Source organism: Bufo gargarizans, chromosome 1 (assembly GCF_014858855.1).
Source record: "Bufo gargarizans isolate SCDJY-AF-19 chromosome 1, ASM1485885v1, whole genome shotgun sequence".
NCBI lineage: Eukaryota > Metazoa > Chordata > Amphibia > Anura > Bufonidae > Bufo > Bufo gargarizans.
Window position 1 is genome coordinate 589,297,916 of NC_058080.1, and position 106,666 is coordinate 589,404,581.

The 106,666-nt window shown below is 44.9% G+C and overlaps 1 protein-coding gene across 1 annotated transcript; it reads left to right on the top strand.

Annotated features, from left to right (window-relative positions):
• Positions 1-36,237: 36,237 nt before the first annotated feature.
• LOC122928888 (odorant receptor 131-2-like) lies at positions 36,238-93,572 on the top strand. The gene is made up of 2 exons (XM_044282187.1): positions 36,238-36,461; positions 92,621-93,572. Exons 1-2 carry the CDS (start codon positions 36,238-36,240, stop codon positions 93,570-93,572), a joined length of 1,176 nt encoding a protein of 391 aa, XP_044138122.1.
• Positions 93,573-106,666: the final 13,094 nt, after the last annotated feature.

Sequence of the window (106,666 nt, forward strand, 5' to 3'; positions counted from 1 at the left end):
ACAACCTGGTTAAACAGGTCCGGGATCAGAGGAAGCGGATAAGGGTCATGAATTGTGATACTGTTCAGCTCCCTGAAATCCAGACAAGGTCTTAAAGAACCATCTTTTTTCTTAACAAAATAAAAACCAGCGGCAACAGGTGACTACGAGGGTCGTATGTGTCCTTTTCTCAGACTCTCAGAGATATAAGCACGCATAGCGATCCTCTTAGGTTGGGAAAGATTGTATAAACGAGATTTAGGCAGCTTGGCGTCTGGGATGAGATTAATAGGGCAATCGTACTCCCTGTGCGGGGGCAAATCCTGAACTCCACTCTCAGAGAAGACATCCGAAAATTCAGAGAGAAAAGATGGTACAGTCTTAGTAGCAACCTCAGAAACAGATGTCATGAGGCAATTCTCTCTGCAAAAGTCACTCCAACCATTTATTTGCCTCGCTTGCCAATCAATGGTGGGGTTATGCTTAGTGAGCCAGGGCAGCCCCAACATCAGAGGGGTAGGCAAACTGCTAAGGACGAAACATGACACATCCTGAACATGAGCATCACTCACAATTAAACGGATATTGTGAACTATGCCCTTTAATGATTTCTGAGAAAGTGGAGCGGAATCGATAGCAAAAACAGGAATATCTTTTCCCAAAGTGCAGACCTGGAAACCATGAGTTATCGCAAATTGATTATCAATGAGATTGACCGCTGCTCCACTATCCACAAAAATCTCACAAAAAATGTTCTTGCTCTCTAGTGCCACCCTAGCCGGCAGGACAAAACGGGAACTGCAAGCAAACGGAAAACCTTCAATTTCTGCCTCAACCCTGCCAATAGTAACAGACGGAACATTTTTAAAAGATTTTTTCCTCTTTGTTTCTTTATTATTCCCAGAGAACTGCCTGAATCTCCTAGAGGGACAAATATTTGCCAAATGATTTATACCTCCACAACAAAAACAAACCCTCCCATGCGAGCTGAATCTTCTATTGTCAGAAGCAATCAACCCCAGCTGCATGGGCTCCTGCTCAGAAGGGGCTGACGGCGACTGAGACCCCTGCGCACAGAACGGGACCGCTGTACTGTCCTGGGACCGAGTATGACAGGAAGGAGAGATCTCTCCTCTCTCTAAGACGCCTGTCAATACGAACGGCCTGAGACATAGCAGAGTCCAAAGAAATAGGCCTTTCATGAAAGGCAAATGCATCTTTCAATCCCTCTGAAAGACCATGGCAAAATTGACTTCGGAGTGCAGCATCATTCCAATCAGTATCAGCTGCCCATCTCCGAAATTCTGAGCAGTATATTTCTGCGGATTGTTTACCCTGGCATAATAGACGTAGTCTAGACTCAGCCAGAGCAATACGATCCGGATCATCATATATCTGACCCAGGGCTAAAAAGAATTCATCCACTGAACGGAGGGGCCGTGCCCTCTCCGGCAACGAAAAGGCCCAGGACTGAGCGTTACCCCTGAGCAGCGATATAATGATCCCCACCCTCCGTTCCTCATCACCAGAGGAATGGGGAAGAAGGCGAAAATGGAGTTTGCAAGCCTCTCTAAAACGTACAAAATTCTCACTACCCCCGGAAAACGTATCCGGGAGCGAGATCTTAGGCTCAGAACAAACTCCATGAACGCCAGCTGAACCGGTCACTTGAAGCTGAGAAAAAGTCCTGCGGAGATCAGCTACCTCCAATGAAAGACCCTGAAGGCGTTCAGCCAAAAGTGAAACCGGATCCATGCTTGAGACGGTTATGGCGGCCTATAATGTCACGGACGGTGTACAGGAAACAAGGCAAAACAACATGCATAAATGACTCGCTGGATCCAAGAGCTAAGGAACCAAAGGGAGACCCCTGCAGAAGACCTGGCACTTTCCCTGGCTGCTCAGCCTATGCAAAGATCCGAATGGTGGAGGTTTGCATATCCATGTACCTTGACTATATAACCCCTGAGCACCCTACAATAGTGAGGGGACACAACCACCAGCTCCCTACACAAGATACGGAGGGAGTCAGGGTCACCTGGGATCCAGCAAACAGAAAATAACAGATAAATGTTCCACACTTAACTTTGTAGAAGAGAGGAGAACCAGATGAGCATGCACACACACTCCAGGAAGAAGTATAGGCCACCCAGAAAAGCGTTCTGGGGAGGAATTTAAAGGGAAGCAATTAGTCCAACACATGACAGCTGAGAGAGGCTAACGAGAGGAGGAGCTGAATACCACAACACAGAAACTCAAGGGGGAGGTTCTGAAAGGCCTCTGTCAGAGCTTCTCAGCTGTCTGGTTGTGACAGGAGCCTTACAGGGGGGTGATCAATAGTGTTGAGCGCGAATATTGGAATATCAAATTTTTTTCGCGAATATCGGCACTTCGCTAATTCGCGAATATTTCGAATATTGTGATATAAATTCGATTTTTCGAATATTTTTTTTTTTTTTTTTTTTTATTGTTATATTTTTTTCTTTCCCACTTCCCTAAAGTTGTTCTTACCTGTCCTTTGGATTCCTGGCTTCCTGGCTGCTCCAGTCAGTGCCCGTTGCCGCTTCTGCCGACTTCCGTGCTCATGGAGCGTCCCCATCACCATGGGAACGTCTCCATATACTAGAATGTACTGTCGGATTTGAGAATTATGTTGAAATCGCAATTCGATTTTTTCAAGTTATAATAATCGAATTTCGATTTTAACTTAAAGGCTACTCTCCAATTGAAATAGCAATGCGATTAATTCGTTATAATAATCGAATTTTAGATTTTAACTTAGCACTGCTATATTCCATATTCGTTAATTCTAGCCTAATATGGAATATAGCAGTGCTAAGTTAAAATCGAAATTCGATTATTATAACTTGAATTAATCGAATTGCGATTTCAACTTGGACCTGGTTTACTATGGTTGGCTTGGTAGAATTAGCGAATATGACGAATGTATTCGTCATATTCCACAAAACGAATATAACGAATGTATTCGTCATATTCCACAAAACGAAGATAACGAAGTATTCTGCATTTTCGTTTTAGCTACCTATTCATCAACTTCGCTAATTCTAGCAATCATATAGGAAAGTTCACTATAGAGACAGCTAAGTTTAATTCGCTATGCGATTATATTACTTAGCTTTTTTTTTATAAATAGAATAATTATAATAATTATCAGGTATTATAATTATTCTATTATTTTTTTTTTTTTTAAAGCAGTCATATAATAGCGAATTAAACTTAGCTGTCTCTATAGTAAACTTTCCTATATGATTGCTAGAATTAGCGAAGTTGACGAATAGGTAGCTAAAACGAAGATGCAGAATACTTCGTTATCTTCGTTTTGTGGAATATAACGAATATATTTGTCATATTCGCTAATTCTACCAAGCCAACCATAGTAAAACAGGTCCAAGTTGAAATCGCAATTCGATTATTTCAAGTTATAATAATCGAATTTCGATTTTAACCTAAAGGCTACTCTCCTATTGAAATAGCAATGCGATTAATTCAAGTTATAATAATCGAATTTCGATTTTAACTTAGCACTGCTATATTCCATATTAGGCTAGAATTAACGAATATGGAATATAGCAGTCCTAAGTTAAAATCGAAATTCGATTATTATAACTTGAATTAATCGCATTGCTATTTCAATAGGAGAGTAGCCTTTAAGTTAAAATCGAAATTCGATTATTTAAATCGCATATTAATCGCGATAACAAGAATAATGACGAATATTCGATTTCGACGAATTTTTAGACATTTATATTCCAGACTTCTTCTCACGCTTTAGGGCCCCTAAAAAGCCAGGGCAGTATAAATACCCCACATGTGACCCCATTTCGGAAAGAAGACACCCCAAGGTATTCCGTGAGGGGCATATTGAGTCCATGAAAGATTGAAATTTTTGTCCCAAGTTAGCGGAAAGTGAGACTTTGTGAGAAAAAAAAATAAAAAATCTATTTCCGCTAACCTATGCAAAAAAAAAGAGAAATTTCTATGAACTCGCCATGCCCCTCATTAAATACCTTGGGGTGTCTTCTTTCCAAAATGGGGTCACATGTGGGGTATTTATACTGCCCTGGCTTTTTAGGGGCCCAAAAGCGTGAGAAGAAGTCTGGGATCCAAATGTCTAAAAATGCCCTCCTAAAAGGAATTTGGGCCCCTTTGCACATCTAGTCTGCAAAAAAGTGTCACACATCTGGTATCGTCGTACTCAGGAGAAGTTGGTGAATGTGTTTTGGGGTGTCATTTTACATATACCCATGCTGGGTGAGATAAATATCTTGGTCAAATGCCAACTTTGTATAAAAAAAATGGGAAAAGTTGTCTTTTGCCTAGATATTTCTCTCACCCAGCATGGGTATATGTAAAATTACACCCCAAAACACATTCCCCAACTTCTCCTGAGTATGGCGATACCAGATGTGTGACACTTTTTTGCAGCCAAGGTGGGCAAAGGGGCACATATTCCAAAGTGCACCTTTCGGATTTCGCAGGCCATTTTTTACACATTTTGATTGCAAAGTACTTCTCACGCATTTGGGCCCCTAGAATGCCAGGGCAGTATAACTACCCCACAAGTGACCCCATTTTGGAAAGAAGACACCCCAAGGTATTTTGTGATGGGCATAGTGAGTTCATGGAAGTTTTTATTTTTTGTCACAAGTTAGTGGAATATGAGACTTTGTAAGAAAAAAATAAAAATAATTTTCCGCTAACTTGTGACAAAAAATAAAAAATTCTATGAACTCCCCATGCCCCTCACGTAATACCTTGGGGTATCTTCTTTCCAAAATGGGGTCACTTGTGGCGTAGTTATACTGCCCTGGCAATTTAGGGGCCCAAATGTGTGAGAAGTACTTTGCAATCAAAATGTGTAAAAAATGGCCTGCGAAATCCGAAAGGTGCACTTTGGAATGTGTGCCCCTTTGCCCACCTTGGCTGCAAAAAAGTGTCACACATCTGGTATCGCCGTACTCAGGAGAAGTTGGGGAATGTGTTTTGGGGTGTCATTTTACATATACCCATGCTGGGTGAGAGAAATATCTCGGCAAAAGACAACTTTTCCCATTTTTTTATACAAAGTTGGCATTTGACCAAGATATTTATCTCACCCAGCATGGGTATATGTAAAATGACACCCCAAAACACATTCCCCAACTTCTCCTGAGTACGGCGATACCAGATGTGTGACACTTTTTTGCAGCCTAGGTGGGCAAAGGGGCACACATTCCAAAGTGCACCTTTCGGATTTCACCGGTCATTTTTTACAGATTTTGATTGCAAACTTCTTCTCACGCATCTGGGCCCCTAGAATGCCAGGGCAGTATAACTACCCCACAAGTGACCCCATTTTGGAAAGAAGACACCCCAAGGTATTTTGTGATGGGCATAGTGAGTTCATGGAAGTTTTTATTTTTTGTCACAAGTTAGTGGAATATGAGACTTTGTAAGAAAAAAAAAGAAAAAAAAATCATCATTTTCCGCTAACTTGTGACAAAAAATAAAAAGTTCTATGAACTCACTATGCCCATCAGCGAATACCTTAGGGTGTCTACTTTCCGAAATGGGGTCATTTGTGGGGTTTTTCTACTGTCTGGGCATTGTAGAACCTCAGGAAACATGACAGGTGCTCAGAAAGTCAGAGCTGCTTCAAAAAGCGGAAATTCACATTTTTGTACCATAGTTTGTAAATGCTATAACTTTTACCCAAACCATTTTTTTTTTTACCCAAACATTATTTTTTTTATCAAAGACATGTAGAACAATTAATTTAGCGAAACATTTATATATGGATGTCGTTTTTTTTTGCAAAATTTTACAACTGAAAGTGAAAAATGTCATTTTTTTGCAAACAAATCGTTAAATTTTGATTAATAACAAAAAAAGTAAAAATGTCAGCAGCAATGAAATACCACCAAATGAAAGCTCTATTAGTGAGAAGAAAAGGAGGTAAAATTCATATGGGTGGTAAGTTGCATGACCGAGCAATAAACGGTGAAAGTAGTGTAGTGCAGAAGTGTAAAAAGTGGCCTGGTCATTAAGGGGGTTTCAGCTAGGGGGGTTGAAGTGGTTAAAGGGCGGTCACAGTGAAAGTCACAGTTAAAGGGGCAGTCACATTGAAAGTCACAGTTAAAGTGGCGGTCACTGTGAAAGTCACAGTTAAAGGGGCGGTCACAGTGAAAGTCACAGTTAAAGGTGCGGTCACAGTGAAAGTCACAGTTAAAGGGGCGGTTACAGTGAAAGTCCCACAGTTAAAGGGGCGGTCACAAGAAAGGCACAGTTAAAGGGGCGGTCACAGTTAATGGGGCGGTCACAGTAAAAGTCACAGTTAAAGGGGCGGTCACAGTGAAAGTCACAGTTAAAGGGGCAGTCACAGTGAAAGTCACAGTTAAAGGGGCGGTCACAGTGAAAGTCACAGTTAAAGGGCGGTCACAGTGAAAGTCACTGTTAAAGGGGCGGTCACAGTGAAAGTCACAGTTAAAGGGGCGCTCACTGTGAAAGTCACAGTTAAAGGGGCGGTCACAGTGAAAGTCACAGTTAAAGGGGCGGTCACAGTGAAAGTCACAGTTAAAGGGGCGGTCACAGTGAAAGTCACAGTTAAAGGGGCGGTCACTGTGAAAGTCACAGTTAAAGGGGCGGTCACAGTGAAAGTCACAGTTAAAGTGGCGGTCACTGTGAAAGTCACAGTTAAATAGGCGGTCACAGTGAAAGTCACAGTTAAAGGTGCGCAGTTCGGGCCGGCATTTCGTCAAGGAGTATTTCGTCATCAGCTTGCCAGCCAATGATCGCGGCTGGCAAGCTGATGATTTTTTAAAAATCCAATCAGAGTGCCAGATAGCAGATCATATTAGTAATGATGATCTGTTATATGGCTGGCCTGCTCCTCTGCTGGTTCTTTTCGTCGGTTGGATCCAGCAGAGGAGCAGGCTACACAGTGAGTACACCAAACACCTCATACTAGCCCCAGATCACCCCCCTGAACCCCAATTAACCCTTTGATCGCCCTGTCAATCACTAGTGAAAGGAAAAAAGCAATCAGTGCAAACTGTCACTTTTTTTTTCCACTGGTATTGACCGTTAGGTTTTAGGATAGTTTAGGCCCCTTGGTTAGGTAGTTTAGGGATCGGTTAGCGCCCAGCCCACCGCACCGCAGTCACTGATTCGCTGATTAGCGTATCGCTAATCAGCATTTGTACTTTTATAGTATCTGGAAGTGATCAAAACTGATCACAGTCAGATCTATAATTGTATTAGTGTCACTTTAGTTCTCCCTCCACCCAAAACGCAGTGTTTGCCCGATCAGGCCTGATCTGTCGCCCACACGTGCATTCACCCACACCCGCCCCACCGCAGTGACCCAAAAAATTTTTTTTTGATCACTGCACATTCACTTTACACGCGCTGCGGCGATAAAAAAATCAGTTTTGATATTTTTTATCAACCGCAGCGGCCTCCGGTACTTCGCTAGCCTCCCCTTTGTAAGACAGGCTTGCTTTTTTTTCTTGGGTAGTCTCAGGGAATACCCCTAAATTTAGTTGCCCAAATGTCAAACAGGGGGTATTCTTCTGAAGAGGCCTACAGGCTTCTGACCCAGTCGGATGAGGAATGGGAACCCTCATCTGATGAATCTAGCGGGTCAGAATACGAACCTGTAGAAAGCAGTGGCAGTCTGACACAAAGTTCGGACGAGGAGGCTGAGGTCCCTGATAGCACCAGGCGTACCCGGCCCCGTGTCGCTAGACCGCAGGTTGCGCAGGATCCGCTTCAAGAGCAGCAGAGTGGGGCTGGTGCTGTCGGATTACGTGGTGAGGCATACACCAGCAGCGCAGCCCTCCCTGGACCTAGTACCAGCACTGCCGTAGAACATGGTGAAGTGGCGAGCACCAGAAGGGCAGTTGAAGCTGGTACGGTGGCACGTGCAGTAGTGACCCCGTCGCAGCCACCGCAAAGACGTGCCCGTAGAGCCCCTAGAATCCCAGAGGTGCTGGCAAACCCTGATTGGCAGTCCCCAACTTCAGCCGCACCTGTAGTTTTCCCTTTCACTGCCCAGTCTGGAGTTCAGGTTGAGACAGCTCAGATCGGTTCGGCCCTGGGATTTTTTGAGCTGTTCTTGACTGCGGAGCTCTTGGACTTAGTTGTGGCCGAAACAAACAGGTATGCCACTCAATTTATCACCGCTAACCCGGGAAGCTTTTATGCCCAGCCTTTCCGGTGGAAACCAGTCCAAGTTTCCGAAATTAAAACTTTTCAGGGCCTCCTCCTCAACATGGGCCTGACAAAAAAGCATGAATTGCGGTCATATTGGTCCACGAACCCAATTCATCACATGCCCATGTTCTCTGCTGCTATGTCCAGGACACGATTTGAGGCCATCCTGCGTTTCCTGCACTTTAGCGACAACACCGCCTCCCGTCCCAGAGGCCACCCTGCTTTTGACCGGCTCCACAAAATTCGGCCCCTCATAGACCATTTCAACCTGAAATTTGCAGATTTGTATACCCCAGAGCAAAACATCTGCGTAGACGAGTCCCTGATACATTTATGTATGGGGTCAAATTGTATAAGCTCTGTGAAAGGGCCACAGGCTATACCCACAAATTTCGGATCTATGAGGGAAAAGATCAGACCCTGGAGCCGGTCGGTTGCCCTGACTACCTGGGGAGCAGTGGGAAGACAGTTTGGGACTTGGTGTCACCCTTATTCGGCAAGAGGTACCATCTTTATGTGGACAATTTTTACACAAGTGTGGCCCTCTTTAGGCATTTGTTTCTAGAACAGATTGGCGCCTGTGGCACCGCGCGAACTAGTCGCGCGGGCTTCCCCGAACGGCTCGTTAGCACCCATCTTGCAAGGGGGCAGAGGGCTGCCTTGTGTAACGAAGAACTGCTCGCGGTGAAATGGAGAGACAAGCGTGACGTTTACATGCTCTCCTCCATTCACGCAGACACGACAATACAAATTGAGCGAGCAACCAGTGTCATTGAAAAGCCCCTCTCAGTCCACGACTATAATTTGCTCATGGGAGGGGTGGACTTCAATGACCAGATGTTGTCTCCGTATTTAGTTTCCCGCAGAACCAGACGCTGGTATAAGAAGGTGTCTGTATATTTAATTCAATTGGCTCTGTATAATAGTTTTGTTCTCTACAGTAAGGCTGGGAGAACAGGATCCTTCCTCAAATTTCAGGAAGAGATCATCGAGAACCTCCTGTACCCAGGAGGTTCCGTGGCCCCATCCACCAGTGTAGTGAGCCGTCTACACGAGCGACATTTCCCCAATGTCGTTCCTGGTACCTCAACCCAACAGTCACCCCATTTTGGAAAGAAGACACCCCAAGGTATTCCGTAAGGGGCACATCGAGTTCCTAGAATTTTTTATTTTTTGTCGCAAGTTAGTGGAATATGAGACTTTGTAAGAAAAAAAGAGAGAAAAAAAAAATCATCATTTTCCGCTAACTTGTGACAAAAAAAATAAAATTCTAGGAACTCGCCGTGCCCCTCGCGGAATACCTTGGGGTGTCTTCTTTCAAAAATGGGGTCACTTGTGGGGTAGTTATACTGCCCTGGCAATTTAGGGGCCCATATGTGTGAGAAGTACTTTGCAATCAAAATGTGTAAAAAATGGCCTGCGAAATCCAAAAGGTGCACTTTGGAATATGTGCCCCTTTGCCCACCTTGGCAGCAAAAAAGTGTCACACATCTGGTATCGCCGTACTCAGGAGAAGTTGGGGAATGTGTTTTGGGGTGTAATTTTACATATACCCATGCTGGGTGAGAAAAATATCTTGGTCAAATGCCAACTTTGTATAAAAAAATGTGAAAAGTTGTCTTTTGCCAAGATATTTTTCTCACCCAGCATGGGTATATGTAAAATGACACCCCAAAACACATTCCCCAACTTCTCCTGAGTACGGCGATACCACATGTGTGACACTTTTTTGCCGCCAAGGTGGGCAAAGGGGCACATATTCCAAAGTGCACCTTTCGGATTTCACCGGTCATTTTTTACACATTTTGATTGCAAACTACTTCTCACACATTTGGGCCCCTAAATTGCCAGGGCAGTATAACTACGCCACAAGTGACCCCATTTTGGAAAGAAGACACCCCAAGGTATTCCGTGAGGGGCATGGCGAGTTCCTAGAAAAAAAATTTTTTTGTCGCAAGTTAGTAGAATATGAGACTTTGTAAGAAAAAAAAAAAGAAAAAAAATAATCATCATTTTCCGCTAACTTGTGACAAAAATAAAAAGTTCTATGAACTCACTATGCCCATCAGCGAATACCTTAGGGTGTCTACTTTCCGAAATGGGGTCATTTGTGGGTTTTTTCTACTGTTTGGGCATTGTAGAACCTCAGGAAACATGACAGGTGCTCAGAAAGTCAGAGCTGCTTCAAAAAGCGGAAATTCACATTTTTGTACCATAGTTTGTAAATGCTATAACTTTTACCCAAACCATTTTTTTTTTTTGCCCAAACATTATTTTTTTTATCAAGGACATGTAGAACAATAAATTTGGTGAAAAATTTATATATGGATGTCGTTTTTTTTGCAAAATTTTACAGCTGAAAGTGAAAAATGTCTTTTTTTTGCAAAAAAATCGTTACATTTTGATTAATAACAAAAAAAGTAAAAATGTCAGCAGCAATAAAATACCACCAAATGAAAGCTCCATTAGAGAGAAGAAAAGGAGGTAAAATTCATTTGGGTGGTAAGTTGCATGACCGAGCGATAAACGGTGAAAGTAGTGTAGTGCAGAATTGTAAAAAGTGCTCTGGTCATGAAGGGGGTTTCAGCTAGCGGGGTTGAAGTGGTTAAAGGGGCGGTCACAAGAAAGGCACAGTTAATGGGGCGGTCACAGTGAAAGTCACAGTTAAAGGGGCAGTCACAGTGAAAGTCACAGTTAAAGGGGCGGTCACAGTGAAAGTCACAGTTAAAGGGGCGGTCACAGTGAAAGTCACAGTTAAAGGGGCGGTCACTGTGAAAGTCACAGTTAAAGGGGCAGTCACAGTAAAAGTCACAGTTAAAGTGGCGGTCACTGTGAAAGTCACAGTTAAAGGGGCGGACACAGTGAAAGTCACAGTTAAAGGGGCGGTTACAGTGAAAGTCCCACAGTTAAAGGGGCGGTCAAAAGAAAGGCACAGTTAAAGGGGCGGTCACAGTTAATTGGGCGGTCATAGTGAAAGTCACAGTTAAAGGGGCGGTCACAGTGAAAATCACAGTTAAAGGGGCGGTCACAGTGAAAGTCACAGTTAAAGGTGCGGTCACAGTGAAAGTCACAGTTAAAGGGGCGGTTACAGTGAAAGTCCCACAGTTAAAGGGGCGGTCACAAGAAAGGTACAGTTAAAGGGGCGGTCACAGTTAATGGGGCGGTCACAGTGAAAGTCACAGTTAAAGGGGCGGTCACAGTGAAAGTCACAGTTAAAGGAGCGGTCACAGCAAAAGTCACAGTTAAAGGGGCGGTCACAGTGAAAGTCACAGTTAAAGGGGTGGTCACAGTGAAGTCACTGTTAAAGGGGCGCTCACTGTGAAAGTCACAGTTAAAGGGGTGGTCACTGTGAAAGTCACAGTTGAAGGGGCGGTCACAGTGAAAGTCACAGTTAAAGGGGTGGTCACTGTGAAAGTCACAGTTAAAGGGGCGGTCACAGTGAAAGTCACAGTTAAAGGTGCGGTGTCACAGACGGTGTACAGGAAACAAGACAATGCAACATGCATATAATGTCACGGACGGTGTACAGGAAACAAGACAATGCAACATGCATATATGACTCACTGGATCCAAAGCTAAGGAACCAAAAGGGAGACCCCTGCACAAGACCTGGCACTTTCCCTGGCTGCTCAGCCTATGCAAAAATCCCAAAGGTGGATGGTTGCATATCCACGTACCTCGACTATATAACACCTGAACACCCTACAATAGTGAGGGGACACGACCACCGGCTCCCTACACCAGACACGGAGGGAGTCAGGGTCACCTGGGATCCAGCAAACAGAAAATAACAGATAAATGTACAGCACTTAACTTAGTAGCAGACTGGGAAACAGGATCAGCATGCACACTCTGTCGGGCATATGTATATCTGCACATTAAGGTCTGACAATATTAGAACCAAAATGGAGATTCACATTACCTTTAAGAGGCCAAACTCTCTGTTGGAATAAGCCAGAGGAATTCATGATGGTCACTGGCATACAATGTATATTGTTTTAAAAGTTATTGCCAACAGATGTGATTTCTTTAGAGAATGTGATGGGTCTCACATAAACTGTCTCAACTACTGGGGTCAAGAGAGGTTATTGCTTAAAACACTGGTTTCTCTAAACATGTCTGTCTGAGGAACAATGGGTGTTTCATGGCTAAACCATGATCTGATAAGAGACGTCCATAAAACACATCTGGTGTGGAATAGATATCTATTCATATATTCATATATATATATATATATACAGTACAGACCAAAAGTTTGGACACCTTCTCATTCAAAGAGTTTTCTTTATTTTCATGACTATGAAAATTGTAGATTCACATTGAAGGCATTAAAACTATGAATTAACACATGTGGAATTATATATATAACAAAAAAGTGTGAAACAACTGAAAATATGTCATATTCTAGGTTCTTCAAAGTAGCCACCTTTTGCTTTGATTACTGCTTTGCATACTCTTTGCATTCTCTTGATGAGCTTCAAGAGGTAGTCACCTGAAATGGTCTTCCAACAGTCTTGAAGGAGTTCCCAGAGATGCTTAGCACTTGTTGGCCCGTTTTGCCTTCACTCTGCGGTCCAGCTCACCCCAAACCATCTCGATTGGGTTCAGGTCCGGTGACAGTGAAGGCCAGGTCATCTGGCACAGCACCCCATCACTCTCCTTCATGGTCAAATAGCCCTTACACAGCCTGGAGGTGTGTTTGGGGTCATTGTCCTGTTGTAAAATAAATGATGGTCCAACTAAACGCATGGAATAGCATGCCGCTGCAAGATGCTGTGGTAGCCATGCTGGTTCAGTATGCCTTCAATTTTGAATAAATCCCCAACAGTGTCACCAGCAAAGCACCCCCACACCATCACACCTCCTCCTCCATGCTTCACGGTGGGAACCAGGCATGTAGAGTCCATCCGTTCACCTTTTCTGCGTCGCACAAAGACACAGTGGTTGGAACCAAAGATCTCAAATTTGGACTCATCAGACCAAAGCACAGATTTCCACTGGTCTAATGTCCATTCCTTGTGTTCTTTAGCCCAAACAAGTCTCTTCTGCTTGTTGCCTGTCCTTAGCACTGGTTTCCTAGCAGATATTCTACCATGAAGGCCTGATTCACACAGTCTCCTCTTAACAGTTGTTTTAGAGATGTGTCTGCTGCTAGAACTCTGTGTGGCATTGACCTGGTCTCTAATCTGAGCTGCTGTTAACCTGCGATTTCTGAGGCTGGTGACTCGGATGAACTTATCCTCCGCAGCAGAGGTGACTCTTGGTCTTCCTTTCCTGGGGCTGTCCGCAGGTGAGCCAGTTTCTTTGTAGCGCTTGATGGTTTTTGTGACTGCACTTGAGGACACTTTCAAAGTTTTCCCAATTTTTCGGACTGACTGACCTTCATTTCTTAAAGTAATGATGGCCACTCGTTTTTCTTTACTTAGCTGCTTTTTTCTTGCCATAATACAAATTCTAACAGTCTATTCAGTAGGACTATCAGCTGTGTATCCACCTGACTTCTCCACAACGCAACTGATGGTCCCAGCCCCATTTATAAGGCAAGAAATCCCACTTATTAAACCTGACAGGGCACACCTGTGAAGTGAAGACCATTTCAGGTGACTACCTCTTGAAGCTCATCAAGAGAATGCCAAGAGTGTGCAAAGCAGTAATCAAAGCAAAAGGTGGCTACTTTGAAGAACCTAGAATATGACACATTTTCAGTTGATTCACACTTTTTTGTTATGTATATAATTCCACATGTGTTAATTCATAGTTTTGATGCCTTCAGTGTGAATCTACAATTTTCATAGTCATGAAAATAAAGAAAACTCTTTGAATGAGAAGCTGTGTCCAAACTTTTGGTCTGTACTGTATATATTCCTGTGTGCATTTATTTAGCGTTTGAACTTGTTAATGATTCATCTGTACTATGCAATATTGATGTATTATAACCAAGTATTATTAATGTATATGTATCAATGAGAATATATTCTATAGAAGCATATAAGCTGATTTTCTACTAAGAGGATTTTGTTTTAGAGAAGAACTTTGTTATCTTAGATGGCAATTAATCAGTCGTTTGGATGGCTAAGATACACAAGCCAGGAGAAAACTTTCTAAAACCATTCTGCTCTTATCTGCCCCATAAATTCAAGGATTAGGGAAACTTCTAATACCGCCAGTCAGTCTGAGCAAAGTGTCAGAAAGAGTCCCTCCTAATTGATTTAGGGTGGACAAGGTCAAAGTTTAAGAGGTATAATAAAGCCATATATATATGTTAATTCTTAAAATTGCTATATGATACAACAGTGCCATCAAATGGTAGATGGGCGGAAGTTTTTCAAGAATGCCAATAAAATGACATCATCCCCATGATTACCATACGTCACACCCACCTTATCTAATTGGAAATCCCTAATCCAAGAGGGGATGGGCATAGATAAGGATTAGGATATCTGATCCAGTTTTGGGGAAAAGAGGGAGGTCACTTAAAAAATCACTTGAGACAAAGAGGACTTGAGCCAAACATCACTTGGAACTTCTTCAGGGAGAACACTTGGGAATTCATTGATCAGCATCACTTCACACGTCAGGAACGTACCACAGGACGGGATAGATCTGAATCTTGGAAAGCTGGGTCCCTTCTAAAAGCTCTTTATCCCAAAGCAAGGGGTAATGTATGATCTATTTTACTTGCAGTAATTATAAATCGCTCCAATTGGCATATAGTTGAGACCCCATTATTAGTGGGTCAATAGTGTTAAAACAATAATTTTATGGGAAATTTTAATGAACGTGCACATCATTAGAATTCCTGTAATATTGCTATCAGAGTGGAATCTCTGATCGGATTTTATTATCCGTAGTTAGGTCAACGGGCGTATTTATAAGGTGTCTCTTACTGCCATATTCTCTGATTGAGCATAAGGGATTTTCCACAGATTCATTTCTATTGTTTTTTTTTTGTTGTTGTTACATTATAATATTTTGATTACCAGTATATTAATCGGTAATAATTTGATAAAAGGAAAAAGTAGTATTGTATTGTACTTAAGTCAGCCTGTAAACGGTGGAGCACCATCTTATGGTCAATTTTGATATTATCTTTGTATTCATTTGTATGCCATGTTTTCTGCTTGTATTTATAATAAATTATATTTTGTATAATTAATTGCACCCTGTTTCATTAGCTGCACAAATTAACTTTAGATCTCATCAATAAAAGAACTGGCGTTTATATGTCCGCCAATTAAATTTTTCATTTTTCATTTTCCATATTTCATTAAAAAATATGAAATCATAATTTTTGTGATTTCATATCTTATATGAAATAAATACCCGACAACACACTCCAGGAAGAAGTATAAGCCGCCCAGTAATGCATTATGGGGAGGAATTTAAAGGGAAGCAATCAGTCCAACTACATGACAGCTGAGAGAGGCTAAAGAGATGAGGAACTGAACACCACAACAAAGAAAACTCAAGGAGGAGGTTCTGAAAGGCTTCTGTCAGAGCTTCTCAGCTGTCTGGTTGTGACATGCGGTCACAGTGAAACTCACAGTTAAAGGGGCGGTTACAGTGAAAGTCTCACAGTTAAAGGGGCGGTCACAAGAAAGGCACAGTTAAAGGGGCGGTCACAGTTAAAGGGGCGGTCACAGTTAATGGGGCGGTCACAGTGAAAGTCACAGTTAAAGGGGCGGTCACAGTGAAAGTCACAGTTAAAGGGGCGGTCACAGTGAAAGTCACAGTTAAAGGGGTGGTCACAGTGAAAATCACTGTTAAAGGGGCGGTCACAGTGAAAGTCACAGTTAAAGGGGCGGTCACTCTGAAAGTCACAGTTAAAGGGGCGGTTACAGTGAAAGTCACAGTTAAAGGGGCGGTCACTGTGAAAGTCACAGTTAAAGGGGCGGTCACAGTGAAAGTCACAGTTAAAGGGGCGGTCACAGTGAAAGTCACAATTAAAGGGGCGGTTACAGTGAAAGTCCCACAGTTAAAGGGGCGGTCACAAGAAAGGCACAGTTAAAGGGGCGGTTACAGTTAATGGGGCGGTCACAGTTAAAGGGGTGGTCACAGTGAAAGTCACAGTTAAAGGGGCGGTCACAGTGAAAGTCACAGTTAAAGGGGCGGTCACAGTGAAAGTCACAGTTAAAGGGGTGGTCACAGTGAAAGTCACTGTTAAAGCAGTGGTCACAGTTAAAGTCACAGTTAAAGGGGCGCTCACAGTGAAAGTCACAGTTAAAGGGGCGGTCACAGTGAAAGTCACAGTTAAAGGGGTGGTCACTGTGAAAGTCACAGTTAAAGGGGCGGTCACAGTGAAAGTCACAGTTAAAGGGGCGGTCACAGTTAAAGGGGCGGTCACCATCACTATCAACTGTTATGGGGGAAACTGTTGATAGTTTTTTTATGACACACGGAAACATAAAATGAAATACAAATCGGATTCCCAAAAAGTTGGGACACTAAACAAATTGTGAATAAAAACTGAATGCAATGATGTGGAGATGGCAAATGTCAATATTTTATTTGTAATAGAACGTAGATGACAGATCAAACGTTTAATCCGAGTAAATGTATCATTTTAAAGGAAAAATATGTTGATTCAAATTTTCACGGTGTCAACAAATCCCCAAAAAGTTGGGACAAGTAGCAATAAGAGGCTGGAAAAAGTAAATTTGAGCATAACGAAGAGCTGGAAGACCAATTAACACTAATTAGGTCAATTGGCAACATGATTGGGTATAAAAAGAGCTTCTCAGAGTGGCAGTGTCTCTCAGAAGCCAAGATGGGCAGAGGATCACCAATTCCCACAATGTTGCGCAGAAAGATAGTGGAGCAATATCAGAAAGGTGTTACCCAGCGAAAAATTGCAAAGACTTTGCATCTATCATCATCAACTGTGCAGAACATCATCTGAAGATTCAGAGAATCTGGAACAATCTCTGTGGGTCAAGGCCGTAAAACCATACTGGATGCCCGTGATCTCCGGGCCCTTAAACGACACTGCACCACAAACAGGAAGGCTACTGTAAAGGAAATCACAGAATGGGCTCAGGAATACTTCCAGAAACCATTGTCAGTGAACACAATCCACCGTGCCATCCGCCGTTGCCAGCTGAAACTCTACAGTGCAAAGAAGAAGCCATTTCTAAGCAAGATCCACAAGCTCAGGCGTTTTCACTGGGCCAGGGATCATTTAAAATGGAGTGTGGCAAAATGGAAGACTGTTCTGTGGTCAGACGAGTCACGATTCGAAGTTCTTTTTGGAAACCTGGGACGCCATGTCATCCGGACCAATTCGGAAATTCTGATTCAACATATTTTTCCATTAAAATGGTACATTTTCTCAGTTTAAACTTTTGTTCCGTGATTTATGTTCTATTCTGAATAAAATATTAGAAGTTGGCACCTCCACATCATTGCATTCAGTTTTTATTCACAATTTGTATAGTGTCCCAACTTTTTGGAATCCGGTTTGTAGATTAAATATACCCGTGCGAAGCCGGGTCCTTCTGCTAGTATATATATATATATATATATATATATATATTGTGAGGCAGGGGGAGATATATTGGTTGTTAGGGGAGATATATGGCAGGATTTGCTGTGTCTTCCCTCAGAATCGCCAGGTCTGAAGAAAGACCAGGTGCAGTAATCACCTGGGGATAAAGGAATCCTCAGAGTGAGAGGGGTGGGGACTTGCACACAGAAGGCTGGAGTGGCTCTGTGTGGTCTGAGCCGAGAGGGCTGAGAGACCTCTATCCCCAAGGAGACATTGTTGTGGGAGCAGCCAGAAGGCTGTGGGACATTGGCTGACAAAGCCGCATGGGTTCACAGGGTGTGGACTGTGACTTAGGTGAGTCAGGAACTTCATGTTTAGTTAGAGCCCAGCCGGGCAGGTGTTTATTTTGTATTTATGTTTGGTTTGCTGAGGGGCAATAAATGCACTGTTTGGACCTGAAACCTGGTGTCCTGAAGCCGTATCTGTGAGAATGACCCCGAAGAAGAGCTAAACCCCCACAATATATATAAAGGTTATAGTGCTTAAAAAAGCATTGTATTGTTATTCCTCATATTCTTATATTTATAGTGTTTGAAAAGCCACCATATTGTTTAATTTCTTCTTATTTTTTTTATTATAGTGCTTGAAAGGGCACTATATTGTTATTCCTTATATTTTTTTATTTTATTATTGTGCTTGAATAATCACTGTATTGCTATTCCTCATATTCTTATATTTCATTTATTTATTCTTTTTCAGTTTTCTGCAATTAATAGAGCCTAAACCGATTAACTTACTGACTCTGTTCAAACGCCGTTTCGAAGCTCTCGGTGCTAAGAGGTGTCGACTGTATTTATCATTATTTAAAAAATTACGATTAAAAATAAAAAAATCCTATTAGAAATGAATGGCAGAATTCTGTGATTATTGCAGCCTGAACCGCTTAACATACATGTCCCAGTATTCACTACAATTCTATATTCTATATTCCGTATACTATGAATTAGGGTTCATTTGGCTGCAAGCTCTTCTTTCAAATTTTCACATACACGCACTGTAACGTAACGTGAATTCAAAAGAGTTAAGAATGAATAAACTTACGCAGGCTAAGTGAATAAATATATTTACTAAGTGTGATTAAATATATAATAACACAAACAGATCACATGCAGAATAATAAAAAGTAAATAAAAATCACAAACCTAAATGGGGTGGAGACTGTCGATCATGCATTAAAACATGGCTGTCTACTACATTACCACATGACCAGCACCCCAGTATGTACAAGTCAATACTTACATCCTACCAAGGATGAAGTCCAAGCTAGAGCCTCCTAAATGAATGTGTGTTACAGATTTGTAACTTTTAGTTCCTTCTCCAGTGTGCAGCATGTATGTCTCTGAGATCACTCAGGAATGTGGTCTTATCAGCACAATGGGGGATGGGTTCTAGATTCGCAAGGCACATCATTACACAGAATGGTAATAATAAAAATAATTGAAGGGACAGAACCTTATACTTAAAAAAAAAAAGTACTAAGTACTAAATAATAAGTACAGTGGTTTAGTCCACTGATACATGCAGTCAATTGTGTATACTCGTATTGACGTCGGATGACATGATCCCCTGGTGTTCACATGTGCTGCTTTTCATAGAAGTGTAATAATAAAGTGGTCAGTGATAACAGAGGAGAAGATCAATGATAAAACTGTTGTTTATCACTGAACATTAGTGGGGATGTGGTTACATTAATAATTATGCCAGCACCACTGGCGCACAGCCGGGTCCTGGAAATCGGTGGGGTGGACTGTGTTCTCCAAGGCTCATTTACTCAGGGCTAAATAAGACCCCTGGATAATAGCTCATACCATGATTGGATAACAAACATTGTATCCTCATAGCCCCATACCATGACTGGACCAAATCTCCATACCATGACTGAATGATACCACCATACTGTGACTGGATAACACTGCCATTCAATGAATACCTAACACCGCCATACAATGACTGGATAACAGGGTATAAGGAGACACAGTTTAGGGTTTAAGGTGGCACAGTACAGAATATGATTAGGGTGCAGAGTACAGTGTATAATACAGGGGCAAAGTACAGGGTATGACTGGGGTGCTGTGCAGGGTATGATAAGGGGCAAAATGCAGGGTATAAGAGGGCATAGTACATGTTGGGAAGCACAGTACCACCTATAAGGTGGCTCAGTGCAGGGTATAATAGTGGGGCATATTACAGGGTATAAAAAGCACAGTACAGATTAAGGGGCACAGTACAGGGTAGGGGACTTTGTATAGGGTATGACAAGGGGACACACTACAGCTGGCTCCCTGAGAGGGAGTTGGGATTTATTATAAAAAATGAAAAGAAAAAACTTTAACTTTCTCACAATGCCCATCCTGATGGCTCCAACCTATGCACGTGTCCTTGAGTGCCTACTTAGAAATACGGTCCTGATCAGAACCCCTAGTTGTCTGCAGATAGGGACCAGTGCTTAATAGGAGAGACTCTGCCAGACCAAACATGAGTGACCAAAAGAAGACACTGAGACGGGGATACTCTGCCACAGATCCTGGGTCACCAGCCCTATGACCAGAGAACCGACTGGACAACTGAGCCAAAAACCCTGGGCCACCAGCATTTGGCCAGGGAGCCAGCTTTCTGAGAGAGAGAGGGGAGGGACAGCTAGCTCAAGCCTCAGACCGAAGAAGTCAGTTCCGTGCTTTGCCTGTGTTGACTTGTACTTGAGTTCCTCCAGTAAAGAAGCACACTGGTTTACTGCAAACATTGACTCTCTGGAGTTATTTCCCATTGGGGTGCACCATGTCTGACCAGCAGCAACATATGGTGACACCTCGGCAGTGTTTGGAGGACCCAGCGTGGCATTGGGCCCACCCCAAAACCCGGCTACAGCATACTGCCTAGAAAAGAAAAAAAACACAAGTTGTTTCTATGTTTTTTTACAGTAAAAAAAACACCAGAACAAATCTATATGTAGCGAGGCAGGGTCTCATGGATTTCAGACAGCTTTTGCTACGTATTTACCACAGATATCATCCTATATGGATGATATCTGCAGAGAACCTTATGTTCTCTTCTGGGTGGAAATCTTTTTTGCCGCGTGTGGATTTGATTAAATCTCATCCACTTTGCTTTTATTGTACGTTCACATCCACACCTGCCAGAAATTGGAGCAGGCAGTTCTGCCTAAAAAAATGCAACAAAACGAGCAACATAAACCACGTGTACGGTGTGCGCTTTTGCCATGGAAAAGCCAGAGGACTTTTCCCTCTCCATTGCAAAGGGTGAAATCCGCTGGGGAAAACTGCAGCATTAACTGACATACTGCAGATTTCTAATCCGATCTGTTTCTAGTCTTCACCAATCAACTGAAAGAGGGGACCCTGTGTTCCCTTCATTGTTTACCCAGGAACAGCACCATCAATTCGGTTCTGGTTGCGTAACATACTGTAGATCACAGAGCTCAATCTCTTTCAAGTGCATGGGACTGATCTGCAGTACCACACACAGCCACAACCGTATGTATGGTGCTGTTCCTGGGTAAATAAAGCCACCCGGTGGTCCAGCTGGAGTGCCCTGCACTTTTGCATAGAATTCGGAGAGGCCATCAATATCGCAGTTTGCGTAAACGCCATAAGAACTAATAGATGGCTACGAGGTATTCTAAAGGATACAATGTGTCATTGCCCCTGACAAGAAGCGTGACTGCACTTGAATTGTCTTGTGTTGCATTGTTAAGGTGACTGTAAAAAGGAAGGTTTTTACTTTGGTGATATATTGTTTCCAATGGGATTAAAATGATAGAGAGAATAGGTACATAGCAGAAAAGCATGGAACGTTATAGCTGCTGATAAATGCAGGCCTGTCAGCCTGGCTGATGATGCCACAGGTCCCTCTGTCATGTCATGTGACCTTTAGAATATGGTGATGTCACAGGGCCCTTTGTGACATCATGCAACAGTTAGGTTTAGAACTCTGCAACCTGAATGGCAGCCATATTTCTTCATCGTTTGACTGGTGAAGGTGACTTTTGCTAGCGCAAAATTTTATTTTATTTTTTTCAAATATAAGACCAGAAAAGAAGGCCTGTTAGCCAAACCGTTCCAAGTGTCACCCCGGAACGTGCTGAAGGCAGACAGGACCTTCCTCAGCCCAGCATAACATCTAGGGGCTGAATATGGAGACTTCCAGGAATCTTCCAAAGAAAAGGAAGAGGAAGAGAAAGAGGAGAGTTCAGCCGCCAAATAAGAGGAGGAGAATAGTAACACCGGAGAGGGCAAATGATGGCGGCAAAGAAAAAATGATCAAGGCTTCAAAAAGACCTGGAAGCCCTATAAAGGAGAGTATCCAGAGAAAGAGGAAGAGGGGAGAAGAGATGGGGGTAAAAGCTGATGACAGACCCAGCATGTCCTACAATGCTGACATGGAACAGCTGTCAGGTGAGTGCAGATCTACGTTTCCTAGAGCCAATACCTCCTAATGTATGAATTTATGGGATTCTCCACATTTGGAGAACCCTAATTATGACCAAGATTATGAATTCATTTCTTTGCTACCCCCTAATGTAGTTACATTGTATTGTAATGGCAAAAATATGGAAATTTTAAATCTTACGGTATCTCTCCTGTCTTCACCAGGGACAATCCCAGCAGACGCCCCCATCCTTGTGACTGGACTGGAAGGCTTCACCTTCCATAAAATCATTGGAGAGGGTGGTTATGGTAAAGTGAGTATTAGGAATTCTTGGGACTTCTTCCTCCATGTGTGTCATGTGTGTCGCAGTAATATCACTCTAGGGATGTCAACGCTTTATGTCTTCTCATCAGGTCTCATTCCTTCCAGTTCTAATGGTCTGTCTGTCTCCTACAGGTCATGCTGGCCACACATCCCGCCTGTCAACAACAACTGGCAGTGAAGCTGGTGAAGAAAAGGGTCCTGCTACAGGACTTTAAAGACAATGTCCTGATTGAGCGACAGGTCCTGGAGGTGACTGGGAAGAGTCCATTGTTTACCCATGCTTATGCCACCTTCCAGACCAAGGTAAGAGTCTGATCCATTATTGAGGCTTGATCAGTGGGTTAGCTCTACCCGACCCCAACTGAGGAGGCTGCAGGACCTTTACTATAATATTTTAGAAACCTGGATCATATTTTCTGTCTTTTATTATAGGACTATGCCTTCTTCATCATGGAGTTTCTTAGCGGAGGAGACCTAAGTGGCCTCATGAGAGCCAACGCCCCATTCACCGTTCCAGTCACCAGGTAAGACAGAACATGGATATATTAGATAAAGCTGACGATTGCTGTCAGGAACATGCAGCTTTGTGTCATTATTAGTCTGGTAGTTTAATGGGTGAAATGTTGATATTTTTTCTTTTTGCCATCAGATTTATGGCAGCTGAGATCATCTGTGGGCTGCAGTTTCTCCACACCAGAGGCATCATACACAGGGACATAAAACCAGCCAATATCTTAATGGACAGCGCCGGTCACTTGAAGATCGCCGATTTTGGTCTTGCCGTGATGAACATCTTTGGGGATAAGAAGATCTCAGAATATGCCGGAACTCTTAGATACATGGCTCCTGAGGTGAGGAATCATCGACTGCACATGCTACTGAGCTGTTTCTTTCTACAGGGCTGGACAGCTTCATGACTTCTGCTGGTCTGGATGATGTTCTAACTCTTATTGTCTGCTGGATGTTTTCACAGATTCTTCTACAGAAGCCCTACAACACGGCAGTGGACTGGTTCTCAGCTGGTGTGATGATATATGAGATGGCTACTGGCAAATATCCATTCTATGCCGGTATACTTCCTGCAGCAATCGAAAAGTCACTGATCAATGATGTTCCCACCTACCCGAAAGGGCTCAACCCCCAAGCTAGAGACCTTATAGCGGGGGTGAGTAGAAAGACACATAGCAGTAATACAGCGGCTGAATATTATGAAAATGAGAACATTGAAAATCAGGGATAGCATTACAACGTGTGATGGAATGAACTTCTTTATTGTACATTTTTCCAGCTCTTAAACAAGTCACCAGAGAGTCGCCAGGTAGCGATAGATAACATCAGGGAACATTCATTTTTCATGGAAATCAACTGGACAGATATAGAGGGAGCAGGAGCTTGTCCACCATTCCAACTAGGACCAGTAAGTAAATGATCCAGAGAAGATGTGGCTGGTAGTACAGTTCCATTGTGTTCCTTCTTTATCAACACCGCTTTTGGTATCTTCTCTCCATAGCCACCAGTGATGACATTGACAAAAATCAATGACATCCTGTCCTCCACCGAAGCCAATAAGTCACCAATGGCTGAAAGAGATCAACAACTGTTCTGTGGATTCACATTTGCCAATGAGAACTGGCAGGTCGTAAAGCCAATTAAAGAACCTTTCATACGACCACGCAGGTAAGTCATTGTAGCTGAGAGGGGAATACAGACGGAGATTATTGGAGATTCCCTGTGAATCTGTGCAGTGTGGATTCCATTCACTGACTTATAGTCTGCTCATGAGTGGACAGAGCAAACTTGAAGGTGGTTACCATTGTGCAAGGCTATTTCATTTCATTTCCAACCTGTTTTAATTTTTTCTTGGTAGAACGTTTGGCAGATTTGTGAGAGAGACCATCCGCAGGATCTGGAGGAAGATGAAAAACTGGAAGTAAAGAGCTCCACTCTGTATACAGATGTCCCCAGTAGATCAGTGGCTGAAAAACATCATGTTCCAGCAGAGCCTCTTGCTGACATCATAAACAGCAGAAAAACCAACCAACACTTGCTGTCCTTGTATGAGCCTCAGATTCCAATCTCTGACCTCTATCTGCTCTCCTGACTACTCATCGGTACTGTGCCACACAAGTCCTTATTCCTCAGCTTCATTTCCAGCTGCCACTAGAAGTAACCTGAGGGCTGTGACCTGCAGTCTAGCATGCAGCCAAGAAGCTATGGCGTCGATGAAGATTCTTCCAAGAGTCAATGACTTGACCGCCAGCGCTTCTAGTCAACAAGTTGCCTCTTGTGCCCAAGGGAAGGGTAGTCCTAAGGCCATGGTTCCCTAGAGGTTTCCTCCACAGGGGGTTTTTCCTTTCCTGCGTGCCAATGGATCATAACATCGACAAGAAAATGGCGACTTGTTAGACTTTGCCCTCAGTGGAGATCACACCATCCACTAGTGGTACAGAGGGACAGAAAAGGACATCTACCATCAATAAACAGTACCATTTACCATCATGTGGTTGTAGCTTATTTATGTTTTATCCAACAAGTCCCACATGCATATTAGGGCAAGAGCCATCTATGTACTATGGATTGCTATTTATCCTGTAGTTGGGGTAAATCTGAAGGCACTTTTTCATTGGATGTTGTCTTTTTTAGGTGGTACTCCCCAGTTGCATGCGTTGAATTGCATTCTGTTACTGATGTTCAGTGTAGAAGCTGCATGGAAAAAATCTGCTACAAATCTGTCTTCTTTGCCCAGAGTCTAAAACAGGCCCAGACTCCCTGCCCACATATTCAAGCCATTTCTTGGATATCCATATCAAGACATGGCATGATGTACTGTGTGCTGGAAAATTGGAAAACCATCTGAGAAATAAAACCCCTAGAGAGGAGGTTATAGAATCCATTTCCATATTAATAACAGCCATGTTTTTTTTTTAGCTGATGTTTCTGCTCTGTCTGTCCTTTTTATAGCCCATTATGAAGCATTGAAATCAGTGCATTAAATAAAAAGCGTAAAAACGTTCAGAAACCGGCAGACAAAAAGAAACGTTTAGGTTAGATAGGCTTCGCCACCTAAACTCTGCTTGATCCCTGTTCTGTCTGCCCTGGTCTGTAAACAGTCAAAGTACAGTGTACAGGTAGTCATATAAAAGATTACACCTTCACTGGTTACTAGAGACTAGAAAACCTCAAAGCTCGGGCAAGAGGGTGGATCCAAAGCCCAGCTAAATTGGGAGGCTGATCAGCTCCTTAGTCATCAGCTGGACAGGGAGCAACACACGCACCTGCTCGGGACAGCAGGACAGCGGTGGACTCAGACCACCAGCCTAACAAGTTTCTTTACTGAAGAATTAAAATGCAAACAGTTCAGGACAGGTCATACTCGCAATGGACTGGCTGATGTTACACAGAAATCCAGTATCCTCAGATGTTGCAGTTTTCACACCTGCACAGGTAATCACAGGCCAAAAGGTGTCTCATTAAAATTGTTGAAGCAAACTTTCCTACTCGGCACTTTGCTAGTTGACTTGTACTTTAGCATCCCAGTGTGTGGTGTAATACGTTACCATAAGCAATATCTCCCAACCTTCTGCTACAATATTTTAACAGGCTGCTAATCCACTCTTCCACCATGCAATATGGAAATCTACACAGGTGGTCCAAACTTTGTGGCGTGTGCTCAGGCACTGAAGGCTTCTCCCAAACATGGGTGCCTTAGAGTCCATAAAGTCATTTTTAAGACCGATCACCTCTACAGCTCTTTCTCTACACCTCTCTTGCATCGGGCTCGCTTTCTGGAGATGTTCTGGCTGTATCCTGATTGGTACAAGGTCCAGGAAGAGCTGGCCTGTCAAATTCACATATGCTTCCTTCTCCTAGACCTAGGCTGGAGTCGGCTACAACAGACTAACTGAAATAGATTGACTCTAGAATGTTTTGCCCTCTCTTATGTACAAGGTGACACCAGCCCAATCTAGTGGTGGCTAAAGATACGGCCTATGATTACCATGTGCTTATAGAAAATATACAGTAAATGCATACATGATAAACATATTTTTGGCACATTGCAGGAAAATGCGACTCATGGAGCAGGATGCTGCAGTAGTGGCCTGATGGATCCACTGCCGTGAAATCCAGATCCCTGTGCAAGGGTTAAAGAGTGAATATAAGGGGGGGCCACTAACCTCTCCCTAAAGACTCAAGGAGAGGCCCCGAGCCAAATTAGTTTAAGTTACGCAGCACTTCCACATCTGCTTCGTAACAATTTCGACCCAGACCTGGTTATGTGATTTAATGTTATGCATTTCTATTGTAGTGGCCATGTGTACCAGCAAAAAGAGGTATGGTTGACAGGGCTAACCACCCTGTTCCTCCCCTCTTGGTAGGTGTGAGCTGGTCCTGGGAGTTACAGTTCACCTAGAAAAGGGAGAGGAAGCACATGTCAGAGCTCCTACTCCCAGGAACCATATCTGAGTCCTCAGATCATCACTCCAGAGATCTGCAGAATCAAGAACACAGCTTCAAGAAAGCATCAATATGTCGAGACTAGGGATGAGTGAACTTATGATTTCAAGTTCAGCGTGCAAGGTTTGGGTTCAGGTTATCTAAGAATTCAGTTATGGACTCCGCTACCACGAACTATAAATTATGGTCCGTGGTAGCGGAATCCATAATGGAATTCGTAGATAATCCGAACCTTGTACACCGAATTTGAAAACACATGTTCGCTCAACACTAGTAAAGACAGCAGAGTGATCAGCAAAATTACAGCTTTACAGACATTGGTGCCAGGTGAGGGACTACAGCTCAGACACCCATCTCCTAAATCACTGCTGGCCAAACTTATATCAAGCCTGTGGAGACCTATTTCCACAAGTGCATGCTAGTGCCAATCAATAGCCATCAAACCAGCCACCGTTCCTCCTCATCTGGTGCTAGAAACTGCACTTTGTATTTATTACTGCTGGATGTGCCACAAGTTATATTTTAACCCTTTCATGACTAAGGGTCATTAATGCCCCAGTGTCCAGGTAAAAATGTACAAATCGAACATGCGTCACTTTATGTAGTAATAGCTTTGGAACACTTTCATTTATCCAAGCCATTCAGAGAATGTTTTCTCGTGACACATTTTTCATTTTATAAAAAAAACATTTTATAAAAAAAAAAAATCTTTAACACATTGAGGGTTAACAGCCAAACAAAACTCAATATTTATTACCCTGATTCTGTGGTTAACAGAAACACCCAACATGTGGTCGTAAACTGATGTAAGGGCCCACGGCGGATTTTGGAAGGCAGATTTTGCTGGACTGGTTTTTAGATGCCATATCCCCTTTTAAGCCCCCCCTTATGCACCCCTACAGTAGAAACTCCCAAAAAGTGACACTATTTTGGAAACTAGGGGATAAGGTGCAAGTTTTATTGGTACTATTTTGGGGTACATAGGATATTTAATTTCTCTATATAAAATTTTTTGTTTTGGCACCGTTTTGTTATTAATTTTTTTTTACAAGATTCATCTAACAGGGTAAATCATCTGCTATTTTTATAGAGCAGGTTGTTACGGATGCAATGATATCAAATATGTATACTTTGTTTGTTTGTTTCAGTTTTACATAATAAAGCATTTTTGAAAACAAAATAATGTTTTTGTGTGTCCATTTTCTGATCGCCATATTTTTTTTATTTTTCTGCCGATCGTCTTGTGTAGGGGCTCGTTTTTTGCAGAAAGCGTTGAGGTTTTTATTGGTACCATTTTTGGGTACATAGGATTTTTTGATCATTCATTATTACACTATAGGGTGACCAAAAAATTGGCTGTTTTGGAACAGTTTTTATTTATTTATTTTTACAACATTCATCTGAGGGGTGACAGTGAGACAGTTTTATAGAGCAGATCGTTACGGACGTGGCAATACCTAATGTGTATACTTTTTATTATTTATTTTAGTTTTACACAATAATAGCATTTTTGAAACAAAAAAAAAAGATGTTTTAGTGTCTCCATAGTCTGAGAGCCATAGCTTTTTATTTTTTGGGCAATTGTCTTAAATAGGGTATAATTTTTTTGCGTAATGAGGTGACGGTTTGATTGGTACTATTTTGGGGGGCATACGCCATTTTGATCGCTTGGTGTTGCACTTTTTGTGATGTAAGGTGACAAAGATGGCTTTTTTGGCACTGTTTTTAGAATTATTTTTTTACGGTGTTCACCTGAGGGGTTAGGTCATGTGATATTTTTATCAAGCATGTTGTTACGAGTGCGGCGATACCTAGCATGTACACTTTTTTTTTTATTATTTCACTTTAACACAATAATAGCATACAAGTATTTGAAATAAAAAAATGAAGTTTTAGTGACTCCATGTTCAGAGAGCTAGAGTTTTTTTATTTTTTGAGCGATTTCTTATGTAGGGTCTAATTTTTTGCAGGATAAGGTGACGGTTTTATTGGTACCATTTTGTTTGACATACGCCTTTTTGTCGCTTTGTGTTGCACTTTTTGTGATGTAAGGTGACAAAAATGGCTTTTTCGCCACTGTTTTTATTTTTTATTTTTACGTTCACCTGAAAGGTTAGATAATGTGATATTTTTATCGATCATGTTGTTACGGACGCAGCAAAACCTAATATGTATACTTTTTTTTTTATTTCACTTTAACGCAATAATAGCATATTTGAAATAAAAAAATGATATTTTAGTGGCTCCATGTTTCGAGAGCTATAGTTTTTTTATTTTTTTAGCGATTTTCTTATGTATGGTCTCATTTTTTCCAGGATGAGATGACGGTTTTATTGGTATAATTTTGTTTGACATACGCCTTTTTTCTCGCTCGGTGTTGCACTTTTTGTGATGTAAAGTGACAAAAATTGACACAGTTTTTATTAAAAATTTTATGGTGTTTATCGGACGGGGTCGATCATGTGATATCTTTCTAGAGACGGTCGTTACGGACACGGTGATATTTAATATGTGTAGTTTTTTTGTTTTGTTTTTTAATTTTTTATAGGAGAAGGCAATTTATTTATTTTTTTTAAATTTTTATTTATTTATTTATTTTTACTTATTTTTACTTTTATTATTTTCCCATTTTTGTTTTATCAAGTCTCACTTGGATCTTAAAGATCCAATGGGGCTGATGGCTGTACCATACTTTGCAATGCTCTTGCATTGCAAAGTATAATACTATCAGATGTCCTGTAGATGGCAACATCGGACGCCTTTACAAAGCGTCCGGTTGCCATGGCAATCATCGGTGCTGCCATCACAGTGCGGCAGGGATGGTTGAGAAAGGGAGCCCCATCCCTAGATTAACCCCATGGATGAAGCTGCCGCGGCATCTAAGGGGTTACAGCAGAGTGTCAGCATACAGCTAACACTGGCTGCTGATGGTGGCGGCTCAGGAATGGAGCCGCCGCCATCAAATACAGCAGGGGGACCGCATCGGGGGCACAAATGGGGGCAGAGCTGGAAAGGGGGGGTACGGCCAGCATTGAGGGGGCACAATTGATGGATGGGGGGAGGTGGGGACCGCATCAGGGGCAGGATACATGGATGAGGGGGAACCGCATCAGGAGCAGGCGGGGACAGATTGCGGAGGCAGGGCTCACAGGGGGGGTTGGAGGTGCACAGGGGGGGCACAGATAGGGGGGCACCAGGACACATTACCTGATTTCAGGCTCTGATCTGCAGAGCGCAGATCAGAGCCTGGAACAGACACTTTAACACTGCCGCGATCTTAACCAATCGGATCTATTGCTGGCAAGGGACCACTCTGATTGGTCCCTTGCCGGCATTACTGAACTGTATGCTGTCCGTGACAGCACCAGGGCAGGGGCAGAAGCTTTAATCCAAGCGTTTTGCAGCGCTTGGATTAACCACTTCAGCCCCGCTAGCTAAAACCCCCTTCATGACCAGGCCACTTTTTACACTTCGGCACTACACTACTTTCACCGTTTATCGCTCGGTCATGCAACTTACCACCCAAATGAATTTTACCTCCTTTTCTTCTCACTAATAGAGCTTTCATTTGGTGGTATTTTATTGCTGCTGACATTTTTACTTTTTTTGTTATTAATCAAAATTTAACGATTTTTTTGCAAAAAAATGAAATTTTTCACTTTCAGCTGTAAAATTTTGCAAAAAAAACGACATCCATATATAAATTTTTCGCTAAATTTATTGTTCTACATGTCTTTGATAAAAAAAAAATGTTTGGGCAAAAAAAAAATGGTTTGGGTAAAAGTTATAGCGTTTACAAACTATGGTACAAAAATGTGAATTTCCGCTTTTTGAAGCAGCTCTGACTTTTTGAGCACCTGTCATGTTTCCTGAGGTTCTACAATGCTCAGACAGTAGAAAAACCCCACAAATGAACCCATTTCGGAAAGTAGACACCCTAAGGTATTCGCTGATGGGCATAGTGAATTCATAGAACTTTTTATTTTTTGTCACAAGTTAGCGGAAAATGATGATTTTATTAAAAAAAAAAAAATTTCTTACAAAGTCTCATATTCCACTAACTTTCGACAAAAAATAGAACTTTTCCAATTTTTTTATACAAAGTTGGCATTTGACCAAGATATTTTTCTCACCCAGCATGGGTATATGTAAAATGACACCCCAAAACACATTCCCCAACTTCTCCTGAGTACGGTGATACCAGATGTGTGACACTTTTTTGCAGCCAAGGTGGGCAAAGGGGCACATATTCCAAAGTGCACCTTTCGGATTTCGCAGGCCATTTTTTACACATTTTGATTGCAAAGTTCTTCTCACACATTTGGGCCCCTAAAATGCCCGGGCAGTATAACTACCCCACAAGTGACCCCATTTTGGAAAGAAGACACCCCAAGGTATTCCGTGAGGGGCATGGCGAGTTCCTAGAATTTTTTATTTTTTGTCGCAAGTTAGTGGAATATGAGACTTTGTAAGGAAAAAAGAAAAAAAAAGAAAAATCATCATTTTCCGCTAACTTGTGACAAAAAATAAAAAATTCTAGGAACTCGCCGTGCCCCTCACGGAATACCTTGGGGTGTCTTCTTTCCAAAATGGCCTGTGAAATCCGAAAGGTGCTCTTTGGAATATGTGCCCCTTTGCCCACCTTGGCTGCAAAAAAGTGTCACACATCTGGTATCGCCGTACTCAGGAGAAGTTGGGGAATGTGTTTTGGGGTGTCATTTTACATATACCCATGCTGGGTGAGAGAAATATCTTGGCAAAAGATAACTTTTCCCATTTCTTTATACAAAGTTGGCATTTGACCAAGATATTTATCTCACCCAGCATGGGTATATGTAAAATGACACCCCAAAACACATTCCCCAACTTCTCCTGAGTACGGCGATACCACATATGTGACACTTTTTTGCAGCCTAGATGCGCAAAGGGGCACATATTCCTTTTAGGAGGGCATTTTTAGACATTTGGATCCCAGACTTCTTCTCACACTTTCGGGCCCCTAAAAAGCCAGGGCAGTATAAATACCCCACATGTGACCCCACTTTGGAAAGAAGACGCCCCAAGGTATTCAATGAGGGGCATGGCGAGTTCATAGAAATATTTTTTTTTTTTGCATAAGTTAGCGGAAATTGATTTTTTTTGTTTTTTTCTCACAAAGTCTCACTTTCCGCTAACTTAGGACAAAAATTTAAATCTTTCATGGACTCAATATGCCCCTCACGGAATACCTTGGGGTGTCTTCTTTCCGAAATGGGGTCACATGTGGGGTATTTATACTGCCCTGGCTTTTTAGGGGCCCTAAAGCGTGAGAAGAAGTCTGGAATATAAATGTCTAAAAATGTTTACGCATTTGGATTCCGTGAGGGGAATGGTGAGTTCATAGGAGATTTTATTTTTTGACACAAGTTAGTGGAATATGAGACTTTGTAAGAAAAAACAAACAAAAAAATATATATATTTCCGCTAACTTGGGCCAAAAAAATGTCTGAATGGAGCCTTACAGGGGGGGGGGTGATCAATGACAGGGGGGTGATCACGCATATAGACTCCCTGATCACCCCCCTGTCATTGATCACCCCCCTGGTAAGGCTCCATTCAGACGTCCGTATGATTTTTACGGATCCATGGATCGGATCCGCAAAACACATGCGGACGTCTGAATGGAGCCTTACAGGGGGGTGATCAATGACAGGGGGTGATCAGGGAGTGTATATGGGTGATCACCCCCCTGTCATTGATCACCCCCCTGTCAATGATCACCCCCCTGTAAGGCTCCATTCAGACGTCCGCATGTGTTTTGCGGGTCCGATCCATGTATCCATGGATCCGTAAAAATCATACGGACTTCTGAATGGAGCCTGACAGGGGGGTGATCAATGACAGGGGGGTGATCAGGGAGTCTATATGGAGTGATCAAGGGTTCATAAGGGGTTAATAAGTGACAGGGGGGGTGTAGTGTAGTGTAGTGGTGTTTGGTGCTACTTTAGTGAGCTGCCTGTGTCCTCTGGTGGTCGATCCAAACAAAAGGGACCACCAGAGGACCAGGTAGCAGGTATATTAGACGCTGTTATCAAAACAGCGTCTAATATACCTGTTAGGGGTTAAAAAAATCAGATCTCCAGCCTGCCAGCGAGCGATCGCCGCTGGCATGCTGGAGATCCACTCGCTTACCTTCCGTTCCTGTGAGCGCGCGCGCCTGTGTGCGCGCGTTTACAGGAAATCCCGGCCCTCGCGAGATGACGCATATATGCGTGACTCTGCGCAGGGCCGCTGCCTCCGGACCGCACATCTGCGTTAGGCGGTCCGGAGGTGGTTAAAGAGCTGCCATGACATCTATACACGTGCACGGGGTATGTGCAGCTAGCACGTATATAGCCGTATGGCAGTCGGGAAGGGGTTAATTAAAGAGAGACTTTTAGGGGATGTTCACACGGCGGCTTTTTAAGAAGAATTTTGCCACCTCTACATAAGTTCGGCAGATCCACTGCCAGTCAACGGACCTATTAAGACCAGTGTCTAAAACGCCAGTCTTAATAAATGACCCCCTACGTTTTTTTCTATTTGCTATCGGTAGGTGTATTATAGTTTATGTGTAAAATGTTTCTAATATTTATGAGTTTTACGTAATCGCTATTTATTATGCAATTATTGTTTGGACCTTTATATACTTCACTTTTGCAGTTTTGTATTGCTTGAAAAAGTCGCAGTTAGGATGCTGCCACACATTCAGGATTTTTAAAGCAGTTTTTGAAGCCAAAACCAGGAGTGGATTGAAAACAGCTGCTGGCACACCATTTTGTGATTGTACTGCTGTGCTGCCCTATTTTTCTGTATGTGTACATATATATATATTTATATATATAAATATATATACAGTACAGACCAAAAGTTTGGACACACCTTCTCATTCAAAGAGTTTTCTTTATTTGCATGACTATGAAAATTGTAGATTCACACTGAAGGCATCAAAACTATGAATTAACACATGTGGAATTATATACATAACAAAAAAGTGTGAAACAACTGAAAATATGTCATATTCTAGGTTCTTCAAAGTAGCCACCTTTTGCTTTGATTACTGCTTTGCACACTCTTGGCATTCTCTTGATGAGCTTCAAGAGGTAAGTCACCTGAAATGGTCTTCCAACAGTCTTGAAGGAGTTCCCAGAGATGCTTAGCACTTGTTGGCCCTTTTGCCTTCACTCTGCGGTCCAGCTCACCCCAAACCATCTTGATTGGGTTAGGTCCGGTGACTGTGGAGGCCAGGTCATCTGGCGCAGCACCCCATCACTCTCCTTCATGGTCAAATAGCCCTTACACAGCCTGGAGGTGTGTTTGGGGTCATTGTCCTGTTGAAAAATAAATGATGGTCCAACTAAACGCAAACCGGATGGAATAGCATGCCGCTGCAAGATGCTGTGGTAGCCATGCTGGTTCAGTATGCCTTCAATTTTGAATAAATCCCCAGCAGTGTCACCAGCAAAGCACCCCCACACCATCACACCTCCTCCTCCATGCTTCACGGTGGGAACCAGGCATGTAGAGTCCATCCGTTCACCTTTTCTGCGTCGCAGAAAGACACGGTGGTTGGAACCAAAGATCTCAAATTTGGACTCATCAGACCAAAGCACAGATTTCCACTGGTCTAATGTCCATTCCTTGTGTTCTTTAGCCCAAACAAGTCTCTTCTGCTTGTTGCCTGTCCTTAGCAGTGGTTTCCTAGCAGATCTTCTACCATGAAGGCCTGATTCACACAGTCTCCTCTTAACAGTTGTTCTAGAGATGTGTCTGCTGCTAGAACTCTGTGTGGCATTGACCTGGTCTCTGATCTGAGCTGCTGTTAACCTGCGATTTCTGAGGCTGGTGACTCGGATGAACTTATCCTCCGCAGCAGAGGTGACTCTTGGTCTTCCTTTCCTCGGGCGGTCCGCATGTGAGCCAGGTTCTTTGTAGCGCTTGATGGTTTTTGTGACTGCACTTGGGGACACTCAAAGTTTTCCCAATTTTTCGGACTGACTGACCTTCATTTCTTAAAGTAATGATGGCCACTCGTTTTTCTTTACTTAGCTGCTTTTTCTTGCCATAATACAAATTCTAACAGTCTATTCAGTAGGACTATCAGCTGTGTATCCACCTGACTTCTCCACAACGCAACTGATGGTCCCAGCCCCATTTATAAGGCAAGAAATCCCACTTATTAAACCTGACAGGGCTCACCTGTGAAGTGAAGACCATTTCAGGTGACTACCTCTTGAAGCTCATCAAGAGAATGCCAAGAGTGTGCAAAGCAGTAATCAAAGCAAAAGGTGGCTACTTTGAAGAACCGAGAATATGACATATTTTCAGTTGTTTCACACTTTTTTGTTATGTATATAATTCCATATGTGTTAATTCATAGTTTTGATGCCTTCAGTGTGAATCTACAATTTTCATAGTCATGAAAATAAAGAAAACTCTTTGAATGAGAAGGTGTGTCCAAACTTTTGGTCTGTACTGTATATATATATATTGTAGGAAGGCGCAAGGGTCCATCGTTGATGGAAGGTATGTGTCACCGAGGTTCCTGGCCTCTGTGAAGTAAGAGCCGGTATTTTCAGGTGTCAGCGGCAGCTAATGCTGATTGACACTTTGCTATTTTAGTACGGCTGTATAGCTGATCCGGGACGGCTCTTACTAGGAGTAGTCAAAGTGATGGGTGGGTGACTACTCCCCACGTTCCAGGCTGGGTCTTGACTGGCCTATAAAAAACTCATCCAGCAGTGTCAGCTGGGAGTGATTACCTCTCTCTGACAGAGGAGCTCAGGCAATCGGTGGTGTGGGAACTCAAGAGGCTAAAAAGCTGAGACCTGTGTATTGGGAGAGCAGGCAACCTAAAGCCTGCAATTTGACTGCTGAAGGTGAAGATTTTTTGTTGTGCATGAACTTTCTACTTGATGTAAACAAACCTTGCAAAGAGTGTTTTTTGTTTGACCTTATGTGTGAATAAACACGGACATTTGAATTACGAACTTGTACTTTGCCTCTGTACTGCACCCACTTATCCCAACTACCAGAGTGAATCCCCACAATTGGTGGAGGATGCGGGAATTGCAGTGAGGCTGGCGTGAAGGCCAAAATATTTAAGTTTTCCGGGCACAGTTGTATGTCTTACATTAAACCAGCGAGATTACAACCCGTGTCCCTCTACAAAATGAAAACTGCAACAGCGGGAGGCCAATAAGCAACAGCAGAAAACAAACCAGCTGCTATTACAAGATGTGATGGCTTTACAAACAGCAGGAGCATCCCAGAGCGTCCACGATGCCAGGAAAGCGGTCTGTGCGGCGATCCCCAAGATGACCCCCGCAGATGACATCGAGACCTATTTGGCGATCTTCGAGAAGGTAGTCGTGAGAGAGAAGCTACCCCGGGAGCAATGGGCTGAGGTCGTCACTCCGTTCCTGTCATCTGGACCCCAGCAGGTGTATTTTGACTTACTGGATGACCAAGTGGCTGATTACCTGACAGTAAAGGGTGAGATCCTGGCGAGACTGGGGGTGAATGTATTAGTCCAGGCCCGGTGGGTGCATCAGTGGGAGTTTAACCCGGCTGAGTCCGCGAGGCCCCAGTTAATACCCTATTACGCCTGTTGCAAAAATGGCTGCAACCTGACGTGCTGAGTGCCACTGTTATGTTATACCGTCTGTTGGCTGATGTGTTCTGGAGGGCTTTGCCATACCCCCTCCAGCACTGGATCGGCCAGGTGTCTCCTGGTAATGCCCTTGAGATGGTGGACCTGGTGAAACGCTATGAGGCTACCAGGAATTTGAAAGGAGGTTCGTTTGGGAGGGGGCAGCAAAACCCCAGCAATCTCCATCCCAGACCCAGAGACTTGTGCCAACCAAGCCTGCCCGGGGTGTACCCCCCGTAGACCTGACTCCGATAGTATGCTGGCGATGTCAGGAGCCTGGCCACGTAAGGGCCGACTGTCCCCATCGGGGCGAACCCATGGAGACTGACTATGGATACCGCAACTCGTTGTACGCGAGGAAGCTGTGTGCATCAGGTATCCGAGAGACTATAGACAATAACCACCTGTGCCAGGTAGAAGTGGGAGACACTCAGGCAGTGGCTTTGTTGGACTCAGGGAGTCTGATGTCCCTTGTAAGAGCTACCCTGGTGCGGCCCGATGAGTATACTGTCCGAAAAATCGGGGTCGTGTGCATACATGGAGATTTAAAGGACTATCCCACCGCCCTGGTGTCTCTATCCACTGTCTATTACTCTGTAATTCCTCTAGCGCCATTCTTTGAAAACAGTAGGTTTAAAGAGCACACCAAATGCTTCAAATAACTTCTTTATTAACTTCAACTTTTCTTCATATACAACACTGCCGCCTCCGCAGCAGATAGTCCATGTACATAACACGTGTTGAGAAAACAAAACAAAATGGCGGTATGCATAAGATGGTGGTTCAACTGTTCAATCTCGTCATTCAACATAAAATGGTGGATATATTTCTCTCCTCAGTATCTGTACTTTCACTTTAAGTTATTTAAGCACTTTATCACTGAGAGGTATATCTGAGATTTAACAGTTCTACTGGCTAAACTGGGTTTGCAGTTTGCAGTAACTATTTGCAGATTGGTTGAGTATGATCTGGTATGGTTGTATGCAATTTGGATTGCAATATGGAATTTGAATTTGGATTGTGAACTTTGTAGTTTGCAACTGCAGCTTGCAATTTGGTGGAACTGTAAGAAAACACACATATAACTGGTTCAGTATACAGTTCTAATCACTATACTAACAGTAGGAACATTATATAACTGTTTTAAATACCCATTTTGGCCTCTCTGCTTCCATAGAAACACAGCTCTCAGTGGAGTGAATGTCTCTTCAGCTCCTGTCTCTGGTGAATAATGATTCCTGCTAGGGGAATTCCCAGACAGGCTGTGTGTGAGGCTGGCTGTGATTGGTGAAAACTCTTGATGTGTAAGAAGCTGGCTTTGATTGGTCTAGACTTCTGCCCAGCAACAACAGATTAACACTATGCTTTCTGTTGTTTCTGCTGTGTTATTGAGCTTACCTTACATTACAAAATTAATCTTAAAGGCATATTATCTTTTTCTACTTCTGTGAACACAAAATATAACAGTTAAATTACATCCAAGATATCCACATATAAGCTATACTAGCAACCTAGGACAGGTCCTAGCTGGCCAGCTTCAATTATGACTCTTGCTGTGAGACTGGACAGACACATTAGGGAACGTCAGCGGGAGCATCTGTTCTTTCCACAGGCTACGCCCAAACCTGACTCCTTTCCTGTGGGGGTCCAGGCGGAAACTCTTTTGGATGAGCCCATGCAACTTGGCATGATGAGGAGAGACCAACGTTGCCAGCGCGGTACATGTTTCTATTGTGGAGACTTCGGCCATTGGGTACGACATTGCCCCATGGTCCCTTCTTCCGGAAGGTCACCTAAACCGGATGTTTCCAAGGATAAGGTACTTCCAGAGGTGGTAAAGAAAAAACTATTAGTACCAGTGATGATTTATTTTGGTTTCCGTAAGGGTACTGGGAAGGCCTTTATTGACTCGGGTTCCGCCTCTAGTTTTGTAGATTATAAATCTATTCTTTCTATTGGAATACCCATGTTGGCTCTTCCTAACCCCATCCACATAGTTGCCATTGACTCTACTCCTTTGGTGGGTGGGACAGTCAAATTTTGTACTCCTGAGGTTACCATGACTGTGGGGGTTTGTCAAACCGAAATTTGTTCTTTTCTTGTATTAGAGAACTCACCTGTAGAAGTGGTTTTGGGCATGCCATGGCTTCAACTTCATAACCCTGTCATTAATTGGGCTACTGGCAAAGTTGAGAAGTTGGGTCCTAAATGTTTTTCCTATTGTTTACCGATTGTCCAGGCTGGAATCACAATTGAATCTAAAAACCTCCCTCTGCACATGAGTGACTTTATTGATATTTTTTCCTCATCTGATGTTGAGAAGCTGCCACCCCACAGACCATATGATTGTGCTATTAATCTCGTTGCAGGATCTAAGTTTCCAAAGGGCCGTATTTATAATTTATCCGGTATGAGCGAATTTCTATGAAGGAGTATCTCAAAGAAAGTTTATTAAAAGGTCATATCAGACCCTCTATTTCACCTATGGGGGCTGGGTTCTTTTTTGTGGAGAAAAAGGATGGAGGTTTGAGACCCTGTAACCATTATAGGGAATTAAACAAAATCACTATAAAAAAAATCAGTAATCCCTACCACTGATTCCAGACCTGTTCAATCAGGTGCTTGAGGCCTGTTGGTTTTCTAAGCTTGAATTAAAAGGAGCCTACAATTTAATTCGTATTAGGGAGGGAGACGAGTGGAAGACAGCTTTTAACACTCCTGAGGGTCACTTTGAATATTTGGTCATGCCGTTTCGTCTCTATAATGTGTCGGCGGTATTTCAGAACTTCGTTAATGACATTTTCAGGAACTTTATTGGCAAATTTATGATAGTTTACTTGGATGACATCCTGATCTTTTCACCTAGTTAGGAATCCCATGTCATCCATACTAGGCAAGTGCTGGAAGTTCTTAGGGAAAATCACTTATTTGCCAAGAAAGAAAAGTGTATTTTTGGGCTACAAGAGATTTTGTTTTTAGGTTATATACTTACCCCTCAATCTTTTAAGATGGATCCGGGGAAAGTACAAGCTATTCAAGAGTGGGTGAGACCTTCTTCCCTTAAGGCGTTTCAACGCTTTCTGGGGTTTGCTAATTATTATCGAAAATTTATTTAAAAAGTTTTTGTAATCGCAAAACCTCTGACTGACCTAACCAGGAAGGTGGTGGATCTTCATAATTGGACATATGAGGCCATCAAAGCCTTCGAAACCCTCAAGAGGTGTTTCGGTAACGCCCGTTCCTGATTCAACCGGATCAAGAAAAGCTGTTTATTGTCGAGGTCGATGCATCTGAGGACGTAGTAGGAGCAGTTCTCTCTCAGGGATCATCTAATCTTACTCCTGGAAGTTCTCCCCCACTGGGAGAAATTACATAATTGGGAACCGAGAACTGTTCGCTATTGAATGGGCTTTTGAGGAATGGCGACATTTTTTGGAGGGGGCTCAGCATTGCATCACTGTTCTTACTAATCATAAAAATCTATTGTTTCTGGAATCCGCAAAATGTTTGAATCCTAGACAAGCTAGTTGGGTGTTATTCTTTACGCGTTTTAACTTTTTTATTACTTTCAGGCCAGGAAGTTAAAATGTAAAAGCCGATGCCTTGTCCCGAAGTTTTCATGCCTTTCAACCGCCAGACAGTCCTCCTGAATCTATTTTGCCCGCTGGTATCATTGTGGCCTCAATGTCCTCCGATCTTACCACTGAAATTGAGGCAGCACAACATCTAGCTCCGGTACAGTCTTCCCATGATAAATTGTTTGTTCCAGTTTACTTACGTCTCCGGCTTTTGGGCGAGTGTCATAATTCTGTCTTATGTGGACACCCCAGTGTTTAAGCCACCAAGGAACTCATCTCCAGGTCCTACTGGTGGCCCACGTTATCTAGAGATGTGAACTCGTATGTGTCTTCATGTGAGGTATGTGCCAGAGCCAAAACTCCCAGAACTCACCTGGCTGGTGAGTTATGACCACTGCCCATTCCCAGTAGACCGTGGTCACATATTTCCATGGATTTTATCACCGACTTGCCAGTCTCCAAGAGTAAGTCGTGGTATGGGTAGTGGTCAATAGATTTAGTAATGGTATGGGTAGTGGTCGATAGATTTAGTAAAATGGTGCATTTTGTTCCACTGGCAAAACTCCCTAATGCTAAACTTTGGCTTCCAGAGAATGTTGTCTCGGATAGAGGCGTTCAATTTGTTTCTAGGTTCTGGAGAGCCTTCTGTCATAAATGTGATATTTCTTTGTCCTTTTCTTCCGCCTTTCATCCTGGAACTAACAGTCAAACCGAACGATTGAACCAGTCATTGGAACAGTTCTTGAGATGTTATGTTTCTGATAATCAACTGTTGTGGGTGTGACATCTACCCTTGACTGAGTTTGCTATCAATAACCGGGTGAACTCATCCACATGAGTGTCGCCATTCTTCTGTAATCTTGGGTTCCATCCACGATTTAATTCATTGTCGCCGTCTTCTTCACAAGTTCCAGAAGCAGATAAATTGGTTAGAGAACTGTGCACAGTCTGGGCCTAGGTTCAGTTGAACCTGAAGAAAGCCCAGGAGGTTCAGAAAATCAAGGCTGATAATAGACGCTCTCATGGGGTGGATTTTGTGGTGAGTGCGAAGGTATGGCTATCTACCAAAAATCTGTCTCTTAAAGTACCATCTAATAAGTTTTCTCCACAATTTATTGGTCCTTATGAGATTATTAAGGTTATTAACCCTGTATCATTTAAACTAAAACTACCTGATTCCTTTCGCATCCACAATGTGTTTCACAAATCTTTACTAAAGAAGTATGTGTCACCTGTCGTTCCTTCAGAGGAACCTCTGCCTCCAGTGGAGGTTGCTGGACAAATGGAATTTGAGGTCTCAAGGATTATTGATATTAGAAAGGTCCGGAATTCTTTCCAGTGTCTGGTGCATTGGAAGTGTTTCAGGCCAGAAGATAGGTCTTGGGTGCCGATGAGTAAGTTACATGCTGCCAGACTGGTGAAGAGGTTCCATCTGGCTCATCCAGAGAAACCCAATCCTATGACTTTGGGTCTGGTGGCCTCTACTGAAGACAGCCTGCGGCCAGGTTTTGTAGGAGAAAAGGTTCAGGCTCCTCAGTATGATGAAAGAGAAGCAGTTGCCACAGTAAAAATTGCTGACAGCCTCTCCTCTAAACAGGCTCAGGATGCCAGGGAGTTCATTAGTCGGAACACGGATGCCGGGTAACTGAGGGTAACTGAGGCTGGGCGACAAGCCATCGAGGAGGAAGTGCAGCTAATGCTGCAACTAGACGTCATTGAGGAGTCCAAAAGGGAATGGGCCAGTCCGATAGTCTTAATACCCAAGCCGGACAGGACATTACGGTTCTGTAATGATTTTCACAAACTAAACGAAATCTCCAAGTTCGATGCGTATCCCATGTCCAGGGTATATGAGCTTATCAAGAGGTTAGGACAAGCCTGATATTTTTCTGTTTTGTATCTCATAAAGGGCTACTGGCAGGTTTCATTAACGGAGGCTGCCAAAGAGAAAACTGCCTTTGTCACCCCTGAGGGGCTGTATCAGTATAAAGTGTTACCCTTTGGTCTGCATGGTGCCCCCGCTACGTTCCAATGACTCATGGACATTGTACTTCATCCACATCGTCGGTACGCGTCGGTTTACCTGGACGATATCGTCATCCACAGTACCGACTGGGAAAGTCATCTACCCAAAGTGCAGGCTGTAGTGGACTCCCTTAGGAAGGCTGGACTCACATCTAACCCAAAGAAATGTGCGATAGGGTTAGAGGAGACAGAGTACCTAGGGTACATCATTGGACATGGAGTTATCAAACCTCAAGTGAATAAAATAGAGGCGATTTGGAATTGGCCCCGACCTGTCACCACTAGGCAAGTAAAGTCGTTCCTGTGAATGGTGGGCTATTATATGAGGTTCATTCTCCATTTTGTCACTTTAGCAGCTCCGTTGACAGGGCTCTTGAAGGGACGGAAGTCCGTGATGGTCCACTGGAATGACCAGGCGGTAGAGGCTTTTTCCGCGTTGAAGTCGGTCCTGTGCGGGTCACCGGTTTTGATTACGCCCGATTTCAAGAGGGAGTTTGTGGTACAGAACGATGCCTCTGAAGTAGGCCTCGGAGCTGTACTCTCTCAGGAAATCAATGGGGAGGAACATCCCGTTGTTGTCCTGAGTCGCAAACTCACCCCAGCCGAGACTAGATACAGTATAGTGGAGAGAGAGTGCCTGGCCATCAAATGGGCACTCGAGTCTCTCCGCTATAATCTGTTGGGGAGAAAGTTCCATCTGGTGACCGACCACTCCCCTCCCAAGTGGATGAGCCAGGCCAAAGAGAGGAATGCTCGGGTCACCAGATGGTTCTTGTCATTACAGAACTTCAAGTTCTCAGTGGAACACAGGGTAGGCCGCTTACAGGGAAACGTGGATGCCCTGTCCCAGGTACACTGTCTGGCAAGTGTTCACCCTCCCAGGGTTTAACAAAGTGGGAGGTATGTAGGAAGGCACAAGGGTCCGTCGTTGACAGAAGGTATGTGTCACGAGGTTCCTGCCTCGGTGAGGTAACAGCCGGTATTTTCAGGTGTCAGCAACAGCTAATGCGGATTGACACTTTGCTATTTTAGTATGGCTGTATAGCTGATCCGGGACGGCTCTTACTGGGAGTAGTCAAAGTGATGGGTGGGTGACTACTCCCCACGTTCCAGGTCGGGTCTTGACTGGCCTATAAAAAACCCAGCCAGCAGTGTCAGCTGGGAGTGATTACCTTTCTCTGACAGAGGGGTTCTGGCAATCGCTGGTGTGGGAACTGAGCCCTGTGCAGGGCTGAAATGCTGAGACCTGTGTATTGGGAGAGCAGGCCACCTAAAGCCTGAAATTTGACTGCTGGAGGCAGAACCGCAGACAAGGTGAAGTTTTTTTGTTGTGCATGAACTTTCTACTTAATGTGAACAAACACCAACCTTGCAAAGAGTGTTTTTTGTTTGACCTTATGTGTGAATAAACACGGACACTTTGCCTCTGTACTGCACCCGCTTATCCCAACTACCAGAGCGAATCCCCACAATATATATTATTTCATAGTTCATATATTCTTTGCAGAGTGCTGTTGCATTGTGTTTGATTTAGTATTTTCAGCTAAGGCAGACAGCGGCAGTGGCATGAAAGCAGCAAAGGACATGATACTAGGCAGGCAACATGAAGGTAGAAAGGCTGACAGCAACAGTGGCAAGAGGGGGTACCATCAGCAAGGCCACATCTATTCATCGGCCTCAGCCAGAAGAGTGTGAAAATCCTCCTGGAATCCTGATTCATTTTGGCAAAACGTATATTTTGGACACTGGCAGAGGACACGTTAGTCTGTGGTGCTAAAAATCCTCTCTGAGATGACACTGGAGACTAAGCAAGAGAGAACAGAGTGAGCAGACTGGGACATTATGTCTGTGAAGGTTCTCATTTATCCAGGTCATGGTATATCTGTAAGGAATAAATCAAGGCAACTGGACGTACTGTAGATTTCTTGAAAACGTTTCACTCGTTCTTCCAATGAGCTTTCTCAATTCTGAGTGACTGTACAATGGGATCGCGAGTCTCACCTATTGTAGCAAACCTGTATATGGAGGAAGTAGAAAGGAAAGCCCTGACCACTTTCATGGGAATTACACAGAGTCATTGGTTCAGATATGTGGATGACACTTGGGTTAAAATTCATAAACAAGAGTTACAGGATTTCACCGACCACATCAACTAAGTGGATAACATAACATCAATTTCACGCGGGAAGATATGCAGAACAAACTGGCGTTTCTGGACTGTCTTATAACAGTGGAAGAGGGAAGGAAGCTGGGAATAGAGGTCTATCGAAAACCAACACACACAGACCAGTACCTGCTGTTTGATTCCCACCATCCTCTAGACCACAAACTGGGAGTCATCCAGACTACACCACCGGGCAGAGAAAATCCCCACCAGCACAGAGGCCCAGGCGAAGGAATTCAAACACCTCAGAGGGGCACTTAAAACTTGTGGGTATCCAGATTGGGCCTTTGTCAAAACAGAAGGAAGGAGAAGAAAGAGCACCAAGACTACCAGTGAGGGCGAGAAGCATGACAGGCGCAAGAATATGGTTATCCCATATGTAGCTGGGGTGTCTGAGAAACTCAAAAGGATTTTTAATAAACATCACATCCCTGTCTGCTTTAAACCCAGTAACACACTGAGGCAACAACTGGTTCACCCCAAAGACCCAACGCCTAAAAACAAGATGGACAACATTGTGTACGCAGTCCAGTGCAATGAGGAATGCTCAGAACTGTATATCGGCGAAACAAAACAACAACTACATCAGCGTATGGCTCAGCATAGAAGAGCCAAAACCTCTGGTCAAGATTCAGCCGTGTACTTACATCTAAAAGGAACAGGTCACACCTTTGAAGACAGTCAAGTACGTGTTTTGGATAAGGAGGCCGATTGGTACAAACGAGGTGTGAAGGAGGCCATCTACGTAAAAATGGAGAAGCCAAGCTTGAATAGAGGTGGGGGGGGTTAGACATCTATTGTCTGCCACATACAATGCTGTCTTGACACCTTTTTCTGGGAGGTCATTATCACTTACTGACTCCAATTAGGATAATGGAATCAACACCTTTGACCCCATGCTGGGTATAATGACCTTTGACTCCATGCTGGGTATAATTACCAGATGTTGATTCAGTTACATATTTATTCCCAGAGAATTCTTGTACAGTCACTCAGAATTGAGAAAGCTCATTGGAAGAACGAGTGAAACGTTTTCAAGAAATCTACAGTAAGTCCAGTTGCCTTGATTTATTCTTTTCAGATACACACTGGGACAGTTTGGGCTACTGTTCCACTTTTGCTGCCCAGAAGTCTATGAGTCAGGGAACACGGTATGAACAAGGGAAAGGCAACAGTCATTCAGAGGACGAGAAAATGAAAAAAAAATGTTTTATTTAAAAAATGGACAGTTGGCCAGAAATACAAATATCATACAGCAGAATTACATTTTTGTGAAGGCGCGGAAGTGCACCACATTTCCACATTGAGGAGACAAGTTTTGGCAGGTGGCATGGCAGTTGAAAGAACTGTTCCAACTAGTGAACGGAATGGGCTTCTGCGTCTTCTGCTACTTTTTTTTTTAGAAGAGTGGTACTTTTGCTTGCCTGGCCAACATTCTCACCACTCCGCCCATAAAAATTAAATTTAGGCGAAGGTATGGAAGTGTGCCTCATTTGTGGACCTATGAGAGTCACATAAAAAAAAAAAACTGTGGTACTTTTGCATGCCTGGCCACCACACCGTCTGGATCAGAGCCCATAAAAATTTAATTTAGAAGAAAGTGCAGAAACATGGCAACTTGGCCATGTTGGAGTTCAGCTTGCACATCAGGTAATTGCTGGTCACAAATGGTTTTCTGAGGGCCACACAACAAAAGTCTGTCTTACTGTGTGCACAATTGGAGTTGTAGTACATCCAGCAGTTATACAGTGCAAATTCCTCCCAGATGTCCAAGCACAAGCTGAGCATGTAGTTTGGGCAGTAGCCCTCTAATTACTCCATTGGCTAAAGTCTCTGTGTCTGGAATCTCTAAATAGCAGTTACAATCTGGCAACCGTGGCTGTAGTGTCCACAAATCTGGGGGTACGTAGGGTGTCTTAACATGCTATCCCTTTGCAGCAGGATCTGGAAATCATTAAGCTGGATTACCTTGCTGATTCGGAGCCTGTGGCCATGCAAATCCTCCTTTAAAACTTCCTCTCTTTCATCTTCTGGAGCTCTTGGTGATGTAGCTCCAGGGCTTGAAGCTGGGGTCTGGGGGAGAGGAGCACAATATGTCTGCCCCCTACCTCCATCCTTCTCACAACAACTCTAACTGGAATCTTCTAGAATCAGGGGGAGGGGCCAGCCCCTACCCTAATATCCAGAGAGGGCTGGGCCAGCATTTCTCATGCTGAAACATACTGAGTTCAATGTGCATTCCATTAACATTACAAACAGTACAAACCAATTGCAGACACCCCCTGTTGTACTGGGGTACAGTACATACTGGCTTACAGACTTTGCAGCATTTTGACTAGGTGTAAAGGCCTAAGGTCCCCTAGTCATATAAGAGAGAGACAGAGTACAAGTCTGCTAATGGTTTGAATTCCTCAGTGGGTATTGTAGAAGCACATTCTTGGAGAATATTGACCTTGGGAGAATATTGCACCACCATATACAGTACAGACCAAAAGTTTGGACGCACCTTCTCATTCAAAGAGTTTTCTTTTTTTTCATGACTATGAAAATTGTAGATTCACACTGAAGGCATCAAAACTATAAATTAACACATGTGGAATTATATACATAACAAAAAAGTGTGAAACAACTGAAAATATGTCATATTCTAGGTTCTTCAAAGTAGCCACCTTTTGCTTTGATTACTGCTTTGCACACTCTTGGCATTCTCTTCATGAGCTTCAAGAGGTAGTCACCTGAAATGGTTTTCACTTCACAGGTGTGCCCTGTCAGGTTTAATAAGTGGGATTTCTTGCCTTATAAATGGGGTTGGAACCATCAGTTGCGTTGTGGAGAAGTCAGGTGGATACACAGCTGATAGTCCTACTGAATAGACTGTTAGAATTTGTATTATGGCAAGAAAAAAGCAGCTAAGTAAAGAAAAACGAGTGGCCATCATTACTTTAAGAAATGAAGGTCAGTCAGTCCGAAAAATTGGGAAAACTTTGAAAGTGTCCCCAAGTGCAGTCACAACCATCAAGCGCTACAAAGAACCTGGCTCACATGCGGACCGCCCCAGGAAAGGAAGACCAAGAGTCACCTCTGCTGCGGAGGATAAGTTCATCCGAGTGACCAGCCTCAGAAATCGCAGGTTAACAGCAGCTCAGATTAGAGACCAGGTCAATGCCACACAGAGTTCTAGCAGCAGACACATCTCTAGAACAACTGTTAAGAGGAGACTGTGTGAATCAGGCCTTCATGGTAGAATATCTGCTAGGAAACCACTGCTAAGGACAGGCAACAAGCAGAAGAGACTTGTTTGGGCTAAAGAACACAAGGAATGGACATTAGACCAGTGGAAATCTGTGCTTTGGTCTGATGAGTCCAAATTTTAGATCTTTGGTGCCAACCACCGTGTCTTTGTGCGACGCAGAAAAGGTGAACGGATGGACTCTACATGACTGGTTTCCACTGTGAAGCATGGAGGAGGAGGTGTGATGGTGTGGGGGTGCTCTGCTGGTGACACTGTTGGGGATTTATTCACAATTGAAGGCATACTGAACCAGCATGGCTACCACAGCATCTTGCAGCGGCATGCTATTCCATCCGGTTTGCGTTTAGTTGGACCATCATTTATTTTTCAACAGGACAATGACCCCAAACACACCTCTAGGCTGTGTAAGGGCTATTTGACCATGAAGGAGAGTGATGGGGTGCTGCGCCAGATGACCTGGCCTCCACAGTCACCGGACCTGAACCCAATCGAAATGGTTTGGGGTGAGCTGGACCGCAGAGTGAAGGCAAAAGGGCCAACAAGTGCTAAGCATCTCTGGGAACTCCTTCAAGACTGTTGGAAGACCATTTCAGGTGACTACCTCTTGAAGCTCATCAAGAGAATGCCAAGAGTGTGCAAAGCAGTAATCAAAGCAAAAGGTGGCTACTTTAAAGAACCTAGAATATGACATATTTTCAGTTGTTTCACACTTTTTTGTTATGTCTATAATTCCACATGTGTTAATTCATAGTTTTGATGCCTTCAGTGTGAATCTACAATTCTTCATAGTCATGAAAATAAAGAAAACTCTTTGAATGAGAAGGTGTGTCCAAACTTTTGGTCTGTACTGTATGTTTAGAGTACATCTTGATGTTGAGTTAACCCTTTATTGTTCTGGCAGGAATTTATTGAAACAGTTAACAAGAACTGTGCTTATTTCTACAAGTATGTTTATATGCAAACTGGTTACTTGTTTCACCAAGTCAGCCTAATCATTTGTGTTTTGGCTACCTCTTCGGATCCCTGCCATGCACTCCAACACAAACCCCAACTCCAAGGTCACCCCACCTTACACCGGTCAGGAAACCCTGGGGGGATATAGGGGTGCCACATCTGCACTGTGCACAGGACCTCCCACCCTCACCCCTTGCACTTTTTGCTTGATGTGGCACTATCTGTGTCTACATCTGCAGTACCCCAGACCTGGGGGTATCTGCAAACTTTGGTTTGCTATGTAATGTTTGTAATGTTACTGTATGTCATGTTTGCAATGTACACCAGCAGGTGAGGTATGGTTGGCAATAGGGATGGGGCTTACCATCCCATTCCTCCCCCCTTGGTAGGAGTGGGCTGGTCCTACTTATTTTCAAGGAAGGAAGGACAGTGCTAGTCTAGGTAGTGAGGAATGAGAGATCATGTCCTAGCATGGGCCATAGGAACCCAAGACCCAGCTTGTCTGTGAGACCACTACTCCAGAGAGACTGAGAGAGACTGCAAGGATACAGAACTACAGATATCTCCGAAGCTACCTTATTTACAGTCATAAGAGTGACCAGCAACCATAGCTATCCAGACCCTACTGCAGGTGTGGGACTACAGTTTAGACATCTATCACCTAGATCACATCCAGGCTAGGCCAACTCATAAAAGCCTATATTTCCACCAAGTGGACACCTACAGCCACAACTGCCAGATTACGGCTATTAGCCAGAAGTTCAGGGGAAAGACATCACCAAGATAGCATACCAGAGGAGTCAGTATCAGCTACTTTGCAAGCCACCATACCTTATCATCTGGGGAGAGAACTTGAACTGTATACAACCACTGCTGGGTGTAGCACAACTTCTATTTTGCACTTCGTAAAGAGAAGCTTGTATTCTTCTACTTCTGGCCTGATTCTTCAAACCACCTTTCCACTGCACCGATCCCCAGAAAGCAATGGCCTGAGGGAGTACACAGTGATACAACATCTCATCAGAGCCACTAACAATCCCACCAGTTGAGGTACTACAGGCTCCAATGTTCGATGACACTAATATATCTCCTTTGCTGCTATAAGTGTCCTCTATCTGTGCTTATTAGGTAACTGGTCCACTTCCTCACAGCCAGGCACTGGATATAATATAATCTGGTTCTCAATGTCTTTCTTCCTTTCTGCAACCTACAGGACAGCAGGCATGCGTCTTCTGCTCTATTCTTTGTATTGGTTGCTAATAGAAACGGATCCACACAGTCCATAGAGGAATGGGGTAAAACACAACTTTGCGCTTAGTTGTAATAGTGTATCCAGGTAATGGAGGTTTCTCCCGATCACTAGGTCCTATAGAGTCCATAAGCCAAAGAAGGCTGCTTGCTTGTCATGGTCTTACCCTCTTACTGTTCTCCTTCGTTTGACATGTGCTGGCGGCCATCTTGGTTTCTGGGTTTCTTGTAGCCTCCCACCCTGCGGCTTCTCCTTCCCACTGGGAGGAGCTGGATGCCTAGCTCATATATATAGGAGGTCTGTGGCTTCAGTTCCTTGCTTGGTCCTCCTGTGTTCACATGCTTCTAAGACTGCTGCTTCTGGTTCCTGATCCTGGCCTCGTCTGACTACCCCGTTGGTTCCTGATCCTGGCTTCGTCTGACTACCCTGCTGGTTCCTGATCCAGGCTTCGTCTGACTACCCTCCTGGTTCCTGACCTCTGTCTACGCAAGACCCTGCTTCGGTTCAGCCATCCGTTTGGACTTTTGCTTACAGCTTGATTTTCAATAAAGCCTTCTCATTTCCACTTATCTCTTGTTGTACGTCTGGTTCATGGTTCCATGACATTAGGACCAAGCCATGAATTCTGACGGTACAGGGCCATCCTCGCTACCTACGCTGGTTGCCAGACTTGATCAGCAGGATCACCTGTTGGGTCGGTTCGCTGTGGCGTTGCAAACCCTGCTTGAACGCACGGCTCATTTCGCTTCCGTTGCCGATGGGTCGGTTGTCGCTCCTGGGCCCGCTCCCACTGCCGCTCCGGTTGTTGCGCCAGAGTCTACCCCGACACCTGTTGCTGCGCCTGCGGTGTCTCGGGGTATGACCGGTTCTGCCCCCCTTCCACAGCGCTTTGGGGGAGAGCCAACTCAGTGCCAAAGTTTCCTTAACCAGGTGGGCATTTATTTCGAGTTGCTGCCACATGCCTTTCCTACTGAGAGATCAAAGGTGGGCTTCTTGATCTCGCTGCTCTCGGACAAGGCCTTGGCCTGGGCCAGCCCTTTATGGGAGAACAACAATCTGGTGGTTGCCGAGTTTTCCGGTTTTGTTGCTTCTCTTCGGAAGGTATTCGATGTGCCGGCTCGTGCTGCCTCTGCTGCGAAGCTCCTTATGTCCATCAGACAGGGTTCACGATCCGTAGCTGAATACGCCATTGAGTTTCGTACCCTGGCAGCAGAGGTGGGCTGGAATAATGAGGCTCTGGTCGCTGCTTTCTCTCATGGTCTCTCGGATGCCTTGAAGGATGAGGTTGCAGCTAAGGACCTACCAGTGGAGCTCGAGTCTCTTATTTCTTTCCTGATTTTGATTGTCACCAGACTCAGGGAGAGACCTTCCTTTAAGGAGAGCCTGCGGAGGTCTTCTAACAGATTGGCGCCTACGTTTGCTGTCCCACCCGTGCCTCCCTCTCCTCCCACGCCTCCTGGGGATGACTTGTCTGGGGGTGAACCCATGCAGCTGGGGTTTGCTCGCCTGTCCGAGGGGGAGAGGGTACTCCGGAGACGCGAGGGCCGATGCATGTACTGTGGTCTCGGTGGGCATTTTCGGTTGGCATGTCCGAACCGTCCGGGAAACGCTCGCACCTGAGATCCTGTCGGGGGCAGATCTTGGGTGGAGTCTCCTCGTCCCCGGTTTCCCGTGTTGACAAACCACTGATCACTGTTGTCCTCTCCTGGGTCGGGGGCTCGGTGACGACCCAGGCGTTGGTGGACTCTGGTGCTGGTGGTTTGTTCATTGATAGTGTGTTCGCTGCCGCCAATTCCATTCCTCTGCAGCCTCGAGGTTCCCCACTGGCTCTTGAGGCGATAGACGGCAGACCCCTTCTGCCGCCACACGTGACTCATGATACCCTTCCAGTGGGGATAGCCATTGGTGCCGTTCACAGAGAGTCGGTCTGTCTCCAGGTGATTTCGTCTCCACACTACTCGGTGGTCTTGGGGTACCCCTGGCTCCAGAAGCATAATCCGACTTTCGATTGGAGATCGGCCGAGATCCTCTCGTGGTCACCGCAGTGTGGGGCTAGTTGCATCCATGGGCCTGTCAAGTTGCTGTGTACTTCCTCGGACTCTCTGTTGCCTCCTGAATACGAAGAGTACCGGGATGTATTCGATAAGGTGCGCGCGGTTGCCCTACCTCCGCACCGTCCATACGATTGTGCCATAGAGTTACAATCTGGTGCCGTTCCTCCTCGTGGCAAAGTCTATCCACTGTCGGTAGCGGAGAATGAGGCCATGGAGGAGTACGTGAGGGAGGCGCTTTCACGCGGACACATTCGCAAATCCTCGTCCCCGGCAGGGGCTGGATTTTTCTTTGTGAAAAAGAAGGGCGGTGAGTTGAGGCCTTGCATCGATTACAGGGGTCTCAATCGCATCACGATCAAGAACGCTTACCCGATACCCTTGATTTCCGAGCTGTTCGATCGCCTCAAAGGGGCCACGGTCTTTACCAAACTCGACCTGAGGGCGGCATATAACCTGGTAAGGATCAAGGCGGGCGATGAGTGGAAGACCGCGTTTAACACCAGGACCGGTCATTATGAATCCTTGGTTATGCCCTTTGGGTTGTGCAATGCGCCCGCAGTCTTCCAGGAATTCATCAACGATGTTTTCCGTGACCTGTTGCAGCAGTGTGTGGTGGTCTATTTGGATGACATCTTGGTATATTCTGAATCCATGGAGGCCCACATTATGGATGTCAGACGAGTGTTGCAACTGTTACGAGAGAACAGGCTGTTCGGTAAGCTTGAGAAATGCGAATTTCACCGATCCCAGGTAACCTTCTTAGGTTACATCATTTCCGCTGAGGGGTTCTCCATGGATCCTGAGAAGGTTTCGGCTGTCTTACAGTGGCCCCAGCCCAGTGGTCTCCGTGCCCTGCAGCGCTTTTGGGCTTCGCCAATTATTATCGGAAGTTCATCAGGGACTTTTCCATGCTAGCCAAGCCTCTCACGGATCTGACCAGGAAGGGCAGTAATTTCCAGGTCTGGCCGCTCGAGGCCATCCGAGCTTTTGAGGCTCTAAAGTCCGCCTTTGTGTTGGCTCCGATTCTGTCGCATCCCAACCCTGGGTTGCCCTTTGTCCTCGAGGTGGACGCGTCTGAGACGGGAGTAGGCGCCCTTCTGTCTCAGCGTAGAACACCAGAGGGTCCTCTGCTTCCTTGTGGGTTTTACTCCCGGAAACTGTCTTCCGCGGAGTGCAACTATCAGATTGGTGACAGGGAGTTATTGGCCATCGTGCAGGCCCTTAAAGAATGGAGGCACTTGCTCGAGGGTTCGGTGGTTCCGGTTCTCATCCTGACGGACCACAAGAATCTGACCTACCTTTCTGAGGCCAAGAGATTGACACCACGTCAGGCCAGATGGGCTCTGTTCTTGTCACGTTTTAATTACGTGGTCTCCAACCTACCCGGTTCCAAGAACATCAGAGCGGATGCCTTATCACGGCAGTACTCCGAGCTGTCCGGGGAGGAGTCGATTCCGACTTCGGTCATACCTCCGAATCAGATCCTGGCCGCCATTCGCACCAGCCTGACCTCTCCCCTGGGTGAGCAGATTTTGGCGGCTCAATCTGGTGCTCCCTCTGGGAGACCCAACGGCAGGTGTTTTGTGCCTGAGGAGTTGCGCACGCGGTTGTTGCGAACCTACCATAACTCCAAGGCCGCGGGGCATCCTGGAAAGAATCAGCTGTCCTGGGCTGTTTCACGTCTGTTCTGGTGGCCTTCTCTACGTTCCGACATCGCCGCATATGTAGCGGCATGCTCCGTTTGTGCCCAGAGTAAGTCCCCTCGGCACCTTCCGTTGGGCCTTTTGCAACCCATAGCCACCGGGGAGCGCCCATGGTCACACCTGGGGATGGATTTCATTGTGGATCTCCCTGCATCCCGAGGCCATACGGTCATTCTCATGATTGTGGATCGGTTTTCCAAAATGTGCCACTGTGTTCCTCTCAAGAAGTTACCCTCTGCACAAGAGTTGGCCACGATTTTCGCCAGGGAGGTCTTCCGGTTGCACGGTTTGCCCAAGGAGATTGTGTCGGATCGGGGGAGTCAGTTTGTGTCCAGGTTCTGGCGCGCCTTTTGCTCCCAGTTGGGGATTCATCTCTCTTTCTCCTCGGCCTACCACCCTCAGTCCAATGGGGCCGCAGAACGATCCAATCAGGCCTTGGAGCAATTCCTTCGTTGCTATGTCTCCGATCACCAAGACAATTGGGTTGACCTCCTGCCTTGGGCTGAGTTTGCCAGGAACACGGCGGTGAACTCTTCCTCTGGGACGTCTCCCTTCATGGCCAATTATGGGTTCCAACCTGCCGTGTTACCGGAGGTATTCTCTCCCCAGGATATTCCGGCTGTGGAGGATCACCTTTCCGTCCTACGTGCTTCTTGGGTACAGATCCAGAGGTCCCTTGAGGTCTCTGCGCAGCGCCAGAGACTCCAGGCTGATCGCAGACGAGCGCCTGCTCCTTCCTACCAGGTCGGAGACCGTGTATGGTTGTCCACCCGCAACCTCAACCTTCGAGTGCCCACTCCCAAGCTGGCGCCTCGCTTTGTTGGTCCCTTCCGAGTGCTTCGCAGGGTAAACCCGGTAGCCTATGCCCTTGCGCTTCCTCCTGGCATGCGGATCTCCAACGTGTTTCATGTCTCCCTGTTGAAGCCATTGGTGTGTAATCGTTTCACTTTCTCGGTTCCTCGGCCCCGTCCGGTCCAAGTGGGCAATCGTGAGGAATATGAGGTGAGCAATATCCTGGACTCACGCCTGGTCCGCGGTCGGTTGCAGTTTTTGGTCCATTGGCGTGGTTATGGTCCAGAGGAGCGTTCCTGGGTTCCCTCCGCAGATGTCCATGCTCCTGCTTTGCTCCGAGCCTTCCACGCACGCTTCCCTCAGAAACCGTTCCTTACTCCGCGGAGGAGGTGCCCTTGAGGGGGAGGTACTGTCATGGTCTTACCCTCTTACTGTTCTCCTTCATTTGACATGTGCTGGCGGCCATCTTGGTTTCTGGGTTTCTTGTAGCCTCCCACCCTGTGGCTTCTCCTTCCCACTGGGAGGAGCTGGATGCCTAGCTCATATATATAGGAGGTCTGTGGCTTCAGTTCCTTGCTTGGTCCTCCTGTGTTCACATGCTTCTAAGACTGCTGCTGCTTCTGGTTCCTGATCCTGGCCTCGTCTGACTACCCCGTTGGTTCCTGATCCTGGCTTCGTCTGACTACCCTGCTGGTTCCTGATCCAGGCTTCGTCTGACTACCCCGTTGGTTCCTGATCCTGGCTTCGTCTGACTACCCTGCTGGTTCCTGATCCAGGCTTCGTCTGACTACCCTCCTGGTTCCTGACCTCTGTCTACGCAAGACCCTGCTTCGGTTTAGCCATCCGTTTGGACTTTTGCTTACAGCTTGATTTTCAATAAAGCCTTCTTATTTCCACTTATCTCTTGTTGTACGTCTGGTTCATGGTTCCATGACATTGCTCTATACCACAGTATACTCTGTGCTGGGTAGCTTCTGATGATTCCTCCTCCAACCTCCCTCAGCCTGGCCGCTACCAAGGGGGCTAAAGTGTTAGCTGCATGGTGGACTTCCCTCTGACTCTCCTCACTTGAACTGACTCTCTCCTCACTCTTTCTACACACTTCCTCTCTTCCTGTGTCTAGCCTGCCCCTTTTATAGGGGAACGTACCAGCACCATCTAGTGGTGACTGATGTGAAGTATTGGTTACCAGCCTGTTCATAGGAATTCACAGCTTTACATTACAGTTAGCATATTTCCATGGAACACAATTACAGCGTCTAGCAGTGTGTTTCAGGATTTACAGTGAGATAGAAGGAGGCAGTACTATCTGTACCTACATCATTTAAAGGGATATACAAGGAGGCAGTACTATCTGTACCTACATAATTTACAGAGACCTACATGGAGGTAGTACTATCTGCACCTACATCATTTACAGGGAGATACATGGAGGCAGGGCCGGTGCTACCATAAGGCAGACCAAGCAGCTGCCTTAGGGCGCACCCTGGGGGAGGGCGGAAAAATGTGACATGGGGGGCATGATGGCTTACATGGGGGGCATGATGGCTTACATGGGGGGATGATGGATGGGGGCTGATGTCTGACATGGGGGTCTAATCTAAAGGTCTGATTAACATTGGGGGTCTGATTGGGGCTGTGAGCTGAGGTCTGATTAACATTGGGGGTCTGATTGCTGGTCTGACCTGAGGTGTAATGGAAAATATTTTTTTCTTATTATCCTCCTCTAAAACCTAGGTGCGCCTTATTGGCCGGTGCATATCATAGGGTGAAAAATACGGTCCTCAAACCAGCGATTGTCTGAAGCAGAGAGAAGATACCAGGACCACACAGAGGAGAAGCCAGCTGCTGCAGACGGGACCAGGGCCTGGTGAGCTGCGAGGGGGGGGGGGGGGCGTCAAAATGTAACTTCGCTTGTGTTGGCAAAAATCCTTGCACCGGCCCTGCATGGAGGCAGTACTATCTGTACCTACATCATTTAAAGGAAGATACATGGAGGTAGTACTCTCTGTGCCTACGTCATTTACAGGGAGAGACAGGGAGACAGTACTATATGCACCTACATCATTTAAAGGGAGAGACAGGGAGGTAGTACTATCGGCACCTACATCATTTAAAGGGAGAAACATGGAGGCAGTACTATCTGTGCCTACATCATTTACAGGGAGAGACAGGGAGACAGTACTATCTGTACCTACATCATTGTAAGGGAGAGACAGGGAGGCAGTAATATCTGTACCTACATCATTTAAATGGAGATACATGGAGGCAGTACTATCTGTACCTACATTATTTACAGAGAGCTACATGGAGATAGTACAACCGGCACTTACATCATTTACAGGGAGATATATAGAGGAGGTACTATCTGTACCTACATCATTTAAATGAAGAGATACATGGAGGCAGTGCTATCTGTACCTACATCATTTAAAGAGAGATACATGGAGGTAGTACTATCTGTGCTTACATAATTTAAAGGGAAATACATGGAGGTAGTACTATCTGTGCCTACATAATTTAGAGGGAGATACATGGAGGCAGTACTATCTGTACCTACATCATTTAAAGGGAAATACATGGAGGTAGTACTATCTGTGCCTACATAATTTAGAGGGAGAGACAGGGAGGCAGTACTATCTGTACCTACATAATTTACAGAGAGATACAAAGAGGCAGAACTATCTTTACTTACCTTATTAATAGGGTGAGACAGGAAGGAAGTACAATCTGTACCTACATCATTTAAATGGAGAGACAGGATGGAAGGGTTATACTAACTCATTTTGTAAATAAAAGGATGTACCAGTTTCAATGCAAACTGCCTTTCATTTTACACTGAAAGCTAAGCACAGAGATGGTGGTCCGCCTTGGAGTCACCTGGGCTATGACTATGCAATGGTCTCCAGTTTATGTAAGTGATGTTTGCTTCAATGTAAATCCTACTAGCCTGGTTAAAAATCTCATTCATTGGAGTTGAACGCCATCTTGGCTCGGAACGTCCCCTTTAGCCCAATGTTCTCATCAGAGATACATTCAATCTTTCATGGACAGGAGTTACCATGGAATAAGGCCTTGTAAAAATTGTAGATAATATGACATGAATGTTTACTGGGCCGGCAGCCAGCAATGCACATAAGAGGGACGTAATTATCTCCGAGCTGTAATGTGAAAACACCTGGGAAAAGCCGCGACACAGGGGCACAGTGTATTATTAGCTATGAAGGTCTGCGGATTCATCCAGCAAAGGGTTACAGTGGATTATACACCAGGGAGGATGAAGTCAATAAATACCCAGATCGGATCTAGGAATTCAGGGGCACTCAGCTGGAGAGCCGACGCTTCACTGGACTGTGTGAGTACATGACGTGATTGTTCCAAGCATACAGGTAGAATACAGCGCCCAACAGGCTAGACCAAAATATAGGGTTAGATGGATAGCGATCTAGAAAGGAAATAGTAACACTTGAAAGAATTAGAATAAATTAAATGTTTTTCTTTTTTCTTCATCTTTGAATTTTTTTCCTCCAAAATGAAAAATATCAAGGAATGGGACTTTGAACAACGCTATCCTATCCTTTAAAATAGGGAGATTGTACCTGTTGTAGATGTTCTGGGCAAGAGTTCTTGAGGCAAAAACCCAGGAGAGGTCAGACAAACCGGGTCAGTAATGTGGGGGAAATCAAATGGTACCAAATCAGGTAGGTTCTTTTTACCTCCTTGCCACCCCTGACATATTAGTACATTATTGGGAGTGGCAGGTGTATGGAGCAGGGCCATCAGCTGTAATACCGCCCACACCTAGCCACAATAACCTAGGTCGGAGATAACGTTGATCCCAGTCATTTAACTCTTCATATGCCAGGGTCAATAGCGATTGCTGTGACGGCCTTGGACCTTGAAGCGAGCTATTTGCAGAGCCCTGTACAAGGTAGCCTGTAAAAATCCCAAAGACTGCAGTAGCATACTAGTGCAGTCTATGGTACAAGCGATCATAAGACTGCATTTACAGTTCCCCTAAGACAGTGATGGGCAAACTGCAGCTCTCCAGCTGTTGTAAAACTACAACTCCCAGTATGCCCAGTCTGCCTACAGCTATCAGCCTACAGCAGGGCATGGTGGGATTTGTAGTTTTACAACAGCTGGAGAGCCGCAGTTTGCCCATCACTGCCATAAGAGAACAAAAAAAGTGTTAAAACATGATTTAAAAAAAATAACACAAAAATATAAAAAAAATTAATCACCCCCCCTTTCCCAGTTTTACATCTAAAAATATAAATAATAAAAAAATAAACATAATAGGTGTTGCCACATCTAAAAATGTCCATAATGTTAAAATATAAAAATGTTTTTCTGGCACAGTGAATACAGTAACGGGAAAGAAATGTAAATTAACAATTTGCCACCAATTTTTTAGTCACCTTGCTCCTGCCAAAAATGTTTAAAAAAAAAAGCACGCAAAACGTCGAATGTACCCCAAAGTGGCACCAATAAAAACTACAGCTCACCCCGCAAAAAAAAACAAGCCCTGGGTGGTAGTTAGACTGTGCCTGGGACATCATTCATGGCAGTTAAAATGTGATTCTCTGAACATTCTGCTATTGATTTCTATGGGGGATTTTTTTATTTTTAAATTCAAAACGCAGTTTGAATGGAGTCTATTCTTTAAGAGGTTCAGATTGTATTAATCGCAGAATTCTGCCATTCATTACTTTTTTGGGGGGTTATTTTTGTTTTTAAACATACATTTCTAAAAAAATAAAATAAAATGACTACTCTCATTGACTCCAAAAATTCATAGTACACCTCCCAGCACCGAGAGCTTCAAAACACAGTTTGAACAGAGTCTGTGCGTTAAGCGGTTCGGGATGTATTAATCGCAGAATTCTGCCATATATTTCTATGGGGGATGTTTTTTTTTTTAAACATAAATTTATTTAAAATGATAAATGCAATCGACTCTAAACATACATAGCACACCTCTCAGCACCGAGAGCTTCGAAACTGAGTTTAAATAGAGTCTATACCTTAAGCGGTTCGGGCTGTATTAATCACAAAATTCTGCCATTCATATCTATGGGGGGAAAACAATTTTTATTAATTTCATTTATTTATATCACATAATAAAAGAAAAGGGAGCATACATTTAATCCAATCCCAACATGATCACAATTTCATTACATGAGAAAAAGTACACAATACAAAAAAAAATCTGGTCATTAATACTCACATTTCCTAATTTCTGAGACTTTCATCCCTTTTACACTTTTCCCCATATACTATCATCCAAATACCAATATCATTGACATTTCCTTGACTTCTGACCCTAAGGAATTCTTTCAATGCATCCCAGACACAATGAATATGGGTTGATCCAACATTTATATTCCAAAACTCCTTTATCTCTTTACTAATAAGATCTTGGTCTTTAATTAACAAGATCCAATGAGGGCTCAGCCTGAACCTCCTAACCTCCCTCTCCACTTCCTTTTCTTTCACCACCAGCATTATGGGGGAATGGTCAGACACACTGTGCGCTTCATATTTCATACTAATGACCTTTTTCTATAAAATCAGGGCTGGTCGATGCAAGATCAATTCTTGACATAGCATTATATGAACAACTATAGCATGAAAACGCTTTCCTATAAATAGCGGCAGATGCCATTTCCTGACAGGTTCTAAAAAATACCTTCTACTCCTATTGTTTCTTTTCGACCAGGTATGGTAGAGACTCTATCCTTCTCCATCTCCATTACACAACTAAAATCTCCCACCTACTACATGCAAATTCAGCTAACCGTGACATAACCTGCATTGCAAATGGTGGAGGGATATATACAAAAGCCAACACACAAATCATCCCATACCATCGACAATATCAAAAATCTTCCCTCCCTATCTATCATCTGTCCCATTGGTTCATATTACACCTTCTTATATATATACAGGTGAAACTCGAAAAATTTTAATAAGTCCATTTATTTCAGTAATGCAAATAAGTATTCTAAATTTTAGAGTTTCACCTGTATATATAAGAAGGTGGAATTAAAAGGAATTGCATTAATGCAGCTTAAAATTAGAATTTTGTGAAAAGGTTCAATATTCTAGGCTCAAAGTGTCAGCTAATTAATCCATACCCCCTGAAGCAAAGGGACCTCAAAATTGTGACTTTGGGGTTTCATAAGCTGTAAGCCATAATCATCCAAATTATAACAAATAAAGGCTTGAAATATCTCGCTTTGCCTGTAATGAGTCTCATGTGTTAGTTTCACCTTTTAAGTTGAATTACTGAAATAAATGAACTTTGCACAATATTATAATTTTTAGAGTTTCACCTGTATATACACTCATCCCGATTGTGTTGATAGACATGAATGATATTCATACTGAGCCCATTTCTTTTTCATATAGCTCCTATTCTCTAATGTCAAGTGAGTTTCAACCAAATCTAGAATCGCCGGCAGATGTTTAGTTACTAGATCAAAAACTGCTCTACTTTTTGTCTTATCCCCCAACCCTTCTCACATTCCACATCAATACCCTATGTGTCATTTCCCTAGATTATCATGAACTGTAATACAACCCGGTCTTGAGTGGAAAAAACGTTTCTACCATCTATTTCCCTCAGTGGCTCCTGCGATAATTCCTTCCCACCCCACCTCCCTCCCATCAATCCCTCCCCTCAACCCATCTTTATGGTTCACGAGGACAAACAACCTCATAAACCTCTTACCATCTACCCCCCCCCCCCCCCGCATAAATACATGAATGTACCTACATCCTCATACCTCGACATAAACAGAAGTGTAGATTCCTAATCCCTTGGTATATAACCATTCCACAGCTTCTTCAGGTTTAGGGAAGAAAAAAACTTGATCCTTATGAATTATTCTCAGTTTTGCTGAATATAACATGGAGTATTTAATATTAATGGAGAGAAGTAGACCAGGCACTCTATATATGTTGTCAAAAGTGAGATTTTTATTTGGTACGTATATAAAATCAGTTATTTAAATCAGCAACAGTATTAGAAGGAAAATATATAATGAGTAGCAGCAATGTGAACAAAACCACAACAATAGAGGTTCAAACAATGATCCGGCGGTACCGCTATTAAAGTCCAACAGAAAGCCGCAAGCTGTTATGCGTTTATATGATCCTTTGGATCGTAATACCGGCTAGTAGTAGTACAAAGTCACAGGTGATTCCGAATCCGAAATAACAGATATGTGAATACCACTTCTGGCTTTTTATGCCAGCATGAACAAATGGCAATAGCAGCACAAAGTCACAAGTTAATCCCAATTCAAAACTGATAGATATGTGTGGTTTCGCTTATGGCTTGCTGTGCCAGTGTAGACAGATAAATTCCCAGTTCTTTTCAATATAACAGGAAGACCAGCAGGTTAATATAGTGAGCATTCATGGTGGCGTCCCACCTATTTGTAATTGCTCTTGTACTAATACCTTGGTCTGGTCATTCCGCTCCTCTAGACGCTGATGTGATGGTCTGGTGGATATCAGCTGACTGTACCTTGTATCATCAGCGGGTTATGCGTTCCGTGGGACCATGCGTCGTCGGAGTTATTTTTGGAGTTCCAAAGTTTAATTCAAGTCTGGGAGAGACTCTTTGCCAGCATGCCGGTGTAAGGTGTAGCCCATACGCGTTTCGGGGGTGTGCCCCTTCATCAGTTTCTGTATTTAATATTAGCCTGCATACTGTAAGTCTTCTTTTAATATCTCGATATTCTCTCCGTTTATTCTGTGTTTACCTTGAGAAATCTGGATAGATTTCTATTCTACTACTATTATATTTTATCTACCGCAATTCTCTTTTTCTTCTCAACACCGAATCCCTACCTTTTGAACACATCATCTTCGCCAGAATTGCTCTAGGCAAACCTCCAGCGGGGGGTTTGCAACAGGCCAAAGGGCGCTACTAGGGGTCCCTTTAAGAGGTTATAAGTGAGTTTGTCGTGACGCCATTTGCATTTCAGCAATGAGGGCACAAGGCCCCCTTTTTGTAGATGGTGGTTGGTGATGGGTACCCAGGATAGGAATGCCAGAGTGGTGTAGGGTTGGTCTAATGTCCCGTAAAGGTGTAGCACTTGTCACGGTGCTCCTACCTGGATACACTGGAACCCCAGGAGGAGTCGTCCACTGCAGAAAAAGGGGTAGTTGAATGGTGGTGTGAAGAAATAAATTGAGTCCAGACCTTTGCTTGAATAAACTTTCATCAAGTAACAATCTTCCAACCTTATCTTGGTCAGAAGCAAGCTTTGGCATAAATTCTGTCAGGCGAGCAATCTTGGCTCTGCTACATCAGCTGCTCTCTAGCTCTGCTGTGCTGTCAGGATTAAATAGGAACTTTTCCTTTGCTGTATGCTGCAACTTAATGTTGTCATCTGGTCTGTCTCTGTCTTGCTTTATCCAGGGGAGCTTCCTCTCCCTGGCTCCTGAGGCTTGTAGCTTGGGTCTCCAGGTCCAACAGAGCTGATGGTGCTCTGCTGGCTAAGGCTGGGTTTGCCCAGAAGGTACGAGCTCCCTGCTGCACAACCTCCCTTTTGCAGGGGGTATGCCAGACTGACCTTCACTAGCTAAACTCCTCCCTCTCTAGAGAGGGCTAGAATGGAAAGAGGGGTTCCATTCTAGGTAAACTAGCTCTGCCATACTCGCCGCCATCTGCTGGTGAACCAGGCAGATTACATATAAATACAACAGTTGCATAGAAAATAAATACACATTTTGAAGGATATGGAAATAAATGCAAAGAATGAAATGATATTAACCATATGAGATAGTAGAGAGGCGTAAAAGGTGGTAATGCCACTCTGGGGCGTTACAGGTTTTTGAGTTGGAATCCTGTGAGCACGTTCCTCTGCCAGCCATGGGGAAAGGTGTTCAGAACCGATTACCTCTATCAGCCACTTTTGGATAAACCCTGCTGGATCATCTTCCTCTACTCCTTCAGGGAAGCCCACTAAACGAAGATTATATCTCCGCGCCCTGTCCTCTAGATCTCGTTGATCCTATCCCGCATTTTATTCACTTCACCTTTTATCAGGGTAATATCGTTTGGCACTGAAGCAACCTTTACCGTTAAATCTACCAGGGATTGATTGGATTTATTGACTGCACATAATATATCTTCCAATTTATTATCAATCATATTTATCTTCATATCCAACCCTTTCTTTTTACTCGGGGCATTCTCGTGACCCCTTTCTCGGGGGTTCCCCGATATTATGTTGATCACCTCCATCCTCCTTTCCTTCCATATGTCCCTGATTCTTTTGTGCCATTCTGGTCTTACCCGGCGCGGATTTAAAAAATGTATCTATTTTTGTTAAGGGGCTATTTGCCCCGCCGACGTTGAACAAAACTATTCAGATGCAGTCGAAGTTCAGACTTTCAGATTTAATTCAGTCGGTTGAACAAAATGATTGCCTAAAAATGTGAGGAACTAAAGCATTTTTTAAACGCAATCCCTTCATTTCAGGGGCTCAAAAGTAATTGGACAAATTAAATAATTGTAAATAAAATGTTAATTTCTAATACTTGGTTTTAAACCCTTTCTTGGCAATGACTGCCTGAAGTCTTGACCTCATGGACGTCACCACACGCTGTGTTTCCTCCTTTTTAAAGCTCGGCCAGGCTGTTTGTTTCTGGGCCTTTCTGTCTGAAGTTTAGTCGTTAACAAGTGAAATGCTCTATTGGGTTCAGACCCGGTGACTGACTCGGCCATTCTAGAATATTCCACTTCTTTGCTTTAATAAACTCCTGGGTTGCTTTGGCTTTATGTTTTAGGTCATTGTCCATCTGTATTATAAAAATGCCGACCAATCAGTTTGACTGGATTTGAGCACACAGTGTGTCTCTGAAAAGCCCAGAATTCATCCGGCGGCTTCTGTCCTGTGTCACATCATCAATAAACACTAGGGACCCAGTGCCCCTGGCAGCCATGCATGCCCAAGCCATCACACTGCCTCCGCCATGTTCTACAGATGATGTGGCATGCTTTGGATGATGAGCTGTACCATGCCTTCGCCATACTTTTTTCTTTCCATCATTCTGGTAGAGGTCGATCTTGGTTTCATCTGTCCAAAGAATGTTCTTCCAGTGTGCTGATTTTTTTAGATTTTTTTTAGCAAAGTCCAATCCAGCCTTCTTCTTCTTGAGGCTTATGAGTGTCTTGCACCATGTAGTAAACCCTCTGTATTTACTTTCATGCAGTCTTCTCTTTATGGTAGATTTGGATATTGATACGCCTATATCCTGGAGAGTGTTGTCCACTTGGTTGGCTGTTGTGAAGGGGTTTCTCTTCACCATGGTAATTATTCTGCCATCATCCACCACTGTTGTCTTCCGTTGGCGTCCAGGTATTTTTGCATTGTTGAGGTCACCAGTGCTTTCTTTCTTTCTCAGGATGTACCAAACTGTAGATTTTGCTGCTCCTAATATTGTAGCAATTTCTCGGATGGGTTTTCTCTGTTTTTGCAGATGAAGGATGATTTGTTTCACCTCCATGGAGAGCTCCTTTGGCCGCATGTTTACTTCTCAGCAAAATCTTAAAAATGCAAGCACCACACCTCAAATCAACTCCAGGCCTTTTATGTGCTTAATTGAGATTTAAAAAATGAAGGAATCGCCCACACCTGCCCATGAAACAGCCTTTGAGGCAATTGTCCAATGACTTTTGGTTCCTTTAAAAACAGGGTGCCACATGTAAAGGAGCTGAAACTCCTAAACCCTTCATCCAATTTTAATGTGGATACCCTCAAATGAAAGCTAAAAATCTGGACTTTATATGTCCATTATATAACCATAACTTGAATATGTTTTAGTAAACAGGTAATAAAAACAAAATTTGGGTCACTGTCTAAATATATGTGGACCCAACTGTAAGTCCTGACCACTTCCTCTTTCACATCTCTGATAGATATTTTTTTATCTTTATATCCAACCCTTCCTTTTTACTCTGGGCATTCTCGTGACCCCTTTCTTGGGGTTCCCCGATATTATGTTGATCACCTCCATCCTCCTTTCCTACCATATGTCCCTGACTATTTTGTGCCATTCTGGTCTTACCCGGCGGGGATTTCAGAAATGTGTCCACTTTTGTTAAGGGGCTATTTGCCCCGTCGACTTTAGGTGATACCGCCCCCACCGATTTACTATTCTGAGCTTTTTAGCCGGCATTTATTATATTTTTTTTTTCCTTTTTCTTTCCTCACTTCTCCTTCATTTATCCCATCCCCCCCCCCCCCCCCCTTTAATCAAGGATCCCACTAATCACCCCCCCCCCCCCCCCCCCCGGTAATCAATTCATACAAAGATTAATACAAAGATTAATTCTTATACTTGATGACATGATCCAACTTGGTAGATTAAATTTATTTATTTAGAATCGACCCTTAATTCATAATACCCAATACGTATCCCATACGAACATCAAGCATTATTAGTAAACTCATCGATGATCACATTAAATAGCAGGAGAGCGATCAACCAATCTTCACCGCACAAAATCCGTATATGCTGAAATTATTTCTTCTCCATATGTAACTTGTCTTTAATACCTTAGTTCGTAATGAAACTATTAGGGTTAAAGTCCCACCTTGCTACTTACAAGGGCTAAAATGCTTTGGTGCTATTCAGAGTTCTTATTTAAAGATCTCCTAGAAATATAAAAAGCACTGCTCCTTTATGATATGGCGTACTTGATGCACCCACACTCTCTCCAGCCGACTATGGCTACCTCTGAATCTGAGACAATTCTTATGCAAGCAATTTCATACTCTTAATAACATGATCTAATATATTAATAAATTACATTAAAAAAAAAAGGCAAATCAGTCTATATTTTATGATGTCCAATCAATGTCCCATCATTACATCAAAAGTTAAGGAGAAAAAAAAAAAAGTGATCATATCAAATAGAAACCAGAAAAATAATTAAATATATAAATTCTTCTCCATATATATTATGTCTTTAAAACCTTGACTCTCCGATGTCTGTTAGAGCAGGGTATCTCCTTGTGGCTTACAAATAGTGAGTTATTCTTTGGTGCATTTCAAAGTAGAAAGAAAATAAAGAAACATTTACGTATGTGAAAGGTATTTAAAAAGATATGAGTCTTAATAAATCAGTAAGTAATTCCCCAAAAGAGTAAGACCCTTAAAATAACAATATTTATTATTAATTATTAAAACCTAAGGCCCAAACTAAAGTTAGGATACAAAAACCAGTCAATCATATACACTCACCTAAAGCATTATTAGGAACACCTGTTCTAGTTCTCATTAATGCGATTATCTAGTCAACCAATCACATGGCAGTTGCTTCAATGCATGTAGGGTTGTGGTCCTGGTCAAGACAATCTCCTGAACTCCAAACTGAATGTCAGAATGGGAAAGAAAGGTGATTTAAGCAATTTTGAGCGTGGCATGGTTGTTGGTGCCAGACGGGCCGGTCTGAGTATTTCACAATCTGCTCAGTTACTGGGATTTTCACGCACAACCATTTCTAGGGTTTACAAAGAATGGTGTGAAAAGGGAAAAACCTTCAGTATGCGGCAGTCCTGTGGGCGAAAATGCCTTGTTGATGCTAGAGGTCAGAGGAGAATGGGCGACTGATTCAAGCTGATAGAAGAGCATCGTTGACTGAAATAACCACTCGTTACAACCGAGGTCTGCAGCAAAGCATTTGTGAAGCCACAACACACACAACCTTGAGGCGGATGGGCTACAACAGCAGAAGACCCCACCGGGTACCACTCATCTCCACTACAAATAGGAAAAAGAGGCTACAATTTGCACGAGCTCACCAAAATTGGACTGTTGAAGACTGGAAAAATGTTGCTTGGTCTGATGAGTCTCGATTTCTGTTGAGACATTCAAATGGTAGAGTCCGAATTTGTCGTAAACAGAATGAGAACATGTATCCATCATGCCTTGTTACCACTGTGCAGGCTGGTGGTGGTGGTGTAATGGTGGGGGGGATGTTTTCTGGGCACACTTTAGGCCCCTTAGTGCCAATTGGCCATCGATTAAATGCCACGGGCTACCTGAGCATTGTTTCTGACCATGTCCATCCCTTCATGACCACCATGTACCCATCCACTGATGGCTACTTCCAGCAGGATAATGCACCATGTCACAAAGCTCGAATCATTTCAAATTGGTTTCTTGAACATGACAATGAGGTCACTGTACTATAATGGCCCCACAGTCACCAGATCTCAACCCAATAGAGCATCTTTGGGATGTGGTGGAACGGGAGCTTCGTGCCCTGGATGTGCATCCCTCAAATCTCCATCAACTGCAAGATGCTATCCTATCAATATGGGCCAACATTTCTAAAGAATGCTATCAGCACCTTGTGGAATCAATGCCACGTAGAATTAAGGCAGTTCTGAAGGCAAAAGGGGGTCCAACACTGTATTAGTATGGTGTTCCTAATAATTCTTTAGGTGAGTGTAGATACAGAATAGATTGTAAAAAGTAATGAGGGACGAGTACGGGGTCACCAGCAAGGGAAAAGACTTACCCTAAATGTCAACCTATTGTGTGCCCCTTAGCCCAGAGACGAATCCTGATAGTGGAAACTCTCTGTCCCCGTACCTCGACTGTTATACCCTCAGTGGCCCTAGCAATAGGAAGACAGAGACCCCGAAGTGACCCTGACGCGTTTCCCCCAGCAGTATGGGTTCCTCAGGGGGTAAGTATACAAGGTCTATGTATCACATCAGAAAGCATGAAAAAAGCACAAAATGATCTGGCAACATCAAAAACTATATCAGGTAATTAAAGCATGATAGCCAGACGTGGCTGAAAGATACACACTATATACACACTATATCCGCCTTGACGGATCCGGTATTCCGGTCTGCACATGCCCAGACCTTTAAAAATGTGAAAAAAATAAATACTGGATCGGTTTTGACTGATGACAAATTGGATCCAGTATTGCAATGCATTTTTCTGACCGATCAGGCATTTTTCAGACTGATCAGGATCCTGATCAGTCTGAAAGATGCCTTATCAGTCAGAAAAAATGACATGCGTTTGCATACAGTTTGCCTGATCAGGCAGCCAGGAAGGCAACGGAACTGCCTGCCGGAATCAAACAACGCAAGTGTGAAAGTAGCCTTAATCACAGAAGGAAGAATAAAATATAAGAATAAAATATAAGCCTTAATCACTGGAGAAGAATAAAATATAAGATGAGGAATAACATATACTGTAGTGTCTCAAAATGGGTTGCCCTGATTCTGTAGTTTGCAGAAACACCCCATATGTGGTCGTAAACTACTATTTGGCTAAATGGCAGGACATAGAAGAAGGGGAACGCCATATGGTTTTTGGAAGGCAGATTTTGCTGGACTGGTTTATTTACACCATGTACCCTTTCAAGCCCCCTGATGCACCCCTAGAGTAGAAACTCCATAAAAGTGACCCCATCTAGGAAACTACGGGATAAGGTGGTTGTTGTTTTGGGACTATTTTAGGGGTAAATATGATTTTTGGCTGCTCTATATTACACTTTTTGAGGCAAGGTAACAAAAAAATTTAATTCTAAAATTGTTTCTACATTCGCAATTTAGTTTTGTGGAACACCTAAAGGGTTAACATAGTTTGTAAAGTAACTTTTGAATACCTTGAGGGGTGTAGTTTCTTAGATGGGGTCACTTTTTTGGGAGTTTCTAGTCTAGGCTACATCAGGGGGGGCTTCTAATGGGACATGGTGTCAAAAAAAAAAACAGTCCATCAAAATCTGCCTTCCAGAACCCATATGGCGTTCCCTTCGTTCTATGCCCTGCCGTGCGGCTATATAGCCATTTACGACCACATATGGGGTGTTCTGCAAACTACAGAATCAGGGCAATAAATATTTAGTTTTGTTTGACTGTTAACTAGGGATGAGCGAACTCGAACTGTATAGTTCGGGTTCGTACCGAATTTTGGGGTGTCCGTGACACGGACCCGAACCCGGACATTTTCGTAAAAGTCCGGGTTCGGGTTCGGTGTTCGTCGCTTTCTTCGCGCTTTTGTGACGCTTTCTTGGCGCTTTTTGAAAGGCTGCAAAGCAGCCAATCAACAAGCGTCATACTACTTGCCCCAAGAGGCCATCACAGCCATGCCTACTATTGGCATGGCTGTGATTGGCCAGAGCACCATGTGACCCAGCCTCTATTTAAGCTGGAGTCACATAGCGCCGCCCGTCACTCTGCTCTGATTAGCGTAGGGAGAGGTTGCGGCTGCGACAGTAGGGCGAGATTAGGCAGATTAACTCCTCCAAAGGACTTGATTAACTGATCGATCTGCAGCTGTGGATCATTGAGCTGCTGATCCTCAATTGCTCACTGTTTTTAGGCTGCCCAGACCGTTTGTCAGTCACATTTTTCTGGGGTGATCGGCGGCCATTTTGTGTCTTGTGGTGCGCCAGCACAAGCTGCGACCAAGTGCATTTAACCCTCAATGGTGTGGTTGTTTTTTGGCTAAAGCCTACATCAGGGTGAAGCTGTCACACCAAGTGCATTTAACCAGCAATAGTCTGTTCATTTTTTGGCCATATACAAAATCAGGGGCAAGCTGCGCCTGTCACCAAGTGCATTTAACCCTCAATGGTGTGGTTGTTTTTTGGCTAAAGCCTACATCAGGGTGAAGCTGTCACACCAAGTGCATTTAACCAGCAATAGTCTGTTCATTTTTTGGCCATATACTAAATCAGGGGCAAGCTGCGCCTGTCACCAAGTGCATTTAACCCTCAATGGTGTGGTTGTTTTTTGGCTAAAGCCTACATCAGGGTGAAGCTGTCACACCAAGTGCATTTAACCAGCAATAGTCTGTTTATTTTTTGGCCATATCCCAGTCTAATTCTGTCACTAAATCCATACCGGTCACCCAGCGCCTAAATACTAGGCCTCAAATTTATATCCCGCTAAATCTGTCCTTAGTGCTGTAGCTGGGCGAGTTATTTAGTGTCCGTTCAAGCACATTTCTTGTTCTGGGTTGAAATACAATTCCCAATTTAGCAATTTCATAATTTAGTGGTTTCTGCTATATCAGAGCTATTTGAAATCTATCCCTAAAAGGGTATATAATATTCAAGGTGCACATTGGGTCATTCAGAATAACTTCACACACACCCGCTACTGTGTATTTCCAAGTCTAATTCTGGCACTAAACCCATACCTGTCACCCAGCGCCTAAATACTAGGCCTCAAATTTATATCCCGCTAAATCTGTCCTTAGTGCTGTAGCTGGGCGAGTTATTTAGTGTCCGTTCAAGCACATTTCTTGTTCTGGGTTGAAATACAATTCCCAATTTAGCAATTTCATAATTTAGTGGTTTCTGCTATATCAGAGCTATTTGAAATCTATCCCTAAAAGGGTATATAATATTCAAGGTGCACATTGGGTCATTCAGAATAACTTCACACACACCCGCTACTGTGTATTTCCAAGTCTAATTCTGGCACTAAACCCATACCTGTCACCCAGCGCCTAAATACTAGGCCTCAAATTTATATCCCGCTAAATCTGTCCTTAGTGCTGTAGCTGGGCGAGTTATTTAGTGTCCGTTCAAGCACATTTCTTGTTCTGGGTTGAAATACAATTCCCAATTTAGCAATTTCATAATTTAGTGGTTTCTGCTATATCAGAGCTATTTGAAATCTATCCCTAAAAGGGTATATAATATTCAAGGTGCACATTGGGTCATTCAGAATAACTTCACACACACCCGCTACTGTGTATTTCCAAGTCTAATTCTGGCACTAAACCCATACCTGTCACCCAGCGCCTAAATACTAGGCCTCAAATTTATATCCCGCTAAATCTGTCCTTAGTGCTGTAGCTGGGCGAGTTATTTAGTGTCCGTTCAAGCACATTTCTTGTTCTGGGTTGAAATACAATTCCCAATTTAGCAATTTCATAATTTAGTGGTTTCTGCTATATCAGAGCTATTTGAAATCTATCCCTAAAAGGGTATATAATATTCAAGGTGCACATTGGGTCATTCAGAATAACTTCACACACACCCGCTACTGTGTATTTCCAAGTCTAATTCTGGCACTAAACCCATACCTGTCACCCAGCGCCTAAATACTAGGCCTCAAATTTATATCCAGCTAAATCTGTCCCTAGTGCTGTAGCTGGGCGAGTTATTTAGTGTCCGTTCAAGCACATTTCTTGTTCTGGGTTGAAATACAATTCCCAATTTAGCAATTTCATAATTTAGTGGTTTCTGCTATATCAGAGCTATTTGAAATCTATCCCTAAAAGGGTATATAATATTCAAGGTGCACATTGGGTCATTCAGAATAACTTCACACACACCCGCTACTGTGTATTTCCAAGTCTAATTCTGGCACTAAACCCATACCTGTCACCCAGCGCCTAAATACTAGGCCTCAAATTTATATCCCGCTAAATCTGTCCTTAGTGCTGTAGCTGGGCGAGTTATTTAGTGTCCGTTCAAGCACATTTCTTGTTCTGGGTTGAAATACAATTCCCAATTTAGCAATTTCATAATTTAGTGGTTTCTGCTATATCAGAGCTATTTGAAATCTATCCCTAAAAGGGTATATAATATTCAAGGTGCACATTGGGTCATTCAGAATAACTTCACACACACCCGCTACTGTGTATTTCCAAGTCTAATTCTGGCACTAAACCCATACCTGTCACCCAGCGCCTAAATACTAGGCCTCAAATTTATATCCCGCTAAATCTGTCCTTAGTGCTGTAGCTGGGCGAGTTATTTAGTGTCCGTTCAAGCACATTTCTTGTTCTGGGTTGAAATACAATTCCCAATTTAGCAATTTCATAATTTAGTGGTTTCTGCTATATCAGAGCTATTTGAAATCTATCCCTAAAAGGGTATATAATATTCAAGGTGCACATTGGGTCATTCAGAATAACTTCACACACACCCGCTACTGTGTATTTCCAAGTCTAATTCTGGCACTAAACCCATACCTGTCACCCAGCGCCTAAATACTAGGCCTCAAATTTATATCCCGCTAAATCTGTCCCTTAGTGCTGTAGCTGGGCGAGTTATTTAGTGTCCGTTCAAGCACATTTCTTGTTCTGGGTTGAAATACAATTCCCAATTTAGCAATTTCATAATTTAGTGGTTTCTGCTATATCAGAGCTATTTGAAATCTATCCCTAAAAGGGTATATAATATTCAAGGTGCACATTGGGTCATTCAGAATAACTTCACACACACCCGCTACTGTGTATTTCCAAGTCTAATTCTGGCACTAAACCCATACCTGTCACCCAGCGCCTAAATACTAGGCCTCAAATTTATATCCCGCTAAATCTGTCCCTAGTGCTGTAGCTGGGCGAGTTATTTAGTGTCCGTTCAAGCACATTTCTTGTTCTGGGTTGAAATACAATTCCCAATTTAGCAATTTCATAATTTAGTGGTTTCTGCTATATCAGAGCTATTTGAAATCTATCCCTAAAAGGGTATATAATATTCAAGGTGCACATTGGGTCATTCAGAATAACTTCACACACACCCGCTACTGTGTATTTCCAAGTCTAATTCTGGCACTAAACCCATACCTGTCACCCAGCGCCTAAATACTAGGCCTCAAATTTATATCCCGCTAAATCTGTCCTTAGTGCTGTAGCTGGGCGAGTTATTTAGTGTCCGTTCAAGCACATTTCTTGTTCTGGGTTGAAATACAATTCCCAATTTAGCAATTTCATAATTTAGTGGTTTCTGCTATATCAGAGCTATTTGAAATCTATCCCTAAAAGGGTATATAATATTCAAGGTGCACATTGGGTCATTCAGAATAACTTCACACACACCCGCTACTGTGTATTTCCAAGTCTAATTCTGGCACTAAACCCATACCTGTCACCCAGCGCCTAAATACTAGGCCTCAAATTTATATCCCGCTAAATCTGTCCTTAGTGCTGTAGCTGGGCGAGTTATTTAGTGTCCGTTCAAGCACATTTCTTGTTCTGGGTTGAAATACAATTCCCAATTTAGCAATTTCATAATTTAGTGGTTTCTGCTATATCAGAGCTATTTGAAATCTATCCCTAAAAGGGTATATAATATTCAAGGTGCACATTGGGTCATTCAGAATAACTTCACACACACCCGCTACTGTGTATTTCCAAGTCTAATTCTGGCACTAAACCCATACCTGTCACCCAGCGCCTAAATACTAGGCCTCAAATTTATATCCCGCTAAATCTGTCCCTAGTGCTGTAGCTGGGCGAGTTATTTAGTGTCCGTTCAAGCACATTTCTTGTTCTGGGTTGAAATACAATTCCCAATTTAGCAATTTCATAATTTAGTGGTTTCTGCTATATCAGAGCTATTTGAAATCTATCCCTAAAAGGGTATATAATATTCAAGGTGCACATTGGGTCATTCAGAATAACTTCACACACACCCGCTACTGTGTATTTCCAAGTCTAATTCTGGCACTAAACCCATACCTGTCACCCAGCGCCTAAATACTAGGCCTCAAATTTATATCCCGCTAAATCTGTCCCTAGTGCTGTAGCTGGGCGAGTTATTTAGTGTCCGTTCAAGCACATTTCTTGTTCTGGGTTGAAATACAATTCCCAATTTAGCAATTTCATAATTTAGTGGTTTCTGCTATATCAGAGCTATTTGAAATCTATCCCTAAAAGGGTATATAATATTCAAGGTGCACATAGGGTCATTCAGAATAACTTCACACACCCGCTACTGTGCATTTCCAAATCTAATTCTGTCACTAAACCCATACCTGTCACCCAGCGCCTAAATACTAGGCCTCAAATTTATATCCCGCTAAATCTCTCGTTACCGCTGTCCTGTTGTGGCTGGGAAAGTTATTTAGTGTCCGTCAAAGCACATTTTTTGTTCTGGGTTGAAATACAATTCCCAATTTAGCAATTTCATAATTTAGTCGTTTCTGCTATATCAGAGCTATTTGAAATCTATCCCTAAAAGGGTAGATCATATTGAAGGTGCACATAGGGTCATTCAGAATAACTTCACACACACGCTTCTGTGCATTTCCAAGTCTAATTCTGTCACTAAATCCATACCGGTCACCCAGCGCCTAAATACTAGGCCTCAAATTTATATCCCGCTGAATTTGAATACAATACATTGGGCCAAATAATATATTTGTTGTTGTGGTGAACCATAACAATGAGAAAAACATCTAGTAAGGGACGCGGACGTGGACATGGTCGTGGTGGTGTTAGTGGACCCTCTGGTGCTGGGAGAGGACGTGGCCGTTCTGCCACATCCACACGTCCTAGTGTACCAACTACCTCAGGTCCCAGTAGCCGCCAGAATTTACAGCGATATATGGTGGGGCCCAATGCCGTTCTAAGGATGGTAAGGCCTGAGCAGGTACAGGCATTAGTCAATTGGGTGGCCGACAGTGGATCCAGCACGTTCACATTATCTCCCACCCAGTCTTCTGCAGAAAGCGCACAGATGGCGCCTGAAAACCAACCCCATCAGTCTGTCACATCACCCCCATGCATACCAGGGAAACTGTCTCAGCCTCAAGTTATGCAGCAGTCTCTTATGCTGTTTGAAGACTCCGCTGGCAGGGTTTCCCAAGGGCATCCACCTAGCCCTTCCCCAGCGGTGAAAGACATAGAATGCACTGACGCACAACCACTTATGTTTCCTGATGATGAGGACATGGGAATACCACCTCAGCATGTCTCTGATGATGACGAAACACAGGTGCCAACTGCTGCGTCTTTCTGCAGTGTGCAGACTGAACAGGAGGTCAGGGATCAAGACTGGGTGGAAGACGATGCAGGGGACGATGAGGTCCTAGACCCCACATGGAATGAAGGTCGTGCCACTGACTTTCACAGTTCGGAGGAAGAGGCAGTGGTGAGACCGAGCCAACAGCGTAGCAAAAGAGGGAGCAGTGGGCAAAAGCAGAACACCCGCCGCCAAGAGACTCCGCCTGCTACTGACCGCCGCCATCTGGGACCGAGCACCCCAAAGGCAGCTTCAAGGAGTTCCCTGGCATGGCACTTCTTCAAACAATGTGCTGACGACAAGACCCGAGTGGTTTGCACGCTGTGCCATCAGAGCCTGAAGCGAGGCATTAACGTTCTGAACCTGAGCACAACCTGCATGACCAGGCACCTGCATGCAAAGCATGAACTGCAGTGGAGTAAACACCTTAAAACCAAGGAAGTCACTCAGGCTCCCCCTGCTACCTCTTCTGCTGCTGCCGCCTCGGCCTATTCTGCTGCTGCCGCCTCGGCCTCTTCCTCCGCCTCTGGAGGAACGTTGGCACCTGCCGCCCAGCAAACAGGGGATGTACCACCAACACCACCACCACCACCTCCGTCACCAAGCGTCTCAACCATGTCACACGCCAGCGTTCAGCTCTCCATCTCACAAACATTTGATAGAAAGCGTAAATTCCCACCTAGCCACCCTCGATCCCTGGCCCTGAATGCCAGCATTTCTAAACTACTGGCCTATGAAATGCTGTCATTTAGGCTGGTGGACACAGACAGCTTCAAACAGCTCATGTCGCTTGCTGTCCCACAGTATGTTGTTCCCAGCCGGCACTACTTCTCCAAGAGAGCCGTGCCTTCCCTGCACAACCAAGTATCCGATAAAATCAAGTGTGCACTGCGCAACGCCATCTGTGGCAAGGTCCACCTAACCACAGATACGTGGACCAGTAAGCACGGCCAGGGACGCTATATCTCCCTAACTGCACACTGGGTAAATGTAGTGGCAGCTGGGCCCCAGGCGGAGAGCTGTTTGGCGCACGTCCTTCCGCCGCCAAGGATCGCAGGGCAACATTCTTTGCCTCCTGTTGCCACCTCCTCCTTCTCGGCTTCCTCCTCCTCTTCTTCCACCTGCTCATCCAGTCAGCCACACACCTTCACCACCAACTTCAGCACAGCCCGGGGTAAACGTCAGCAGGCCATTCTGAAACTCATATGTTTGGGGGACAGGCCCCACACCGCACAGGAGTTGTGGCGGGGTATAGAACAACAGACCGACGAGTGGTTGCTGCCGGTGAGCCTCAAGCCCGGCCTGGTGGTGTGTGATAATGGGCGAAATCTCGTTGCAGCTCTGGGACTAGCCAATTTGACGCACATCCCTTGCTTGGCGCATGTGCTGAATTTGGTGGTGCAGAAGTTCATTCACAACTACCCCGACATGTCAGAGCTGCTGCATAAAGTGCGGGCCGTCTGTTCGCGCTTCCGGCGTTCACATCCTGCTGCTGCTCGCCTGTCTGCGCTACAGCGTAACTTCGGCCTTCCCGCTCACCGCCTCATATGCGACGTGCCCACCAGGTGGAACTCCACCTTGCACATGCTGGACAGACTGTGCGAGCAGCAGCAGGCCATAGTGGAGTTTCAGCTGCAGCACGCACGGGTCAGTCGCACTACAGAACAGCACCACTTCACCACCAATGACTGGGCCTCCATGCGAGACCTGTGTGCCCTGTTGCGCTGTTTCGAGTACTCCACCAACATGGCCAGTGGCGATGACACCGTTATCAGCGTTACAATACCACTTCTATGTCTCCTTGAGAAAACACTTAGGGCGATGATGGAAGAGGAGGTGGCCCAGGAGGAGGAGGAGGAGGAGGAGGAAGAGGGGTCATTTTTAGCACTTTCAGGCCAGTCTCTTCGAAGTGACTCAGAGGGAGGTTTTTGGCAACAGCAGAGGCCAGGTACAAATGTGGCCAGCCAGGGCCCACTACTGGAGGACGAGGAGGACGAGGATGAGGAGGAGGTGGAGGAGGATGAGGATGAAGCATGGTCACAGCGGGGTGGCACCCAACGCAGCTCGGGTCCATCACTGGTGCGTGGCTGGGGGGAAAGGCAGGACGATGACGATACGCCTCCCACAGAGGACAGCTTGTCCTTACCCCTGGGCAGCCTGGCACACATGAGCGACTACATGCTGCAGTGCCTGCGCAACGACAGCAGAGTTGCCCACATTTTAACCTGTGCGGACTACTGGGTTGCCACCCTGCTGGATCCACGCTACAAAGACAATGTGCCCACCTTACTTCCTGCACTGGAGCGTGATAGGAAGATGCGCGAGTACAAGCGCACGTTGGTAGACGCGCTACTGAGAGCATTCCCAAATGTCACAGGGGAACAAGTGGAAGCCCAAGGCCAAGGCAGAGGAGGAGCAAGAGGTCGCCAAGGCAGCTGTGTCACGGCCAGCTCCTCTGAGGGCAGGGTTAGCATGGCAGAGATGTGGAAAACTTTTGTCAACACGCCACAGCTAACTGCACCACCACCTGATACGCAACGTGTTAGCAGGAGGCAACATTTCACTAACATGGTGGAACAGTACGTGTGCACACCCCTCCACGTACTGACTGATGGTTCGGCCCCATTCAACTTCTGGGTCTCTAAATTGTCCACGTGGCCAGAGCTAGCCTTTTATGCCTTGGAGGTGCTGGCCTGCCCGGCAGCCAGCGTTTTGTCTGAACGTGTATTCAGCACGGCAGGGGGCGTCATTACAGACAAACGCAGCCGCCTGTCTACAGCCAATGTGGACAAGCTGACGTTCATAAAAATGAACCAGGCATGGATCCCACAGGACCTGTCCGTCCCTTGTCCAGATTAGACATTAACTACCTCCCCATAACCATATATTATTGGACTCCAGGGCACTTCCTCATTCAATCCTATTTTTATTTTCATTTTACCATTATATTGCGAGGCTACCCAAAGTTGAATGAACCTCTCCTCTGCCTGTGTGCTAGGCCTAAATATATGCCAATGGACTGTTGCAGTGGTGGCTGACGTGAAGCCTCATTCTCTGCTATGACATGCAGACTGATTCTCTGCTGACATGAAGACAGATTCTCTGTTACGGGACCTCCCTCCTCTGCCTGGGTGCTGGGCCTAAATATATGCCAATGGACTGTTGCAGTGGTGGCTGACATGAAGCCTGATTCTCTGCTATGACATGCAGACTAATTCTCTGCTGACATGAAGCCAGATTGTCTGTTACGGGACCTCTCTCCTCTGCCTGGGTGCTGGGCCTAAATTTATGACAATGGACTGTTGCAGTGGTGGCTGACGTGAAGCCTGATTCTCTGCTATGACATGCAGACTGATTCTCTGCTGACATGAAGCCAGATTGTCTGTTACGGGACCTCTCTGCTCTGCCTGTGTGCTAGGCCTAAATATATGCCAATGGACTGTTGCAGTGGTGGCTGACGTGAAGCCTCATTCTCTGCTATGACATGCAGACTGATTCTCTGCTGACATGAAGCCAGATTGTCTGTTACGGGACCTCTCTGCTCTGCCTGTGTGCTAGGCCTAAATATATGCCAATGGACTGTTGCAGTGGTGGCTGACGTGAAGCCTGATTCTCTGCTATGACATGCAGACTGATTCTCTGCTGACATGAAGCCAGATTGTCTGTTACGGGACCTCTCTGCTCTGCCTGTGTGCTAGGCCTAAATATATGCCAATGGACTGTTGCAGTGGTGGGTGACGTGAAGCCTCATTCTCTGCTATGACATGCAGACTGATTCTCTGCTGACATGAAGGCAGATTCTCTGTTACGGGACCTCCCTCCTCTGCCTGGGTGCTGGGCCTAAATATATGCCAATGGACTGTTGCAGTGGTGGCTGACATGAAGCCTGATTCTCTGCTATGACATGCAGACTAATTCTCTGCTGACATGAAGCCAGATTGTCTGTTACGGGACCTCTCTCCTCTGCCTGGGTGCTGGGCCTAAATTTATGACAATGGACTGTTGCAGTGGTGGCTGACGTGAAGCCTGATTCTCTGCTATGACATGCAGACTGATTCTCTGCTGACATGAAGCCAGATTGTCTGTTACGGGACCTCTCTGCTCTGCCTGTGTGCTAGGCCTAAATATATGCCAATGGACTGTTGCAGTGGTGGCTGACGTGAAGCCTCATTCTCTGCTATGACATGCAGACTGATTCTCTGCTGACATGAAGCCAGATTGTCTGTTACGGGACCTCTCTGCTCTGCCTGTGTGCTAGGCCTAAATATATGCCAATGGACTGTTGCAGTGGTGGGTGACGTGAAGCCTCATTCTCTGCTATGACATGCAGACTGATTCTCTGCTGACATGAAGCCAGATTCTCTGTTACGGGACCTCTCTCCTCTGCCTGTGTGTGTGCTGGGCCTAAATATATGCCAATGGACTGTTGCAGTGGTGGCTGACGTGAAGCCTGATTCTCTGCTATGACATGCAGACTGATTCTCTGCTGACATGAAGCCAGATTGTCTGTTACGGGACCTCTCTCCTCTGCCTGTGTGTGTGCTGGGCCTAAATATATGCCAATGGACTGTTGCAGTGGTGGCTGACGTGAAGCCTCATTCTCTGCTATGACATGCAGACTAATTCTCTGCTGACATGAAGACAGATTCTCTGTTACGGGACCTCTCTCCTCTGCCTGGGTGCCGGGGCCTAAATATCTGAGAATGGACTGTTCCAGTGGTGGGTGACGGGAAGCCAGATTCTCTGCTATGGAACCTCTCTCCAATTGATTTTGGTTAATTTTTATTTATTTAATTTTTATTTTAATTCATTTCCCTATCCACATTTGTTTGCAGGGGATTTACCTACATGTTGCTGCCTTTTGCAGCCCTCTAGCTCTTTCCTGGGCTGTTTTACAGCCTTTTTAGTGCCGAAAAGTTCGGGTCCCCATTGACTTCAATGGGGTTCGGGTTCGGGACGAAGTTCGGATCGGGTTCGGATCCCGAACCCGAACATTTCCGGGATGTTCGGCCGAACTTCTCGAACCCGAACATCCAGGTGTTCGCTCAACTCTACTGTTAACCCTTGCTTTATTACCGGAAAAAAGGATTCAAATGGAAATTTTGCCCAAAAATGGGTGTTTTGGCACCATTTTTATTTTATATTTTTAACGCTGTTCATCCGAGGGGTTTGGTCAATTGTTATTTTTATAGCAACGACTTTTACGCACGCGACGATGCCCAATATGTATGGCTCTCAGACTTTGGAGACACTAAGCAGGCATCCTAAAAACTGCGGCCCTCCAGATGTTGTAAAACTACAATTCCCACCATGCCCTGCTGATGGCTGTAGGTTGTCTGGGCATGCTGGGAGTTATAGTTTTACAACATCTGGAGGGCCGCAGTTTGAGGATGCCTGCACTAAAACTAATATTTTTTGGGGGAAAAAAAATTGTTTCCGTGTCTCCACGGTGGTGGGGGGCTGATGGTGGGGGGCAAGTGGCAGGGGGGGGTCTGGGGTCTGAAAGATGGAACAAAGAAAGTTTAGGGTAAAAGTTATATATATTTTTTTTCCTAACTAACTTTTCCCTTCTTTCCCTGCCTAACAGTGCCTCTCCCTCACTGACCCTAACCTACCTGGGTGGCGATGGGTGCAGGAGGGTGATGGATAACGATTAGGGGGACGCAGGAGCTGGTGCTGGACGGTGCTGCCGGGTGCTCGTGCAGAACAGGAAGAGGAGGGGAGAGAGGAGCGCAGGAAGTTTGAATCTCGCGCCTCTCTCCCCTGCACCAATCAGCACCCTGGACAGCGGCGTTCAGCACCATCTCCAAATCTTCGTACTGCGATTGGTAGTGTATAATCACGCCACCGATCGCAGTCTTTTTCCGGTTCATCGGGTCACCGGAGACCCGAATGGACCGGAAACGCAGAAAACCGCAGGTCTGAATTGACCTGCGGTTTTCTGCGATCGCCAATACGGGGGGGTCAAATGACACCCCGCCCCCCCCCCCCCCCCGCGTTGGTTGTTACGGGATGCCGGCTGAATGATTTCAGCCTGTGCATCCCGTTCCATATAACCCCCGTGGCGTCGGAATTGCGAATTAAAGCCATGACGTACCGGTACATCATGGGTCCTTAAGGACTCGGTGTCACAACCATGTTTATGTCCGCGACTCCTTGGGAGCCGCATACAGTTGCCCGCAGTCTGGTGTTGTGTCAACTGCAGCTGGGGGCACTTTGCTGTTTGCCTCAAGTGCGGTTGCCGCGGACAACAGGTATGTGTGCGGTTGCCGCGGACAACAGGTATGTGTGCGGTTGCCTTTAGTTTGTGTGGGTGTTTGTATGCACTCTGCATGTCTGGTGTGCACTGTGTTTTATGTTTTGTGTGAACTCTGACAGCTTCCCTTCGCCTGTGGCTGCCCGTGGCAACGTGTGGTGTTTGTACATGGGGTGGCAGTGTCTCGGCCTTTTGGCCGGCTCCCAGGACACGTTTGCCACGCATGCCGTTGTCGACGGTAACAGCTGCAGTTAGTTTGTTTGTTTATTCCCCTTTATGTGGTTTCACTACACTCCCTGGTTAAGGAAGGGTTAACTCCCTCAGTGTGTGTGTACTGGGTGTGTATGTGTGTGGGTGTGGCCACTTTGGGTAATAAAGTCTCTGTGGAGACCTGAAGCTGAGGGGTTCTTCAGCCATGCAGTGCTGGAGACATCCTCCTGGTTATTTACCATCTGCCAGTGAGGGCCACCCTGGTGGTCATAAACTTTATGTCTGGTGTTAGATGATGTCTTTATGGTTTATCTGTTTATTGCAACTATGGATGTCCTGGTTACCTGTGTGATATGTGATATGTGTGCTGTGTCCCTTAGTGTTTTGTGGACATCAGTAGTCATGCATGGGTTCCAGTCAGCGTGGCTGTGGCAGGTAGGTTTGGAACTGCTTTAGTTCTCCTGCCATATCTATATGTTGTATTTGTTCCCCTATTCCTTGCAGCTTGGCCAGTGAGACTCCTGTTCCTCCGTATACAGAAGGAACAGGTCGTCTTACCCTGCTCCTAGTTTAGGGCCACCCTGAGGGCTAGCAGGGACTTCAAGGTTCCGGAGTATGAGCCCTCCTATCACCAGGGTCGGCTCATACAGCTAGGAGTCAGGGTCAGATTAGGGATGCGATTAGGAGGTGACCTGCTCCCTAATTCTGTCGTCCTGGCCGAGCAGCCACTAACATCTTCTGGCATCGCACGGCTGAGGGTTTTCCCCATCCTCAGCCGTGACACTCGGGAAACATGCTGTACCGGTACGTCATGCATCCCTAAGGGGTTAAGGTTCCTTCAAGCATCCGCTAGTGTGTGGACTGGGGGGCAGATGAAGAGACCAGCAAAGAGAATGTAAGTAGATTATGGTGGAATAGCGGGAGAGGTGAGCTAGAGAGGTAACCGAGGCGGGTGAAGATAAGATCCGGTGTGTGACGTGGCAGTGGAGGACCACTGGGAGAGACCGAAGGAGGAAGTGAGTGCTAGAAGCTTGGAGGAAGCTGAGTGTAAAGTGTCAATGGGGATATTGAACCCTGTGATGATAGTGGCAAAGTCAGTGAAAAGAACGTGTAGAAGCCAGGTGTTGAAGTGGTCGAAAAAGATAGTGGATGGACCTGGAGGGAGGTAGATGACAGTCACTTGGAGGTTGAAGAGAGAGTCGATGCGGACAGAGTATACTTCAAATGAAGGGAACATAATGGAGGGTGGCAGTGGAGTTGGGCTGAAGGAGCAGTTGACATCCACCTTGTTTACTGCTGCAGCAGGTGGTGTGTGTAAAAGGAAATCCACCATAAGAGAGTGCGGCAGGGGAGGCAGTGTCAGAGGGTGTCAGCCATGTTTCTGTCAAATCCATAATGCACTAACATAATGGAGAAGAGCATGCGCAGTAGTCCTGACAAGGTATTTCAGCACAGCTTTGTGCCCTGACATCGGGAAAACAAGGGCAGCAGGAAAATAAAAAATTGTGATCTGGACTCATCAGATTTAAAGACATATATGAGTAGGATAATGGATACCTTTAAGATCTGCAGGGGTCCGACCACTAGAGCCCCTGATGACCACTAGAACAGGGGCCCATGTTCTCCCACTGGAATGAAGCTGCAACCACATATGCATCCTGCAGCTCCATTCATTGTTTCTGGGACTGTGAGAAAGACCCAAGTGGTGGCTATCTCCAGCAGTCCCACAGAGAATGAATGGAGCGACAGGACACATGCTTCGCCTGCTTCTCCATCTTGAGATCAGTGGTAGTCCCAGCGGTCGGACGCCCAGCAATCAGTTAGTAATCCCCTATGGTGGAGATAGGGGGTAACGTTAATACTTGACACAATCCCTTTAAAGGGGTTGTCTCAGAGTTTGATAATGATGTCCTATCTTCAGAACAGGTCATCCACTGAGCCAGATCAAGCATGGTGAAGGGCCCTGGGCAAAAAATCTGGAGGGGCTAAATGTAACTGGGAAAAATGAGGGTGCCCTGAGCTGTATCCCTGTCTGCTATTGCCACAATCATTTAATGTCCACCTGCCTTAGTGTTGCGCTTTTTCCAACTTGGTGACCAGTCCATAGTCTAGTGTAATCACTGCAGTCAGTCCATAGTCTAGTGTAATCACTGCAGTCAGTCCATAGTCTAGTGTCATCACTGCAGTCAGTCCATAGTCTAGTGTAATCACTGCAGTCAGTCCATAGTCTAGTGTCATCACTGCAGTCAGTCCATAGTCTAGTGTAATCACTGCAGTCAGTCCATAGTCTAGTGTAATCACTGCAGTCAGTCCATAGTCTAGTGTCATCACTGCAGTCAGTCCATAGTCTAGTGTAATCACTGCAGTCAGTCCATAGTCTAGTGTAATCACTGCAGTCAGTCCATAGTCTAGTGTAATCACTGCAGTCAGTCCATAGTCTAGTGTAATCACTGCAGTCAGTCCATAATCTAGTGTAATCACTGCAGTCAGTCCATAGTCTAGTGTCATCACTGCAGTCAGTCCATAGTCTAGTGTAATCACTGCAGTCAGTCCATAGTCTAGTGTAATCACTGCAGTCAGTCCATAGTCTAGTGTAATCACTGCAGTCAGTCCATAGTCTGATGTAATCACTGCAGTCAGTCCATAGTCTAGTGTAATCACTGCAGTCAGTCCATAGTCTAGTGTAATCACTGCAGTCAGTCCATAGTCTAGTGTCATCACTGCAGTCAGTCCATAGTCTAGTGTAATCACTGCAGTCAGTCCATAGTCTGATGTAATCACTGCAGTCAGTCCATAGTCTAGTGTAATCACTGCAGTCAGTCCATAGTCTAGTGTAATCACTGCAGTCAGTCCATAGTCTAGTGTAATCACTGCAGTTAGTCCATAGTCTAGTGTAAACACTGCAGTCAGTCCATAGTCTAGTGTAATCACTGCAGTCAGTCCATAGTCTAGTGTAATTACTGCAGTCAGTCCATAGTCTAGTGTAATCACTGCAGTCAGTCCATAGTCTAGTGTAATCACTGCAGTCAGTCCATAGTCGAGTGTAATCACTGCAGTCAGTCCATAGTCTAGTGTAATCACTGCAGTCAGTCCATAGTCTAGTGTAATCACTGCAGTCAGTCCATAGTCTAGTGTAATCACTGCAGTCAGTCCATAGTCTAGTGTAATCACTGCAGTCAGTCCATAGTCTAGTGTAATCACTGCAGTCAGTCCATAATCTAGTGTAATCACTGCAGTCAGTCCATAGTCTAGTGTAATCACTGCAGTCAGGCCATAGTCTAGTGTAATCACTGCAGTCAGGCCATAGTCTAGTGTAATCATTGCAGTCAGTCCATAGTCTAGTGTAATCACTGCAGTCAGTCCATAGTCTAGTGTAAACACTGCAGTCAGTCCATAGTCTAGTGTAAACACTGCAGTCAGTCCTTAGTCTAGTGTAATCACTGCAGTCAGTCCATAGTCTAGTGTAATCACTGCAGTCAGTCCATAGTCTAGTGTAAACACTGCAGTCAGTCCATAGTCTAGTGTAATCACTGCAGTCAGTCCATAGTCTAGTGTAATCCCTGCAGTCAGTCCATAGTCTAGTGTAATCACTGCAGTCAGTCCATAGTCTAGTGTAATCACTGCAGTCAGTCCATAGTCTAGTGTAATCACTGCAGTCAGTCCATAATCTAGTGTAATCACTGCAGTCAGTCCATAGTCTAGTGTAATCACTGCAGTCAGGCCATAGTCTAGTGTAATCACTGCAGTCAGGCCATAGTCTAGTGTAATCATTGCAGTCAGTCCATAGTCTAGTGTAATCACTGCAGTCAGTCCATAGTCTAGTGTAAACACTGCAGTCAGTCCATAGTCTAGTGTAAACACTGCAGTCAGTCCTTAGTCTAGTGTAATCACTGCAGTCAGTCCATAGTCTAGTGTAATCACTGCAGTCAGGCCATAGTCTAGTGTAATCACTGCAGTCAGGCCATAGTCTAGTGTAATCATTGCAGTCAGTCCATAGTCTAGTGTAATCACTGCAGTCAGTCCATAGTCTAGTGTAAACACTGCAGTCAGTCCATAGTCTAGTGTAAACACTGCAGTCAGTCCATAGTCTAGTGTAAACACTGCAGTCAGTCCATAGTCTAGTGTAATCACTGCAGTCAGTCCATAGTCTAGTGTAAACACTGCAGTCAGTCCATAGTCTAGTGTAATCACTGCAGTCAGTCCATAGTCTAGTGTAAACACTGCAGTCAGTCCATAGTCTAGTGTAATCACTGCAGTCAGTCCATAGTCTAGTGTAAACACTGCAGTCAGTCCATAGTCTAGTGTAAACACTGCAGTCAGTCCATAGTCTAGTGTAATCACTGCAGTCAGTCCATAGTCTAGTGTAATCACTGCAGTCAGTCCATAGTCTAGTGTAATCACTGCAGTCAGTCCATAGTCTAGTGTAATCTCTGCAGTCAGTCCATAGTCTAGTGTAAACACTGCAGTCAGTCCATAGTCTAGTGTAAACACTGCAGTCAGTCCATAGTCTAGTGTAAACACTGCAGTCAGTCCATAGTCTAGTGTAATCACTGCAGTCAGTCCATAGTCTAGTGTAATCACTGCAGTCAGTCCATAGTCTAGTGTAATCACTGCAGTCAGTCCATAGTCTAGTGTAAACACTGCAGTCAGTCCATAGTCTAGTGTAAACACTGCAGTCAGTCCATAGTCTAGTGTAATCACTGCAGTCAGTCCATAGTCTAGTGTAATCACTGCAGTCAGTCCATAGTCTAGTGTAATCACTGCAGTCAGTCCATAGTCTAGTGTAAACACTGCAGTCAGTCCATAGTCTAGTGTAATCACTGCAGTCAGTCCATAGTCTAGTGTAATCACTGCAGTCAGTCCATAGTCTAGTGTAATCACTGCAGTCAGTCTATAGTCTAATGTAATCACTGCAGTCAGTCCATAGTCTAGTGTAATCACTGCAGTCAGTCCATAGTCTAGTGTAAACACTGCAGTCAGTCCATAGTCTTGTGTAAACACTGCAGTCAGTCCATAGTCTAGTGTAATCACTGCAGTCAGTCCATAGTCTAATGTAATCACTGCAGTCAGTCCATAGTCTAGTGTAATCACTGCAGTCAGTCCATAGTCTAGTGTAATCACTGCAGTCAGTCCATAGTCTAGTGTAAACACTGCAATCAGTCCATAGTCTAGTGTAATCACTGCAGTCAGTCCATAGTCTAGTGTAAACACTGCAGTCAGTCCATAGTCTAGTGTAAACACTGCAGTCAGTCCATAGTCTAGTGTAATCACTGCAGTCAGTCCATAGTTTAGTGTAATCACTGCAGTCAGTCCATAGTCTAGTGTAAACACTGCAGTCAGTCCATAGTCTGATGTAATCACTGCAGTCAGTCCATAGTCTAGTGTAATCACTGTAGTCAGTCCATAGTCTAGTGTAATCACTGCAGTCAGTCCATAGTCTAGTGTAATCACTGCAGTCAGTCCATAGTCTAGTGTAATCACTGCAGTCAGTCCATAGTCTAGTGTAATCACTGCAGTCAGTCCATAGTCTAGTGTAAACACTGCAGTCAGTCCATAGTCTAGTGTAAACACTGCAGTCAGTCCATAGTCTAGTGTAATCACTGCAGTTAGTCCATAGTCTAGTGTAATCACTGCAGTCAGTCTATAGTCTAGTGTAATCACTGCAGTCAGTCCATAGTCTAGTGTAAACACTGCAGTCAGTCTATAGTCTAGTGTAATCACTGCAGTCAGTCCATACTCTAGTGTAAACACTGCAGTCAGTCCATAGTCTAGTGTAATCACTGCAGTCAGTCCATAGTCTAGTCTAATCACTGCAGTCAGTCCATAGTCTAGTGTAAACACTGCAGTCAGTCTATAGTCTAGTGTAATCACTGCAGTCAGTCCATAGTCTAGTGTAATCACTGCAGTCAGTCCATAGTCTAGTGTAAACACTGCAGTCAGTCCATAGTCTAGTGTAAACACTGCAGTCAGTCCATAGTCTAGTGTAATCACTGCAGTCAGTCCATAGTCTAGTGTAAACACTGCAGTCAGTCCATAGTCTAGTGTAATCACTGCAGTCAGTCCATAGTCTAGTGTAATCACTGCAGTCAGTCTATAGTCTAGTGTAATCACTGCAGTCAGTCCATAGTCTAGTGTAATCACTGCAGTCAGTCCATAGTCTAGTGTAATCACTGCAGTCAGTCCATAGTCTAGTGTAATCACTGCAGTCAGTCCATAGTCTGATGTAAACACTGCAGTCAGTCCATAGTCTAGTGTAAACGCTGCAGTCAGTCCATAGTCTAGTGTCATCACTGCAGTCAGTCCATAGTCTAGTGTAATCACTGCAGTCAGTCCATAGTCTAATGTAATCACTGCAGTCAGTCCATAGTCTAGTGTAATCACTGCAGTCAGTCCATAGTCTAGTGTAAACACTGCAGTCAGTCCATAGTCTAGTGTAATCACTGCAGTCAGTCCATAGTCTAGTGTAAACACTGCAGTCAGTCTATAGTCTAGTGTAATCTCTGCAGTCAGTCCATAGTCTAATGTAATCACTGCAGTCAGTCCATAGTCTAGTGTAATCACTGCAGTCAGTCCATAGTCTAGTGTAAACACTGCAGTCAGTCCATAGTCTAGTGTAAACACTGCAGTCAGTCCATAGTCTAGTGTAAACACTGCAGTCAGTCTATAGTCTAGTGTAATCTCTGCAGTCAGTCCATAGTCTAGTGTAATCACTGCAGTCAGTCCATAGTCTAGTGTAAACACTGCAGTCAGTCCATAGTCTAGTGTAAACACTGCAGTCAGTCCATAGTCTAGTGTAATCACTGCAGTCAGTCCATAGTCTAGTGTAAACACTGCAGTCAGTTCATAGTCTAGTGTAATCACTGCAGTCAGTCCATAGTCTAGTGTAATCACTGCAGTCAGTCCATAGTCTAGTGTAATCACTGCAGTCAGTCCATAGTCTGGTGTAAACACTGCAGTCAGTCCATAGTCTAGTGTAATCACTGCAGTCAGTCCATAGTCTAGTGTAAATTCTCTGGTCAGTCAGTCTATAGTCTAGTGTTAACGCTGTGCTCATTCCATAGTCTGATGTAAATATTGCTGTCAGTCCATAGTCTTGTGTAAAACCTACGGTCGGCCCGAAGTCGGATATAAACACTGCGGTCAGTGGCTTACCTGCATAGAGGCAGACCATGCAACTGCTATGGGGCCTGGAGGGAGGGGGAGCCCCACAGAGCTTGTTCTTCTCATCCCTGGGTGTAAATACTGCATTTTCAGGCAGTCTGCACTAGGGGGAGCTCTGTGCAAAGAGATTACAGCTTCCATGGTAGTTGTATTAATTCCTATCCACTTAGCTCCCCCTAGTGGTGGCTGCAGGCAGCTAGCTTTGTAATAGAAAATAAGAAGGAGATTTATCAATGCATTTCTGTCTGTTTTCTGGTGTAAATAGATAGGGAAATATGATGTTCAGAATAAGCGTCATTATTTGAAGTATGTGTGGCACTTTTTTTCAATATAATTCAGATAAAGCAGGTGGGGCCAAAGGCAAAATACATATGGTCTTGTAAATGCACCCTTGGGGGCAGAGGAACTGAAAGTGGCAGAGGTAGCAGGGGCAGTGCAGAGGGTGAGGGAGAGACATGATGTGACGGTGCTGTTTGAGAGGTGTAGAGGGGGCATAAAGGGTCCGGTCTACAGGGGAGGGCACAGAAGGAACATAGAGGGGCATTGGGAAACACAGACTGCCATGGGCTCTATGGTGTAGGGTCAGAGGAAAGACACCAGTTGGAGGGATAGAGGAGACAGTGGGTATCAGTGGCTTGATGGGAGTACAGGTACACATAGAAAAACATAGTTCCGATGAATCTGCTGCCTCTACTTAAAGTGGCATCCTTCTCCTCCCAGCGTTTTTTTTCCGGTATTGAGATCTTATGACGCTAGTGTGAAAGTAGCCTTAGATGCCAAAAGGTCCATCTTGTCACCAACTTCATTTGAATAAAATAAAATTAGGAAATGTACATCTGTTAGGGTCCATAGAGCGATGGATCTAAATGGGCAGGCCAAAAGTCTAATTTTTCAATATTATCCACCATTTTTTATAGAATTTTGTTATTTTAAGGACATCTGTCAGCAGATTTTTACCTATGAATCTGGCTGACCTGTTACATGTGCGCTTGTGAAGGCTTCTATAATGGTCTCATGTTCATAAAAAGGATGCTTTCATATATGCCAATGAGCCTTTAGGAGCAACGGGCACACAGCTTGGTTATTACAGTCTGTATTGGGCACACGACTTTGCAGTTACAGTCTCTGGTTGTAGTCTCTACTGGTGGATGCAGTCTCTGATGGGCACACAGCTTGGTTATTACAGTCTGTATTGGGCACACGGCTTTGCAGTTACAGTCTCTGGTTGTAGTCTCTACTGGTGGATGCAGTCTCTGATGGGCACACAGCTTGGTTATTACAGTCTGTATTGGGCACACTGCTTTGCAGTTACAGTCTCTGGTTGTAGTCTCTACTGGTGGATTCAGTCTCTGATGGGCACACAGCTTGGTTATTACAGTCTGTATTGGGCACACTTCTTTGCAGTTACAGTCTCTGGTTGTAGTCTCTACTGGTGGATGCAGTCTCTGATGGGCACACAGCTTGGTTATTACAGTCTGTATTGGGCACACTGCGTTGCAGTTACAGTCTCTGGTTGTAGTCTCTACTGGTGGATGCAGTCTCTGATGGGCACACAGCTTGGTTATTACAGTCTGTATTGGGCACACTGCTTTGCAGTTACAGTCTCTGGTTGTAGTCTCTACTGGTGGATTCAGTCTCTGATGGGCACACAGCTTGGTTATTACAGTCTGTATTGGGCACACTTCTTTGCAGTTACAGTCTCTGGTTGTAGTCTCTACTGGTGGATGCAGTCTCTGATGGGCACACAGCTTGGTTATTACAGTCTGTATTGGGCACACTGCGTTGCAGTTACAGTCTCTGGTTGTAGTCTCTACTGGTGGATGCAGTCTCTGATGGGCACACAGCTTGGTTATTACAGTCTGTATTGGGCACACTGCTTTGCAGTTACAGTCTCTGGTTGTAGTCTCTACTGGTGGATGCAGTCTCTGATGGGCACACAGCTTGGTTATTACAGTCTGTATTGGGCACACTGCTTTACAGCTTCAGTCTCTGGTTGTAGTCTCTACTGGTGGATTCAGTCTCTGATGGGCACACAGCTTGGTTATTACAGTCTGTATTGGGCACACGGCTTTGCAGTTACAGTCTCTGGTTGTAGTCTCTACTGGTGCATTCAGTCTCTGATGGGCACACAGCTTGGTCATTACAGTCTGTATTGGGCACACGGCTTTGCAGTTACAGTCTCTGGTTGTAGTCTCTACTGGTGGATGCAGTCTCTGATGGGCACACAGCTTGGTTATTACAGTCTGTATTGGGCACACTGCTTTGCAGTTACAGTCTCTGGTTGTAGTCTCTACTGGTGGATGCAGTCTCTGATGGGCACACAGCTTGGTTATTACAGTCTGTATTGGGCACACTTCTTTGCAGTTACAGTCTCTGGTTGTAGTCTCTACTGGTGGATGCAGTCTCTGATGGGCACACAGCTTGGTTATTACAGTCTGTATTGGGCACACTTCTTTGCAGTTACAGTCTCTGGTTGTAGTCTCTACTGGTGGATGCAGTCTCTGATGGGCACACAGCTTGGTTATTACAGTCTGTATTGGGCACACTGCGTTGCAGTTACAGTCTCTGGTTGTAGTCTCTACTGGTGGATGCAGTCTCTGATGGGCACACAGCTTGGTTATTACAGTCTGTATTGGGCACACTGCTTTGCAGTTACAGTCTCTGGTTGTAGTCTCTACTGGTGGATGCAGTCTCTGATGGGCACACAGCTTGGTTATTACAATCTGTATTGGGCACACTGCTTTACAGCTTCAGTCTCTGGTTGTAGTCTCTACTGGTGGATTCAGTCTCTGATGGGCACACAGCTTGGTTATTACAGTCTGTATTGGGCACACTTCTTTGCAGTTACAGTCTCTGGTTGTAGTCTCTACTGGTGCATTCAGTCTCTGATGGGCACACAGCTTGGTTATTACAGTCTGTATTGGGCACACGGCTTTGCAGTTACAGTCTCTGGTTGTAGTCTCTACTGGTGGATGCAGTCTCTGATGGGCACACAGCTTGGTTATTACAGTCTGTATTGGGCACACTGCTTTGCAGTTACAGTCTCTGGTTGTAGTCTCTACTGGTGGATTCAGTCTCTGATGGGCACACAGCTTGGTTATTACAGTCTGTATTGGGCACACTGCTTTGCAGTTACAGTCTCTGGTTGTAGTCTCTACTGGTGGATGCAGTCTCTGATGGGCACACAGCTTGGTTATTACAGTCTGTATTGGGCACACTGCTTTACAGCTTCAGTCTCTGGTTGTAGTCTCTACTGGTGGATTCAGTCTCTGATGGGCACACAGCTTGGTTATTACAGTCTGTATTGGGCACACTTCTTTGCAGTTACAGTCTCTGGTTGTAGTCTCTACTGGTGGATGCAGTCTCTGATGGGCACACAGCTTGGTTATTACAGTCTGTATTGGGCACACTGCTTTGCAGTTACAGTCTCTGGTTGTAGTCTCTACTGGTGGATGCAGTCTCTGATGGGCACACAGCTTGGTTATTACAGTCTGTATTGGGCACACGGCTTTGCAGTTACAGTCTCTGGTTGTAGTCTCTACTGGTGGATGCAGTCTCTGATGGGCACACAGCTTGGTTATTACAGTCTGTATTGGGCACACTGCTTTGCAGTTACAGTCTCTGGTTGTAGTCTCTACTGGTGGATGCAGTCTCTGATGGGCACACAGCTTGGTTATTACAGTCTGTATTGGGCACACTGCTTTGCAGTTACAGTCTCTGGTTGTAGTCTCTACTGGTGGATGCAGTCTCTGATGGGCACACAGCTTGGTTATTACAGTCTGTATTTGGCACACTGCTTTGCAGTTACAGTCTCTGGTTGTAGTCTCTACTGGTGGATGCAGTCTCTCATAAGGGCTTCATAATCTCTCTTTCCTCTTGTTCCAGTATGAGCAGAAATAACTCCCCTGCTCCAACTATGGTGAACTCTTCATCAACCCTTCAAGACAACACCACCCAAGTGTCCATCACCATGAACAAGACAGTCGAGATTATCCGATGGTCATTCATCTTCTTGATCATAGTTGGCCTCTGCTTTTTCATCTGCTTCGTGGCCATGATACTCAACATCTTCTTTGTCAATCCTCAACTCCAGGAGAGCACCCGCTATCTCCTCTTCATCTACATGCTTTTAAACGACACAATATATTTATTCCTGGCCTTCTACTTAGTGATGGCAGCAAAGTATTTTTTTTATGTCCCTGTACCTGTCTGCTTCATCTTGTATGCCATTTCATCGAGTGCATTTAGGGTAACTCCATACAACCTTGCCGCCATGGCTCTGGAACGTTACATGGCCATCTGTCACCCACTTCGCTATGCAGCGCTGTGCACCAAAAAAAGAGTGAATATAGCCTATGTCTCAATATGGGTGTTACTCATAATCCTACATGGTGCCGAGCTGTTCTTTATGTTCTCATCCATTACAAATCTATATCGCTATGCCATCTGCTTACATGACACCCTATTGGTAAATCCCATTCAGAACGTCATAAGGACCTTCGTCTTCGTCCTATGTTTCGGCTTGGTGGGAATCATCCTCATATTTACCTATGTTAAGATCATGCTGGTTGCCCGCAAAGTAAGTTCTCAATCGTCTTCTGCTTCCAAAGCTGGAAAGACCGTCATGCTTCACGCATTTCAGTTACTGTTGTGTATGTCTTCCCTACTGTCCACGCTCACTGAAACATTTTTGCCCACGATGATCGAATACATGCCAATAACAAACTTTTTTGTCTTCACTTGTGTGCCGAGGTTCCTCAGCCCCGTCATCTATGGATTCCGGGATGAAGAACTGAAAAAGCACATCAAAAAGTCTTTATGGAAGCATCTCCATTAGAGATTTAATTGATATAGTAATCTGTTGTTCTCTGTTATCAGTAATTTGGGTCTGGGAAGAGGATGGCTTCCCAGCGTGTGTCCTGCAATGTCCAAAAAAATAATAATTTCATATACGTCTAATTTGTTGAGTTGTCTTCTTCTGTCGCGATTTCAGAAAAATCTTTGCAACCACATCTCTGATTTCTAGGAAGGTCTGATGACTACCATAATGGCCACCACTGCAGGTTCTACAAGGGCTGTCACACAGGTTTCCTGAATATATAGGGGGGTGGGGGTCACTTCTTAACTGTTATTCTAGGTGGACATGCTCAACAATAATAAAGATTTAGGAAAAGTCCACCTCCATAGGTCGGGCCACCTCATTCCTAGTCTGGTAGGCTGCAGGCTGCTTCAGGTCTGTGGTCTACAGGACCCCGGGACCACACACAGTACATCAGCCTCCCAGTGCAGGTGGGTAAATAACATCATTGTACTGTACCACCTGCACCGGACACTGTGCAGACAAGAAGACTGAGTCGCCTCGCTGGGGCACTTAGTGGGCATCAGTGCTTTTAAAGTAAACAGGTCATTATTACTTAGTAAGTAGGCACTCAGGGCCATTGTCACTTTTAAAGGGGGAACTCAGGGGGCATTTTCTTTTTAAAGCGGTTATCCCATGAATGACAACCTCTTTCCAACAAAGCTAGAACCAGCCCTGTACCTCACGTGGGTCCAGAGATCTCCACATTCATTGCTCTGCTAGATTTATATCAAGCTGGCAGCTCAGGGGGAGTGTCTTTTCTGCTGCAGCTCAGGGGGCGTGTCTCAGCTCTCCCTATCACAGCTCAGGGGGAGGGTCTTTTCTGCTGCAGCTCAGGGGGTGTGTCTCTGCTCTCCCTATCACAGCTCAGAAAGGGAGTTGAAGGATGAAACTGAGCATGTGCGGCCATCTCAGTGAGCATGTCAAAGAAATAAGAAATGAAGTGGTGCTATACAGATACATTTTATTAAATAACTCAGATATACAAAATTTTTATTTACATGCAATGCAAAAGTATTAAAATCCAGGTGCTGGTTTGAAAACTGTGGAATACTTTTCGTGGAACAACACCTTTAAGGGACATTATTACTTTTCAGATAAGCCTTCGGGGGCATTATCAGTTTTAGGGGACTCTCAGGGACATTATTACATGTTGTGGGCTATCAGGGGCATTATTACTGTTTAAGGGCCCTCAAGGATATTAGAACTTTTTTAGGGGCTCTGAGGGGCATTACTACCTTTTAGGGGCTCTCAGGAGCATTATTACTATTTCTGGGGTCTCAGGATCATTATTACTTTTTCTATGGTCTCAGGGAGTATATTACTTTTTAGGGGGTCTCAGGGGCATTATTACATTTTGGGGACTCTCAAAGGCATCATTACTTTATAGGGACACTTAGGGGCCTTATTACTTTTAGGGGCATGTAGGGGCAATATTACATTATAGGGGCACTATGTTCTAAGGGGCATTATTACTATTTGGGGCAAAATGGGGGCACTATTACTTTCTAGTGCAAACACAGGCAGCAAAGTAACTTTCTAGCTGCCATTATTAATTTCTAGCATTGTTATTATTATTATTAACACTGAGCATTTTGACTTTGTGGTGGACACAAAAATTTTACTATGTGGTGCAATGAAAATGCTCAGGTCTCAATTAGTGTTGGGCGAGCATGCTCGGCCGAAAACCATTTTGAATCGAACCGTGTGTGCTTGAGCACGATGCTCAAGTTTCCTCCCTGTACGTTTGTTGGCTGCTACACAGCCAAAAAACATTCAGGGATGTACTGCCACTCACTGTAATGCCATAGCCATGTTGGTTACTGGCATTACAGTGATTGGCTGGCCGAAACGCGTTATCAGCTGCTATATAGCACCCGGTCACGCGGGTTCGGCTCAGTTTTAGTCAGGGAGAGCTGCAGCAGAAGGGACAGATAGTGTAGGGACAGGAATTTTTTTTTTTTTAGGCAGGGTTTATTGTTGAAAGGTGTTAGAGACCCAAAAGTGCTTTTAAGGACTATTGTTTTATCTAGCTGCAATATATATTATTAGAGCAACCTACGCTAAATTGCGTGCAATGTTTTGGCCACTGCTGAAAGTGACACGACCTCTGCTACATCTGTTGTGTTACATTTGCGCATCCTAAATATCTGTGACATTCAGCGCAATTGTTTGGCTGCTGCTGACAGTGACATTACCTGCGCTACATCTCCTGTATAACGTTTGTGCATCCTAAATATCTGTGACATTCAGTGTAATTTATTTGCACATATGCGGTATGCCAGACCAACAGCGGAATTACATGTGAGGTCACGGTGTGAGCAATAGGTGGGCCGAAGTAAATACAGTTCTGGTTACTCACGGTTATGTCGTCCCTGGGCAGGCTCGCACAAGTGATGAGGAGAACGGCACAGGAATTCTCTGGGGCACACTCTGGTGTAAGGGACACAGGCCCGATGGTGATTCGAGGTGCCCTTGATGGTCTGTATTAATGTGCCTATGGCAAGGTCCCTTGTAGTCGTGACGCCAGTACCTTTTGTGGTGGTACAACCATTTACTGTAGTGTTAAGTGAGGAACTGAAGACTGAGACAAGGATGGTGCAATCCAAATTATAACTTTTACTGAACGTTGCTCCTCGTAACATTACATCCAAGTAATAAACAGTCCTTTGGTACATCCAAGTATGAAATACAGTCTCATGCATGCAGGGGTAGGGTAATGTCAGTCCTCAGAAGAAACAGGCTCTTGTCCTATGAATATATGTAAGAAAGCTACTGCTTCAGACTAGGCTTAGAAGTAATAAAAGTCTTTGGCTGGTAAAAACTCTCGCCTGATTCTAACCTGACTTGAAGGTAGTTTTCTGAATCCTTGAACTTCTATTTTCCAGTGGTTTTATGACAGATGGCCTATCTGTCCTCAGGGTTTAAACTCGAAGGTGTGGATGCCGGAAGCTGTGTCCTACACCTGCTTGCAAAGGTGCCTGGGAAGCCTTAAAGTATGGCCGTTTGCTATCCTTTGACTTTAAGACAATATAAAATCCCCTTGAATACTTGCTTTAGTAGCTGGACACTGGTCACCCCGGAAGAGTGAGCTGTAGAAGTGGACTTCTCACCTCTGGGTGGAATCTAGTGGCTTTAACCCTGGACTGTGGAGCCAACAGGGAGAGAGCAGAGAGGCAGGAGACCTCCCTCCAGCAGGCAGCTACTTCATGGCTGCTCTCTGACTAAACTGGCCTGAACTCCCTAACTTGGGCCTGAGCTAAGCTATATATACACTGTAACACTGCCCCATCTTGTGGAGAAACTAGTGTAGTGCACCCTAACCAGGCCTGTGTAAAGGATCTTACATGTAGAATTACATTGTGACATGGGAGAATATGACATGAGATGAATTACAGCATACGGGCATAATATATGACAATAAAACATAATAAAACCAGTTTGCGGTGCCCACAATCACATAGTGGGACACTGCATACCCCTCTTGTATAACATGTGTCGCCCCCGACACATCCAGGACAAGAATCTGGTCACCTGAAAGACACCAAAACAGACACCATATACAATCCCCTCCAAAAAGAGCAAATATAAATGTGGACTTTGCAATGTACAATACAAATACATTCTAGGCAAATGTATCACATATAATATATATATATATATCAGTAGTCTGGGTGAATAATGGGCATTGACACTTTTCGGTGCTTGACGGGAAACATAGGTGACGATCATGAGTAAGGGCAATAAAGTCCATGGCAAGATATATCAAAGTGCAAATATATTATATTTTAGCATATAAAACTTTTTAAGAGATGTCACAGTGCAATGATCACAGAAAATGTCCTTCTGGGCATATGGCTTAAAACATTATAAAACATGTCTATAGCAAAATCCCAAATCATCCTGAAAGGGGTGTTAAAAGGAGAAAAAATTGCAAAAACAGGCACAACGGTGATGAAGAATACAGTCTTGTCAGACAGGGAGTCCTGAAAAAGGCACAATGCGGTCATTGGTGTGCAAAGTGACTTAAAGAAGCTGCCACTGGGCCATGGGGAACTGGCAGCAGCTCACATTGTTGCAACAAAGGACACCTGTACTGGAACAGTCATTAGAGCATAATGGTGCAGGTGTTGGTGTTGGCCTACTTACAAGTAGGTGTCTATTCCACCCGGGTTAATATGGATGGTAAATCCAGGCTCTGCTTTTAACTGTGGCCAGTAGTTTGGGTCATATAGAGGATTAACCCTCGCAACTGCACTTGCAGGTAAGTAAATTGGAAAAGGACATACCCATCGTGTTGGTCCTACAGATGGTGGTGCAGATACCTTCCGCGGGCGGACCCGGCTGGTGGCATAGGAAAGGTTCTTCATGGATGCAGCAATCATGGGAACATCGCTGGTAGATACTGGAACCACGGGAACAGCAGCAATAGGCTCTGATGTAGCAGAGTTGGTGGATAGGTCACAGTTTTCCTCTGTAGGTTGACGCTTTTTGATAGAAACTGGGTCACAGCTGTCACACTGGGGCTGAGTTGCTCTGAGCGCAGCGACCTGGCGCAAGCCTTCCAGATGGACTTTCAATCTGGCAATCTGTTCCTCCACACTGGCTTATTGGGTTACTTGGGAAACATCAGATTCAATGGCTGTGGAAAACGCCTTCTCTTGTCGCATACCTTCCAGGTGAACATGGAACGTTTCCCTTTTTGCGCGATGTCCTCTAGGATTCTGTCCTTACAAGGAAGCTCTGGCGATGGGTATAGGCTGGCTTCTCCAATACAGTGGGTTGCCAGAAGATATTAGGTCAGTGGCGTAGGGATCACCATAGCAGCCATAGCAATGGCTATGGGGCCCTACGCCACTGGGGGCCCGCCGCCGACTGAGGATAAAAAAAAAGATTTAAAAAAAAAAAAAAATGTGGAAAGTGGGCCGGGTGTGGTGCTGTGATAAGGGGCGGTCGGACTCGGAGCCGGCGGAGTTAGAGAGGCAGTCTGGGCGGCGGTTCGCCGGAAGTGGAGGAGGCGGGGTCGCAGACTAGGAGCGGCATGCTACTAGGAAGCTGCGAGTTGAGCTGCTGGAGTGTCGGTGGCTGGCTGGCGGCGAATGCGCAGTACGGGGTACAGTTCAGTTGGTTCAACTTCAAGTGGTTGAGGTGAGGGCTGGCTGGAGAGTGGGACTGAGTCTTTGACCGAAGCGGCAGGCGGCAGTGTCAGTCAGTGGAGACTGGAGTACTGTAACTGGAGTCACTCTGGAGACTAGTGTAGTAGACAAGTGGAGGAGACTGAAGTTATTTCATCTGTGTGTGTGAGCTACCGCCGGATCTCAGCATCTTCCCTATTCACACACATATACCTGCTCAAGCCTGGCAGGCGCAACTGCATTATTTAATAGTGTGGTGTGGTAATGGTTAATGGCATTGGCGAGGAAACAGCCATCTAATCCTATCTGAGGGGTCACAGACCCCTCAGATAGGATTAGGTGGCTGCGTCTTCGCCAAAATGCCATTAACCATTACCACACCACACTATTAAATAATGCAGCTGCGCCTGCCAGGCTTGAGCAGGTATATGTGTGAATAGGGAAGATGCTGAGATCCGCCGGTACCTCACAGTGAGGTACAGCCAGATCTCAGCATCTTCCCTAATCCATATTCACACATATACCTGCTCAAGCCTGGGAGGCGCAGCTGCATTATTTAAAGGGATTCTATCAGATTTAACCCCTCTAACCTAAACATATGCTCATGTCCAGACTAATAAAAAAGAATCCTGAGCTGGCCTTATTAAACCTCACTGTGGCTCTATTTGCCCAAAAAACAGGTTTTTATAACCTGTCAATCTTACTTAAGGTGCCCAAGGGGAGGTCCGTTAATACAGGGTGCCCGGCCACACCCCTTGCAGTCCGTTGCCCAGCGCCGCCTTCCCTGTCTTCAGCGCCGCCTCTGCAATCCTCTCCGTTCCTCTGCCAGATCCTGCGCCTGCGCACTAGGCTCAGGCTCGGGATCTGGCGGAGGGACGGGGAGGATTGCAGAGGCGGCGCTGAGCTGTAGAAGGCGGCGCTGAAGACAAGGAAGGCGGTGCTGGGCAACGGACGGCAAGGGGTGTGGCCGGGCACCCTGTATTAACGGACTTTACCTTGGGCACCTTAAGTAAGTGATTGACAGGTTATAAAAACCTGCTTTTTGGGCAAATAGAGCCACGGTGAGGTTTAATAAGGCCAGTTTAGGATTATTTTTATTAGTCTGGACATGAGCATATGTTTAGGTTAGAGGGGTTAAATCTGATGACAGAATCCCTTTAATACAGAATACCGAGAGGTATGTGGGGGTGGAAAATCCGGGAGGGGGGCCCATATAAATTTTTTGCTATGGGGCCCAGTCATTTCTAGCTACGCCCCTGTATTAGGTCCAATGAACGCAGCTTTCTCCTGGTAAGTGGTTCGGGTGGGCTCCAGTGGGACCTCTGGCTCAGTCTCTGGGAGAGAAGTGTCATCTGAGTCCTCCCAATTTTCTGCCTTAGGCCGCGGGCGGGTCACCGCTGTGGCATATGGACCTCTCAGGCCCTCAGCAGGGGGGAATTCTACTTGTTCCCCCTCCCAGAGGTTGTGCATGTACCCCGGTAAGTAATTCCGCTTGACGGACCTTCGATTAACATATAGGTCTCGGCCAGTAGTGTGGTCTTTGATGAATCCAAAACCCCGGTCCTTGTCAAAGGTGATGACAGTCCCCGACCTCCGTTCCAAGCGGGGCTGACAGTCTCTAGGGTCCTCATTGATGGCTTTGGCGACCTCCTCAAAGTAAATTTTTGTTTATGTCCCCCCGGAAGAGTGAGCTGTAGAAGTGGACTTCTCACCTCTGGGTGAAAAATAGTGGCTTTAACACTGGACTGTGGAGCCAACAGGGAGAGAGCAGAGAGGCAGGAGGCCTCCTTTCCAGCAGGCAGCTGCTTCATGGCTGCTCTCTGACTAAACTGGCCTGAACTCCCTAACTTGGGCCTGAGCTAAGCTATATATACACTCTAACACTGCCCCATCTTGTGGAGAAACTAGTGTAGTGCACCCTAACCAGGCCTGTGTAAAGGATCTTACATGTAGAATCACATTGTGACATGGGAGAATATGACATGAGATGAATTACAGCATACGGGCATAATATATGACAATAAAACATAATAAAAACAGCTTGCGGTGCCCACAATCACGTAGTGGGACACTGCACATACACTTACAAAACCTGCTCTACTGTACATGTGACATACTTGCAAACATATATACCATTTAATATGCTCAAGACGAGCAGTAGGGGACGGAGAAGTGGCCGTGTTGCTGATGGGGCACGCAGAGGCCGTGGCCCAGGGCGCGGTGAAACTGTGCCTCCTGCCAGAGCACCATAAACACACTCATCCATGATACCTAGCTTCATATCCCAGTTTGCAGGGCGGTGCAGGACACCACTCTCGAAGTCACACCAGTGCGACCAGGTGGTCGGTTGGACTGCAGCAGATAATGCTTCCAGTCGGTTAAGCACCACCCTGTCTTCCACAAAGTCCAGTCTCACTAGCCAAGAGTCTGGTCAACAGAATCCTCACCCTAATCCTCCTTCCTCCCACCATGGAGAGTCTTGGCAAACAAGTGATCCCACACTCAGACATTTCGAGGAGCTCTTTTCATCACCATTCCTTGATTTGGGCCTCTCGACAAGCCCGCTTAAAGAGGGACATGAGGAGATCTTGTGCACTGATTACCAAACTCTTGAGCATCCACAGTCAGAAGAGGATGACGGTGGGGAACGGCTGGTGTTTCACGAGGTGGATGATGATGATGAGGCACATTTGCCAATAAGTCAACGGCAATTAGTGTCTTAAGAGGTTGATGATGAAGATAAGACACAATTGTCAATAAGTGAGGTTGTTGTTAGGTCAACAAGTCAGGAGGATGAGCAGAGTGAGGAAGTAGAAAAGGAGGTGGTGGACGATGAAATCACTGACTCAACCTGGGAAGGTGGCAGGCCGAGCAAGGACAGCAGTACAGAGGGGGAGGGATCCGCAGCACCGAAACAGGCTGGAAGAAGCAGTGGCAAAAGGGAGAAGGTGGGCCACACCAAACAGGCCTGCAACTGTTCCCTGGAGCACCCCCTTGCGGCAATCTCCCTTGCCAAGTGGTAGGTGATCCGCAGTCTGGCGCTTTTTGGAAGAAAGTGACGATAAAAGAATTGTCATTTGCAACCTGTGCCACGCCAAAATGAGCAGGGGCATGAACACTAGCAACCTCACCACCACCAGCATGATCCGCTACATGGCATCAAAGCACCATAATAGGTGGGCCGAATTCCTGGGTCCACAACCAGTGTCTGAGGGTCACACCACTGCCTCCTCTTCCCCTGTGTTAAGTGCTGGCTTATCCCCTGTCCAAGACGCAGGCCCGGATGCCCCCCGCCCTGCACCTGGACCTTCGCAACCACCATCAGCTAGCACATCCACTTCTGTGTCCCAGCGCAGTGTACAGATGTCCATACCCCAGGCCTTTGAACGAAAGTGCAAATACCCATTTTCCCATTCACAGGCCATAGCACTGAATGCACACCTTTCCAAATTGCTGGCCCTGAAAATGTTGCCATTTAGGCTTGTGGATACTGAGGCCTTCCGCAGCCTGATGGCAGTGGCCGTCCCTCAATACTCAGTCCCCAGCTGCCATTTGTTTTCCCAGTGTGCCGTCCCCGCCTTACACCAGCATGTGTCCCGTAACATCACCCGTGCCCTGACCAACGCAGTTATTGTCCACTTAACGACTGACACATGGACAAGTGCTTTTGGCCAGGGACGCTACATTTCCCTGACGACACACTGGGTGAATGTTGTGGAGGCCGCGAGCGAGTCGTGCCCTGGGATGGCACAGGTGCTACAGTCGCTAGCTGGAAGCAGTGTAGCACTGCAGTGGGAAAACGTCAACAGGCCGCACTTAGGGGAACAAACAGCACACTGCCGCAGAGCTGTGGCAGGGTATAAGGGACCAGACTGAGCTGTGGCTCTCGCCACTCAACCTAGAACCAGGCATGGTTGTGTCTGATAATGGCCATAACTTGGTGGCGGCTTTGGAGCTCGGCAACCTGACACACATCCCATGCCTAGCCCACGTGTTCAACTTAATGGTTCAGCGGTTTCTCAAAACCTACCCCCAATTTGCCTGACCCGCTGGTGAAGGTGCGCCGCGTGTGTGCCCATTTCCGAAGGTCATCTACAGCTGCCGCCGGCCTGGCAACGCTGCAGCAGCGCTTGCAATTGCCAGCTTACCAACTGTTGTGCGACGTGAGCATGTGCTGGAACTCCAGGTTCCACATGTTGGCCAGGCTTTGTGAGCAGCAGAGGGCAGTAGTGCAATACCAACTGCAACATGGTCGTCGCCTTTCCAGTCAGCCTGGGCATTGATGCCTGACTTCTGTGAGGTTTTACTCAACTTTGAGGAATCAACACAGATGGTGAGCGGCGATAACACTATTATAGGTGGTGATAATTGTGTCAACGGTGTCTCCTACCTGGGTACAGCCGGACTTCTGGCTCCTGGCTCACTTGCAATAAATTGAGTGTAGTGATAGTAGAAATTGATGTCCAGACCTTTAGGTAAAGTTCAAACTTGTCTTTACTGAAGATAACTTTCATCCAAGCAGAATACAGCTTTGGTCTCTGGTCCCAGCAGGTTTTGGCAATGGTTGACAGGAATAAATCATTTGCACTATAAATTAGGAGCTTGCAGGAAAAGACGTCTGCTTGTAGCTCTATAACTGCGGCAGGAATTTAGCTTCTGCACTTCTCTTTATCCTCTGCTATGTGGGGACTGACTAGCTGAGGAGGAATATGGCTTCTCCTAGGTCTCTGGACTTTACTCACAGGGAATGCGTTCGTCCTGGAACTCTGGAGATTGTCTGCTTTCTTCATCCAGCCGAGGCTGAGGGTTCCCAGGCTGGGGAGGTGATCAATGTCTCAGCTGAGACAAGATCCTGGCTTCCTTCCCTATCCAGGGGATCTCCTACACACATACCCTACCCCTAGCAGGGGGTGGGCTACACTGAACCTAATTTCCTTCTCCACCCAAGCTACAGGATGTGGGAACAGTCCACACCTCCACAGAGGGGGAGCTAAGCTGGAATGATCCATTCCAGCCTAGATATACTAAACTAGGACCTAGTTCCTTACCAATGCATTGTTGCTACCTTACCAATTTACATTTAACAGTTTTAAATGCACAGTTGTGAAGACATGAGCAAAATCATATCAGATGACAAGGTAAAGGGTTTTAGGAGACAGTAGCAGGGTAGAGGCGTGTCGTAACACAACTCTGGGGTGTTACATGTCCAAGCTGGAGACATGGCATGAACTGGCGCTCTACGTCTCTGAGGTGTTGGCCTGCCCTGCCGCCAGCGTTTTGTCAGAGCGGGTATTTAGTGCTGTTGGGGGCATTATAAATTATAAGAGCATCCGACTGTCAACTGAAAATGCTGACAGGTTGACTCTTATAAATATGAACAAGGCCTGGATTGCCCCTGACTTCTCTACTCCACCAGAGGAAAGCAGCTGCACATAAAGGCACTTTAAATGTGGCTTTTATGGTGTATTGAATACACTGTATTCCCATGCACCCCTTCCACCACAAACAAGGGTATATGGTTCAATCTCATCCTCCTCCTCATCCTCCATCATATCAACATGCTTATTAGGCTGCCCTCTCTCCTAATGTTTTAGAGGGTCAGCTCAGCAGGCCCTCGCCCCTAATGTTTCAGAGGGTCAGCTCAGCAGCAGACCCTCACCCCTAATGTTTCAGAGGGTCAGCTCAGCAGCAGGCCCTCACCCCTAATGTTTCAGAGGGTCAGCTCAGCAGCAGACCCTCACCCCTAATGTTTTAGAGGGTCAGCTCAGCAGCAGACCCTCACCCCTAATGTTTTAGAGGGTCAGCTCAGAAGCAGGCCCTCAACCCTAATGTATTAAAGGGTCACCAGCAGGCCCTCGCCCATAATGTTTTAGATGGTCAGATCAGCAGCAGGCCCTCACCCCTAATGTATTAGAGGGTCACCAGTAGGCCATCAATTATAATTTTTCAAGGGTGTGTATGATGCCCTCCATTATGTGTAATAAAGGGTGTATTGGAGTGCCGGTGAACCAGACAACCCCCCCTCTTCAGAGCAGGGGGTGCCTGGTTTAATGCTCGGGTTCTCCCATTGACTTCCATTGTGCTCGGGTGCTCGGTAGAGCACCCAAGCATCCCGAGGTGTTCTACTCGAGCATCCGAGCACTATGGTGCTCGATCAACACTAGTCTCAATATAAGGCATTATGTATCTGGCAATATTTTTATGAGGAATGCTGTCTGGCATAATTTGGGGAGTTAATTATATTTACAACACCATTAAATCTGAAAATACAATATTTGTGGGCACTGTGCCACACAGCAGGTGCAGTAATAAGTGTAGGTCAGACAGGAACAGGCACAGAATTGGGGGCATTATCAGTATGGGGAGTTTGTGTAGGTGAGCAAAATGTAGGGAGGATGATGGAAAAGAGAAGTCATAGATGCCTAGACAGCAAACTCTGCAGATGCAGGTCATGGCTGGAAGATGTCATCATGGTGGTCTGGGCAGATGGAAAAGACAGGACAGGAGGACAACTGTGATCAGAGATGACATCACCTATGATCACTGGATATAACCATACTGTATTCATGTTTATGGTCTGCAAAACACTGGTGGTAGGAATCTACCAGTATATGGTAACTGTATACTGGCTTCATGCTTATTTTGTAAATTTGAGATTCTTGGCAAATACATTTTGTACAAAATTATTTGGGCCCGTCTGCCAGACGGCAAGGCGATCTCTGTAAGACGGGAACCCAACACTAAATTCTACCTGTTATGTGCCATGACGGCTACCATACAATTCAGGGAATGTAGGTTCCACATGCATGCTGGGCCCACTTTTTTTTTAGATAGATAGATAGTAATATTACAATATGACCAATAGGTGGCTCTCTTGCTCTCTTTTACTGTAACAGAGTTCCTATAGTCATGGAATGTGCATCTTCTGTGGATCTTCTCTGACCACATATTGAAGAATCATTTCCACCTCAAGGTCACAGGGTCACCTCCTCCAGGCAAAGGTGTTTATTTAGCTTCCAGTCTTGAGGAAATGGGACACCCCCCCCCCCTCCCCCATCACAGCCATCAATTAGGGAGAGCAGAATAGTCTTGGATTACAGGAAGCAGTATTTACTGACGTTAGCCACAAATGTGGGACTGTAGTGACAATAGTCCATCTGCCACAAACCAGTCCACAGACAAAGAACTGTAGAAAGCTCCAAAAATATTCATAAAAAATATTCAAAAAGTAGTTTGACAGATATGTCTCCTGCATCTCCTCTACATTGCGCTTTCTCCCTAATGTCACAATTATAATTGTAAACTATCCTCGTATGTAGTGCCTTTGATTGCCATAATATGCAATGCTTCATATTTCCTGTGGGGGAGCTGTTAGCAGTCTTATTGTGGGGGCTCCCAGCCAGGGACTAGCTATAAACTATAATCCCCTCAAGAAACAGGAAAGCTGAGTGACAACCTATAACATCACCCCCCATCTCCACCCCCAATGGTGGATAACTAATACTTTATAAATGACATTATGCACTACCAAACATACAGGAGAATACATCGCCACATACCTCCTATAACCAGTGACATCTCCTCTGACGTAGACGTTCTCTTTCATCGTCATCTCCATTCGGCCCAGACCACCATGGCAACTTCTTGCAACCAAGTCTCGTCTCTGCAGAGTTTATCACACAGACATCCTTTCCTAGTTTTCCATCTTCCTCTCACCATCCTGCCCCCCCATACTGTGCCCGCTGTGATCCCAAATACTATACTGCAGAAACAGATAATACCCCTGAAAATACTAGTACCGCACAGATAGCGCCCCATAAGTAATGCCCATAATAGTGCCCAGTCTAGAAATGATGTTCCCCCTGGTCCCCCATGTTTTAGACAGAAATACCTTTTTTGCACTTTGCAGTGGATAGATGGATAGATAGATAGATAGAT

Excerpts from the sequence above, each read along its gene's own strand:
- LOC122928888 (XM_044282187.1), top strand. The coding sequence starts at position 36,238 with ATGACCCCCGCAGATGACATCGAGACCTATTTGGCGATCTTCGAGAAG. Across the intron at positions 36,462-92,620 it reads AATGTATTAGTCCAGGCCCG|TATGAGCAGAAATAACTCCC; the intron begins GTGGGTGCATCA and ends CTCTTGTTCCAG.